The sequence below is a fragment of the Callithrix jacchus genome, chromosome 6 (assembly GCF_049354715.1).
Source record: "Callithrix jacchus isolate 240 chromosome 6, calJac240_pri, whole genome shotgun sequence".
Taxonomy (NCBI): Eukaryota; Metazoa; Chordata; class Mammalia; order Primates; family Cebidae; genus Callithrix; species Callithrix jacchus.
In genome coordinates this window covers 162,156,623-162,263,556 of record NC_133507.1, presented here as the reverse complement: position 1 = coordinate 162,263,556, position 106,934 = coordinate 162,156,623, and the positions used below count along the sequence as shown (strand labels likewise).

The 106,934-nt window shown below is 59.9% G+C and overlaps 2 protein-coding genes across 3 annotated transcripts; one reads left to right on the top strand and one right to left on the bottom strand.

The window, feature by feature from the left end:
* Positions 1-3,764: 3,764 nt before the first annotated feature.
* Positions 3,765-83,723, bottom strand: CROCC2 (ciliary rootlet coiled-coil, rootletin family member 2). Its single transcript, XM_078329010.1, has 32 exons — positions 83,469-83,723; positions 72,597-72,747; positions 71,407-71,555; positions 68,985-69,091; positions 66,480-66,636; positions 61,552-61,655; positions 60,471-60,668; positions 59,215-59,311; positions 58,722-58,928; positions 58,315-58,517; positions 57,810-57,992; positions 57,214-57,358; positions 56,262-56,408; positions 55,800-56,009; positions 46,118-46,308; positions 42,491-42,609; positions 41,891-42,060; positions 41,108-41,284; positions 35,954-36,067; positions 30,767-30,910; positions 26,589-26,785; positions 25,745-25,904; positions 24,902-25,039; positions 24,424-24,781; positions 24,009-24,193; positions 22,996-23,116; positions 22,042-22,175; positions 12,044-12,190; positions 11,560-11,667; positions 8,407-8,538; positions 7,286-7,420; positions 3,765-5,904 (listed from the first exon to the last, which is right to left on the bottom strand). Exons 1-32 carry the CDS (start codon positions 83,544-83,546, stop codon positions 5,818-5,820), a joined length of 4,953 nt encoding a protein of 1,650 aa, XP_078185136.1. The 5' UTR covers positions 83,547-83,723; the 3' UTR covers positions 3,765-5,817.
* Positions 83,724-89,401: 5,678 nt separating this feature from the next.
* MAB21L4 (mab-21 like 4) lies at positions 89,402-98,473 on the top strand. 2 transcript variants are annotated; one of them, XM_054258380.2, is made up of 5 exons: positions 89,402-90,033; positions 92,901-93,126; positions 94,472-94,625; positions 95,947-96,303; positions 97,418-98,473. In XM_054258380.2, exons 1-5 carry the CDS (start codon positions 89,520-89,522, stop codon positions 97,508-97,510), a joined length of 1,344 nt encoding a protein of 447 aa, XP_054114355.2. In that variant the 5' UTR covers positions 89,402-89,519; the 3' UTR covers positions 97,511-98,473. The 2 variants fall into 2 exon arrangements, with proteins under 2 accessions (XP_054114355.2, XP_054114356.1); XM_054258381.2 differs by lacking the exon at positions 89,402-90,033 and adding an exon at positions 92,607-92,736.
* Positions 98,474-106,934: the final 8,461 nt, after the last annotated feature.

The following is a 106,934-nucleotide window of genomic DNA, read 5'->3' as shown; positions in this document are numbered from 1 at the left end:
TCAGGACCGTCAAGGCCTCCTGTCTCCAGAGGGAGGAACCAGAGAGGGCGTGGAATTGTAGAATCCCACCTTGAGGCTGTGAGAGTGAGAACCTGGGGAGAAGAGACCTGTCTGCACGCACAGACGCACACTCATTCACATGCATGGAGGCAGAACGTACATACACGGGGCCTCAGGAACATGCTTTAACCCCTTGATCAGCCTGGCCCTGGCCTCCTGGGCTGGGAGAGCTGCTCCCACCTCCTGCTGGCCTGGCACAGGCTGTGGGGTCAGGACAGGGCCCCATGCAGCAGCCTCAGGAACAGAGCAGCCAGGTATCACCGAGGTGGGAAGCAGGAAGAACACTTTTTTATCTGCTTTTCTCTAGAAAAACCTGGCAGCCCTCTTTTCGGTGCCTTTGGCGCTGGCTGGAAAGCCCTTCCTGTGGGTTTGTGAAGGTGGGAGGTGGTGGGATCTCTCTACAGAAGAGGCATTGCCATGGTGTGTGAGGCTTTGCCCCTCACTGGTGCTGGCCCTCCTCCTGCCTTGTCCCTACTCCCCATCCACCTCCCACCCAATGCTCCTCCTCTGCCCTCACAGCCCAGCCTGGTGCTGCCTCCCAGCCCGCTGCCCAGGCCACAGGCGCCCTCCTCGGCATGGCTGACCTCCTCTTGAGCACAAAAGACAGGGGCCGGGGGAATAACCCACTTCTGTGCTTGGTTTGGGTCAACTTGGAGGCAGGGCTGCCCAGGGCCCAGGGCACCTTAGGGCACACCGTGGCACTCAGTGGCTGCATCAAGAGGGGGCCTGTTTCTCCAGGCGGGTGGGCTGGTGGGCCTGACGGGGGTCTGCTGAGCAGCGTTTGGAAATGCTCAGGCCGGTTCTCGTCCCAGAGGGTCAGAGCTTGTGGCCTGGAGAGCGGCTGGAGGTGGGCCAGACCCTGTTCATGGCCACACTCCCTCGGGCACATACCCTGCTGACCAGCCAGAGCTCGTGGCCTGGAGAGTGGCTGGCGGTGGGCCAGACCCTGTTCATGGCCACACTCCCTCGGGCACGTAGCCTGCTGACCAGCCTCCGCTGTGCCCGTGCAGATGTTCAGCCGGGCCTGGTGAGCTGGGGGTTAACACAGGCCCTGCTGCTGCTGGGCATTCCTTTCATTAAAAAAAAAAACAGCACAACTCCGCAGGCAAAAAAGAAAACAAATGTTTTTTTCAGGTGCTAAAAATATTATCAGGAAATACTTTTCAGCAATGTGCTGTTTTAGGTTCCCCTCTGGACTCAAGGGCGCCTTGGTCTCTGCCACAGAAAATCCACATTTATCAAAACCAAAATTGTTTTATCAAGCAGGCTCATGTTCTGTGGCCAGGAAACCTGAGCCTCCCCAACCGGCCTGTGACATTTTAATTTAGGGCCTGAGTGTGTGTGCAGTTTAGATGGGGTGCCCTGGGAGCTGCCCTTGGGGTGGCCCAGGACTCGGGGCTCCACGATCCACGCAGGCCAAGAGGGGGGTGGTGCCCTCTCCAGCCTGCACCTGGTTGGCTGGGCCTGTTTGTCGGGTCCCCACAGGGTAGGGGTGGGAGATCCCAGGACCTGGGCTGCCAGGGGCAGGGGCTGGCTGGCTGTAGCTTACCCCTAACTTCCCTTCTCTCCCAGAAGTGGCAGGTGGAGCGCAGGTCCCCTGACCCAGAAGCCCCGACCCCAAATAAACATCCACGAGCTCCAGCATGAGGCCAGGAGCTCACAGGGGCCGAGGGCTGCCCACCTGCTCACCTGGTCACTGCGCTGTGTGGCTGGCTGTTGGTACCGAGGAGGGGGGTCTGTGACGCGGGCCCACACCTCCTCTTTTCGTGCACATGGAGCGGCACACGCCTTGACTTCCATGACAGGACCCCTGTGGTTGCTCTTCAGGAAACAGGGGGACCAGGGCTGACACTTCCTTCCCAGGATGCTCACGGCTGCGTGGGCTCAGGCTTCGGCTCTCCCTGTCCTGGGGGCGACCAGCCCCTACCTCCCATCGGCAGCATTATCCAGAGGGCCCGAGACAAAGCCCCATTCCCTGTGGGCTCTGGGACAGCAGGGACAGCAAGCCCATGGAAGGAGGGGTGCTCAGGCCTGGGGTCCTCTGATGCCCGGAGCTTCCGAAGTGACAAAACCATGCCCTGAGCCGTTTTTAATGATTTGGGAAAACTCTCACGGTATCGTGTGAAGCAAAAGTTTTTAAAAAGAGTCCTCCAAGGAGCACGCAGCCGTCCTGAGCACAGGTGTGCAGGGAGAGGAGGCACTGGGTGCCGCCTGAGGGGTTCTGCAGCTCAAGAATGGTGGAGGTGGTTACGTTCTCCTTTCTATGTGTCCCTGCTAGCTTTTTTTTTTTTTTTTTTGCAATTAATTCGAAACGTATGAATGTTTTGGAAGCGCAGATAAACAATGTTCTTGCCCCAGCTTTGGCCAACCGGAGCGTGTGCTTCCCTCACCCTGGGGTGCTCCAGAGGGCTGGGTTCATCTCCTGGGGCCCTGCACCCACCCTGCCTGGCCTGTTTGTGGGTGCTGCCGTCTGTTTTCCACAGGGCCCCTCCTCCAGTGCCCACCCCCCGGGGCCTTCATCTCCCATTTGTCCCCTCCCAGTGTTGGTCTGCAGTGCCGTCCTTGGATGCCTGCCAAGGGTGCTGTCCCCGCCCCGGGCACCTGAGGGCCTGTCAGAGCCTCCTGGCCAGAGGCCGGAGGGGCCCTCCAACAGCCCCGATGCCTCACATTCCTCGGCGAGCCTCAGGGTGGCAGGAATCCGAAGGGATTTTGTGTTCTGTCTCAGACCGGAGCCGGGCCTCTGCCTGCATCCCCGCCTTGTGTGGGGGAGGGTCTCCTGGCTTTCAGAAACCCGGGGCACATGTATCCCCTCTGCCCACCGGAGAGGGCAGGCAGAGGAAGAGTCAGACTGTGGAGGCCTCTGAGGCCACAGGCCTATGTGTGGCTCTAGCTCCATGAGGTGGCTCTGGGGGTCCATACCCACCTCTGAGTTCTCACTGATGGGTTCCAGAGGCAGACCCTCCCCTTAGGAGCACCATGGATCTGTGCTGCCTCTACCAGGCTGGCCTCAGGGGCTGCTTCCTCGAGTACCCTGGGCCCGCTGGACCATGGCCTCAGCTGCTCTGCAGGCTGGGGATGGCAGCAGGGAGATGGAGGTGGCAGTCCCAGAGCCGAAGCTGCTACAGGTGAAAAACCTCCACCGTTAGCTGAGTGCTCTGGCCTCAGCCTGGGCGATACTTCACGTAGGACACACCATGGCCCTCTGGGGGTGAGGCCATCCCACTTTATGGATGGAAAACCAAAACCTTAGGAAGCTGTCCAGGGCTGCACAGCTGGTGGGGTCACAGCTGGGCTGGGCTGGAGGCTGGCTGCTGTGGGCCATGCACGGACATTTCCCCTCAACTCTGGGGAGGGCGTGGGAAGGGGTCCAGCCCCCCTTCTAACTCCAGCCCCCCTCCCTTGGCCTTGCCTCTACGAAGGGGCAGGAGGATCCCAGCATCTGGGACATGCCCTCTGGTTAATACAGCTCTGCCCGCCCCCTCACTGGGCAGATGGGTCTGGGGTGAGGCCAGTGGAGCGGGAGCCTCGGCCCGGGCTGTGGGGTCCCTGGGCCTGACCCCTCCTGTCAACCTCATGCAGCCTCGTCCCACAGCCCGGCTTCCTCCTCATCTGCAAACCGGGTGCTCAAAGGGCCACTGCGAGAACAGAGGGAGAGGCCTCCAAGCCCCAGCTTGGTTCTCAGTGATGGTGAGACCTGGACAGGCTGAAGACAGTGCCAGTGTATTTCCACTACGAACAGCCTCTTTTCCAAAGACATGCCTTCGTGCTGAGGCAGTGAAAACAGCGTCTCCTGTGCTGATTTAACTATTTGTTAAGATTCACAGTTCTCAGGCCCCCATGTGCATTTCAAATGTTCCCCATGAGCAGCCAGGGCAAGGAAGGTCCTGAAACTGGGAGAGTGAGCTGTCTACGACGCTGAGAAATCACCCGGGACCCTCCCACCTGCAGTGCGTTCCCTTCCTCGAGGCCAGCCAGCCACATTAGGCACCTCCCCTGTGCTCCGAGCTTCAGTCCCCTTGGGTGCTGCAGGGATGCAAAGTGGGAGGCGTGGCCACCGCAGCCCTGGGGACACACAGGGGCTCCCCCTGCCCGGGGCTGGAGGGGCCAATGCTGTCTCCATCCTGCAATGAGAACCTTGAGGTTCCAGTGCTCCCTCCCACCTGGCCATCCCTCAGGTCCTTCTGCTGGGCTGCAGAGTGGGAGGCCCCCTCCATGAGGAGACTGTGGATGGAGAGGGAGGAAGGGAAGGGACATACCCACTGAGCACCACACACCGCCTCTCAGTGACCCTCCACCTGCCATCTGGCAGAGCGCTCTCCAGCAGTGGGGGCAGGCTGCCTGCTGTCCTCCACCCTTGACTGGCCACAACAGGGGGTGGACCCGCTGCCACCACCGACTCTTCCTTTCCCGGAGTAACCTCTGCTCATGGGTCACCAAGCTCTTCCCCCACAGCCCAGGCTGAACCTCAGAACCCTCAACACAGCCACCAGCTGTGGACCTCAGGCAGAGGTGCCAGGCAGGAAGAGCCCCCCGCCCACCTCTCTTTAGCGCTGGGTTTTGCACAATTCACAGCATGTGGTAACTCCATTACTAAATCCACCAGAAAGCCAGGTGTGCCAGGACACACTCTTTTAAGTCCCTGAGTGATCTTGAAATAGACACTGTTGCCCATTTGGCCACGGCTCACGGTGACTGCCATGCGGTGGGTGCTGGGAGCCTCTGGCCTTGCACCCCTAGGCCAGCGTCCTTGCGGCTGGGATGGGCCCTGTGCACATGCAGGGATTCACTGGGCTGGCTGGTGCCCCGCGGATATCACAGATGACCAGCTGTAAAGCAGGAGGCGCTTTGGAGGGGAGAACAGGCCACTCTGAGCAATGGTGGTGGAGGTGAGGCATGCAGATGCCTGCAGGTGGCCCACGCCACGTGGCCAAGATGGCCACCTGGGTCTCAGAGGCAGCCTGGCCGGAGTCCCGCCGGACGGTTCCCAGCGTTTCTAGGCCAGGAAGACGGGAAGCTCTGTAACAGCTTTCAGTGTGACACTCCCCTGCTTTTGGCGGCCAGTGAGTCACGGGGACTTGAACTGAGTCACTTCAGCCACCTGCCACCGTGACAGCCGAAGTTCCTGGATTCGGAGGCTCCAGCCGCTGGGCGTGGGGCTGTGGTGGCTGGCCTTGCAGGACATTCTGTTTTTGGCTCTGGCCGGTGGAAATGTTTTCCACGTGTTTTCCCGTGTTTACGGAGCCGAGGGCACGGAATGAAGCCGGGGAAGCCGGCCTGACAGGGCCTGGCCCGGGGGTCTGGCCAGACCAGCTCCTCTGAAGAGGAAACGGAGTGCCAGGTGGGGGCAGGCTGTGGGGACGCCAGGCAGGGGCGGGCTGTGGGGATGCCAGGTGGGGACAGGCTGTGAGGGCACCCAAGCCCCTGCTGTCTGCTGGAGGGGAAGGGGATGTTGGAGGTGAGTAACCTGCAGTGTGGTGGAGGAGCTCTGTGGTCAGTAGGCTCAGAGTGTGCCGCTGGCTGCCTGGGGCCCCTGGGGAGTGAGTGGTGGCCGGGTGGTGGCTGCCCGCACACTGTGCTTTCTGGTGGCATCATGCCCACCCCGTTTGAGCTTTGTCCCTCTTATGCAGAGCACGAGGCACTGGTTTTCCCCACAGTGGTTCCCCCAGCAGCCTGGGGCCTCCAGCGCTTCCCCAGGGCCCCTGGCTGGTGAGGGCTGAGGCGGCCTGGATGAGGGCTGCTGGATGGTTTGCAGGGGGCTCACTGCCCTGCTGGGAGGTCCTGGCCGAGCTGTCCCTGCTGCTGCCACTGCACTTCCTGATCCAATTGCTCCTTCAGGCTGGCCACCTGGGGACAGGACAGTGGCTCCAGTCAGAGGGCAGGCGGCACGGCCAGGGCCCCAGGGCACAGCGGCATGGAGGGCTCTGTGACAGGAAGGGCTGGAGGCCACCGCCCACAGCTCCCGAGGAGAGGTGGCACGCATGGGACAGAAACATTAGGGGGACATCAGACTGACTGTCGCTGCCAGAGAGGGACGTGCAGTCCCGCGTCTTACCACGGTGGCCATCTACCCGCCCGTGGAGGGCTCAGGGTCATGGCCACTTTGCAACCCCGGCGGATGGGCTCTCTTCTGTTCCGGCAATGAAAGCACTCAGAACGGGGCAGGGCGCCGGCTCATGCCTGGAATCCCAGCACTTTGGGAGGCTGAGGCAAGCCTCCCAAACTCCCGAGGTCAGGAGCTCAAGACCAGCCTGGCCAACATGGTGAAACCCCATCTTTCACAAAATACACACACGAAAAAACCAGCCAGGTGTGGTGGTGGGCACCATTAATCCCAGATACTCTGCAGGCTGAGGCAGGAGAATCACTTGAACCCAGGAGGTGGAGGTTGCTGTGAGCTGAGATCACACCACTGCACTCCAGCCCGGGCAGCGGAGCAAGACTCAGTCTCAAAAAAAAAAAAAAAACCACACACACACACACACACAAAAAAAAACCAAACAAGCACTCAGGATGATAAGGAAATAAATGTCCTTTTTCTAACAAATTTAGCAAAAGTGCTTGGTAGTCAGGGACAGTAACTTGGGGACGACACTGGGCAGTCACGTCTCCTCCTGGGCCTCAGCCTCAGCTTCCTCATCTGTAAAATGCCCAGACAGCTCTAAGATCCTGACATTGCTGAGCTCCGAGGCTCCGAGGTTCAGCCTGAGGTCTGCCGCGGGTGCACGTGTGGGTCTGCAGTGCAGTACACACCCGAGCTGGCTATGCTTCCATTACCCATTCACTGCGCCCACCTCATCCCCACGTGCCACACGTGCCACACCGTCTTTCCTTCGTGACTCTGAAGGACAGGTGCAGGGGCCGCCTCTGCCATGACTGTGCATGCTGGGTGCTGTCAAAGCACCTCACATAGCAAAGCTCAGTCTCTCAGTGAGCCCCGACAGGAGCTGTTCTCCCCACCCCACTGTATAGACAGGGCAGTGGAGGCTGGGAGACGGTGGTGACCGGCCCCAGAATCTACACTCCACCTCCCAGTGAGGTGTGGGATAAACCTCATGCCCTCGAGAGCACAGAAGTGTGGGCAGTGCCCAGAGCAGGCCTGGAGCCCACTGACTGGCAGTGGAGAGTCCCTGTTGCTAGAAGATTCAAGCAGTCACCCCTACTGGGATTCCAGTCCTCCCCTTCCCTCCCTCTGCCCTCACCTGGGGGGCTGGGGTCCCGACTTTACCTGTCCCTCCAGGACCTCCATCCCATGCTGGTGGGTCCTTCCTTGGGCCTCCAGGGCCCCATGCAGATGCTCTGCCTCTGTGGCCAGCTCCCGCTGGCGCTGGGTGTGGGCCTGCTCCAGCTCTGCCATCTGGGCCTGGAGTGACAACTCAGGAATCTCACTGCTGTCTCTCCCCAAGGGCCACACAGAATCCCAGGGCCGGATGCCCCGGGGTGTTCCACCTGCCCTTGTCAGCCCCACTATCCTCTGCCGGGTGCTGGTCTTGGCCGAGACTGCCCAGCTGACATGGGGTCGGGGGCACACACCCAGCTGACGTGGGGTCGGGGGCACACACCCAGCAGACGTGGGGTCGGGGGCACACACCCAGCAGACGTGGGGTCGGGGGCACACACCCAGCTGACGTGGGGTCGGGGGCACACACCCAGCAGACGTGGGGTCGGGGGCACACAGCCAGCAGACGTGGGGTCGGGGGCACACACCCAGCAGACGTGGGGTCGGGGGCACACACCCAGCTGACGTGGGGTCGGGGGCACACACCCAGCAGACGGAGCCTCGAGTTTGGCTTTGGCTCGGCTGGAGACCAAGCCGCAGCCTCCAGGATGGGCTTAAAATCTGTTTTCATGGCATCCCAGGTTCCCTTTGGCTGGGCTGGGTGTCCTGAGGGCACTGGAGTTTCATTCTTGCCCATCCTGCCCCATTTCCTGCTGGTTTCTGAGGATGGGGGTATGTCCAGTGTGGAGAGGGAGAATGAAGCCCCTGAGGCCTCTTCTGTGGGTGTCAGGCCCCTAGGCCTCAGGGGATTTCTCCCCAACACAAGCAGGTGGTGGCCTCCAGCCCTGCCCCAGAGGCCTCTCTCACCTCCCTTGTCTGGCCCTTGTGCTGCTCTACAGAGCCCAGGCTGGGCTCCCACGGGGACTTCAGTGTCTCTGGAAGGGCAGGAGCCTTGGGTCCTGGTTCCGGCTCCATCACGTGCAGAAGATGGTCCAGCCACCCTCCCCCTATGTGTGCACGTATGAGACAGAGGTGCACCAGCCACCTGTCTGTATCTGACACCCTCCTGGATCCCACCCCAGGTCTGCCCCCAGGGCTGAGGTACGCAGAGCTCTGCTGGCCCAGCTGACCTGCAGCTGCTGATGCTGCCTCAGGGCTCCGTCCACCTCCTGGTGCAGGCTGTTCAGAGACTGGACCAGCTGCTCCTTCTCAGCCCCCAACCTCGCCACATCCTCCTCCCTCTTCAGCATCTCCTGCCCTGTCTGCAGAGAGCCCGGGAGGCAGAACCTGTGGCCTCCTGGCAGGGAATGAGGTCAGGCCAGCCCTCCTCTGGGAGCACAGGGTAACTTTGGGAAGGACTCTGAATTCCCCTAAGAGCTGGCAGGGTCAGGAAGGGCCAGGACCTTCCCTGGGCCAGGACCCCCGGCCTCACCCAGGTCTATCTGACATCTGCAGCCAGAGCGACACATTAAGGAGGAGCATGGGGCCAAGTCCCCATCCAGCTACGGACCAGCAGAGGTCCCCACCAACGTCCTCAATGGGGCACTGTCTACATCTCTTAAGGTGACATCTGAGGATCTACCCCGAAAACCTCTTCTCAGTGATCCTTCAGGCCTCATGAGCCATGATCCCTGCACCGTCTGGCACCTGCCTTCTGCGGCTGGCACTCGGGATCTGCTGAGCTCGTACAGGCACAGGCCCTGAGAACCAGGCACACTCGCTGCCTCAGTCCCAGCAAGCCTGTGGCACTGGCATCGCCCTCCCCCGGTCCGTCCTCCTTGCAGGCTGCAGGCTGCCCCAGTGAGCCCCCTCCTTAGTCACCCACTCCCCACCCCATGGGTACAGGTCAGGAGGGAGAAGCTGCAGGCTAAATATCAGGGAAGGTTACCCAGGAAACAGGCATTTTCTATGGGGAAGTTGGCAGGAAGTTTTGTTCCCTGGCGAGTGGGCTCTCTGGAGGAAAGGATTGAATTTAAGAGTTCTCGCTTACAGAGAGCAGCCCTGGAAGGGGGACAGTGTCCACCAGCCCCAGGCAGCCTGCTTCCAGCCCCCCAGACAGCCTACGGCATGTCTCATGGGTGGCTGGTGTGGATGGGATGCCATGATGTCACAGGCCCATTGGGCCAGCCAGGGGCTGAGGCAGGCTTGGAATCCAGGCCTGGCTCTCCATAGCAGGCTGCCTCCAGTCTCGGCCCCCAGGTCCTGCCTGCTGCCGCTGTGTCCTGGAGTGACAGGCCAGTCCTTTGTCGGCCCCACTGCCCTCTGTCGGGTGCTGGCTTGGCCCAGGATTGGGCAGCAGACCAGGGGCTCAGGGCACACGCTTAGCACACCACAAACCTGCCCTCTTGGCTTCGGGGCTGGGGCAGGCCTGGTTCCGGGCCCTGAGACAGAGGGGATAATTTGCCTGGGTAAAGTTAGTTACGGGGTCAGTGGTTGGAACTTTACAAAAAATAAGGGTTCCTTTCTTCTTCAGGGTTGAGAAAAACAGAGTCCCCCTGCACTGAAAAAGGAAGTCCTGTTTCTTTAAAAATCCAGTCACACTCCTGGAAGTGCATGTTATAAAGAAGAGAAAAGTGAAATCCAAAATCAATAAACGGCTGCATCCGGGTTTCCCCTCCGGAGACACCAATAAAGGGTTTATGGGTTTGTGGGTCCCTCACAGCTGACCTCCTGGAACTCATTAGCTGTTCCTTCTCTCCCCCTCCTCGGGCTCCAGGGACTCATGGCGGGCACTGTGCCCACAGCTGGCTCTGCGTCCTGGGCAGTGCTGTCACAACCAGGGCTGATGCATGCCCCCTGCTCCCCAACCCCCAGCAGCGTCCACAGGAGGCTCCAACACTCCTGGTTGGAGGTTTCGTGGCTCACGGCTGGGCCCTTTGGGAACAGCAGCAGGGGCTGGTGACTGGACCGCATTGGCTGGCCCTCTGTGGACAAGCTGGCCAGTGGCTTTTGTCACTGTCCTGTCCCCTGGGCAGGCTGGGCTGCAGGGCCTTGTGCAGGTGGCCGTGAGGCCATGGGAAGGGCTGCCTGCTCTGGGGTCCACCTGAGGCCTCAGAATCTGGCTTCTGCACTTCATAGATGGGACACTGACCTGCAGGGCCCAGCCCAGGAGATGCCATCCTCCCCTCCCCCATCCCGAGTGCCCATCTTCCTTCTGATGCCTCCTCTGGAGCCCTTCCCACTCTGGGCCCCTGCCTACTCCTGGATGGGGGCTGTGAGGGCATGAGGATCCTGGGCCCACAGCTGGTGCAGCCCGCTCTGTAGGTCCACGTGCCCACTCACTCTGCCCTCACCTGCCAGGTGGGGACCTGACTGCACCCGGCACCTGCTGTGGGGGCAGCGAGCCCCCCAGTGTGAGTGCCTGGGTGTGTGTGGAGTGCTCACAGAGGACAACAGGGCTGCCTCTCAGGTGATGGGGAAGGGTGCTGAACACAGCAGGTGCCAGCTTGGTGGGGTGGGGCTCCGAGGAGCTCTGCCTGGCTCCATTTCCTCTTCCTAGGGCTGTGTTTTCCCATCAGTCCAGCTGGCGCTGTGCACCCCTCATCTTCCCCCAGATGGCTCTGCTCCGTCTGAGTTCATGTGTGGGAGCCGGGTCCACGTGCACAGGGGCTGAGCTCAGTGGCCAGGATCACCGGATCACTCACCTGCCAGCAGAGCACCTCCGCCTGGCCTCACCTCTGCGGCCCACCCCTGGACACTGGGTCTACGTTTGTCTGACCTTCGGATCGGAAACCCTATCCTGCACCCTGACCTGCGTTGGGGGTGTGTGACAAGGCTGGGTGATGGCTGTCACTTCACCCCTTGACCGCTGATCTCCTGTCTCTCACTCTGTCTTTGGGGGCCCTACCCGGGAGCTCACTGGCCACTGTCTCGGCTTTGAGCTTTGGGGGGTTGGTGTTGGGCACCTCCACAGGCTGACCTGCCTGTTGCCCCAGCCACAGGGCACCCCGTCTCCGCCCCGAGCAGAGGCCTCTGGGGCCCAAGGGTGTGAGGTGTGTCAGGCCACTCGGCTTCCAGCGACACTGGAGACAAAGCCAGGGATTTGCCCCGACCCACGGTGCCTCCCCAGGGAGAGCCACGGCAGGCACACACGACACCACTGGCAGGGCTGTGGCTACCTGCAGGCGTCCTAACCCTGAGCTCAGGGCCACCCTGCTGGCAGTGAGGACACAGAAGCCTGCATGGGCCAGCGCCTCGCCCAGCTGCGCCGTGCAGACCCCACCAGGAGCTCCCTGCTCCTCTCCGAGGACCACCCGCCCCGCCCTCGGGCCGCTGCCGCCTACCTGTGTGAGCTGAGCCCGCGGTGCTGCCGTCTGCTCCTTCAGGGCGCACCTCTCCCGGTGCGCTTCAGCAGCCTCCTGCTGGCCACTGCGCTGAGGCTGCCAGAGCACCTGGGCGGAGGATGCTGGGGGTGGGCCAGGGGTTGGGAGGGCCCGAGTTTCTGAGAGTGGGTTGTTCCATCTAAGGCTGGCCCTGGCCTTAGCCTATTTTCTCCTAAACGGCATGTCCACAGCTGACTCCTACTGTGTGGCAAGAAATCCAGCCGCCTGACTCCGCATGGGCCCCTCCAGCCTCAGTTTCCCCAGCTGTCACCGGGGGACTGGATGGTGCCTGGGTCTCTGCAGGCCTGCACAGCTGCCTTCAGTATCTCTCTAGGCCTCCCTTCATGCTGAGGGGCTGATTCTGCAAAGGACCACCGGCCTCTTTCCTGTAGGCCTGTTCACTGCCTCCTGGTGACAGTGTACCCCGCCCTCCTGAGGCCCTCACCTGTCGCCGGGGCTCCAGTGATTCCTCGGCCTCCTGGCACCTGTGCTCCAAGCTGGTGAACTGCTCCTCCAGCAGCTTCCTCTTGGCCAGGCCTTGGCTGTGCCTCCTGCTCTCGTCAAGGGCCTGGCGCAGTGCATCCAGTTGCTCCTGGGGGAGGGAGACACGGGGCCCACCTGGAGACACCGGGTGTGTGGGGCCTGCAGGGAAACCTTACCTCAGGGCATCTGCCTAGACCGTCCCACAGGCCCATGTAGCTGGGATGAAAACAGCAAGAACTCGGTTAAGGACACGGTGAAAGGCATTGATCAGTGGTTGTGTCTGCAATGTGACGTCAAGGTGTGGACTCTCAGGAAGCCTGAGACAAAAGTCGGGGGGGCTCTGGCCCAGTGTGGGCAAAGGCTTGGGCTTGGCAGGTTCTCTGCTGTAACCGGTGGTCTCAGAGGGCACATCAGTGGCATCGTTGCCCTGCCTCCAGCCTTGGTGGCTCCCACTGCCCTTGGGATAAAGCCTGAGGTGACCCTCTCCCAGGCTCCTGGAGCCTGTTCAGCTCAGGCCCTGCTTGCCCCTTCTGCCATCACACTGTGTTCTCCTGCCTCAGCTCCCACCTGGGGACTTGGCTAGTCCCAAACTGAGCCCAGGAGCTCTGGAGTCCGGGAAGCTGGCATCGCCCATAATCCCCGCTGTGTTCCTCACCCCTGCACCCTCCTCTCAGCCCCTCTGCCTGCAGCCTGTCTAAACCACCTCCATCCACTCGGGACCAGTGACTGTCCTTCAGTTTCCTCTCTGTCCTCAGGCGCAGCCCAGGACAGCCTGAGGGCGCATTCACCTGAGTATCATCGGCCATGCCACTGCCTTGCTCTGGGGCTGTGGTGCTCCCAGCTGCCCCCGGGACGTGGACCTGGGACCTCACCACCATGCCAACCTCTTACACCTGCTGCCCTCTGCCCACAGCCTCCCCGCCTGGTGCCCCCACCCTATGGGGCCGCCTTCTCCTCCTGCTTGCAGGAATCTCAGCTCCCTGCCAGCCCAGGAGGGAGGATGTCACTGGTCGTGCCCCCTGAGCCCCAGAGCTGGCAGCTGTTGGGGCTTGAGCACCCCCAGATGTGTGAGGGAGCCTGCGAGGCATCGTCATTGGAAGCTTCTGGACTGCACGTTGGCCTGGTAAGGCCTTGGTGGGTCCCCAGCCCTTGCATCTTCCCAGGGTTTTGCAGAGAAATGGCCAGCTCCTTCTGAGGTGGCCACACTTTGAAAACACTGTTTTTTTTGGTCTGACGCTTTGTTACTTTAAAAAGGGAGAAGAAGGAAGACAATGCTTGCACCTAACATTGCGATGCTTCACCCTTCTGTGCAGTTTTGAAAATTATAGTTTTCTGTACAGTTTTCCAGTAGAAAAGCAGAAGTTTCCTTCAATATGGCTTAAGTATTTCATGGCAGTTTTGAGAGGTCCCAAACCTCTTGTAAGGACTCAGCTTTTATGGAATTTGAATGAACCGTAACAATTGAACGGTTCTCCTTTAATTCATAGCCGCAGGCAGTCCCAGCGAGTTGCTCTGATCTCTCCTGTCCTTTCAGCTCTAAATCCTGATGCTGTGTGAGAGGCAGGCTGGCAAAACCAACCTTGAAAACACGGGTTCAGCCTGACGGTTTAAGCAGCTGCAGGAAGGAACCGCAGCCCTTCTCACCCAGAGCTGAGTGGAGCTGAGTGCTCAGCGAGTCCGGGCTCCGGCGGCTCCCACCCCAGCGCCCAAGGAGGGGAGAGCCTGGGCTTGGAGCCAGAACGTGGGGCTCCAGTGTCAGTTTCCCCATCTGTGGCATGGGTATGGTGCAGTCTCACGGGGTCTCGCTGGGACAAAAAGAAGGCTGGGGCCGGGCGCAGTGGCTCATGCCTGTGATCCCAGCACTTTGGGAGGCCGAGGTGGGCGGATCACCTGAGGTCAGGAGTTTGAGACCAGCCTGGCCAACATGGTGAAACCCTGTTTCTACTTAAAATACAAAAAATTAGCCGGCCGTGATGGCGCACGCCTGTAATCCCAGCTACTTGGGAGGCGGAGGCAGGAGTCGCTTGAACCTGGGAGGCAGAGGTTGCGGTGAGCTGAGACTGCACCACTGCACTCCGGCCTGGGCAACCAGAGTGAAACTCCATCTCAAAAAAAAAGAAAAGAAGAAGACAAAGAAGGCTGGGAGCATGCTGTGGACTCTGGGAGGCCCCCGGGGAGACTGTAACGAATGAAGGGCTTGCATGGAAGGCTGGGCGTGAAGGCTGGGAAATATCTGCACGTGAGCAGAAGGGACAAAGCTCTCATGAAGTGTCCTGCCGGCTGCACAGAGCAGGGCGGAGCCTGCCACCAACACCCTCCAAAGCCGTCCTTCGTGCTCTTGGAACTGGGGTCCTCAGCCTGATACCTGTTTATCCACCGGGCGACGTTGGGCCCATTCGGTTATCCACTGGCAGGTCCCCTGGAGTCCCTGCACCGGCGAGCTGCCAATCCTGCCCTCAGGCCAGTCACTGGGCGAATGAGCTCTGGACAGTCCTCAGATACGAGGGGGTCGGAGCCCTTCTTGCCACACAGTGGGACGCTGGGGCCAGACCGAGGGCAGGGTCTGTGCCAGTTTGTGGCGGCAAGGCCCCCTCTCGGCTCAGGCCTGCCCGCTGCCTGCCTGTCCTGCCAGCCCCTCCTGCTTGGACCCTACCGGCTTTAGAGCCTGTTGTACTATTCATTTTCAAAATATTCTTGGAAAATCGTAAAAGTCTGCCCTTTCCCGTAAAGTTTGCAGTCAGCTTGTCCAGTATTCCTCTAAACACAACAGAAACAAATAGACAAAACCAAACCATCAACCAGCAGACAACTGACAAAGCAGGAGCACGAATGAAGACCCGCCCAGAAGCCGGTCACCCCCCAAAGCCACAACAACCAGCAGACAAGTGACAGAGCAGGAGCACGAATGAAGACCCGCCCAGAAGCCGGTCACCCCCCAAAGCCACAGCCCCGCCAGGGAGGCGACGTGAGCAACAGCAGCGGCAGAAACGCACACTCATGCATTCAAATAACCCTCACACTCAAGAAGAAATGAAGACGGAAACCTCTAGAAAACTGGTAAAAAGGGAACGAACTCACATCAAAAGATGCTGCAGCACATCCCAAACCACAATTAGGGAAAATGGGATCATTGAAACGCTCCTGCTGTGAGAAGGGAAAGCCCCCCCCCACACACACATTATGTATTCCTTTCAAGAAACTGGAAAAATTACAACGAAAAAGATTTAAAAAGAGAGTACTGGCTGGGCGTGGTGGCTCACACCTGTAATCCTGGCACTTTGGGAGGCCAAGGTAGGTGCATCCTGTGAGCTCAGGAGTTTGCGACCAGCCTGGGCAACATGGTTTAACACCATTTCTACAAGAAGTACAAAAGTTAGCCAGACGCAGTGGCATGTGCCTGTAGTACCAGCCACTGAAGAGGCTGAGGTGGGAGGACCGCTGGAGCCCAGGAGGTGGAGGCTGCAGTGAGCCGGAATCACGCCATTGCACTCCAGCCTGGCAGACAGGGCCAGACCCTCAAAGGAATAAATAAAATAAAAAATAAGCTAAGACTAAAAATAGAGTGTTAATAGAAATAAAAGCTGAAATCAGTAAACTAGACAAAAATGAAATGAGATCAATTGATTCTCTGAAAACAGGAATAAAACATGAACTGTTGGCAAGTCAGATGAAGGGAGAGAAACGAGCCTCCAACACGAAGGACAGAAACAGATGAAACTCCGCATGTAAATGAGGCACGACTACGCACGGAGAGCAGGTGTGCCTGCCGGGAAGACACGTGTTACGGGGGTGATGCCAGGGTCCTTGGCAATGCACCGGACGTGTGAGATGAGTGACGCTCCCACAGGGCAGAACTGACCCGAGAAGAAATGGAAAACAAAAACAGACCTTTGACAGAAAAGAGACGGAAAGGGAATGAAAGTGCACTCTTTACCATGACAGGAGCTGCTGAGCAGGTACCGGGAGGGTCAATGAACCTTTCAAGAAAAGTGATTTTGAGCATTCCAGGTGGTAGAAAATACGGAAAGCCCACCAATTCATTTTATAAAATAATCGAATTTTCTTAACACAAATAACTTTGAAAAGTATGTCACCAAAAAGGAATTATAGATGCAAAAATTCTTGACAAAGCACTGAGAATAATCAGTTCCGACCGTGGCTCAGTGTCCGCCTGCCGGCCCCTGGCTGCTCTGCTGGCTTTGTGTATGTGTGTACCCTGGAAACTTCTAGAACCTGTGAATGATGCTGAGTTTGGCCCCCACAGGCAGGTGAACTGCAGGGCTGGCACTGGGGACGTGGGAGCTGGTGGGGTGGATGTGGCACGTGGGCACAGTGGGGGAAGGAGGCCTGGGCAAGAGTCCAAGGATGCCATGAGCTCTCCTGAGCTGTGACCGGGTGCCAATCCGAGGGTGGCAGGGGGCCTTTCTGAGCAGGCATGGGGCTGTGGGTGACACTGGGCGAGTGCCAGGCCTCCCACCTGCTTGGCGGCCTGGCCAGCTGCTTGGGCACTGCTGCTGCATTCAATGCATGTCCTGGCGCGGTGGGCTGGCCCTGCACGGCTGTTCTATCGAATTCCCAGGGTAGCCTTGGAAACGGGGAGGGATGTGCTTTCAAACAGAATCTTACTGTTTGCATAGCACAGCCTACCATTTAATTAGAAAAATACGTTTTTAATTAACTTTCTCTTGACAAACACATTGGCTTATGTGAAACGGGGGAAAAAATCGACCCATGAAAGTGAGAGAAGTGTGTCAAATGCAGAGTCGGCTCTAGACTGTGCCTGGGGCTTCGGCAGAGCCAGGAGAGGCGCCAGGCCTGCCCCGAGGGACCCCCGGCTCGGCAAGGGCGCGGGGCAGCAGGGAGCGTGGCTGTCTTCCCAGCTCCCTGGCCGGCTAGAAACATTTCAACCCTGAGCTCTCCGCCTGGCTTTGCCAAGTGTCAAAAGCGGGGCCTCTGGTGAGGTGGCGACTTAGGTGTGTCTGAATCCAGACACCCACCACAATGACCAATAGATTACAAAACGTTGGCAAAAACTTCTTCTCAGAGCTGGAGACCAGGGACTTGGAGGGCTCCTGAGGGCAGATGAAACCAGCTTGGCCTAAAAAAAGGTGAGATGGTCACAGCCAGAATTATAAGAAAACACTGACACCGTAATGATAGAGTTTAGCACATATCACTGAAATACTTGAGCCAATTCTAGACTGAGCAGAAAAGTGCATATGGACTAGGATCTGATAAATATCAGAGGCATCCTCTGCACTCACGTGTGGAGACCTGAAGTGGAACTCCCCATACCCTGGCTCAGAATGGGGAGGGCTGCAGGGAGCTACAGGGGACCACGTCAGGGAAGAGGGTTGCTGTGGCTGGGGGGCCCAGGGAGCCCTCCGTCCCTGCCAGGCAAGCAGCTGAGGAGGTAAGGATGCCACCACGACCCTGCACCAGAGAGCACCCCCACTGCCCCCCGACACTTCAGCACCAGAGAGCACCCCCACTGCACCCCTGACACTTCAGCACCAGAGAGCACCCCCACTGCCCCCCGACACTTCAGCACCAGAGCACCCCCACTGCCCCAGAGAGCACCCCCACTGCCCCAGAGAGCACCCCCACTGCCCCCCGACACTTCAGCACCAGAGAGCACCCCCACTGCCCCCTGACACTTCAGCACCAGAGAGCAACCCCACTGCCCCCCGACACTTCAGCACCAGAGAGCACCCCCACTGCCCCAGAGAGCACCCCCACTTCCCCCCGACACTTCAGCACCAGAGCACCCCCACTGCCCCAGAGAGCACCCCCACTGCCCCCAGACACTTCAGCACCAGAGAGCACCCCCACTGCCTCAGAGAGCACCCCCATTGCCCCCCGACACTTCAGCACCAGAGAGCACCCCCACTGCCCCCTGCACACTTCAGCACCAGAGAGCACCCCCACTGCCCCAGAGAGCACCCCCACTGCCCCCTGAATACTTCAGCACCAGAGAGCACCCCCACTGCCCCCCCCACACACACTTCAGGAAAAGAGCAGCTCTGGGAGGGCTGGAATGCCACTGCTGGCTCCCCACACGCCCCCACAGCTCCCTGTGGCTGCGGGATCTTGGAACCCTTCTCTCTGCCTTTCCTTTGAGCCTGAGATATGTGGCTGGGGACACATAAGTCCCTAATGGGCCCCTCTCCACTCCCAGCTTCGGACAAGGCCAGGACTCCCTTCTTCAAAGACACGCAAAGGAAAAACCATCACAAAAGTAGCATCCACTGTGGTTCCAGAAAATAAAGTTGATCCGAGGAATCGGATTCGAGAGTCTCTAGGGAAACAGAGAAGCCACTGACACGCATCAGAAGACGGTAACTGGCGTTCCCCGGGCGAGGCTGGGGCAGGCGGCTCGAGGGGCACAGCCTGAGGTGAAAACTCCGGCCGTCCAGGCCGCCCTGAGGGCAGCAGCAGAGGCGATGAGGCAGGTGTGAGACGTGAAATTCTCCTAGGACTTGGGGAGATGGAGATGAGGAGACATTCAAGTCTGAAGCCAGGAGGACAGGCCCAGGGGTCAGGGACGGGGCGCTGAGGGTTCCAGGTGGAGGGAGAAGGAGAGTTTTTTTTTTTTTAACAGTGGGAGGAAACTCTATAAACAGAAGGTAGATTTCCTTCTGCAAGTGGGGAGGGGTTCCTGGGTAGGTAAAAACACTGAGAGGGGCCGACACGCCCATATTTTTGTGACATTTTTGAATTTCAAAGACACGGAGGCGTCGGGCTGCCACTCTGGAAAGAGCGCTGACAAGAAAAACCCAAAGAGCCTGGAGACTCTGCACAGTTCTGAAACCCTCTGAGGGGCCCAGACTGATGAAACCAGGCCCCTCCAGGAGAGACGCCGTGGGTGGCCCCACCCAGCAGCCAGTGGCACGGAGTTCACTGAAGCTGGTAGCACATTGCTGGGACCCACGTGGCAGGTGGGGCCCTCGGAGGCCCTGTGAGCTCCCATCCCGACGCTCACCTGTGACTATGTCGCGTTCATGGCCAGGGGACTCTGGATGCAAGTTGGCTGACTCTAAGGAAAGGGTGACCACCCACGCAGGCCGCAGGTGTCCGCAGAAGGGAGCAAGAGGTGTGAGGCACATGGAGACACGGGGCGAACGCCCTGCCGCTGCGCTGTGGTGCCGTTGAGAAAGCCCCTGGCTGGGAGTGGGGGGCCCTTGGCCGACAGCCTGGAAATGAGGCTCAGCCGGATCATGCAAGGAGCTGAACCCGCCACACGGGATGAGCCTAGATGCCTCGGGAAGCACCGTGCCAGGCTTCTCACCTACAGGGCCGGGCGCTCAAAAGTGGGGTTGTTTTAAGTCATCAGCAATTTGTTGCAAAAAATAGCAACATTTGATATCTGTGGACCCCCCCCTCAGATATCAAATGTTGCTATCAAAACAGGTGTGGGCTGCTGTGGGTAGAGAGCCCGGAGGTCCACAGATATCAAGAGAAGTCCCACTCACAGGCAGGAGAGCCAGAGCCCCGGGCAGGCTGCAATTGGAGAGTGTCCAAAGGAGGAAGTTCTAAGGGACAGAAGTCTCAGCTCCGAGGGCGCAGGTGGAAGCACTGCAGTCAGGTGGGGGGGTGGGGGCGGGAGACAACACCCTTGGCCGAGTGCGCAGGTGGAAGCACTGCAGTCGGGTGGGGGGGTGGGGGCAGGAGACAACACCCTTGGCTGAGGGCGCAGGTGGAAGCACTGCAGTCGGGTGGGGGGGTGGGGGCGGGAGACAACACCCTTGGCCTTGGAGGGTGCAGGGCGGTGTCCTAGCCCAGCCCTAAGAGGCCCTGGATGCAAAGGCTAAGGGAAAAGGCACGAATGAGTCACCCCTGCCGTGCAAGACAGGACCAGCAGGAAAGACATGCAGAAAGGAGGAAACGTCCTATCAGCAACCTAAGGAAAAACAGAGCCTGCGTTACCACAAATCTTCTACGTGGCACAAATTCCCCCAGAAAAGGCAAAGACTCTAAGGTGGGATTGAAGCCAAAGCCAGGCTGAAAACGCAAACAGCAAAAAGGCACAGGCCGAGAGGAGGACAAACAGCAGCCATGGGATGTGCAGGCCACGTGGGAAGAGTCCACGGAGAAACCTCACATTCGAAGAGAGTCAGATACCCTTGGAAATAAAAGGAGACACTGACAAAAAGAATTGCAGTCAGAAAATTCAACACATCATCCTCAGCTTTCATAAACTCAGGAACTAGATCAAATGTGGCCTATCTGAAGAATGCATTTGTAAAGGTTGATTTAAAAGGTCTATTTCAGGGTCAGGCAGGGTGGCTCATGCCTGTAATCCCAGCACTTTGGGAGGCTGAGGCGAGCAGATCATTTGAGGTCAGGAGTTTGAGACCAGCCTGGCCAACATGGTGAAACCCCGTCTGTACTAAAAATACAAAACGTTAACCGGGTGTGATGACGTGCACCTGTAGTCCCAGCTAGTCAGGAGGCTGAGGCAGGGAATTGCTTGAACCCAGGAGGCAGAGGCTGCAGTGAGCCAAGATCATGCCACTGCACTTCACCTGGGCGATAGAGTGAGACTGTGTCTCAAAAAATTAAATAAAATAAAGAGACAACTGTTTCAAAGTGTGTAACCTGTGAACACAGAGCACCTGTTCTGAACGCCTGTGGGCGGCACACGTGGCTACACCTATAAAGGAAGCGTGGTTCAGCTCAGCTTCCCCGCCTCCTGGGCATCTCGAAAGTCTGACCCCATCCCTGGCCAGGCCGCCTGGGCCTTCCACAGATCTCTCAAGTCCTACCGCCCCAGCAGCTGCCACTGGAGACAGGAATTTCCAGGCTCCTGGCTGATGAGGAACCTGCCGTCTCTGCAGCGTGGCCGCTGCTCTCTGCCCCCTCCCCTCTTCCCTGCAGGAGCCACGTCCTCAGAGGTTCAAGGCCTCCTAGGGACCCAGTGCCTGCCTGCTGGCCTGAGTGCTGACAGCCCTTTGGTGGCCTCTGAGGGCCACCAGGCTCCCAGGCTGAGCCCCACGGGGAGCAGCACAGGCCTGCTGGGGAAGGTGACCATGGGTGGCTTCTGCACTTGACCTCTGTGCCAACCTGCAGGGCTGTCCCTCCTGACAGCACATCCAGGCTTCCCTCGTGGGAGGGACGCTTGCAGAGGAGTGGCTCCTAGACCTCTGTGCTCAGTCCCCTCTGCGCTGTGCTGGCTCCCTCTTCCCAGAATAGGTTGGGGGATGCCTGGGGCGGTTACCCTGGGGAGCCTCAGTGGGGCACGCTCTTCTCTGGCCGCTGGGGCCTGCGAGGGAACACTTGGGAAAGGCTGGGTTGTCCTCTGGCCTAGTCCTGACAAGAGGATCTCAGGACATGCTGGGGCTACTTGGACCTGTGGGCTGGGCTGGACTGGGCCCATGCTCCCCACCAGCTCCATCCACCGGCCTGGCTGTTCCCTTTCCAGGCACACCTCAGACCCAGTGGCCACCTCCCCAACAAAAAGCCTGGTGCACAGGGGTGCTGACCTCAGCCCTTTCTGTGCCTGAGTGACATGGAGTGAAAAGTGGTCTTGGAGCAGCACGGTGACCCTGTAAAGAGCCCCAAGGCTGGGCCAGGGCCGCCCCTATGCCTGCCAGTGTGGCCTCATGAGAAAGAAGGGCCTAGACTTGGGGCTCTGCCCCCCACTTGCTGTGCCCCCAGGACCAAGTCCTCGGTTTCCCCAATCTGTAACACAAGGGCTAGAACTACCCTAAAGACAGCTCTGCTAGGGACAGGTCCAATCCTGATGGCCCCAGCCTGCACCTGTGCCCAGGGCCCCGCCTAGCTGGCCACTGGCCCCAGCTCTGAACACCCACAGAAGCCCTTGCAAACCCCTTTCACCCCCTCCCGGCCCTATGGCCTCCCTGCAGGGTGTGAGGGTGTCTGAGACGCCTTGTTCTCACGCCCCACCTGCCCCCCCACCCCCGCCTGCCCCCTCACATGCCCCCCCCACCACCTCCCCACCTGCAGCCGTCGCTTCTCCCGGCCTGCCGCACGCACGCTCGCCAGGTGCTCCGTCTCCAGCCTGCCCAGCGCCTCCTTCTGCAGGGCTCTCGCTGCCCGAGCACTGCCCAGCACACCCTCCACCCGGCGCCGGTCTGTGGGGCAAGCAGGGTGGCTCGAGGGGCTCCCACGCCCCTCCCAGGTCACAGGCAGGCAACTTGGAAGGCTTGAGTGACTGGCACCCAGGTGGGGCAGGGTGTCCTCGAAGCTCAAGGGTCCTGGACTGGCCCGGGGTCCCAGCTTCCTGCATCTGGACTCTGACCTCCTCCTTGCTCATCCTTCCCTCCTGCCTCTTGCCTCTTTCATTTTTTTTTTTTTTTTTTAAAGAGAGAGGGTTTCGCCATGTTGGTCAGGCTGGTCTTGAACTCCCGACCTCAGGTGATCCACCCACCTTGGCCTCCCAAAGTGCTGGGATTACAGGCGTGAGCCACCGCCCCTGGCTGCCTCTTTCCTATAACCGAGGGGGCAGTAAGTGGAGAAACTCGTGTGTGAGATGCAGTCAGGGGCAGTGGGGAGGGACCTCTCTGAGGGGGTGGCAAGGGGCAGGGCCTGCATGGGGAGAGCCATGTGGCTACCTGGGGTAGAGGGTGCCAGGAAGAGGGCACGGCCCAGGCAAAGGCCCCTGGTGTGAACTGCAGGAGGCCAGGGTGGGGCAGGGGCTGCCGAGGACACGGGCATGACCAGGAGGGCCTTGAGGGGCCTGTGGATGCCATTCCTCTGTGCTGGGGCTGAGAAAGCTCTGATGCCAAATGCAGGCCCCGCCTCCCCAGGCCTGGTGGCTTGGGTGTTGCCCTGGGCCCCCTTCCCTCCAAGCTGCCATAGGGACCAAAAGCTTACAACTGGCAGCAGTGGGGACATTGTGGTTCCACCCTCACAGCCACTCCCAGGGTGGGTGGGGTGGGGAAGGGAGGTCACCTTCATGGGCCTCGGCCAGGGCTTTCTGTAGCTGCCCTACATGACTCTGGGCCCGGGCACACCTGCACTCTGCCTCACTCAGCCGGCTGCTCAAGGTCGCCACCTGGATTCGTGAGTCGTCCTGGGAGGAAGGACTGAGGTCAGTGGGGGTGGCCCAGCGGGCGGGTGGAGGGCCGAGGTGTCTGCTAGAGGGTGGGTGCCAGCCTGGCCTAGCCTGAGCGTGTGCAGGGCAGGGCAGTAGGTGGGGTGGCAGTGGGCTCGGGCAAGGTGGCCACACTGGGAAGCTGAACTGACCTGCAGGCCTGGGGAGGGGAGGGGTCCAGTGGGGCTGGGCCTGCAGGGTCCAGGTTTCAGGTACATGTGTGGTGTGGAGAGCTGGCAGGTGGTGGCCCACGGCTTGTGGTCAGGGGGACTGGCAGGGGCTGCCCCTGCAGCTCTTGGGGCTGAGTGCAGATGGGACCCTGCTTCCTGGGGCTGGCAGAGGTGGGAGCGGGTGTGCCAGGGCTCAGGGCCTGCCTCTGTCTTTCCCACAGCCCTGCCTGTGGGAGTCCCCTGCCCATCGTCACCCAGCGAGCTGGGAGGGGGCTGCTCATGGGTGGTTCTGTGGGAGCCCTGAAGCCAGGAGCAGCCACTGGGGAACTTGGGCCCACAGGAGGGGACGTTGGGAGCACTAAGGGGAGCTTGCTGGCCCTGTCCTGCAGTTGCTCAGCCCCAGGCAGCTCTTCAGGGGATGGCACGAATCGCAGAATGCCCTGGCCTGGGCCCTGGTGGGTGTCGCAGCAGGGCCTGGCTCCAGGGGCTTTTCAGCCTGGTCTGAGGAAGCGGGTGGCCTGCAGCCACCCGAGGCACTTGGGTTTGGGGGCCACGGTGGTACCAGCGTTTATCACAACAAACAGGACAGCCTGGACCTTGAGACCCAGGAACGTGTGGATGGGTGGACACCAGGTCTGAGGTGCTCTTCCCAGAGAACCCCGTCATGCTGCTGTGGGTGGGAGGGCCCCAGCCCCCGTTACCCGCTCCCTCTGGGCTTCCCGGAGCTTCTGCACAAAGTCCCGTAGGATGTCCTTCACAGTGTCCACGTCCAGTATCTCTGAGCCGCGGCCTCTGGGAGTGGGCGAGGGCCGTGGGAGGGGTGAGTGGGGCCTGGCTTGGGCACTGGCACCCTCTTGCCCAGGGAGATCCTGGGAGCCATTGGAGCCTGCGGGAGGGGACAGCGAGGGGTCGTAGACGGCGACACAGTGGCAGATGCATGCTTGTCCCCCTTCCTCTCTGCTGCTCCAACCATGGGAGCTTGGGGAGCTGGCCGCAGGCCCCTTCCATTGCTTATCTGAGTCCCTTGCTTATCTAGCTGTGAGGCCTGATAGAGGGGTGTCAGGCCAGGGACTGAGCCAGGACAGGGGCCTGCCTGCCGCCACTGAGGACTCTGACCTTGGGTGGGGGAATGGGGCTGCTCCGGGGAGGCCCATGGGCTCTGTCCCCGGAGCCCCAGGCCACGGCGGAGTGTGGAGCAGAGCCGGGCCAGCTGGGCCTCGGCCTCCTGCCTCGCATGCTGGGCCTGGGTCTGCTCCCGCTCCAGGCTGTGGATTTGGTGACAGGTCTGGTCCAGGCGAGCCTGGAGAGCGTCGGCCACAGCGCTGGCTTCCTGCAGCTTCCTGGTGACGCTGTGCAGCTCTGCCCGGAGGGTCTGCTCTGCCCCCCGGCTGTCACGGAGGTGCTCCTGGAGCCGCTGTCCGCGGGCTTCCCCTTCGGCCTCCACCTCGGCCAACTTCCGCTGCAGCCCCAGGACCTGTAGGAGGGACATTGGGGGGAGCGCCCATGGGAGACGGTGAGGAAGTGGGTGGGCCTGGGCCTCCCTCTACTCCCCCAGCCCAGCATCTTCCCTTCGGAGCACTGGCGGCCCTCCCACCTCCTTCCGGGCACCCTCGCGCCTGGCCTCCGCCTCAGCCGCCTGCCTCCGCAGCTCCAGCACCTCCTGCCAGCATCGCCCCTGCAGCTCCCGGGCCTCTCCACGCCTCCTCTGGTTCTCAGCCGTCAGCGTCCTCACCTGGGAGCATGGGGCCGCACTGATGGGGTCACTGCTCTCGGTGCCCAGGCAGCCTCCTGCCTCCTACCTCCACTCACACATTCCTGAGGGCAGCTGGCCACACTCAGGGAGGCTTGGGTAAGGTTCATCCAATGGGCCTCATCCCAGGAGCTGCCACCTCAGCCATGCTGCAGACACCTACCTGGCCCCTCCTCCGAGAACCCGGGACAAGGAGGAGTCTCAGGAAGGGAGGGGTGGGCCCTGATTGGGGGGGTGGGCACTGGCTGGGGTGCACTGGAGCCAACTGCCCCGAGGCTGCCTCGACAGGAGGGAGCCAGGCCTAGCAGAGACCCGGCTCTCCAGCACCCAGCCCTGCAGCGGCCAGGTCGCCCCTCCAGCTTGCCTGAGCCCCCAAGTGCCATGGAAAGGCGTCACATTCAGAGACTCTGCTGCTGTGCATGGCTCCTCCTCCGCCCCAAGCCTCCTGTTTCTGTCCTCTCCAGTCTTGCCATCTGTAGCCCACAGGGACAGACCCAACCAGGGGACCTGTGAACCTGAGCAGGGGGTGGCCCAAAGTCTGGGGACAGAGTGATTCAAAGGCACCTGCAAGGCCAGGTCTCGGGGCTCCTGCGCTGCAGCCCTGGGGTGCCCCGGGAGGGCCTGGAGGAGCCGGGACGCACCAGGCAGGAGGTGCCTGCCTGGATGATGACCCTTCCTGCCACCTACCTGTCTGTGGAGCTCCCGGAGCTCCTGGCGGGTGTCCCCCCGCGCCTGCTCTAGCTCCCACAGGCGGGCCCGCAGTGCGCTGGCCTCCCGCTGCGCCGCTGCCCGCGCCTCCTCCAGGATCAGCAGCTTCTGCTCCTTCTCTTCCTTGGACCGCTTAAAACTGACAAGGGTGCCACAGACTGGGGCCCCTGCATCCTCTGGGGGGGGTCAGCACTGCTGCCCAGCAGGTCTCTGCTGCTCTAGTGAGGCGCCGACCCCGGTCTTGACTTTCCACAATGTCCCCAAACCCCGCCTCTGCAGGGCTCCCTGTCACCTTCTGGACACATGTCCACTCATGTCCCAGTGCCCAGCTGCATGGCCCCTGTCCACCATTTGCCTCTCCAGCCCCTCCTCGCCTCATCCTTCCCCACTTCTCCCTCTCCCTCACGTGCCCAGATGCTTAATATCCAGCCCAGCTTGGCACCTCTGCCGCCTGCTGTGAGGGCTGCTGTCCAGCCCAGCTGCCCCACAGGGGCCTTTCTGGAGCCCCAGCCAGGCTCTTGTCCTCCCTCTGCTCCCCAGCCTGGTGCCACCTCTGGGAGGTCACCCGTGACCTGTCTTCCTGCTGATGGAAACTTTCTGTGGACAGGGACAGGTGTGTCCCTGTCCCCAGCCACCCTTGCACTGGCCAGCACTGCAGACCCCGTGGACTGGGCAGCAGGAGGCCTGCTTGGCATGTCTACCCACCATCAGTGGGGCCAAATCAATGGGACGCCCCTGCCTAGCCCCCTCGCCCAATCCTCCCTGCAGCCTGGGTGGGCAGTGGGCTGCAGGGACACCAGCCGCTCCGGGACGGCTGTCATACCTGGCCTTCTCCTGCTCAGCCCTGAGGATGGCGGCCTGCAGCTCACTGTTGGACAGAAGCAGTACGTCCTTCTTGCGGGCCTCGTCACCCAGCGCCTGGCGGGCCTCTGCCCTGCTCTGCTTGACGGCCTGCAGCTCCTGGCGCAGTGTGGCCAACCCCTCCTGAGCCATGGTCAGTTGTGCCCGCAGACTCTCAGCCTGGGGAGGAGTGTGCAGCTCTGGCGGCCAGCTGGGGACCGAGCTCCAGGGGGAGGCACAGGGGCCCTGCCCAGCTTGGTCCTCATGCACTTTGCTCACCCCACGGAGCCACCAATCCTACTGCTGTGGAGTCTGTGGGGTGGGGGGGGGCTCCAGGGGCTGCAGCAGGGCCAGCCCAAGAGCTCAGCAGACCCTATGTTGACCCCCTGGGTCTGTCCCCACCCTGTGGCCTCCCTGGACCCTGGGACACTGACCACTGGCCATCAAGACCTGCCTGGGACGTGGCTCAGCACACGTGTCTGCACTGTCATTGCCCACATTCAGCTGCCCCTGCCCGGGGCCTCCCACCTCCGGCTCCCAGTGTCCCATCCTCTCTTTAGGTGATAGTGTGGTGCCCAGGCCACTGCCTGTCGTGTGGGTAGCAACCTTGGCAGGCAGGCTGGGCACTGACCCCAGCACAGGGACCCTGGCACAGTGGGGCTCACCCACTCCCTCAGCCCAGCCCTCCTCCCCCATTGGCATGGGAGGCAGTGGGAGGAGGGTCTTGGTTCCCTGCTCTAGCCACCAGGTATCTCACGGTGCCCAGGAGAGCCCAGGGCTGGGGTCTGGAAGACAGCTGCAGCCCGGCGGAAAGGCTCCCCCTGCACCTACACTCTGGGGTGGCGACTTGCTGGGGTTTGGCCCCAGGCTCCTGCCTCCCAGGTCTGAGCTCTGGGCCTGACCAAAAACCCTGGAGAGGACTCCATTCTGGCTCTGGCATGTCCCAGGGGAGGAGCGGGAGCTGCAGGGGTGGGGAGCCAGCAGGGCATGCCCAGGGAGGGAAGCCACAGAGACTCCGTGATGTCAAGTTGCCGGCTCGCCAAAAACAAAACCCTCTTTGCTGGCTGTTTTCACGGGATATTGTCCAGGCCCCCGGCCGGCCTGGCTCTTGAGGCTGCCGCTCTGATTGTTGTTCTGTTTTTGGGAAGGGCCAGAGCCTCCCCTCTGCTCCCCTCCACCCCCACATGTAGGAGCCCTGACTGTACTAAGCATTTTCCGCAGAGCTCAGCAGAAACGGGCCCAGAAGGTCAAGGACCAGCAAAAGGGCCCATGCATCATAAAAGAAACTGTTTTCATTTCCCAGGGCAGAGGAGATAAAAACAAGCAAAACAAATGTGGGGGAGGGGGAGGGGCCCGGAGCAGGAGGGAGAGGGCATGGGGGGAGGGAGAGGGGGGGGAGGGCCCCAGAGGGAGGGGGAGGACCCCGGAGGTGCAGGCGGAGGGTCCCCACACTCCCCCACCCGCTCCCTCCCCTCCTGAGAACAGCCGTCCCTTTCACGGGAATTTTACAGCCAAATCACTTAATGTGATGATAATAATCATTTCTTTACTAGAAATTGTATAAACAGCCTCTTTCAAAATCTGCAGTGAGGCAGCTCCAGAGCGCTGCAGGGAGGAGGGCTGTGGAGGGAAAACCGGGAGGGACTGGTGAGTGTGACCGTGTGTGACACAGAGCGCGTGCAGGTGTCAACTCTGTGCGTGTTGTGTGCCCGTGTGTGTGCATGCGCGTGTGCGTATGTGTGTGTGCCTGCGCAGGCCCTCCGTATGTGCATGTGAGTGTCTGCATGTATGTGTATGTGTGAGTATATGCATGTGTGTGCGTGTATGTGTGTGTGCATGTGTGTGCGTATGTGTGTGTGCCTGTGTAGGCCCTCCGTATGTGCATGTGTCTGCATGTATGTGTATGTGTGAGTATATGCATGTGTGTGCGTGTATGTGTGTGTGCATGTGCATGTGCGTATGTGTGTGTGCCTGCGCAGGCCCTCCGTATGTGCATGTGAGTGTCTGCATGTATGTGTATGTGTGAGTATATGCATGTGTGTGCGTGTATGTGTGTGTGCATGTGCGTGTGCGTATGTGTGTGTGCCTGCGCAGGCCCTCCGTATGTGCATGTGTCTGCATGCATGTGTATGTGTGAGTATATGCATGTGTGTGCGTGTGCGTGTGCATGAGAGTGTGCATGTGAGTGTGTGAATAAGTGCGTGTGTGGGTGCGAATGTGTGTGAATGCGTGTGTGCGTGTGCGAGTGTTTTCACGTGAGTGTGCGTGTGCGCTTGCTGCGCGTTTCTGTGCACGCCTGTGTGCACTGTGTGATGTCCGTGATTCCAGCGTGAGGGTTGCGTGCGTGTGAGTGCGTGGGGCATGCGTGTGTGTGTGTTCAGCGTGTGTCACGCGCGCGCCACTGTGTGTGGCGTGTGCACAGGTGTGTGTGGTCTCACTGTGTTCGTGCGTGATGTGGATGCACGCGTGTGCACACATGTGTGGGCCTTAGCCAGGGTCTGAGCCTGAAGTTCCTCCAAGCTCGAAGGCTGTGAAAAGTGTTGCGGTTTCCATGGTGACCCTGGGCCAGCCTGGCGCCGGACGGGCTGGGCTTGCTTTTCTCTAAGATTGTTCCTGTCATCCCAGTCACCCGTCCTTACCTTTCAGCCCCCACTCCCTATCTGGGCGCTCTGTTCTGGGAACCCCGACTCCCTTCCGGGGACTGCTGCCCTGAAAGCCTGACCTTCCTGTGAGGCCTTGAGGCCCGCAGAACCCAGGCGCCCCATCCCCTCCCTCGCCCCTGCTGCCCCAGTTTTGAAATCTCCTTTCGCTTCCCGGTGTGGTCGCTGACCAAGCCTGACTTTGAAATCTGTTGAAAGGAGACCTTTCTCCTTGGTGCCAGTGTAAACAGCCGGTCATGTTAAATCATGTTCTCTTCCCCTCTCGGCCCCGCCTCTTGTGTGTGCCTGGGGAGGGCTGAGCCCCTCTCCCCATTCTGCCCCTGCCGGCTGCCCGGCACCAGGTCAGCTGCGCAGCCCCCAGCCTTGGCAAGCTGCCCAGGGAGCGTGCGAGGCCGCCCCGTCCCCAGGGGCCTCGCTGGGGCTGCAGCTGACCCTCCCCTCCTCCAGCCCAGACCCCGTGCCCTCCTGCTCTCGCCATACACAGGCATCCCCCGTCCCACCAAGCCCCTCAGGAACTCCTCTCCCATCTGCCTGCCTGCTGAGTCCAGGATAGCCTAGCCTGGCCCCTTCTGCCCCCTGCCCATGACTGTTCCCCACCCCACATCACCGTCACGTGGCTCCTGGGTGCCTCCATGTCAACCTCGGGGCCTTGGCCAGGCCCAGGGCCACCCTGCTATCTCCACTAACCCCCTACTTATTTTCTTGCCCGCTGCCCCAAATCCAGCCTCCCCCCACCCTAGTGCCCAGTGCAGTGCAGTCCATGCCCTCTGCTGTGCAGGCAGAGCCCAGCTTGTCTGGGGCCTCCCCTTGCCTCAGTGGATGGCACAATGGGTCTCCTGGCCAAGGGTCGGGCTTCCCCTTCGCCCCAGGTCACGCCTGTCTCTTGGGAAGGCTTTGGGAGCCAGGCCCTCCTGACTCCACTTTCTTAACTATATGTGGAAAGAGGGGGCTGGCTGGACTCCGGAGCCTTCGGCTGCGTGGCTCTGGTCACCCCTTCACGTGCTGGCCCTCCCGGCGGCAGGATTGCCCTGCTTGTGCCCAGGAGCCGGCCAGTGTGCCAGGCACCTTCCCAGGACACGCAGGGCAGTGGGAGCTGTGTTTGGACCCATGGCAGCCTGCGAAGAGCTCCCCACCTGCTCAGCTGGCACCCTGACTCAGCCAAATCCACTTTCACCCCAAAGTCAAACTCACCCCTTCAGGGGGCTTAGAAATAACGCCTTCTTTTCCCTGAAACCAGCGTCAGCTTCTCTCAGCTGATGGCCCCGGCCAGGCACCGTTTCATCTGCTCTGGGAGCCTGAGCTTGGCTTAGTGTCTGGTGTGAGGCCCCTCGCCCATGATCCCTGTGGCTGCCTTTTCCTACCTGCGGGGGCCACGCTGCCCTCCTCCATGGCATGGCCTCTTTCTTCCTGACACCCCACTCTTCACGCTCTCCTGTCTCGGAACCTGTCCCACTGTCTTCTCGCCGCTGGTGCCCCCCGAGCCCCCAGCCCTGCCCCTCACCTCTCTCTCCGCTTGGCCTCGCTCAGCCGCCAGGTCCCGGAGGCGCTCACGCAGGGCCGTGGTCTCCGTCTGATGGGCTACGATGGCATCCTCAAACTGGGCCTGGAGGGCCTTCAGCTCCTCAGTCATGGCGCTGACGGTGGCCTGGGGGCAGCAGGGAACCCACAGTGGCACCAGCAAGCCAGGCCCTTGGCAGTGGGGGTGAGGTAAGGCCAGGACCCGGGAGAGGGAGGAGCTGCTGTGGCCGGGAGGGGAGCTGGGCCCTGCTAAGCATCTTGCAAGCCCCGGGCACTGGCCCTTAGTGTCCTAAACTGTCAACAGGCTGGTGGGATGAGGGGACGTTCACGGTCCCTGCCAGCTGTGACGTGAGTGCCCACAGACACACCCGGAGGCAGCCCCTCAGCTCAGCCTGTGCCCTGGGGCAAGGCCCATCCCTGCAGGGCCCACCACACACTCGGCAGCCTTACCCTCCATTTGGGACTGAGCTCAGGGGATGCTGGACCCCATCGCCCACACCCCCAGGGGGTCCTCTCAGGAAGCATACGGGCCTCGGGGCAGTGTGGCCAGCAGAGATCCTTGGACCAAAAGGCCCCAGGCTTGACCTTTGGCCCGTTGTTCATGGACAAATGCCACCCTCTTCACCCCAAGCCCCGGGCCCCTCGGGTCCCAACCCCACTTCCTCTCAAGGCCCTCCCCACTGCACCCTGCCCAGGTTGGGGTAGCAGGGCAGATGGGGCTCAGGGTGGCCTCAGCTTCCTGGGTCTCAATGTCCTCAATATGATGGATCAGGGCCCTACCTTGCTCAGGTTCCACACCCATGGGTTTGGGGTACCGGACCAAGCCTCCCTCCAGAGCTGGCTCTGTGTTCCCTCAGGCATAAGTGCCAGATCTCAGGAGCCCCACCTGCCCACCTGGATTCTGCCGGGGTGGGGGTTCCTGCAGCTCTTGGGAAAGGAGCTGTGTGGCTGCCTCCTGTCCTCATTCTCCACCACCCCCTGAAGACCCTCTGGACGGACTAGGGTCATCTTGGGTGACCAGGCTCTGTGCCTCTGTGTGCTCCAGCACTGCCAGTGACTGGTGCTCCTGATGCCTGGCTGCAGGATCCCCCTGTGAGGGCCTCGGGGACAGGGCACAGGCTGGAGCCTCTGGAGTGGTGACTCAGTCTGGGGGCTCACACTCTCCTGTCATCTGGCGCCGGGTGCTCCTTGGCCGGCATTCCTCTCCTCCCAGCTCCTCTCAACAGTTTTAATTTCCATTTTCTGAGCCTGAGCTGCAAAGGAGCCCTTAACGAGCTCCCCAGGGAGCCCAGCTGGCTGGCAGGCCTGGTCCTGAGTCCGGGGGAGACTCAGGGCCAGCGCAAGAGAAGGCTTCAGAAGCCAGCACTGGCTCCAGAGGAGGCCTCTCTGCGAGCTGGAGGCGTCAGCTCGCAGGACCCCAGGAGGCCTTTCCTGGTTCCTTGCCCATGGGGTGGAGCTGAGGGAGCTGCTGGGCCAGAGGTCAGGAGGAGGGAGGGTCACAGTCACAGGCCTGATGCCAAGCTTGGTCCTCCTGGGCCTCAGGGGCAGGATCAGAGCAGGGTGGGGCTCCATGGATTTAGGGGTGAGGCTCCTCTGGGCAGCCCTGCTTGGAGGGACCAGGAATCCGGGTGGTGGTGTCAGGCGGAAGGAGGTGAAGCCACATCCAGCAGCCGCTTCCTCATTGCGGTGCCCGCTCCCTCTGCACAGCGCCCCGGGGGCCACCTGGGGACCCGGCACAAGCCCTCCATCCTGGCTCCGAGTCGCTGAGCATCTCCCAAGGCTCTGCTTCTTGGGTGCCCCGGCCCCCACCAGGCGGCCTGCTCTTGCTTCCGTGCAGCCAGGGAGAAGGGTTCCCGTTCAGGACGGGCACAGAAGGGGCCTTCGTCCCGGGCCTGGCATCACGGCCTGTGTCTGTTCTCTGCCCCCCTGCGCCATGCATTCAACACCAGTTGGGTAGGTATCTAACCCTGCGTCCTTGCCAGGGACTTGGAGGAAAAGGATCGCCCGAATTTAAAATAAGCCAACAAGCACCAGAATGATGGCCTCATCACCAAACACCTGGGAGCGGGAAGGACGGAGGCAGGAGGCCGGTGTGGACCCAGCTAACAGGGTGTGTGCAGTCACCAAGGGCAGGGAGCTGCCAGAGCTGGGGTCGGCAGTCAGCCTCGCCCTCGATCCCACCAGCTCCTCGCAAGAGAGAAGCTGGATCTGGTGCCTCCAGCCCATTCCCTCCCTGCCCAGGGCACCTCTCACCTGTGTCCGTTCAGGGCCTGTCCCCTGCCACCCAGGACAGCAGTCCTGACCCCACACAGACAGCCCCTCCTCGAACTCCCTGGGCCTTGGAGGCCCTGCTGAGGATCCCCCATCCATGTCCAATCCTGGGATCTGGCCTCTCGCCGCTGTGATCCGGGCCCCCATCCATGCCTTTTCGGTGGGCTCTCTCCACCCACCCCCCCCCACCTATGAGCCAGGTCCCCACCCATGACTGTCACTGGGCTCTGGTCACTCCCTATGAGCCCTTCCCACTCTCTTCATCTCCCATGTGGGACCTGGTGCCATGTCACAGATGGGCTGAAGCCTTGGTGTTCTACAAGCAACAGTGGGTGCCCAGCCTTGCCCAGGCCTGAGTCCTCCTCCCAGAGTCCTCATCCCCAGAACTTCCCTACCCAGAGCCTCCCTCCTCTCTACAGCCCTCCTCTCCAGAGTCCATCTCCCCAGAGTTCTCCTCCCTACAGCCCTCCTCCCCAGAGCCCTCCTCCAGAGTCCTCATCCCTACAGCCCTCCTCCTGAGTCCTCTTCCCTACAGCCCTCCTCCTCAGAGTCCTCCTCCCCAGAGTCCACCTCCAGAGTCCTCATCCCCAGAACTTCCCTCCCCAGAGCCTCCCTCCTCAGACCTCCCCTCCCCAGAGTCCTCATCCCAGAGTTCTCCTCCCCAGAGCCCTCCTCTCTACGGCCCTCCTTTCCAGAGTCCTCCTCCCCAGAGTCTTCCTCCTTACAGTCTTCCTCCCAAGAGTCCTCCTTCCTACAGCCCTCCTCCCCAGAGCCCTCCTCCAGAGTCCTCCTCCCTACAGCCCTCCTCCTGAGTCCTCTTCCCTACAGCCCTCCTCCTCAGAGTCCTCCTCCCCAGAGTCCACCTCCAGAGTCCTCCTCCTGAGTACTCTTCCCTACAGCCCTCCTCCCCAGAGTCCTCCTCCCTACAGCCCTCCTCTCCAGAGTCCACCTCCCCAGAGTCCTCATCCCCAGAACTTCCCTCCCCAGAGCCTCCCTCCTCAGACCTCCCCTCTCCAGAGTCCACCTCCCCAGAGTTCTCCTCCCTACAGCCCTCCTCCCCAGAGCCCTCCTCCAGAGTCCTCCTCCCTACAGCCCTCCTCCTGAGTCCTCTTCCCTACATCCCTCCTCCCCAGAGTCCTCCTCCCTACAGCCCTCCTCCCCAGAGCCCACCTCCCCAGAGTCCTCCTCCCCAGAGCCTTCCTCCCCAGAGCCCTCCTCCCTAGAGTCTTCCTCCCCCGAGTCCTCCTCCCTACAGCCCTCCTCTCCAGAGTCCACCTCCCCAGAGTCCTCCTCCCCAGAGCCTTCCTCCCCAGAGCCCTCCTCCCTAGAGTCTTCCTCCCCCGAGTCCTCCTCCCTACAGCCCTCCTCTCCAGAGTCCACCTCCCCAGAGTCCTCCTCCCCAGAGCCTTCCTCCCCAGAGCCCTCCTCCCTAGAGTCTTCCTCCCCCGAGTCCTCCTCCCTACAGCCCTCCTCTCCAGAGTCCACCTCCCCAGAGTCCTCCTCCCCAGAGCCTTCCTCCCCAGAGCCCTCCTCCCTAGAGTCTTCCTCCCCCGAGTCCTCCTCCCTACAGCCCTCCTCTCCAGAGTCCACCTCCCCAGAGTCCTCCTCCCCAGAGCCTTCCTCCCCAGAGCCCTCCTCCCTAGAGTCTTCCTCCCCCGAGTCCTCCTCCCTACAGCCCTCCTCTCCAGAGTCCACCTCCCCAGAGTCCTCCTCCCCAGAGCCTTCCTCCCCAGAGCCCTCCTCCCTAGAGTCTTCCTCCCCAGAGTCCTCCTCCCTATAGCCCTCCTCTCCAGAGTCCTCCTCCAGAGTCCTCCTCCCGAGTCCTCCTCCCTACAGTCTTCCTCCCCAGAGTCCTCCTCCCTACAGCCCTCCTCCCCAGAGGCTCCCTCCCCATACCCCTCCTTCCCAGAGTCCTCATCCTAGAGTCCTCCTCCTTACAGCCCTCCTCCCCAGAGCCCTCTTCCCTACAACCCTCTCCCCAGAGCCCTCCTCCAGAGTCCTCCTCCCTACAACCCTCATCCCGAGTCCTCCTCCAGAGTCCTCCTCCCTATCACCCTCCTCCCGACTTCTCCAGAGTCCTCCTCCCTACAGTCCTCCTCCAGAGTTCTCCGCCCTGCAGCCCTCCTCCCCAGAGTCCTCCTCCCTATAGCCCTCCTCCTGAGTCCTCCTCCCCAGAGTCCTCCTCCCCAGAGCCCTCCTCCCTACAGCCCTCCTCCCCAGAGTCCTCTTCCCTACAGCCCTCCTCCCTAGTCCTCCTCCCCAGAGCCCTCCTCCCTACAGTCCTCCTGCCCAGAGCCCTATTTGCTGCTGCCTGCCCAGCCCCCTAGACTTGGGCTCCAGAGGGGTCCCAGGTGACCCCTGCTTGTTGCCTGCAGCAGCCTTTGTGCACATGAGGGCCTCTGTTCACTGGCTGAGGATGGGTGGCTATTTGCTGGGAGGTGTCCAGCCTCTCTCCTGGGCCTACTTAGGACTCAACGTGGGTGCCCTTTCCTGCCGAGAGTGTCCTCGGGTGCGGGGCCCGCTGCCTCGGTCCCAAAGTTTCTCCTTTGGTAGGATCTGTCTGTCCAGTGAGTTCCCCGAGGCTGGTCCTCGTATCCCCGGCTGCGCTTTTCTGTGTGCAGCCCCAGCTGGGCCAGGCCTCCCCGCTCTGGCCCCTGCCAGTTCGAGGCTAAGGGAGAACTGGGCCGGGTGAAGCCTGGTGCCCACAGCTTTGGTTCACTCAGGCCTTTCCTGCCTAGAGTGTCCCTCCCACCAGGAGTCCTAAAGGCACCCAGGGGAAACTGAGGCGCAGGAAGGGAGGGATAGAGAGGGTCATGCCACTGGGGCTAGGCAGGAGGGGTGGCCTCTGGGGTCTCGGCACCTGCTCGGCTGTGCACGTGGCCGGGCGGCATGGGCTCACCTGTGCGTGCTCCTGCTGGCTCTGTGCCTCCTGCTGTGCCTGCTCCAGCGCCCTCCTGGCCCTGGAGAGCTCCTTGCTCAGAAGGCTCCGCTCTGCGTCTTTCAGGGACAGGGCCTGAACAGGACAGGGTGTGCTTGTGAGAAGGCTGGGGAGGCCTGGGGAAGGATCAGGCCCCTGTAAGGAAGGAGAGGCTGAGCACAGGGCTGCCCGGGACACGGCATGTCTCCACATCCCTGCCTGGGGAGGACAGGTGGCGCCACAGAGGCAGCCTGGGTCCTGGGCCCCTTCACGCCCTAGCGCCCACCCTCTCTGTCTGACATCGTCCTGCCTCTGTGTCTGTGCTTGGCCACGTCCCTGGGGTGTCCTCCCCTCCTTGGCCTGTCCAGCATCCTGCCCTTTCCCATGCAGTTTGGGGGCCTTCGTGAGCCACCCCCACCCCTCTAGGCCACACTTGCCGCTGTGCAGAGAAGGAACTGAAAAGCCTGAAAATGCTCCATCTCCCTGATGGGGTGGGAGATGCATGTGAGCGAGACACCCTCAGCTCCAAGGGTGGCACCTTGCCCCGTGGACGAGGCTGTGGAAGCAATGCCTGTCAGATGCACACTCGGAGGAAGCTTCTATAGCCTGGGTTTCCCAAAGGTGGGGTGTGTCTGTCTGCTATTCCTGGCAGCCAGGGACCACAGCTGAGGTATGCTAATGAGGTGACTCGGGTGGGCTCCCACTGAGTTTTGGGATGGGGCTGTCTGCTGAAAGACCCTTATCAGAGGGTTAGGGCTTTGAGCCACGGGATATCAGCCTAACCTCCCAGCAGTCAGGGAAGGGGCTTCAGTGACATAACCACCACTCCCCAGTCATGCTACACGGTGAAATCTCAGTAAAAACTCAGGAGCCAAAGCGCGGTGGAAACTCCTGGTTGCTGAGCACGCTGGGGGGTGCTGGGCTGGCTCCACAGGGAGGTGCAGCCGCCCAAGTCTGCCACGTGCCCGCACCTTGCCTGCCACGTGCCTGTGCCTTTCCTGCGTGTCCCCTCTTCTGGCGGGTCCTGACTTCCATACCTGATAATGAAACTCGAGAGTAACAAGAGGCTTTCCTGAGTTCGCTGAGTCGTTCTGGTGACTGACTGAACCTGAGAGGATCGTGGGCACCCCCAACCTTGCAGTCAGTTGGTCAGAAGTGTGGGTGACCCGGAGGTCCCTGGACTCGTGGTTGGTGTCTGTGAGAGCACCTCCTCCTGGGGACCGCGCCCTGTGGGTCTGCACTCTTTCTGGGTCAGAATTGCGTGGAATGTTACAGAGGAATCAGACATAAAGGACGGCTGTTCCCTGAGTGGCCTGGTGATGGAGCAGGAGCTGGGACCCTTCATCTCGGCCTGGTGAGGGGGACAGGAGCTGAGACCCTTCATCATGGCCTGGTGATGGGGCAGGAGCTGGGACCCTTCATCTCGGCCTGGTGAGGGGGACAGGATCTGGGACCCTTCATCTCGGCCTGGTGAGGGGGACAGGATCTGGGACCCTTCATCTCGGCCTGGTGAGGGGGACAGGAGCTGAGACCCTTCATCATGGCCTGGTGAGGGGGAATGGAGCTGGGACCCTTCAACACGGCCTGGTGAGGGGACAGGAGCTGGGAATCTTCATCTCGGCCTGGTGATGGGGCAGGAGCTGGGACCCTTCATCTCGGCCTGGTGAGGGGGGCAGGAGCTGGGGACCCTTCATAGTCGCCTGGCGAGGGGCAGGAGCTGGGACCCTTCATCTCGGCCTGGTGAGGGAACAGGAGCTGGGACCCTTCATCTAGGCCTGGTGAGGGGACAGGAGCTGGGACCCTTCATCTCGGCCTGGTGAGGGGGGCAGGAGCTGGGGACCCTTCATAGTCGCCTGGCGAGGGGCAGGAGCTGGGACCCTTCATCTCGGCCTGGTGAGGGGACAGGAGCTGGGACTCTTCATCTAGGCCTGGTGAGGGGACAGGAGCTGGGACTCTTCATCTTGGCCTGGTGAACGGGGCAGGAGCTGGGGACTCTTCATCAAAGGGCTTTTATGTTCTAAACAACTTTAAAACCAGTGCCCCCCTTGCTCCCCTCCCTCCCTCCCTCCAGGCCCTGCTTGTTTTGCTCGGCTGGAGGTCTGTTGGCTGTTAGGAATCTGCCCTTGCTGGACTCAGGTCTGTGAGGGTGGGGCCCTCTCTCTCCCTCCTGTTGCCCTCATTACCAGGCACACAGCAAAGGAATATTTGTTAGAATTTTGGCTAAAACTTGATCAAATGTGGAAGCGTGTATTCTCTAGGGTGAGGACTTCCCTTTGCAAACAGGTGTGAGCCAGCGTCACTCTGGTGCAGTGGAGACGGCCCCTGGGCCAGCTGCTCCAGGTCTTCGGCTCTTGCTCCACAGATAATTCCTTCCTTCCTTAGAGAAATAAGATTCCCCAAGACTGTTTTGTGACTGGGTCGTCACAGGTTCCTCAGGGAAGCGTGGGGGAGTTTCCCGCTGGGCCCCCCAGCCCCACTTCTCTGCTCAATTTCTCTACTCAGGCCTCCTGGAATAAAGGGCAGCTGGCGGAGCAGAGGCCCCAGGAAATCCCACTTCTTGCCCTGGCAAGGGCCCCACAGGCCAGGTCGTCTGTGCTGTGCCCCTGGGGTGCCCTTATTGTGGGTCTGCTATGGGTCCCGGGCGGGGGCACTAGCACACAGCGTCTGTCTGCGCTTTTGGCCTGTGCTCCTGTTTTTTTTTTGAGATGGAGTCTCGCTCTGTCACCCAGGCTGGAGTGCAGTGGTGCAATCTCAGCTCACTGCAACCTCTGCCTCCTGGGTTCAAGCCATTCTCCTGCCTCAGCCTCCTGAGTAGCTGGGACTACTGGCACCTGCCACCATGCCTGGCTAATTTTTATATATTTTTAAAATAGAGACAGAGTTTTGCCATGTTGGCCAGGCTGGTCTTGAACTCCTGACCTCAGGTGATCCACCGGCCTTGGCCTCCCAAGGTGCTGGGATTGCAGGAGTGAGCCACTGTGCCCGGCCTGCACTCCTGTTTGACGGAGATCCCCTCACTGGGAAGCTGGGATCATAGTCACAGGAGAACAGGCCACGTTGCCCCGAGGTTGGTCTCGGATGGGAGTCAGGGGCTGCGTGGGGGCCTTGACGGGCCACCCACCTCCCCAGATGTGTTGCTTCCCCTGGAGGCTCTTTCCTCAGGTATCCAATGGGAATAATAGCACCAACTCCCAAGGGCCTTCGAACTCACCTTTCTCCTCCTTCGCCTGGCTCTCAGCCTCTCTCCCATGGACCCTGCCCAGCCTCTCCCCAGCCTCCTGGCCCCAGACTCTTTCCCGCCAACTCCTATCATATCCTCCTGCCCCAGAACATCCGCTGGCTTCCTATCGTCTGACGCTGGCGCCGAGCCCTATCCCAGCTCCACTGCACACCTCTCGCTGCTTCCGCTCACACGCAGCCATCCCAGACACCTGCCAATGCCCACGTCCTCTCCACCCAGCACCACTGTTCCTCCTTGAGGCCTTCCCTTCCTCCATCTAAGGATGCAGAGGCGGGGGCAGTTAGGAGCACAGACCTCGGTGCCCGGCAGGTGCACTGCACAGCCTGGCAGGGCCTTCGTCTGTGGACCTTAGCTTTCTTACCAGTCACATAGGGATAATTAGAGCATGCGCCTCAGAGTGTCACAAGAATCAAACTTAAATGCAGAGCCTGACAATAAATCTTGGCTATGTCAGCTACTCCTCCTGAAGTTTGTAATTTTTTGTTTTGTTTTTCTGAGATGGACTCTCTGTCACCCAGGCTGCAGTGCAGTGGAGGGATCTCAGCTCACTGTGACCTCATCTCTTAGGTTCAGGTTATTCCTGCCTCAGCCTTCTGAATAGCTGGGATTACATGTGCCCTCCACCATGCCCGGCTAATTTTTTGTATTTTTAGTAGATACCAGGTTTCAGCATGTTGACCAGGCTAGTTTTGAACTCTTAACCTCAAGTGATCCACCTACTTTAGCCTCCAAAAGTACTGAGATTACAGGTGTGAGCCACAGCACCCGGCCTGTAATTTGTACCAAATCTTTTAGTCTTTATCACCCCATGTGACACACATGTGGACATGTCCATATGCCCATTGCTTTCACCTACAGTGAATTTTGGCATGATACGTGGGAACAGCCTAGACTCAGGGGAACTTTTACAGGGCCAGCGGCTGAGTCTCAACGGCTGTTGGGATGGGAGGATGGCCAGACGTGTGGCTGGTAGTTGCGTGCTTGGCTTGGTGGTCGAGTTGGATACACGGATGGATGACTGGATGACCAGCTGGCTGGTGGATCATGTGATGGATGGATAGACACATGGATAGATGGTTGGATGCGTGGATTGACAGCTGAGTTTGTGGACAGATGAAGGGATGTTAAGTGAACGGATGCATGGATGGTCAAATGAACTGATGGATGGTCGCCTGGGTGGTGAGGTGTGGACGGACAACTAGGAAGGTGGATGCACGGCCATGTATCTGGGTGGACAGCTAAATGCATGGAAAGAATGGATCTTCGAGTGAGTGGGTGGATGGTGACAAGTGCATGGAGGGACAGCCAAGGGCGTAGATGAATGGGTGGGTGGGTGGATGGACAGATGCAGGGATGGATGGAGAGGTGGATGGGTGGATGAACAGGTGGGTGGGTGGATGGACGGGTGGGTGGGTGGATGAATGGGTGGGTGGTTGGATGGGTGGGTGGTTGGATGGGTGGGTGGTTGGATGGGTGGGTGGGTGGATGAATGGGTGGGTGGTTGGATGCATGAATGGATGGGCAGACGGATGGATGAACTGGTAAGTGGGTGGATGGGTGGATGGATGGTGGATGGGTGGGTGGATGAAGGGACAGATGGAGGGATGGATGGGTAGGTGGGTGGATGAGTGGATGAGTGGAAAGATGGACGGATGGATGGATGGATGGACAGATAGGTGGATGGATGGGTGGATGGATGAATGGGTGGGTGGGTGGATGGGTAGGTGGGTGGACATCTGTCACCTGTGACTGCTGTGGAAGAACAAAGCTACAATAGCAGTGACCTGGAAAGGCTGCACCTGCCTGAGGTGTAGTGCCATGCAGCCCTTGTACTGGGTCAGAGACAGCAGGTGCAGCGGGTGTGAGCAGCCCTGCCACCCCAGCCCCGCCATCACCTGTTGCATCTTGTGCTCCATTTGGAGAAGGCTCTCATCCCGCTCCTGCTTCAGGCTCTGAATTTCCTCCTTCAGAGCCTCCCTCTCAGCTGCACTTTTTGCCACCAGCTCCTTCTCCTGCTCCAGCTGGCATCTGGCTACCTCCTTCTCCTCTGCCAGGGACAGACTCAGGGTCTCCTGGGCAAGGTAAAGGGATGGGTCCAGCAGGTGTCTGTGCTCCTGATTGAGACCTGGCCGGGGGGACGCCAGGACTGACGGTCCCCAGAGGCTGTCCAGTCCAGCCAGATGCACCCTCCCCATCTTCCCCCAGGGTCACCGGAGCAGGGAGGGCCTCTCTGGGTCTCAGCACCTGCCATCCCACATTGATCTATCAGTATGTAAACCATTCCTGAGTCTCTGCAGTGCACTTGCCATGAAGGAGTGTAAAGACATATCAAACCAGGCCTCCAGAAGCCTGTGACCTGCGGGACTGCTCTAATGGGTGTGGGGCCCCTGTCAGCCCTCACGCTTCACACTGCACCAGACCAGCCAACAGTCCATCCAGCTTTTGCCATGAGGGAGGCCCGCCCCAAATACAAATCCAAGCCCAGTGTGAGGGCCCCACAGGGAAGGCCCTGGATGCCCATTTGAACTATAAAGAGTTAGCAGGCCCTTGCCCGACCTTCCCTGGCCGGGCACCTCCGCCTCTGAGCTTGGTCTCCAAGGGCCCCCTCCTCCCAAGGGCCTGCCATTCCCTGGGAACTGGTAGCCTTCTAGGAAGATACTGGTGGGCGGGAAGCAGACCTTCTCCCGTTGGAGCTGTGCCAGGGCGTCACGGTGGGCCGACGCCTGGCTCTCCAGGGCCAGCTGTGCCTCCCGCTCCTGCTGTGCCACCTGTCGCTGGAGCTGCCCCATGTCCTGCCGCAGCTTCATCTCCTGGACCTCCCAGTCACTTTGTAGCTGCTTCATTTCCACTGTGGGGTGATGGGTATGGTGTGCCAGGGCCTGGCATGGGGACCCCTGAACCCTTTGGAACCCCCTAGGGAGTGACAGCCTTGGGGGTGACAGTGGCTGGCCTCCAGAAGTGGGTGGCCAGCGCATGGCAGGGTGGGCTGCGCAGGGCCCAGGGTCCAGGGTTGCAGATGAAGGCTACACGCTGACCCTGCAGCCACAGCACAGTGCCCAGCCTCAGGCCGGTGCCAGCTGCAGCCTGGGCAGGGTGTTGCTGCCCCTCATGGGCTGGGGTGGCCCAATGTGCTCAGTCACATGAGCTCCAGGCCCTTGTTTGTGCCCCTGTGGGCTCCTGAGAGGGGGCGCAGCATGTGTAGGGACTGAGCTCCACTCCAGGGGCCCCTCCATGGCTGACTTTCGGGGAAGGGGCTGGGGGAGCCGCCCTTGGAGCACCTTGCAAGGCCTGCCGCGCGAGTCCTGCACTCCGGGCCTCCTCCTCCAGCTGCTCCTGCAGCTGTGCGGCCAGCTGCTGGGCCTCGAGGAGGCTTCTCTCCAGGGAGTCCCTCTCTGCCCTGCAAAGGAGCAGCAAGCAACGCCCATCATCCCCAAGATCCTGCCCACAAAATGCTCGCAATAGCTCTACATGGGTGTTACTGAGGCTCAGCTGAAATGCAAATAAGTGGAAGAATGTTCTAGACATGATGGTGCATCTTGTCTCTGGGGCACCGTAGGCTGTTAACAAGGATGAGGAAACTGTCTCCTATTCTCATGCCATGAAAAGTCACTCCAGAGAGCCACCCTCGCATTAGACCCCCAAGTGTGGTGTGATTCCTTCGTGTGGAAAGCCTGCTTGCTGCCTTTGTACCCAGAGTGCCAGCGCCACCACACAGCAGTGCCCAGTCCCGGGAGGCGAGGGTGACAAAGACCCCACATTTCTAACAGTCAGTTCATCAGGGATCCAGCTGTTGGCAGCAGGTTTCGTCGTCACCGTTCGCTGCCCTGTGCTGGGTGTTCATCAGTGAACAAAGCAGTGCACAGAGCAGCGTGTACAAACACCGCAGACGTGAGCACGGACACCCACGGGAACACGTAACAGGAGGTGCGTGCACAGAGCAGCGTGTACAAACACCGCAGACGTGAGCACGGACGCCCACGGGAACACGTAACGGGAGGTGCGTGCACGGAGCAGCGTGTACAAACACACCACAGACGTGAGCACGGACGCCCACAGAAACACGTAACGGGAGGTGCGTGCACGGAGCAGCGTGTACAAACACACCGCAGACGTGAGCACGGACGCCCACAGAAACACGTAACGGGAGGTGCGTGCACAGAGCAGCGTGTACAAACACACCGCAGACGTGAGCACGGATGCCCACAGAAACACGTAACGGGAGGTGCGTGCACGGAGCAGCAGGTACAAACACACCGCAGACGTGAGCACGGACGCCCACAGAAACACGTAACAGGAGGTGCGTGCACGGAGCAGCAGGTACAAACACACCGCAGACGTGAGCACGGACGCCCACAGAAACACGTAACAGGAGGTGCGTGCACGGAGCAGCAGGTACAAACACACTGCAGACGTGAGCACGGACGCCCACAGAAACACGTAACGGGAGGTGCGTGCACAGAGCAGTGTTTACAAACACGCCACAGACGTGAGCACGGACTCCCACAGAAACACGTAACGGGAGGTGCGTGCACGGAGCAGCGTGTACAAACACCGCAGACGTGAGCACGGACGCCCACAGAAACACGTAACGGGAGGTGTGTGCATGGAGCAGCAGGTACAAACACACCGCAGACGTGCGCACGGACGCCCACAGAAACACGTAACGGGAGGTGCGTGCACAGAGCAGTGTTTACAAACACGCCACAGACGTGAGCACGGACGCCCACAGAAACACGTAACGGGAGGTGCGTGCACGGAGCAGCGCGTACAAACGCCACAGACGTAAGCACGGACGCCCACAGAAACACGTAACGGGAGGTGCGTGCACGGAGCAGCGTGTACAAACACACCGCAGACGTGAGCACGGACGCCCACAGAAACAAGTAACGGGAGGTGCGTGCACGGAGCAGCAGGTACAAACACACCGCAGACGTGAGCATGGACACCCACAGGAACTCGTTCGGGAGGTGCTCAACCCCAGACAGAGGCTGTGGGGCTGGCCGTGGGCCACGGGGACCCTGGCAGCTCCACACTCCTGGGCTTGAGTGCTTGCTTCACCCGGCAGCTCTTCCCTCTTCTGCATGTGGGAAACCCTCCCTTCAATCAGCCTAGAAACCCCTCCTCCTAGAGGCCCGCCTGGCCTCCTGTAGGGGATGTGGCCTCTACCACTCAGGCATGGGACGTCTTTGCCTGAAGCCTGGGGACCTGTGCTTGTGCCCAGCTTCTGTCTCTATGGGGACCCAGGGGCAAGTCTAGGGGCTCCCCCTGTGAACCCCTGGATTGGAGGCCTGGCCCCCGCTAGGGTGCTCTTAGCAGGCTGGGGCTGCTTGGGATGTGGCCTGGGGGGACCTGGGTCCATCTTGCTGGCTGACAGTCGGGCCAGGACCCCATGAAGGGAGGGAGGCCTTGGAGAGGCAGTGAGGCACGGTACAGAAGGGAGCAGGTCCCTCTGCTGAAGGCTGTCAGGGCCTGGGGATGCTGAGAGTGGAGCCCCTTCATAAAGCCGACTGTGGGGAGGTCTCCTCAGAAACGGGGGGCCACGGCAGGACTTCCCCCACTGGATGGTCCCCAGTGTTACCCGAGAGCTCAGCAACATGGCAGCGTCTGCACTCTCCGGTCCCCTGGGCCAGTTGTAGACACACAGAGTGTGTCGGGGAAGAGGTGCCTTCAGGACAAGCCCCTCTGTCACCAGAGGCTCAGCTGGCCATCAGGACGCCCTGATGGTGGCCTGTGACGCTGAGGCCTGCAGGGCTGCCCTGTGTAGGGGCCCTGGGTCAGTGGCAGGGCTGAGGTAGGAGCAGCTGTCGGGGCGGGATTCAGGCGGTGGAGGGCTCTGGCCAGGGCCTGTGTTCTGGGTGGCAGACCCTGCTGGCAGGAACGGGGCCCCCACCCCTGGTCCTTGGGGCCCCCAGGGCTCAGGATGGAGCATGGGCAGGAACCCTCCCTCTGTTTTCCTTCCCGAAGGCGCAAGCCTTCATTTGGAGAAAAGGTTTGTCTGTGAAGAAGCTCAAGGATCCCTGACTGCAAGGTTTCCCATGCCTCCCAGGCTCTGGAATTCCAGGAGGAAATCTTTTCCACAAAAACTCCTAGCGCTGCCCATGAGGTGCAGAAGCCACCAGCTAGTGGGTTTCTGCAGAGGCTGCAGGACTCCGATCACCAGGCAGCAGCCTGCTCACATCCTGTTCTTGCCTGGGGGTGCCCGTCCCAACTCCCAGGAGCTGCCCTGAGGCCCTCTGGGCTCACCCCGCCCACCCCCCCCACACTCCACCTCATGGTCGCTGGGCTGACCCTGCTCCTTGCTGCCCAAGCCTGGGATCAGCCCTGTGATGCCGGCTCCCGGGATTGGTGCAGGGATGTCCGGCAGCCCAGGGTGGCCTATGGCAGCAGCAGCTCTCAGGCCTTGTTGGGGGGAAGGGTGCTCTGCGTCTGCTAGAAGGGGGACCCCTGGGTGGCTGCTGGCCATCTTGCCGCCTCTCAGAGTGAGCCTGCCTGGGAATGAGATCCTCTCAGAATCAAGCTGTGCTCAGAGAAGGAGAGGCAGGATTCCGAGGGCACTGTGGGAGTGCCTGAATCCAGCCATGCCTGAAGCTGGCTTCACCCCGAACTCCTCAGCTCTGTGGGCAAGACAGTCCACAGCTGCCTTCCACTGGTCTGAGCTGGGTTTCCTGCACTTGCCACCACCTCTTTCAGGAAGGCCCCACTTCCTTCACTGGGTTGACTCCTTCTAGATGCCCTCCCCAAACCCAAAGGCTCTGTGCCGGCCTCTCACTGCAGCCCTGCTCACCTGCACACACTCCTGGTCCCATGCGATGCTGTGAGTGCCTCCGTACCCTGCCACACTGCAGGCTCTCGGAGGGCAAGGGCACGCGGGACGTGGCCTGACTGGCAGGTCCTTGCACGCGTACCTGAGATCAGCTGCCTCTTCAGCTGCGAGCCGGCCCTGCCTCTCCAAGGCCTCCCGCTGGGCCAGCAGCTGGGCCCGCTCCTCGGACAGAGCACCCTCCCGTAGGGCTTGCTGCAGAGTGTCCATCTGGGCCTCCTGGTCCTGCAGGCTCTGAGCCAGCTGCTCCTCCAGGGCCTGTTTCTGGCAGGTGACCTAGGGGAGGCGGGAAGGGGACAGTCGGCTGGGTGGGCGTGGCCCTCCTGAGGGGAAGGAAGAACTGCAGAAGAAGCGCTTTTGTGCAGCGTGGCATGTGGGTGAAAGTGAAAAACGTGGGTGAACATGAGGCATGTTGGACCTCAGAAGCACACGAATGTTTTTACAGTAGAGGGGCATCCACTCAGGCACCCTGATGCCTACTGAACTGGGCACCCCCAGGTAGGAGCCAACTGTCAATCTACGTGGCACCATTTGTCTGTCCTTCAGTGTCCAGGGGCAGGAAGCGTTGCATAGAGATGGCGCTGGAAGGTAACAGAACCAGAGCACTGCAGACCAAGCCTTCCACCAAGAATGTCCTAAAAACCTCGGCAGAATGGATCACAAGAATATGTAAGAGACCCCGGATGAAGAGACAGCTGGGGCTGAAGGAGCTGAGATCCTGGAGAGAAGGAGGCCCAGGAGCTCGCCCAGCCTTCGGTGTCTCCTCTTTCCTCAAGGCATTTGCTGATTTAAGAGTTTGGGTTAAGCCGGGTGCTCATGCCTGGAATTGCAGCACTTTGGGAGGCCAAGGTGGGTGGATCACCTGAAGTCAAGAGTTCAAGACTGGCCCGACCAACATGGAGAAACCCCATCTCTACTATAAATACAAAGTTTGCCAGGGGTGGTGGCGCATGCCTGTGATCCCAGCTCCTAGGGAGGCTGAGGCAGGGCGGAGGTTGTGGAGCCAAGTTCACGCCATTGCACTCCAGCCTGGGCAACAAGAGTAAAACTCTGTCTCAAAAAAAAAAAAAAAAGAAGTTTGGGCTGAAACATTGAGATGCCAAGAAGAGCTTCTGGCAGTGCCATGGCCTGAGGGGGACAAAAATCAGGGTTCAGAGCAACCAAAGCAAACAGGCCCTGATAAGTATCACAAGACATCAAGTTGTTTTCACAGAAAGGGGCGACCCTAGCAGTGGAGAATCAGAAATGGACCAACCTTCCTCGACCCTGCAGCTCAGCTGTGAATAGTGCCAATCACTGATTGGATGGCAGTGACCTACCTTCACTGCCTGCCAGGGTCAAAAGAAAGTCCTGGCCGGGTGGGGGGCTCAGGCCTGTAATCCCAGCACTTTGGGAGGCCAAGGTGGGCAGATCACTTGAGGTCAGGAGTTCAAGACCAGCCTGGCTAACATGGTGAAACCCCATCTCTACTAAAAATATAAAAATATAGCCAGGCATGATGACACATGCCTGTAATCCCAGCTATTCAGGAGGCTGAGGCAGGAGAATCACTTAAACCCAGGAGGCAGAGGTTATGGTGAGCCAAGGTCATGCCACTGTACTCCAGCCTGGGTGACAGAGTGAGACTTCTTTCTCCCCTCTGCCCCCCAGAAAAGCAAACAAAAACAACATAAAAAGTAAATTATTTCTGGAAGAAGAATAGCATCATCAAGAGCCTCAAATTATTTCTCTAACTTATTCTATATAAGATTGACTATTTGATCAAGACCTGTCATATCCGGAGACAGGACCACATGACTGAAACCCACAGATAAGAGCAGAAGATAGATACGGAGCCTCCCACCCTGGTTTCCAGATACTGGAGTTATCAGACACTAACTTTAAAACAGCTGACTGATACGTTCAAGAAGATGGACAGCAAGATGCAGAGTTCAGCAACAGAACTGGACCCTAAATATAAAATGCACAACTTAAAATACAGTAACCGAAAGTAAAGGAACTCATAGATGAGGGCAGACTAGACAGAAAGGAGGGAGGGGCTGATAACCTGGAAGGCAGACAATGGAATGTATTCAGACTCAGTCATAAAGAGAAAGAAGGCTGGAAAATACACAAAGGGGTGTCATAGACGTAGGCCAATCTAGAAGTGCACGCCCTGTGTGGAATTAGTCTCAGAAGAGATCAGGGGGCATATTTGAACAGATACAGGCCAAAACTTTTCCAATCTAATAAAATACATCTAGCCACAGACTTAAAGTGGCTATAATCCCAAAAAAGGATAAATTAAAAGGAAAATGTCACATACATGCAACTTAGTAGAGCTTCTGAATAGTAAAGATAAAGAAAAATGTCTTTAAAAAAACAAAGGGAAAAACACACACAGCTGTGAGACTGACAAGACTGACATGTGATTTCCACACAGCAGTGATGGAGGCAGAAGACAGTGGAATCAACCCCTGACATTTCTGAAAGAAAAGAATGGCTCTTTTAGTTTCTACACCCAGTGAGAATATTCTTCAAAAGTAAAATCAGGACTTGCTGCTTCTGATAATGTTGAGGTAGGTTGTTGGAGACCAGCCCTCCCACCTAAAGCAACTAGAAAAGCCGTACAACAATCTGTTTAAAAGCATTAGACAGATGCAAAGACGGGCAGGTCCCAGGGGTCCAGGTTACAGAGAGAAATGCATTAACGTGAACCTGAAATTCTGTGAATACAACAGATTTCCCCTTTGAGGTATCTGCCAAGTCCCAAGTGACGCAGGGTGCAGAGCCTCAGGATCCAAGAGCGAAGCTTTAGGCCGGGCACAGTGGCTCACACCTGTAATCCCAGCACGTAGGGAGGCCGAGGTGCGCAGATCACCTGAGCTTGGGAGTTTGAGACCAGCCTGGAAAACATGGCAAAACCCCATCTCTACTGAAAATACAAAAATTACCCAGGTGTGGTGGCGTGTGCCTGTAGTCCCAGCTACCTAATTAGGAGGCTGAGGCAGGAGAACTGCTTGAACCCGGGAGGTGGAGGTTGCGGTGAGCCGAGATTGCACCGTTGCACTCCAGCCTGAGCGACAGAGCGAGACTCCACTGAAGGAAATGAGTAAAGCTTTAGCTAAAAGACTGGGAATGCGGCTTCAGATGCCAGCAGGCTTATGAGACTGAAGAGACGAGGCATAGAGTTCAGAGATACCAAAGTGCCAGGGATGAGAAGAAGGATATCAGAGAAAAGGAAGTGCCTCGAGGTAAACCTGAGATTCTAAACTGGGATTTTAAAAAACAGTACTGCTGGCTGGGTGCGGTGGCTCACGCCCATAATCCCAGCACTTTGGGAGGCTGAGGCAGGTGGATCACTTGAACCCAGCAGTTTGAGACCAGCCTGGGCAACACAGCAAATCCCCATTTCTACAAAAAATACAAAAATTAGCTGGGCATGGTCATGCATGCCTGTAGCCCCAGCTACTCAGGAGGCTGACGTGGGAGGATCACTTGAGCCCAGAAGGTCGAGGCTGCAGTGAGCCATGATCGTGCCACTGCATTCCAGCCTGGGCAACAGAGCAAGACTCTGTCTCAGAAAATAAAATAAATTGCACCACTTTTTAACAAAGTATATATTTTTTTAATGATTCATAAGTAGTAAAGGACCAGGAGACGAAGAATCTGAACAAAAAAAATAGCAGCTGAGAGTCTGGGAAATCAGATAGGACTTTTGAAAGTCTTGTAGAATTGAGAAAACGAAACCTGGAGTTTAGGGCTAACAAACAGGACCCCTGGTTAACACCTGAGCTTTACAATGAGGGACACAGGGGAGTTATATTACACCCTGGGACAGGCCAGAAATAGACGACTCCTCACAAAAGTCGGAAATACCGTTACGAAGCAGCTGAGTCCTGCGCCGGATAAAGGCGATTTATCCCGATTCTGATTTCCCAGAGTCAAAAGCAGATTCCCTCTGGAGGAAGCTTATATCATTCAAAGCCTTACGTGATCTCTATGAATTATATCTACAAAAGCACAAAGTCTGTCATTCAACCAAAAAGTATTAAGCATAATAAAAACAAAAAAATTCAAAACAAAACAAAACAATGAACGTACTGGCTGTAATCCCAGCACTTTGGGAGGCTGAGGCAGGTGGATCATGAGGTCAAGAGATCGAGACCATCCTGGTCAACATGGTGAAACCCCGTCTCTACTAAAAATACAAAAAATTAGCTGGGCATGGTGGTGCGTGTCTGTAATCCCAGCTACTCAGGAGGCTGAGGCAGGAGAATTGCCTGAACCCAGGAGGCGGAGGTTGCGGTGAGCCGAGATCGCGCCATTGCACTCCAGCCTGGGTAACAAGAGCGAAACTCCGTCTCAAAATAAATAAATAAATAAATAAGAACGTGCTCCAGACGATGCAGAATGTTACCGAATGACTGAAATGTTTGTGAGAAGATGAGTGTGTGTGTGTGTGAATGGTTAAAATGACCATTTAAAAAGCAAAAATATCAGTAAAGTAATATTAGGGTTTATAACAACACATACGGAAATGAAATATACAGCAACAAGAGCAAACAGGAGGGGGAAATGTCTTAGTAAATGTGCGCTGCTGTAACAAAACCCCCGAGACCGGGTGATTTGTAAAGTACGGAAACTTATTAATTAATCTTCCCACAGTTCTGGAGACTGGGAAGCCCAAAATCAAGGTGCTGGCAGGTGCAGTCGTCTGCAAGGGCCGCTCTGTGCTTCCAAGGCTGTGCCTTGATGCTGTGTTTTCTGGCTGAGAAGAACGCTGCAGCGTCACATGGTGAAAGGCAGAGGGAAACTGAGTCACGGATGATGCATGAAGCCTCTTTTGTAAAAGCTTTAATCTCATCGATGAGCGTGGAACCCTCATGGACTAATCGCCTCTTAGATGTCCCACCTCTTAATACTCTCACAATTGGTCACTAAGTTTCAACACCTACATTTTGGAGGGGACACATTAAAATCGCAGCAAGGGACAAATGGAGTGTGTTGCTGCCAAGGCCTCACATTGTTTGTGAAGTAATATACTATTTGAATATACACTGTGCCTATCATAGTTTTAGAGTAATCACTAAAACTAACAAAAAGGAATGTAGCTAAAAACAGCCCATAGAGAACATGACGTGGGAAAGTAAAGAAACACGCAGCTAACCTGGGAGGACGCCGGAGAGGAAGAATGCGAAAATATGTGTAAAATGTGAGACAAATAGATGGTACATACCAAGGTGTGCATAAAGGACATTAACAGCTACGGTGAGTGTATGTGGCCTGACGACCACTCTCATTAAAGATGAAAGTCATCAGAGTAAAGATGAGGACTACACCCGACAATATGCTTCTGACACACATTTTATTTGTTAAATGTTTTATTTGTTGATTTCAGTAGGTTTTTGGGGAGCAGGTGGTGGTTACGCGGATAAGGTCTTTAGTGGTGATGTCTGAGATTCTGGTGTATCCATCACCTGGGCAGTGTACACTGTATCAAAAAGAGTATTAGCAGAGGTAAGAGCGGATGTTTTGTAACGATAAAAAGCCCATTGCTGATGAAGACATGCAATACTAAGTATACATACACCTAATAACAGAAATTCAAAACACGCGCAGCAAAAAGTGGCTATGGGGACAAACTCGGGGGAGCTGCGGAAGAAGCAGAAGCTCCACAGCCAGAGGCAGAGACGTTAATGCCCTCCTCTCACTAACTGACGCAGCAAAGAGACAGAAACGACCAATCAGAGAAACAAATCCACACATGTAACCCAGTCAGGACGTAGAAGATTTCAACAACACTATTAAGCAGCTTGATTTAATGGATATTTATAGAACAACCCACTCAGCAATAGCATCATACACGTTCTTTCGACATGTTCAACAGAGACAATAGACTGGGACATAACGCATTTAAATCCATTCAGATAATATGGAGTGTATCCTCTGGCCATGATGAAATTACATGAGAAATTGATAACAATTTAGACATTTAGAAGATCCTATTTCGACGTCAGGGAATTTATGTCTAAATAATCCATGGGGCAAAGAAATCACATGGGAAAAGAGGAAATCATTTGAACTGACTGATAATAAAAACACAACATGAAAAATTATCAGGATGCAGATTAGGAAACAGACATAAAACCTGATGAGAAGTTGGAACAGATTATATGTCCGCTAAAGAAATCGAATCCATTATCAAATACTTTCTCACAAAGAAAACTCCAGATTCACATTATTTCATCAGCGAATTCTGTCAAATGTTTAGGAAATAAGTAATACCAATGTTACACAAACACTTTCAGGAAAAGAGGAAGAGAAACTACTTCCCAGTGTATTTTAGGAGCCCAGCACGACCCCGATTCCTAATCTGATGCTTCCAGGGAAAGAAAATGACAGAAATATTCCTCAGAAATATAGCTGCAAAAATCTTTAACAAAACATTACAAGTTGAATAAAAATATATAAAATGGATAGTAACTCATGACAAAGCAGGGCTCTCGTGGGTCTGCAAGTTAACATCTAAATCTAATTATGTACATAATTCACTCCATTAACAACGTAAGGAGAACAAGGATGTCATCCTCTTAGGAGTTCCAGAAAAAAACATTGAGCAGAATCCAGGACCCATTTATAATTTAAAACTCAGCACAGGAGTGAAAGGAAACTTCCTGACTCTGAAAAAGAGCATTTATGAGGAGCCCGCAGATACCATCATATTTCACGGTGAAACATCAGATTCTTTCCCTGTGATTGCGTTGGGCGGAAGTACGGCCCATTCTCACCACTTACATTCAACTTCTCTCTGCAGGTCTTAGCGCAAGAAGACAAGAGGAAGAAATAAAAGGCATTCAGATGAGAAAAAAAGTAAAGCTTGTTACAGATGAACCATCATATAAACATACAACCTTAGTACTTGTAAGTAAATGTGTCAAGATCGCATGACTCAAAATAAATGCATGAAATTGTATTTCTGTATAGTAACAATGAACAATAGGAAAATGACATTAAAACGATGATATAACTCATGCTATAAGACCTAGAATTAACCTAATCAAAGACGTGCAAGAAACCTCTACATTGAAAACTACAAACATGGCTGAGAGAAGGTAAAGCCATAGAGAGGTATACCATATTGATGGATATAATGGTCACGGTATTTAAGATGTCCAATTTCCTCAAGCTGATCTGTGAATTCTAAACAATTTTAATCGAAGTACTGGAAGGCTTTTTTGCAGGGGAGGGAAGGAGAAATGGACACGATGACTTTAAAATGCATGTGCCTACACATAGGACTTGGAACAGCCAGAACAATCCTGGGAAAGGCCAAGGCGGATGCGTGTACACTGCTCAATTTCGAGACTTACTGAAAGGCGATTGTCATCAAGACAGTATGGTTTTGATGAAAGCATGAACAGATTGATTCGCACAGATCAACAAATCCCACTTACATCATCAATTCATTTTCGAGTTGCCAGAGTTATTCAAGAATCAAAGGAGAGACTTTAAGAAATGGCGCAGAAAAAACTGGAAATCAGTATGAAAAATAATGGACCTTCGTTCTCACGTCGTACATACAGTCTGGTTCTCACACCAGTGTGCAGCAGAATCCCCTGGGGGGCTGATGAAAATCCAGACTTCTGGACCCTGCCGCAGAGTCTGTGATTCAGTGTGTCAGTCTTGTGTGAGGCATGAGTATCTGCATTTTAAGAAGTCCCCAGGTGTATCAGTCTTTTCTCACCCTGCTATAAGAACTACCTGAGACTGGCAATTTATTAAGAAGACGTTTAATAGCCTCACAGTTCGCAGGCTTAGCAGAAAGTGTGACTGGGAGACCTCAGGACACTTACAATTATGGCAGAAGGTGAAGGGAGAACAGGCCCCTCTTCACACGGAGGCAGGAGAGGGTGGAGGGAGAAGCAGGCCCCTCTTCACACGGAGGGAGGCAGGAGAGGGTGAAGGGAGAAGCAGGCCCCTCTTCACACGGAGGGAGGCAGGAGAGGGTGGAGGGAGAAGCAGGCCCCTCTTCACACAGAGGCAGGAGAGGGTGGAGGGAGAAGCAGGCCCCTCTTCACACGGAGGCAGGAGAGGGTGGAGGGAGAAGCAGGCCCCTCTTCACACGGAGGGAGGCAGGAGAGGGTGGAGGGAGAAGCAGGCCCCTCTTCACACGGAGGGAGGCAGGAGAGGGTGGAGGGAGAAGGCCACACACTTTTAAACCCTCAGATTTCGTGAGAACTCACTCACCATTAAGAAAACAGCAAGGGAGAAATCTGCCCCCATGAACGACTCACCTCCCACCAGGCCCCTCCTCCAATCTGACATGAGATTTGGGTGAGGACACAAATCCGAGCCGTATCAGCAGTGTGTCACATAATGCACCATGAGTCCTAGGCTGAAGCCACTATGCTCTCTGCAGGCAGGGCTCAGGCAGAGCGTTCACATCACCCGGCTGCTGGTCCCAGTGATAGGTACAAGTACCCCTTGTGGGCAGGACCAAGGAAGGACCTTGTGGGCAGGACAAGATGTACTGGAAACATCGTTGCTGGACAGTGCAAATGTCCAGTACCCGGTGGATGAGAAAGCAAATGTGCTTTACTCACCCCAAGGAACATATCTATGCAGGTAAGAAGAAAGAGCTAGGCCAGGCGCAGTGGCTCACGCCTGTAATCCCAGCACTTTGGGAGGCCGAGGCGGGTGGATCACGAGGTCAAGAGATTGAGACCATCCTGGTCAACATGGTGAAAGCCCGTCTCTATTAAAAATACAAAAAATCAGCTGGGCACAGTGGCACGTGCCTGTAATCCCAGCTACTCAGGAGGCTGAGGCAGGAGAATTGCCTGAACCCAGGAGGCGGAGGTTGCGGTGAGCCAAGATCGTGCCACTGCACTCCAGCCTGGGTAACAAGAGCAAAACTCCATCTCGTAAAAAAAAAAAAAAAAAAAAAAAAGAAAGAGCTAGCGATGCACGCCATTTATAAGGAGCTCTAAAGCAGGTGCATCCAGCCCATGGCGCAGCACGTCAGAGCAGAGGCCACCTGGGCGGGGACCGGGGGCTTTGGGCAGTGGCTGAAGGGACATGGGGAACCTGCTGGGCTGACAAAAGTGTTCTACATCTTGATCTTGGTGGCTACACGGGTTTGCACAATTGTCAAACTCACTAACACTGTGCACTGACTTATTAAATGCCAACGATACTTCAACAGCAAAGGAGGAAGAAGATGACCCCGAAAAGCTCAAGACAGAAAATGGAAAGAGAGCTGAGCTGTGCTGCCTGTAACGGGGCCACGGAATCTGAGCCTTGGTGGCTTGAAAGCCTCCCTCCCTCTGGCGGGGTTTCTGCATGGATGAATGAGGCAGGATCGGAGCAAACAAGTCTGTTTCTTTCTCCACTGAGCTGAGCTTCCTCAACAAAAGACGGAGCATTGGGAACGAATGCATGAAGGCAGGGATGAATGTGCAGTCACAGAGCTCAGCTGTGTGGATGTGGCCCGGGAAGAAACAGGCAGCAAAGACAAAGCTCTCTGAGGGGCTGGCGTGCAGAAGTCACTAGCCTGACGCCCGGCTCCCCTGCCAAGGGGTGGGACGGAGATGGCAATCTTCTCTGCATACCCTCTCCCTGCCCCCATCCTCACGGGGAGGCCAGCACTGGGCCTGGCCGTTACCAAGACAGAAAGAGCTGGTGTGGGCATCCTGAGCCTACCTGACTCCCAGAAGTAGCTTAGGCAGGACCCACGACCCAGCCGCGTCCCAGACGGCAGCAGCCCGCCCTGCAGACATCCTCACCTGGACCACCTGCTCCTGGAGCTGGGCCTTCTCTCGCCCCAGCAAGGCTGCCTGGCTCTCCAGCTGCTCCTGCCGCTGCTCCAGGCCCCTGCGCCCCGCCTGCTCCAGCGCCAGCTGCTGCTCCGCCTTTGCCAGCTGCTCCCTGGCCCGGGCCTGCTCCTGCTCCAGAGCCTTCTGCTGCTCCCGCAGCTGGTCCCGCTCCTGCTCCAGCTACCACCAGGGGTCAGGGCCTCTGCATCCAGCCCCCACGCCCTCGGGCCCTGCAGCCACCCCCAAGGCCTGCCCCAGGCACACTGTCCTCCCTCCCTCTGGCCTGGTCAGGGCCAGCCAGGCTCCTCGTCCCCAAAACCTTGGCCCAGGAGAGGGAGTGATCTGGGAGGATGGAAGGAAGGCCCAGGGCTGGAGACCCACAGCCACCCGGAAACCCGCCCTGGCGAGGCCCCACCCTGGCCCTTGTCTCACCTGGAGGGTCAGGTGGTTCAGCACACTTTTGTCCCGAGCCAGCCCATCCATCAGGGTGGCCATTGCAGCCAGGGAGTCCCTTTGCTGCACTCCCTCTGACTTCAGCCGCCTCACGAGAAGCTCCAGGTCAGCATTACTGCACTCGGCCTGGGGCAGGGAGGGGTACCAGGGAGAGACCTTCAGCTTCCAGGGCAGGTCTGCTGCTGCTGGGGAAGGAGTGAGCCCTGAGCCATGCGGTGTGCCAGCCAGCACTCCTGAGCAGGCATGGTGGGAAGGTCCCCACAGTGGGGAGGTCTCAGGGCCACTGGTGGCTCCAGGCACTGAGGCTCCAGCCAGAGGATGTGGCTGGTGGGCTGGGGAGAGGCCACAAAGAAGCAGGCATGGCCAGCAGGGTTGAGAGCAGCCAGGCCAGGCCACTGCCTGCTGGTGGGGACAGAGAGAACTTCAGTGACTTTGGGAGCTCTGGTGATGGGCTGAGGGTCCCGGCAGGCAGGAGACAGAGAGTGAGAGGCCAGGTCAGTGAGGCCAGGGTGGGTGGGAACAGATGGGAGGGCGGGGTGGGGGGGGGCGGATGAGAGGGCGGTGGGGGGCAGATGGGAGGGGGTGGGGGGGCAGATGGGAGGGTAGGGGGCAGATGGGAGGGGGTGGAGGGGCAGATGGGAGGGGGAGTGGGAGCAGATGGGAGGGGGATAGCGGGGCAGATGGGAGGGGGCAGGATGGGGGGCAGACGGGAGGGGGTGGGGGGAAGATGGGAGGGTGGGGGCAGATGGGAGGGGGGTGGCGGGGCAGATGGGAGGGGGTGGGGGGAAGATGGGAGGGTAGGGGGCAGATGGGAGGGGGGTGGCGGGGCAGATGGGAGGGGGTGGAGGGGCAGATGGGAGGGGGGATGGCGGGGCAGATGGGAGGGGGCAGGATGGGGGGCAGATGGGAGGGGGCGGGGGGCAGAGCGTACCCTGGCCAGGGCGCTGTGCAGGGCCTCCCTCTCACTCTCCACAACGTCCCGCTGGAGCTGTGCCACGCTCAGTGCCTCCCGGGCTGAAGCCAGCTCCTCTCTGAGCCTGGAGACCTTCTCTTCCAGCTGCTGCAGGCGGCCTTGACTGAGGCCCCAGACCAGAGGGCGGGGGGTCTCTCAGGGTGAGCAGTGACATTTCAGGGAGGAGACTGTCTGTGACTCCCTCCAAGCCCAGGGAGCCCAGGAGGAGCATGGGGTTCCCGGGAGGACCAGAGACGCAGGGAGCCCTTGGCTTCCAGCTTCGTTTCTGGGGTGGAGGAGGCACAGGTGCCTCGGTGGAGGGGAATGGGGCCCCACATCTGCTGGGCCCACAGGGTGGGTGCCCCTGGTGGGGCACTGGGCCAGTGGGAGTGGGGGTCTGGGTCTGGAGGATGGTGCAGACAGAAAGGAGCCTGGAGAGCCCCCGCCCCATTAGGGCTGCCCCGCACTCTGAGATGAGACTGCAGAAGCAGGCCCAAGGCTCAGGGTGGCAGCGAGGGGTCTCTCTTGAGGGAGTGACCCTGCCCCCCGCAGCCGCTGCCTGGTCTCCAGCACACCTGGTCTCCAGGGCCCTGCCGCTCCGCCCCCTCCACAGAGCCAGCTCCTCCCTCTTCTCCTCTGGCAGCATGAGGCTTCTCTGCAGCTCCGAGGCCTCCGCCCCCAGCCCCCGCTTCTCCGCATCTGCAGCGCCTGCCTTCCCTCTCGGCTCCTCCACCATCATCTCCAGAGCAGCCTTCTCCCTGGGGGTGAAGGGGGCAGAGTTGGGGCAGCCCTGGACACATTCGAGGTGCACAGCATGCCTTGGTGGGCAGCCGGGGCCGGGTGGATGCCAACCCCGAGACCGTGTGGGCAGACGCAGCCGCTGAAGCACACAGGGCCTCACTGGTGGACGGGTCCCACCCCGGCTCCTGCTCACCTGGTGCCCACGGAACTCTGCTGGAAGGAAAGACCCCTCCCCGCCGGGGGCCCCTTCTGCTCCAGAGTGCTGTCCTGACAGCAGTCCTGGGCCCTCAGGGTCCCACACTCCCTGTGCAAGGCCGGGCAGCCCCTTCACTCTGTTACCTCCCCTGGAGCTTGAAGGACGCCCGGCACTGCTGCTCCTCCAGCCCCTGGGCCTCCAGCTGGCCCCGAAGGGCCTCTTGCTCCCGAGCCTGCTCCCGAGCCCGCTCCTGCTTCGAGGCCCGCAGCTCCCGCCGGCACTGGGACAGCTGCTCCCGGAGCCTGGCCGCCAGGGCCTGCGAGGACTCCAGCTGCAGGCACAGCTCCTGCCCGGGGGGAGTGCAGTGTGGGCCCCTCAGGCAGGCTTTGCCCACCGAGGCTCACCGGGACTTGCTACTCCACAGAAAAGACACTGGAGCCCCTCCCTGGGGCCACAGGGCTCCGGCAGGCCCCATAACTACCCTTCAGCCTGAGGGCCTCATGGCTCTGCCCTCAGGGAGACAGGGGTCCCACGGGCTGCGGCTGCCCACCTGCTCCCGCCACCGCCGCCTCTCGATGGCTGCCCGCACGGCCTGCAGTGTGGGGTCCAGGGTAGCCGGGGAGTGGGTGCGTGGCAGGGATGCCCCTTGGTGGGGAGACGTGGCACATGGGCGGCTCCTTGGTGGGCGCTGCACCTTCTCCCCTTCAGTGCTGGGGCTCCATTCCCGCTCCAGGCACCACTCATCCTCCTCCGCCACCTTCAAGGTGCAGAGAGGCCCAGTGCGCAGGGCCGTGATTTGGTGGGGATTGCGCAGACAGTCCTGAGGGTCCCTGCAGGCCACCTCCACCTTCGCTACCGGGGGACAGGCGAGGGGCTGCCCCCTCCTGATGTGCCTCAGAGTGCGCTGCAGGGACCCCACCTCGCCCTGCAGGCCATCCTCTGCCATCCCCGGCTGCCACTGCACCAGGCTTCCTTCGAAGGGGGAGACCCCTGAGTGAGGCTGACAGACCCCCGCCCACAGCCACCCCGTCCCGCCCACCAACCAGGTTCTGCAGGTCGGTTCTGAGGGCAGCGATGGTCCTCGCCTTCCGCTCATTCTGCTCTGTGAGCTTCTCCACCAGCAGCGTTTGCTCCGAGAGCCTGGAAGGAGTCAGGGGGAGGGTGGGGTGTGAGGGGCAGGGCCCAGAAGACGGGCACCTGAGCATGCCCTGGCTCTGCCCGGGTTCCTCCATGCCGTGGCCCCCTGCCGCTGCTGGGCGACACCTCTGTGTGGTCTCTGTCCCTGGTCTGAGCACGTGCCTCTCCTGCTACAGAGCCTGCAGTGGCTCCCACGGTCTCAGGAGCCAAGGCCTACACCCTGACCCTCTCCAGGCTCACCCTCGTTGACTGCTTCAGGCTCTGCCCTGTCCTGTGGCACAGTAGAGGGAGTGCCCAGTGCCCACCACAGGCCTTTGCCCGGCCCACCCTTCTGCTCACAGCACCAGGCGCCATCAGTGTAGCCAGGAGTGATGTCCCTTCCTTCTTCCTAGAGATCCCGGGTTCCCCTTCCCGTGGCTCCCGCCCTGGCATGCAGCCCCTGCAGCTGTCCAGCACCCGCGGGCCCCACATCCTGTACTGCTCCTTTGGGGCTGGGCTGTGGTGTGTTTGACTCAGCTGGACCCCCAGAGGGGAGGGAGGGCTGTCAGCCCGGTGGGGTGTTTGTGGCCAGGGGGGCCTTGGACCCCAGGTTGTGAGGCATCGGCCCCACAGCCAGCAGGTTAGGCCTCCACTGGGGAGCCGCCCCCCACTTTCTGCTGAAGCTGCCCTCGAGAGACCTCTGGGCCCCCACTGTGGATGGGGGGTCTGAAACCTTTCACCATCACGCGGGCCTCACAGACCCCCAGATGGGGCGTGGGTGTCCTTCACACCAGGCAGGAGGTGGCCTGGTCCCTCTCCCTGCCTCGGTTTTCAAACGATTTGCTCCAGGTGAGCTCTTGTCCTGGAAAAACGTTCCTGCTTTGGGTCCTGAACACTCCAGTTCTGGGTGCTGACCCTGAGAACACCATCCCAGTGAGCTTCCTGCCATGCTCCCTGAAACCCTCACTGTGGGAGACCCCAGTGCCCACCTCCTGGGCATTAGGGGAGTGCCCTGCACCTCTGGGATGGTGATCCTGAAGTGTGTGCCCCACGTGTGACGCCAGGGCCCCACCTGCCCTGGACCCATGCGACCACATCCGGGAACCACAGCTGCTTGGCCGGCTGGATGGGTCCCACCCCCTTGGGCCCTCCCTGTGCCAGCCTGCTGGCCCTTCCTGCCCACCTGGCCTGGAGTGCCGACTTCTCTGCATCCCTGGGGCTCTGCAGCTGCAGGATCTCCCCCACCTTGTCCTGAAGCTGCTGCCCCAGGGTGCTGGCTGTGCTGCTGGCCGACAGCCGCAGGTTGGCGTCAAGGTTCAGGCAGGCGGTGTGCAGGCAGCGGGCGGTCCTGGCCGTGTCTGCCTGCAGGTCAGCGAGGCCCCTGGGAGACAAGGGTGGCACCCGTGGTTGACTCAGGACCCACCAGCGGAGGGAGGGCCTGGTCCCATCAGCCTTGCAGAGGACCCCCTCCTGGACATCTCAGGAGAAGCCCCCAGAGCATGGCACTGATTGTGCCCATGTGTCACCAAACAGCAGGAAGGCAGCTGGGGGGGATTGAGCAGGGGCAGGGCAGGGCTGCACACTTCCAGCCTCATAGGCCTTCACTGAGGCACCCACCCTCAGCCCCGACTCCTGGGAAAGGGGCTGCCACACACCTGAGGGCTGGCAGGGGAGGGGTGGCACCAGGACTGACTCCAGCGTGGCACTCAGCAAGGGCTGCATGGACCCCAGAAGCTCCATCCAGGTAGGTGTCCCCACCCCACAGCGTCCTCATCTCTCCATGTCCCTGTCCCCAGCCGCCCTCCTCTCCTCTCTCCTTGTCCCTGTTCCCCACCTACCTCCCTGGCCCAGTTGTCCCTGTCCCCAGCTGCCTTCCTTGGCTGCCTCATCACTGTGCGAGCCTGTGGGTCCTGGGCACCCACGGCCAGCAGGTTAGGCCTCTGCTGGGAGCCACCTCCCCACTTTCTGCTGAAGCTGCCCTTGAGAGACCTCTGAGTCTCCCATGTGGATGGGGGGGTCTGAAGCCTTCCATGAACACAGCGGGGCTCACAGACCCCCAGATGGGGTGTGGGTGTCCTTCACACAGGGCAGGTGGTGGCCTAGTCCCTCTACCTGCCTCAGTTTTCAAACAGTTTGCCCCAGGTGAGGCCTGGCCAGGGCCAGGTGAGGAGCCGGCCGGCCAGGGCTTCTGCAGCCCCGGAGGGCCCCCCAGGCACTCTTCCCCTCTCCCCGAGGGGCCCCCACGTGGGGCGGCTGACACTCACCTCTCCGTGGCTGCGCGCAGCTCAGCCAGGCCTGTCCCCAGCACCACAGCCTGTCTCCACAGGAGCAGGAGGTCCCGGGCCTTCCCCAGGGCCCCTGGCTGGGCCTGAAAGCAAGAGGCTTCCCGTCTACTTCAGGCTGGGGCCCTTTTCCCTCCCTGAAACCCACTGTTTTCCAGGGGCCATGTCTGTCTCCATGGCGGCTGGAAGTGGACCCGGCACCCTGAAGCCCCCACATCCCACGGGCAAGTGAGCCCTGGGCTCCCCTAACCCCACCCTGGGGCCATGCTGTGCCTCTCCCCAGAAAGGACCTGGGCACGGCCACACCCAGCCCTCCAGGCCGGCCCACATGATGGAGGGGGTGGGTGGGGCGTGTGGGCCCTGGGAGGGCAGGCACTGACTGGGTCTAAGCTCCCCAGCAGCTCTCAGGAACCGCTCAGGCTTAGAACACCCCAGAACCGGGACTGGGCCCTGCTGGGGCCCTCGGCTCCTGCCCCTGACTCCGAGGGAGTGGACTGGCTGTCTTTCTCCGGCACAGTCTTTGTCCTTACTCTGAGGGCTCCTGGAGATGTCCCGGTGTGGGTCTGGAACTTCGAAGGTGCCAGAGACACGGAAGCGTTAGAGGCCTCAGCACTGGGGCCCCGGCTCGGCAGGGAGGAGGGTGGGAGGCCACTGCCGAGGCGAGGCCAGTGATGAGGCTGTAAGGGAGCGGAGGGGGAGGACCCTGTCCAGGCAGCAGCGGGGGAATCGAGTGTGCTCAGCGGGTCCAGCCTGCAGGAGCTACCATGCAGGCCTCAGGGTCTCCGCACCACCCTCCAGGCCCTGCACGCGCCGTCTCCTGCTCGCCGACCTCTGGAACTCGGCGGGGTGACTGTGTTCCCACCACCTCTCCCCGCCTGTGGCAGCCCGAGCCCTGCTCCTCAGGCTGCCTTCAGGCAGATCGCTCACGTCCTGCCGTTCTCCAGAATCCCCCCAGAGGACCACGGTCAGAAACCAGCAGAAACAACGAGACGAGACCTTGAAGACCTTCAGGTAGTGGATCACCCTCTGACCCTCACCAGGCTTTCCTGACCCTCACCCGATCCCATGCCCGAGGTTCCCCTCAATGAACTCATTACCCCTGGTCACACACCCTCCAGACGGCATGCCATGCTCAGCCCATCAATCCTGGTCACACACCCTCCAGACGGCATGCCACGCCCAGCCCATCACACCTGGCAGTAGGCCCTCCGGAGGGCATGCCACGCCGAGCCCATAACACCTGGCCGTACACCCTCTGGAGGGCATGCCACACCCAGCCCATAACACCTGGTCACACACCCTCTGGAGGACATGCCATGCTGAGCCCGTAACACCTGGCTGTACACCCTCTGGAGGGCATGCCACACCCAGCCCATCACACCTGACAGTAGGCCCTCCAGAGGCACACCATGCCGAGCCCATAAGACCTGGCAGTATGCCCTCCGGAGGGCATGCCATGCTGAGCCCATAACACCTGGTCACACACCCTCCGGAGGGCATGCGATGCTGAGCCCGTAACACCTGGCTGTACACCCTCTGGAGAGCATGCCACACCCAGCCCATCACACCTGACAGTAGGCCCTCCAGAGGGCACACCATGCCGAGCCCATAAGACCTGGCAGTATGCCCTCCGGAGGGCATGCCATGCTGAGCCCATAACACCTGGTCACACACCCTCCGGAGGGCATGCCACGCCGAGCCCGTAACACCTGGCTGTACACCCTCTGGAAGGCAAAACCCTCTGAGCCCATTCCACGTGGTCACACACTCTTCCAGCGCATGCCACTCTGTCCCTGGTATACAGGGGTGGACACTTGCTTCAGCCGCACTGCCTCCTGCACTCTGACTGTGTCCATCAAAAGGCTGAGGCACTTCTGGCAACATGGAGGGGCGGCTGCCAGATTAACCCTCCCCGTGAACCACGGGAGACTCCAGATTCACAGCCTCTTCCTGTTCACAGCCCACGGCTGGGCTGGCCTCAACGGTTGGAACACTCAGGCCAGCAGTCGGTGAAGTCATGGACCATTGGGGAATGTAGGCAATTCTTGCTAAGCACAGGTGTGCACACACAGACACGCACACAGGTACGCACACACACATGCACACACATAAACATGCATACATACACATGTACACATACAGATGTGTGCACGCACACATACACACAAATATACACATATGTAAGTGTGCAGGCATGTAGGTGCACACACATACACACGCACACAGGCATGCACACAGATGCACACATACACATGCACACATACACACACGTGCACACACACGTGCACAAGTATACACATGCTTGAGGGTGCAGGCATGCACACACGTGCACACACCCATGCATATATGCACACGTGTGAGCATACATGTATACACATGAACACACATACACATGCACACATAGACACACACGTGCGTGCACATACACGCGCGCGAGTGTGCAGGCATGCGCGCACACACACACACCACCCTGCAGGACATAAGGAAAACTGCCCGTCTGGAATGCTGGAGTTAGAAAAAGTCTTCCTCATGGACTTGGAACCACATTTAGACTTCACACAGTTTGCAGCTGAATTCACACAACCAGGATAGTCCCAAGAAAACAGCCTGAAAATGTACTTCAATGTGGCCCCAAAGACTGTTAGAGCCCCTCAGCATCTATCAGAAGCAAACAAAATTCCTTCCTGGAGAATACTGTATTCCCCTCACGTTTCAGAGAAACTTCACAGAGTTCCTAGGAAAATAAGCAGCTCTTAGTTAGAACGTAAAATATCAGCAAAGGCACAAGGAAACAAAGGACCATGATCAGAAACGACAGAGCCAGACCTCAAAGAACTTCAGGTATTAGACACACACAGGCCATAAAAAGACCATGTTAAGCTCGCCGAGCAAATAAATAAGAGGCTTGAAAATGTGAATCAGGAAGCCGGGCATGGAGGCTCATGCCTGGATCCCAGCATTTTGGGAGGCTGAGGTGGGTGGATCACCCGAGGTCAGGAGTTTGAGACCAGCCTGGTCCACATGGTGAAACCTCATCTCTACTAAAAATACAGAAAATAGCCAGGCGTGGTGGTGCGTGCCTGTAATTCCAGCTACTCAGAAGGCTGAGGCGGGAGACTTGCTTGAACCTGGGAGGTGGAGGTTGCAGTGAGCTGAGATTGTGCCACCGCACTCCAGCCTGGGTGACAGACCAAGACTCTGTCTCAAAAAAAAAAAAAATGTGAGTTAAGAGTAAGATATTTACTATTTGGGAAAGAATCAAACAGAGCTCTTGATGAAAAATACAATATTTGCAATTTAAGCTAAGTAGTCAAATTTAACAGAGATTAGACATCGGAAGAGAAGACTGATGGACAGGAATGGAAAAGTGAAGGAACAACCTGGAATGTAGTCCAGGGTGATAGAAAGAACAGAACCGTGGACTTTGTGAGCGGCAGCGTGGGGGTGGCTAACACACGTCGAGCCTGGGCTCAGAGGAGGGAGACGGACAGGGAGCACTGGCAGCGTTTAAAGATACTGGCTTTCAGAAAATAACAGGTGACACAGAGGCTCCCAGAACCCTGAAGCGGAATAAACATAGAAATCTACACGCAGACACAACCCGGGGTGCGACACAACGCCCAAGCCGGAGCCGGGTCTTAAGAGCAGCCAGGTGAGGGACGTGTCACCTTGATGAGGAGCCCGTCAGAATCCAGGCAGCCTGGAAACTGACTCCTCAGCAGCAGCAGCGGAAGGAGAAAGAGAAAGCAGTTCTTAGAAAAGTGTCAACCAGTGGGAACGGTTCTCAGGGACAAAGGAAATAAGACCCAGGTGATCCAATGCCAGCCTGAGCTCAGGGACCCTCGCCTTCCCCACATTTGTTCTCACGCAGTGGAACTGGCTCCTGTGGTCATCAGGTGACCTGCCCAGCGGTCCGAGGACAGGGACCAGGCAGTGGGAACGTGAGATCTGCCATCAGATGCCTGGAGCCGGGAAGGCCTGGCATAGGCGGCTGGGTTCTCGCTGATAGCTGGGCTCCCGGTGACACCCTGCAGAGGCTGGCATTCCCTCTCCAGGTATAAACTTCGGCTGCTCTGTCTGACACCTGCCTTTCAGGAGCCATAGCTGCCCGGGGCTTGGGGCTTGGGGCTGGGACCCGGCCCAAGTGGGAGGTGAGTGTCGCCCGTCTGGGACAGGCTTGTCTGAGGGACGTCTGTGGAGGCAGCCTGAGGCCTGGAAACTCGGCCGCGCCTCCGGCTCCCGCCTCCATCTGGCGCAGCACACCTTCCAGGGGGACCCTCTTCCTGGGGGACTCCTTGCCCATGGTGTCTGTGGCGTGCAGGGGCTGGGCGTCCAGGTACCCTTTGCTGGAGGACTGTTGGGACCACCTTCAGCCCCAGGGACTGCCTGGCTAAAGTGCCACATTACCCAAGGGCACACCAGCTTCAGGGGTTCCCACAACCACAGAAATATCTGAGCAGGGCACGAACACCTGGACGTCTCCCTCCTCAGGGGCTGATGCCTGGAGCCCTGGGCCCTGACCCCTGCATGGCTCAGGGCTTCAGAAGCTAGAGTGGGTAAGGCTGCAGGGGGTCTAGAGCGCCACAGCCAGGCGCAACCCCAGGTTCCTGCCAGGGTGCCCACTCCTGAAGTCTGGCCAGGAGTTCGACCTATGGAGATAACTGGCCTCTCAAACAGGGTGGCCCGCACCAGAGCCAGGGTGCGCCCCGTGCCCCTTCGCAGAGCCCTGCCCTCCTTCTGTGGCTCGGGGCGGGGGGTAGGGGCAGACTGGGGAGTCCTCATCCCACAGACTGCTGTGGCCAGGCTGTGCTGGGGACATGGTGTGGCACCCTCTCCCAGTCCCTGCCTGCTACCCACCACAGGCACCCAGACAGGCGGCCGCCACGGGGTGGGTGAGGGTGGGGGCAGACCTGTCTCTGGGGCTGGCGTCTCCGCTCCAGCTCGCCCTGCAGGCGCCGCACACTGCCCATCGTTGCTGCCAGCTCCCGGGCCAGTGCGTCGTTGGCCTTCTTCATGTGCTGCAGCTGCTCCCGCAGGAGGGCGTTCACCTGGCACAGGCCGGTGCTCCTGGACAGAGAACCCAAAGGGCATGGCGGGGCTGGCGGCCTCTCTCAAGAGAGGTGTTCGGTGGAGCCCAAACCCTCTGGGCCCAGCCAACCCCGGTCCAGGTGCACGGCCTCCGCTCTGCCCCCACCTGCCATGGGCCCCACAAGGAACCCCTAAACCGAGTGCCAGCATCAAGGTGGTGCTCCCAGGTGCCAGCCCAGCACCCTCCTGCCTTCCCGCAACACCTGCCTTCTGCTCTCCCCCAGGCCCCAGCCTGAGCTCCCCTGGCTCTGCCTCTACAACCTTGACCCGCTCCTCAGTGCCTGAGACAAGGTGCCAGGGATGGGGAGGAGGCGCCCTTCGACGGGCAGGGTGACGTGCTGGTGGGGGGTCCCTGCTGCACCCTGGTGCCTCCCCCCACGAGGAGGTCTGCTCTTGCACCAAGTGGGTGACCTGCTCTCGGGAGCCCACGCCCCACCAGGTTCACTCTGGGCTCCTCTCCGCCCACCAGGCCTAAGCCTCCTCTTGGGTATTGTTCTGCCCTCTCATAACGGGTTTTCAAAAGCCTCTCAGCTTTTCCCTATTCCTGGAGGATGAACCAAATGTGGTAATATTCTACAAACAATTTAACCTCCTCATGGCTGGGAGACTAGTGGGCCCTGGTTACGGTGGGGACCGGGGTAGTGTGGGGACCGGGGTAGTGTGGGGGACCGGGTAGTGTGGGGACCAGGGTAGTGTTGGGGACCAGGGTAGTGTGGGGACCGGGGTAGTGTTGGGGACCGGGGTAGTGTGGGGGACCGGGGTAGTGTGGGGGACCGGGGTAGTGTGGGGGACCGGGGTAGTGTGGGGACCAGGGTAGTGTTGGGACCAGGGTAGTGTGGGGACCGGGGTAGTGTGGGGACCAGGGTAGTGTTGGGGACCGGGGTAGTGTGGGGACCGGGGTAGTGTGGGGACCGGGGTAGTGTTGGGACCAGGGTAGTGTTGGGGACCGGGGTAGTGTGGAGGGCTGGGGTAGTGTGGGGACCGGGGTTGTGTGGGGACCGGGGTAGTGTTGGGGACCGGGGTAGTGTGGGGACCGGGGTAGTGTTGGGGACCGGGGTAGTGTGGGGGGCGGGGTAGTGTGGGGACCGGGGTAGTGTGGGGGGCGGGGTAGTGTGGGGACCGGGGTTGTGTCGGGACCGGGGTGGTGTTGGGGACCGGGGTAGTGTGGGGACCAGGGTAGTGTTGGGGACCGGGGTAGTGTGGGGGACCGGGGTAGTGTGGGGGGCTGGGGTAGTGTGGGGACCGGGGTAGTGTGGGGGGTTGGGGTAGTGTGGGGGGCTGGGGTAGTGTGGGGGGCTGGGGTAGTGTGGGTGGCTTGCTGTCAGGGGGCTGGGTGTGACACCTTCTTACCAGCAGTGAACACAGGAGCCCCTGACTATGAAATCAGAGAGGCTGGAAGGCAGCAGGGACAGCTTGTGAAGGAAACATGAGCTGAGGAGCCCTGGTGTTGGCTGGGCTGGGGGGCGGCGGTGGAGAGCCCACCCGCCTGCAGCAATGGGGAAGTAGCAGCCTCAGCCTTTGTCGGGCCTGGGAAGGGCGTCTTGGAGAACAGGGCAGGGTGAGCCACCCGCAGGCTTCGAACCTGTGGGTGGAGGGTGGGGCCGGGCAGAGGCCCCCTCAGTAAACCCAGGCTTGTCATGGTCAGTGCCATTTCAGGGTGTGAGAGTGGGCAGCGAGGGGGTTGGGTGGTCGCTGGATCCAGGTGTGGCTGGGGCCAGGGTCTGTCACCAGGTCCTGATGTCAGCGCTGGCTGACGGGCTGGAAGCTCTGTCTGTCCGCTCCCTCCCAGCCATTCATGAGCCAGGCTGACCCGTGGCAGGGAGGATGGTGGAGCGTGGAAGGCTGACCCGTGGCAGGGAGGATGGTGGAGCATGGAGAGGTGGCTGTGTGGAAGGCTGACCCCAGCCTGGCTCCCCGTGGGGGCGGCCTCTGCTCCTGGCGTGTGGAGGGGCAGGTCTGACAGCGATGCCATGTACACATATATTAGTGATGGATGCTGCTGAGCCGCGCTCAGAGGCTGCGATGCGGTGTCTTGTCTCATGAGAGGCCCACGCTGAGCCCGGGGGGCCGAGCGTCTCACTGCGTTTCCATCCGGCCCAGGCCCTCCCCACCATGAGAGGGAGCGCACCGCAGGCCCCCCCCGCACAAGCCACTGGTCGGTCCCCATTCCCAGTCACTCCTTCTCCAGGCCCCTGCCCTGTCCGTGAGGCCTGGATGACTCCCACGCTCACAGATGCCGTGGGGGGAGCTGCCGGTATCCCCAAGGCAGAGGGGCCCACTGCCCCTCGGGGTAAGGCTGTGCTCCCGAAGCTCCCACCTTGCCTCACCTCTGCTCGGCGGCCTCCAGGCGGCCAAGGGTCTCCTCCAGATGCATGCTGTGCTCGAGTTCCGACCTCCGCAGCCGAGCCTCGGTGGTCTCCAGCCGGGCCTGCAGCTGAGGAGGAGGGAGAGCCTGCCTGGTTTGGCTGCTCCTGAGCCCGCCGGGCAGGGGCTGACCCCGGGGCTCCCCAGGGATGGGAGAGAAGGCTCCCTGGGGGCGGGAGAGGGGGTTCCCTGGGGTAGTGGGAGACGGGGCTCCCCGGAGCAGAAGACAGGGCTCCCCGGGGTCCCACAGCAGAGGCTGGGGTTGGGTCTGCTGAGGCCCAGGCCCCTCCACACAATGAACCTGACAGAGGAGGGGAGGGGCAGGGGCCCTACAGTGATGTGCCAGTCCCATCAGGCTTTGAGGACAGTGTGAGCATGGGTCAAGTGGGGGCACGGCTCTGGGGGCTGCTGGAGAATGCCCACATTTCACTTACAGATGGGTAAACTGAGGCCCCACTGCCCCAGCTACTCAGGTACTCAGGCAGCCCAGCCGTCAGGGCAGGGGGAGGGGCTCCAGGGCTGGGTTCCCCCACAAAGCGCAGGATTGAGAGTCACAGGGCAACCTCTGGGGCCACCCGCTGGAGAGTGAGTGAGCGTGGCTGTCCTCCCCTGGGCCTCCTGCCTGAGTCCAGCACTTCACCACCAGGACACAGGCCGACTGCCCAGGGCCACTCTGCCATCGCTGAGGCCAAGACTGAACGCGGGTCCAGGAAACCAAGGGCCAGGGAAGGCCCAGGTGGAGGGGCGGAGGGGAGGGCAGCAGGCCTGGGGCCTCAGCTGTGGCTGTGGCCTGGCCGAATGCACAGGAGAGCCGAGGGGCCCCTCCTCGGCCACGAGCCGGGAGAGAAGAGGGCATCGGAAGACTGTGGTGGAGCCGGTGGGGTCTGGGAGTGCCACCCTAGGATGGAGATGCCATGGCCAGGCACTCGGGCCACCAAGACCCCGTCCCGCCTGTCTTAGGGGTGGCTTGGAGGAGACCCAGCCTCCTGGCACCCACACTTTGCCTGTTGAGCCGCCAGGAGCTGGCGTTTACTGGGCTGCTGGCGAGTTCGCATCTGACTCACGCGGCTTACTAATCGCAGGATTTCTGCGGCTTCTATTCCCACTGGCCTCTTCCCAACATCTCCCCACCCCGTGCTAGGAAGATGCCTCCCTCCAGACCTCCCCACAGCTGTAGGGGCTCCCAGGAAGAGTGGGCTGGCTGGGGCCCCCATCAGGTGGTCCTGCCCTCAGGGGCCCCAGGGTTGCCGCCAACAGTGGAATGTGTTTCTGAGTGGGGGTCAGGACGTGACAGAACAGGGCTGGGAGCAGAGAGCGGGGCCCTGTGGGGCTGATGCTGCCGCCCATCCTGAGAAGGACCCTTCCAGAAGGCGAGGCCCACTGCAGACCCCTCAAGCATTCAGTACCAGCCACTGGTCATGTGACTGAGAAGGGGCCAGACCTGGCTCAGGGGTTCAGATCTCCACCATAGCAATGGCAGTGTGGCCTGGGTGGTCATTGGCTGGCTCTTTGCCTCAACTTCCTTATCTGGAAAGTGGGGTCATCTGACCTGCCATGCAGAACCGGGGGGCTCTGAACATGGCATGGGTGCAACTGGACAAGTTGCACAAGGCAGACTGGACACCCCATTCCACGCGCCGGCTGCTTGCCCAGTCCGGCCTCACAAGCCAGCATGCCTTGAGCGGCTCAGGAGAGATGAGAGAGGCTCTAGGCTAGCGGGTTTCTTCACCTTTCTGCCTCAGTTTCCCTGTCTACACAGTGGCGGCCCTCCCCAGCTCATTTCCTGACTAAATATGCCTCTCGCATACCTCACAGGTCACCCTGGAAGGCACCACAGCCACCTTCCTCTGAGGAAGAGAGGCTATAGAGACAGCCCTGCCTCTGGCCCCTTCCCTGTCCTCTGAGGTCCCAGTGGCCCCTGGATTCGGTGGTCAGGAAAGGGCCAGGGGGCTGGGGTGGAGCCACTTCTCCTCCAGCTGGGTCTGAGGTGGGGGCGCCGCCTGCCGGCCTGCTTTCCTCTGCTGTGCAGGCCCCAGCTTTGTGCCAGTGCTGGGCGAAGCACTGGGCCCTGAGGTCAGGACTGGACAGGCCACCCCGCAGTGCTCCCTGGCAGGTTCGGGGACAAGTCAGAGCCTAAGCTGGGTCGTGAGACCTGACCTAGGGGACACGCTGGGCATCAGGGAGAGGCCTGGACACGTCCTGCTTGGCCTCAGCTAGCCTATCTGTTGCCTCAGTTTCCCCGTCTGTTGCCCAGGATTTGAATGTGCCATGGCTGACCTTCTGTCTTTCCCAGTCTTAGAAATCCTGGTAGTCCCGACAAGTGACCCCTTACCAAGGGCTGGGCTGTCCCCACCCACCTACCCGGAGTCTGCTGCAGACACTCACCTGCTCGCTGACCACACGGCACCTGCTGGCCAGCTCATCCCGCTCGGCACCGGCCTGGGCCAGCAGGTCCCCCCGCCGGGCCAGCTCCTCCTGCAGGAGCTCGTTTTCCTCTTGCACCCGGGCCACACTGGCTGTCGGCTCCCGCGCCCCTGCTGACGGCACCTGGGTCAGCCCGGGTGGCCGGCCTGGGGCCCACCCGCACTCTGCCCTGTGCCCTGTCCCCATGGTGGGACCCTGTGCTGGCCTACCCCATCTCCAGCTCTGACCCGGGGACCCTGACATAGGGAGGCAGAATTCACACTCTGAGCCCTACTTCCTCTCATGCGAATCGAAATCCTGCCACCTCTGAGCACCTGGAACCCCAATGCAGACCCAGGCCCAGGCCGAGCCCCAAACCAGTGGCAGCAGAGTGCGTGGGTGGCCGGGACACCGGGCACTTGCCCTGTCCATGAAGCCGCCTGCCCTGCTGCGTCTGGGGGAAGGGACCTGGTCCCCGAGTAATCAGGGGTTTCTGTAAATACACAGTGGGGCGTCCTTCCTTACCACACACAGCCAGTTCCCTGGGCCTGCAGGAGGCTGGACAGACCATGAGGGAGAGGGGTCCCCGGGGCCCATGCACAAGGGAGTCCTGGGCACACATGACAGGCAGCCTGAAGCTGGCTCCTCAGCTGCCAGGTGGATAATTGGAGGCAGCACAGGGGCCTGGGGCGAGTGCAGGCCGGGCAGAGCTCAGGGTGGTGGGCATCTGTGCCCCCTGAGTGCCAATGACAGGCAGAGCTCTGGGGCTTGGGTGTCTATGACCCCTGAGTGCCAATGATGGGCAGAGCTGGGGGGTGGGTGTCTGTGCCCCCTGAGTACCAATGACAGGCAGAACTCTGGGGGTGGGCATCTATGCCCTCTGAGTGCCAATGACGGGCAGAGCTGGGGAGGGTGGTGGGCATCTGTGCTCCCTGAGTGCCAATGATGGGCAGAGCTGGGGAGGGTGGTGGGCATCTGTGCCCCCTGAGTGCCCATGTCTAGCATTTCCACACCGAGGAAGAAACCAACACCAGTGAATCCAAGCCTAGGTGGCCATATTGTGCCACACAGAGGCCACCCTGGCTCGGGCCCTGCTGAGCGCCCGGTGAGTACCGATGTGATCAGGGGGGTGGGGCCAGCCCTGGGCCCAGGACAGTCCCCCACGCTGTCACCTTGGGGTGGCTCCTCAGCCAGGCTGCCGGCCACGATCTCCCGGATGCGGGCGGGCACAGGGGTGGGTGAGGCCCGCTGGCCTTTCCCACGCACTGTCAGCACCCGGTCTTCCCTGCGGGCCATGGGGCTCAGGACAGTGTCCTCCAGTCTCTGAAAGACACCACAGAGACACCTGGAGCTGGCAGCCCCCAGCAGCTGCTAGGCACCCCCTTACAATGCCACTGAGTGAGTGGGGCCACCACAGGGCCACCCCACGGTAGCGAAGTGCCATGGAGAGGACAGGGTGAGGCTGGGCAGATCACTCAGGCGCATGCCTTGGTTCTCAGCCTGTGGAGAGGGGCTGTGCCTGCCTCCAGGTTCTGGAGAGGAGGACCACACCCAGCCGAGGCAGCAGGTTCTGCGCTTGGGGCTCTGCCCCATCTTGCTGGGGGCTGGGCAAGTGGTCGCTGGTCCCTGGGGGATGCCTTTGCCTCTGCTCCACAAGAAACCCAACATCTTCGCCCACCTGGAGCAGGTGATCTCACAGCTCGTTTGCACGGTGGGGCCAGAGGAGAGACCTAGACCCCACCCAGCAGTCACAGACCCCAGCGTGGAGCGGGGGCTGAGGACGGGTCGGAGGGCAGAGTCTGAACCCATCCTTCTCAGCTCAGCTGCCCGCTGCCCCTCCACAGGCCCGGTCCGTCTGGAGGGTGGGCAGGCCCGGGGCTGTGCCCTTGGGGCTCCGAGGATGAGCAGGGCCCTTAGAGTCCTCTCCTCCCACGCCCGTGAATTCTGGGCAGAGTCTAGGGCTCCTACCCTCAGGCTGCCCTCAGAGGGCTGCGTGGGCAGGGGGCAGTGAGGGCAGCCAAACAGCCTTCCTTCCCAGGTGGGTCCTGAAAGAAGCTCCAACAGGCCCACAAGTGGGCAGAAAGGCCTGGGACCTGGGCTCACCCTTGGGAGGTGTTTGCCGAGTGGCTGCCCTTCTGCCCCAGGAGTGCCTGGGTGTCCTGGGGACCCCAGCCTGGTTTTCTGGGTCTTGGGCTCTAATGGCATTTTGCCAGACAGGGGCACAGCCGGGGGAGGGCCTGGGCCCTAGGGCAGGGGTTCCCTGCCAGGTGGAACAGAAGACCGACTATGTGCAGGATGCCCAGGCCCTGTGCCAAGCCAGCAGAGGCCCGGGCAGCATCCCGAGGGGACATGGAAGGCCATGGCGATGCCCTGGCCTGCAACCTTAAGGATATGTGCAATTGAGGCAGCAAATTAACTAGCAGAGGGTGACCGGATGCTTGGCAGGGGTTGCTGGGAGGGGATGTCCACTCTCCAGGGCTCTGCAGCATGGCACCCAGAGTCTGCCTGAGTCCACCGTGCTGGCTGGGTGCTGGGCACGGAGGACCCCTCTCCTTGGGCTCCGTGGGGCAGCTCTGCCACCCAGTGCCTCCTGGGTCTTCCTCCTGCCCTCCTGCCCTGGCCACCTCCTGACTTCTGTCTCCTCTTGGCCCTCCCTGAGACCTTCCAGATCTCGGGCACCGGGTGCCCGCTGCCAGGCTGTTCCGGACCCTCCCTGGACACAGGCCTCCTTCTCCATCTGCACCCCAAAGATCTCGATCCCCCCCTCCGGGGTTGGAGAGTCACTGCAGACCCAGACTCAGCATGGTGCCGAGAGGCCCTGTTCATAGACCCTCAGCAAACGCCCAGCAAATGTGAACCTAGGCCCGGCCGTCCTCCTGGTCCTCTTGACAACCGTGTACCAGGGTCTGCCTCTCAGTCTCCTGGGAGGTCTTGGGGGCGCCTTCACCGCATGTTCCCCCATTGCCTCTTCTTGGGGAGGGAAATGGGCCCCCTTGGGAGCTGCTGCTCAGTGTGTGGGGAGGGACGTCCCTGCTCCTCCTCCTGGGCCTGCTGGTTCCCAGGTGCCAAGACCACCAACCAGGAGGAGAGGCTGGAAGGGGCTCAGCCATTCTGCCCTGAACCCCGTACTTTGCTCGCTGGAAAATGGAGGCCCAGCGGGGTGGCAAGAGGCACCGCAGGCTCCTCCTGGAGCTGAGACAGGCAGGCCCGCTCAACCCCCCAGGCCGGGAAGGACTCTGCCCGCCTCCTCCGCCTGCTCAGCAGCTCCCGCCCCGCGCTCCCCCGGGCATCGGCGGCGCCACCCGCTAACGGGAAGGCAGCAGCGCGCGTAAACTTGACTCATTCCTAACATTTACAGAGGGTCACTTATTAGCGGGGCGTCCCGAGAGGCGCTGGGCGTAATGGGTTCCATCTGCGGCCGGGTGCCTGCAAAGGGCCTGGGCCTAGATGGAGCCGGAGGGGGGCGCGAGGGGCGCGGGGGGAGGGCGGAGGGGGGCGGGGGAGCACAGACGGGGGCGCGGGGGACTCAGGGGTGCAAGCAGGAATGCGCGGGAAGTGCCGGGGGCGCAGAGTGGGGCGCACGGGGCGTGGAGGGGGCGCGACTTTGGAGGGTGAGGGCTGCGCCGCCCACACGGAAACACCTGGAGGAGAGAAGGACAGAGGGGAGGGGAGGGGAGGGGAAGGAGGAAGGTGGGGGTCGGCGTGTCCGGAGGCCTGGGCGCTTGGGGCCCGCCTACGCTGCCTTCTCTGAGACTCCAGGCTGGTCCTCCACGCCCACTCCCCAGACCCCTCCCGTGGGCTCGCGCGGCCACCCACGCCAGAGATCCCAGCAGGGCGTCGCCTCCGGGCTTGTGGGTCCTTTGGGGCCTGCCCGTTTCCCCACCCCGGGACGCTGCAGGGGGCGGGGGGGCGGGGCGCTTGGAGGCTTCCATTCTAGAAGGCCTCGCCCTGAGAGGGAACACTAGAGATGGAGGTCACTTTCCCCGAGGACTCCAGACTCAGCTGAGCCTGGCTGCGCCTCCTCCTCCTGCCGGCAGCACCCTCTTCAGCCCAGCCTGCACTAAAGACCCAGGGAGGTCACAGCCCCTGCGCTAGGGCTAGGGGTAGCCGGCCGGGGGGGACCAGATCCTGGCCCTGAAGAGGGTGGCCCAGCAGGGAGAGCCAGCCGGTCCTCACTGTTGGGCCAGCCCATTTGGCTGTGTGGAGGGGGACAGCCCAGACCTTGGGGGAAATGTGGGCTCCCCCATCTCTGCCTCCCCAGGGTCAGAGCAGGGCTCCCCTCTAAGAGAGTTGGACTGGGGTCCTTGCTCTGCCACTGGTACACTGTGACACTGGGTGTGTCATCCCCACCTCATGTCGCCATCTGTGAAATGGGAGCAGTGACAATTCAGGCCCTCCTGGTCCCAGGGCCGGGGCTGTGGCTTTGAGGGCACACCTGCCCGCACCAGCCACCAGCCCCTGGGAAATGGAAGCTGCTGGAATCTTGCCTGGAGGCAAATGACCTCCCACCTCCAATGGAATCAGGACCCTCCTGTGGATCCCGGGCCCGCCTGCGTGTTGGCACCTGCCTGGAAACGGGGAGGACAGGGTTTCGGGGCTGCTGCCGGGGCCTCTCCTCTTACACCCCTCCCCCATTCTGGATCTTGGCCAAGATCCCAGAATGGTGGGCTGGGAGGTTGCCTTATCCTACTCCATACTGCAGATAGGGAAACTGAGGCCAGGGGCACTACCCCAGCTCTTCACTGGGGTGGGATGGAGCCACTGTGCACCTGCTCACGGTCCTGCCTGCTGGGAGGGCACAGCGCCACCAGGCCTGCATGCAACAGCCGGAGTCTTGGCTTTATCTGCAGACCACACTCCTGCGCTGATTCCCATCCTTACACCTGGAGCATGACCTTGGAGGTGCTCCTGCCAGACTGTCAGGGGTCAGAAGCCCTGGAGGGGCATCTCCCACACCCTCGTCAAAGCTGCCTGAAGCAGGGACAGTCAGGGGCCTGCTGAAGCCCAGACCCAGGGGCACTGGCTCCACCAGCCCTCAGCAATCCACCACCCCTGTCGTGCCATCCTGCTTGGACAGCGGCCTGAGCTGGGGGCAGGACAGGGGCAGGGAGGGGGAGCGTGTCCACTGGGACCCCCGCCCAGCCACCAGCAGGCTCTTTCGTCAGCCTGGATCAGCCTCATTGTGACCCCGGTCCCCTAGAACCTGGCCGGGCTCGGCCGATGTCAGGAATGGATTGCAGGAGGCTCTCGGCCTGGGAGTTGGGGCTGCACTGGGACCTGGAGTCAGGGAGCAGCAGCTGGCCAGCGCTGAGGGTGGCAGGATGGGTGGGCACAGTGCCCTCCTTCCCTGGACCCAGATAAGCAGGTCTTCCCCCTAACGGGGCGCCCTGTGGGCAGAGGCACAGCTGTTCAATCTCAGCTAAACCCAGACCAGGGACGGCAGTGGCCGAGACGGGGATGTCCCCTCTGACCGCCTGGGTGGCTCCTCAGGGTAGGTCTCCCGTGGGACCGTCTCAAAACCCCAGCATTGCTGTCCTGTGACCCACAGGGGGCTTCGTGTGGCCATGGAGACTAGAGGGCCCTGGAGAGGCAGTAAGTGAAGGCCCCTCGGCCAGGGCCGTGTCTCAGGTTCACCCTGCCCAGAAGGCCCCTCGGCCAGGGCCGTGTCTCAGGTTCACCCTGCCCAGAAGGCCCCTCGGCCAGGGCCGTGTCTCAGGTTCACCCTGCCCAGAAGGCCCCTCGGCCAGGGCCATGTCTCAGGTTCACCTTGCCCACAGCCAGGCTCAGAAACTGGAGTGGCTCCTCTTGACTGAGTCTCCGGGTTGCGGGGGCAGGGGGAGGTGCCCAGTCTGTGTCTCCTCCCCCAGGGAGAGGAAGGTGGATTCAAAAAAGTAACCCAGCAACTTCTGGGACAGAGAAGGGCTACGATCCCCAACACCTGGATTCCAAGTTGGGGAGACATCTGGATTCACCGAGGGGGGCCAGGCCAGCCCGTGGCAGCAGGGAAGGGCACCAAGATGTCCCTTTTAAATCTCTGCATGAGAGTGGGCCTCTGTCCAGTGGGTGACCCCAGCCCAACCAGGACCCGGCCTCAGGCCCCATCCTCACGTGGGGGGAGCAGGACCCAGTGAGGGGTGGGAGGAGGTGGCTCCCAGCAGAGGGTGGAGGGCGGACACCCCTGAGTGGGACCCAGTGAGGGGTGGGATGGAGGAAGCCCCCAGCCCGAGGGTGGAGGGTGCCTTCCCCGAGCTCCCACAGTGCCCCCGTGTGGCCGAGAGGAGCGCTGCAGGGGCTGCTGGTCACGCTCTTGCAGAAGTGAGTCTGCGGCCGGTGGCTGGACGGCATCAGGGAACGGCGCTGGGTGGAAAATGAAAGACGCATGTCCACAGCGTGAAGGCTCGCCAGCATCTGCCCGCAGGGCTCTCCGAGCCCTCCATTTGCAAACGTTTTCACATTCACCGCCCTGACCTGCACTGGAGGCCTCGGCCTTAGGGGTGAGGAAAGCGAGGCTTGGCACCTTGGAGGCTTGCTCAAGGGCGCCCCCTCAGCAGCAGCGTCAGGCCTGGGACCCAGCCTTGGGTCCCCACAGGTGCACGAGGGTCATCCCTGAGGAGCCATCCCAGCGCCGGTGTCTGGACTTGGCCCCTTGGGTCTCTGCCCCTGTGTGCCTCCTCCCCAGCCTGAGACAAGGGCAGCAAAGCAGACAGCTTTCGGGCCGGGCCGGGCAGCAGCCCCTTTCCTCCTGCCTCGGAGCCCGGCGGGGCCGAGGCTGCTGCTTTCCCTCCTGACCCTCTCGTGGGCCTCCCAGACTCCCGGGCGGTGGGGTCTGGCCTTGCCAGGAGCAGGCACAGCCTGCAGAACACATCTGAGGGCAGGGCCTCCGGCCAAGTGCAGCCACCGGACGTCTGCCTGCCATCCTACCGCAGCCTGGCCCACCGCAGAGAGGGCCGCGGGCCGAGGCCTCTTGCCAGGCTCACTTCCTCAGGAAAAAGAGCTTTTCTGTGCCTGGGAAAACACCTGGTCTCCAAGATGCTGTATTTCAGCAACTGCTCAGTGGAAGCCTCCGTGTTTGTTGGGCACTCTGGGCAGGAGGGGAGCAGGCCTCTGTGGGCGTCAGTTTGCTCTGCAGGTGGTGATCAATCTAGGCCACCCCTGCAGGCGGGACGCAGCCAGGCGCTGAGGCAGAGACTGTGGATGGGGAGAAACAACTTCTCATTCCTTTCTGTGCCCCCAGCACACAGGCAGGCTTGGAAGACTGAGCACTCAGCCGGAACTGCCCGAGGGCCGAATCGCTGATGGTAAAATGACTCAGAACAAGGAAGGCCAGGGGGTCAGGGACCCCGTCTTTCCTGTTTCTCACAGTGTCCCTGGCGCCCATGCAGGCTTCCTGGGGGAGGTGGGATAAGAAAGAACCCACCAGCTGGAGAGCCTGGGCACTGTGTGGAGGGAGCTGTGGAAGCAAAGGTTGAGGGGTGCGTCTCTGGGTGTCTGTGCAGGGCCTGGGGGGAGGGGCAGTGGGATGGGGGTGAGGGGGGCAGGGGAGGAACCTGGATCTGGACTGTGAGACCCTCAAATGTTCTGTGGAGGGCTGTGGGGCCCTATCCTTGGATGTGGGGCTGCCGGGGGTTCCTAAGCGGGAGGATGGTCCCTGTCGTTAGCACAGTGACCCCAGCTGTGTCTGACAAGACCTGGCATGGCCTGGGGGATCTGGAGGTGAGCTGCACGTCTGCCTCTGGCTTCCTTGTGACAGTGTGGGGCTTGGTGACGGGCACACGGCCTAGCCACTGGGACACTACCCACCGCTCCTGTCCTGGGCTGGGGACTTGAGACCTGGGCCCTTGGGGTCTCCTGAGTGATAAGAGTGTCATTCATTGGCTCATGAGATGGCTGGGGCCACTAGATAGCCGCAAAGTGGGAGCTGGTTACCAGAAAGACCAGGGTGCGATGAGAGCCTCAGCGCTTTCAGCTTGGGGAGGGGAGAGGAACTGTCTCTGGAGCTGATCGCCAATGGCCAATGACAATGAATTTTGCCTAATGAAGGTTCCATAAAAACCCTAAACCATAGGGCTGGGCAGGCTGGGTTGCTGAGTGCAAGTCAGTGCTATGGGTGGGAGCTGTGCCCGGGGCCCTGGGGGCTCCCTACCTGAAGGCAGTGCTGTGGGTCGGTGGGAGCCCAGGCGCCTGGGGGCTCTGGTGTCTCAGGTGGGGCGGCTCTGCGGGACTGAGTCCCTGAGCTGTGGGTCCATGCCCACACGGGATAGGTAGGGTCCGAACTGGCTTGGACTGCAGGACAACTGGCTGGTGTCCAGAGAGCTGGAGGATTGGTTGGTGTCAAGAAAAACCCCACATTTGGTGTCACAAGTGGTGTGAGTAATAACAGTTTGGACAGATGAAGCCTTGCTGGGGGGACGCGCGAGCATCGGAGGAGAAGAAGCGGGAGCGTGAGATGCTGCGGTTATGGCAGAAGGCGGCATGACGGGTCCTCACTTTTAACACTGAACCTAGACTGTGCGCACGATCCAGCCATCCACGTCTGGGCTTCTGCCCGGAAGAATTTAAAGTGGAGGCTCGAAGAAATATTTGTGCCCCAAAGTTCACAGCAGCATTTTCACCACAGCCGGCAGGCAGAAGCCGCCCAGACGCCCATTCACAGATGAATGGAAAAGCAGAGTGTGTAGAATATTACTAACCCTTAAAAAGGGAGGAAACGCGGGCGCCTGCTACAGCAGCTCGAGGGTGTTTTGCTCAGTGAAATAAACCCACCACGAGGGGCAAATGCCGTCTGGTCCACCTGGACGAGGCTGCCAAAGCAGCCAAGTTCACAGACGCAGAGAGCAGGACGCTGCGTGACCGTTGATGGGGGCAGGGTCTCAGCTTGGGAAGACGGAAGGTCTGGGGCGCAGCTCAGCGGCTCACACCTGTAATTACAGCACTTTGTGAGGTCGAGGAGGGCGCATTGCTTGAGGTCAGGAGTTTGAGACCCTCCTGGCCACCATGGTGAAACCCCATCTCCACTGCAAATACAAAAAAATAGCAGGTCGTGGTGGCGTGCGCCTGTTGGCCCAGCTACGGGGGAGGTCAAGGCACGAGAATTGCTCGAAGATGGGAGGCGGAGGCAGCAGTGGGCCGAGATCACGCCACTGCACTGCAGCCTGGGCAATAGCGGGAGACGCTCTGTCTCAAAAAAAAAGAAAAAGAAATTCTGGGCATGGATGGTGGCGACGGTCACACAGCCGTGTGAATGTGCCTAGCGCTGCACAGATGTCCCTAAACATGGTTAAAATGCTCAGCTTGACATTATGTGTATTTTTCCACAATTCAAAAAGAATTTATTTTTATTATTATTTTTAAGTAATTAATTTATTTTTGAGACAGGGTCTCGCCCTATTTCCCAGGCTGGAGTGCAATGGCGCGATCTCGGCTCACTGCAACCTCCACTTCCTGGGTTCGAGCGATTCTTTTGCCTCAGCCTCCCAAGTAGCTGGGATTACAGGCGCCCACCACCATGCCCGGCTAATTTTTGTATTTCCAGTAGAGACAAGGTTTCACCATGTTGACCAACCTGGTGTCAAACTCCTGACCTCAGGCAATCCGCCCACCTCAGGCTCCCAAAGTGCTGGGATTACAGGTGTGACCCACTGCGCCCAGCCAGAAAAAAAGAAATTTTTAAAAAGGCCGAATAATCAATGAGCCAATCACAGATTTCCAGAAGTTAGATGAAGAATAAACCCAGAGAAATGGAAAGCAAAGGCAGAATGAATGCGTAGGGTAATGAAACACAAGATAGAGTCCTGTGAAGAGGACCAGTACGCGGCTAGTATCAGAAGTGAGAAGGGGGATGCTATGTCACGGCAGCCACGACACGGCAGCCACGGCACGGCAGCCACGTCCTCCTCACTGTGCCCAGGACTTGGGTTCTGTACTCAAGCCTGTCTGGAGTCCTGGGAAACCCCTGCCTCAAGCGCCCCAGCAGACAGGGACAGCTGGTTACCTTATGGTAGATCCTGCAGACATCTGACAGATAGGAAGAAGATATTGTGAGCAACTTTTGCCAATAAATTCGAAAATTTAGATATAATGGACAAATTCCTGGAAAAATAGCATTAAGCAGAACTAAGCCAAGAGAACCGGAGTCGGAGGAAGCCCCAGCTCTGAGGGGACGGCCTTCCTGCGCTGGGCTCCTCGTCCCAGACTTTGCGCCCTCCCTTCTCCATCGGCTGCGGGCTGGGTGCTGGAGATTCTGAGGACTCTCACACCCCCACCCTTGAGGCAGTCACACACATTCCCCTCACTTCATGTGTGATTTCAGGGGTCCTTGCACTCCCCAGGTCTGACTTGCTCACCCCAGGGCAGGGATTGATAGTCTCCAAGCCTGCTCCTTTGCATCCAATTCCATCTCTGGGGTGGGCACATTCTGGGGCGGGGGCATTCTGGGGTGCTATGCAGAGGTTGTTGGAGGGCTTCCAGAGGAGGGGAGAGGAGCTGTGGCTGGAGGGAGAGGGATGTCAGAGAGGGTCCTCGGGGCCTGGGCTCATGCTAACCCTCCATCCACAGCCACCACCCCTGGTCACAGGGGAGGCTCCTGAAGGCTCCAGCCATAGCCTTCCCCAGGCCCTGCCATCCCCCAGGCTGTAGCTGGAGGGCAGAGGGTCCCCATGGTTCTGCCGCCGTCTGGACAGCTGATCTGGGCATCCGGCGCCAGCCTGCTGCCTGCTCACTCTGGGGAGATGGCATCAAGATCTCAATCACCACAGCGAAAATAACAGGTGTCATGTCAGCCAGGTGGGCAGAGCTGACCTCACTGGGGCCCTTGCGGCTTCTGGATGAGATTCCCGGGAACAGTGGGAATTTGGGGGCAGGCAAAGCATCCCTCAGCCGAATTAGCAAAGCACTAATATCCTGCCCCTGCCTGATGTCAGCGCCAGCCGCGTTTCCTCCTCAAATCAGCCGTTAGCTGCAGCAGCTCGCGACAGCCCCTCAGCCTCGGCTCTCCTGACACCCACGGGGACGGGAATCCTCACAGGGCCGCAGGGTCCAGTAACCTGCCGTGTGTCGGCCTCCTCTCTCCAGCCTCCATTCGCCAGCCCTGATCTCAGAATTGGAGGAACCGACACCCAGGTGGGGCTGGCCGAGCTCCAGGTGGGGGAGGTGGGGTCACCCCACGGCACCTCTGTCTGTGGCATCGCCTGATTCAGACATCCTGCCCTCGTGTCCTCCGGCCGCCTGGGTGTGCACACCTGCCTCTACCCCGATACTCGGTCACCCGCAGCACTGTGACCGTCACCCTCTGTCTTTTCAGCTGACCTGCATTGTTTGGGTAGGGCCATGTCAGCCTGCCTGGCAGTTTTGAGATGCTGAGAGCTGGGTTAACAAGCCACACCGATCAAGCCAGTTCGTCAGGGGTTCCCTGGGATTAGCTGGAGTTGGGCTGCCTGGCTGCGGTGGCCAGGAGCAGGTGACGTCGGTGCAGGGAGGACAGATGTGTGAGGTCTGTGGGGTGGGGCCACAGGCTGGGCTCTAGGTGGGCTCTGGGAAGGAGGGAGGCGAGGGGACAGGGACACGGCAATTCCCAGCCACTGTTGTCACGCACCGGCTGCTATGAAGAGAGAACCAGAACATAGTCGCCGGGCCTAAGCCACAGCCTCCCGCAAATGCGCACGACAGGAGCCCCGCCCACGGAGGCCCCGCTGGCCCCCACACTTTGCCATGGGAGGGCAGTGAACCAGCTCCCAGAGTGTCAGTTCTGGGGGCTGTTTGCCCCTCCCTACCCCAGTGTGCAGCCTACAAACCTGTGGCTGCTGGGGACACTGACCTCCTGAACACCCACAGCCAGCAGTGGCCCGAGCTCTCTCTCCCTGGGCTCTGGAGGCTGCCCGCGTGTGTGTGCGGGTGTGCCTGCTTTGCACTGATGGCCTGCACGCTCAAGATGAACACGTGAGCCGGCAGAAAGTGCCCAGGGAGCCAGCAAGCTGCCACCTGGCCACCCCCTCTCTGTGCGGTGGCAGGCTCTCAGGAGGGTGCAGGGAAGTGGCCGCCCCACTGACCTGGATCACGGCGTCCAGCCCCAGTGGCGGCTGTTGGGAGGCGTCCCCACTGCCATGCTCACTGGAAGCCGAGCTCATTGCAGCCCAGAGCACCGGACCCCAGAGGAGGCCCGGCTCTGCTCTCCGGCCAGTCTCCTCCGACTGGCCAGGACCTCCTAGTTGCCCAGGCCCCACACCTGTGTGGCCCCTGGCTCTGCAGTCCCGTGTCCCGAGCCTGGGCACCCAACTGCCCTCGCCCTGTGGGTGAGACAGTGTGGCCCGCTGAGCCATAGGCGTTGCTGTGGCAGCCGGGACGCCGAGAGCTGGGTTTCCCTGGAAACAGGAGTGCAGGACCCTGTTGCTACGGGGACAAAGGAACGCTGTTGGCTGCAAGCGGTTTTCCCTGGAGACCTGGGGACGCCCGAGTGAAACTGTCTACCTGAGCAACGGCACCTGGGTGGGGCTGGCCTCTCCTCAGACACCCCTCCCTTGTGCACTCCAGGGGGAGCTGTGTGCTTCCTGGACTCACAGCAGGCAGGGGCAGCAGGTGGTCACTGTCTCCCTTGATCTGTACTCAGTAACTGTGACTTTTTAAAAACATTCATCAAAGAATGGACGGATCCTCACAGGTGGTGGACTGAGGCCTGGGGAGGGACGCTGCCTGCCTGAGGGGCAAAGGAACGTCATCTTCCTGGCCTTTCGCCTGGAGCCCTCCTGGAGTCCGACTTCCCTCCAGAGCCTTTCAGAGGCACCTGCACAGACACGCTGGCCACCCTGCACCCACACAGCCGTGCACCCACACAGCCGTGCACCCACACAGCCGTGCACCCACACAGCCGGGCACCCACAAAGCCGGGCACCCACACAGCCGTGCACCCACAAAGCCGGGCACCCACACAGCCGGGCACCCACAAAGCCGGGCACCCATACAGCCAGGCACCCACACAGCCGGGCACCCACACAGCCGGGCACCCACACACAGCCGGGCACCCACACAGCCGTGTACCCACAAAGCTGGGCACCCACACAGCCAGGCACCCACACAGCCGTGCACCCACAAAGCTGGGCACTCACACAGCCGTGCACCCACAAAGCCGGGCACCCACACAGTCAGGCACCCACACAGCCGGGCACAGGCATCTTTTCCTGTCTAGCACCTGCAGGGGATGTGCCTTGGACAGAACCCAAAGAGACTGTGACTCAGGGCGGCCCCAAGGAGCCACTCCTCCCAAGCAGTCACTGGCTGTCCTTATGGACAGTCTGCTCTGCCAGGTGTGGACTCGGCTCTGAGGAGGAGGCATGGGTCCCGGGGGGCACAGAGTCACCGAATGAGCCAAAACAGTGATGGAAGGTGGGAGAGATCCCAGGGTGATTATGGCAGACGGGCAGCCCTGGAGGCTGGGAGGCTGGGGCAGAGGGCGCCTCATCTGTCTACCCCACCCTCTCCCGCAGAGTTGCCCTGCACATGAACTGTCTTCAGAGGGCACAGAAGTGCCACCCTGTCTGGCACACAGCAGCCTCATAGCACCATCCCACTCACATCTGTCGGGCAGGGGCAGGAGGCCAGCTGAGGGCAGGGGTGGAGGCTGGCGAGGCAGGTGGCCGATGCGGGAGGAGGATGCATGTGGAGTGATTTTCAAGGTCTCTCCCACTCGCCTGAGAGGAGAGGCCAGCTCGACACATGTACTGGGTTTTAGGGGGGATCCAGATGATTGTTGGGGGCAGGTAGGTCCTGAGAGGTTCTGTGGGGTGGGAGAAGGGAACTTGCTCCCCTGCCACCCCGTGTTTATCCATAGGAGGGGTTGCCGGTGGATGCTGCCATGGGCAGGCCCTGGGGGACCTGGGTCCTGGGAGGGGCTGCAAGGCGGGCTTGGGATCCTGCCCTCTGGTGCTTTCTGCACAGCAAAGAAAGAAGCCGGGGAAAGGCCCCTGCCTGGGGACTGGAGGGGGCTCGGGGTACCGTCCTGCCCAGGGATCCAAAGGTAAGAGCCCCAGCCATAAAGCGCTTAGAAGAAAATGCAGGGAAAAGCCTCGTGGCACAGGATTTGGCGGTGATGTCTTGGATATGGCATCAAATCCACAGACAATGAAAGAAACAAATAGAGAAATTGAACTAATTCAGACCTTAAAACTTGTGTCTCAAAGGACGCTATGAAGAAAGTGAAAACCTGTGGAATGGGGGAAATGTCTTAGCTGATAGGGGATTAGCATTCGGAATGTGTAAAGAATCCTGGCCACGTGCAGTGGCTCACACCTGTAACCCCAGCATTGGGAGGCTGAGGCAGGCGGGTCACCTGAGGTCAGGAGTTTGAGACCAGCCCGGCCAACATGGCAAAACCCTGTGTCTACTAAAAAAATTCAAAAAAATTAGGCGTGGTGGCATGTGCCTGTAATTCCAGCTACGAAGGAGGCTGGGGCAGGAGAACTGCTTGAACCCAGGAAGCGGAGGTCACAGTGAGCCGAGATGGTGGCACTGCACTCCAGCCTGAATGAAACTGAGACTCTATCCAACAAGAAAAGAGAAAAAATTCCTATAACCCAACGACAAGAAAACAGACAGCACACTTACAAATGAACAAAAGGCGGGGCCCGGTGGCTCACGCCTGTAATCCCAGCACTTTGGGAGGCTGAGGCGGGCAGATTGCAAGGTCAAGAGATCAAGATGGCCGAGCTTGCTCAGAACACACATTGGTGCCAAGCACGCCTTCTCAAACCCTGCTCTTCTGCATCCACACCTGAGCCTGAGCGGGCCTGGCAGGTTCGCTGGGCACCTTGGCTGAGTCGGACCACCCTGTCCTGGAGAGAAAGGCCCGCTGCCCGCCACAGAAGGAGGGTGTCCTTCCCGGAGCACTGCAGGTGCTGGTGTGGGTGTGGACCTCGACTGTAGCTCCCATCTTGGTTCTTTGGTGTTCCTGAGGCTGCACAGACTGTGCCCATGTTCCTGAACAGGTGTCTGGGATGGGAGGTGGGGGGGTGTGAGCGCAGGGTCAGTCCAGCAGTGTCCTGGCAGGGCTCCTGGCGTGTGGTGGTGTGGGGGCTGCTTACCGTGGCTGGCTGAGGAATGGCCACTTCCTATTCCGCAGAACCTGTGAACAGGACCGTATAAAGCACAGGGAGAGTGTCGCCTGATGCAGACCAGACTGCGTTTTGGGTGAACTGAGGCCTGTGGGATGAGGAGATTGTCCGAGATGCTCTCCCCAGTGCCCCTTGTAAGAGAAGCAGCAAGAACTAGCACAGCTGCCCCAGGAGAGGACCACGTGAGGATGGAGGCCACGGACATGCAGAGATGTGGCCAAGGAATGCGGCTGCCCCCAGAGCTGGGAGGGGTGGGAGCAGCACATCCCGGGAGCCTCCGCAGTTCAGCCACGCAGCACCGTGCTCTCAGGCATCCGGCCTCCGGAGCGGTGAGCATTCACTTCTGTCATTTTATATCCACCGTGGTCCCTCGAAGCCCCAGAAACATGCCCGCACCGTGGGCTACAGCTGCGCCGAGCCCCCATGGCTCAGGGTGTGCCCCTGGTGCCTCCCCAAGGTTCAGCCCGGGGACTCTGTTCAGGCAGGAACGTCTCCTTCCCACCCCGCCTTTCCCAGCACGTGTGGGACTTCCTGAAATACAGGATCCGAGCGCTGGCCTGTGCTCCGCTCCACGGAGAGACTGAATCAACACCCATCTGAGAGTTTGCGGTTGCCCCGGTGCCAAGGAGCCCCTTGGTGAGCTGCCGAGGCCCCGTGGCAAGTCTGGCCTCTCTGACCCTCCCCACCCTGACCACACTGCCCTCCTGGGGTCAGAGCTGGGGTCTGGGTGCACTGTGGCTGGTGCTGCCTTTGGACCTCTGGAGTGCTTGGCCCCTTTGTGGTCAAGGCTGCCCCAGCTGTCCAGGGAAGGCGCCAGCATCCCCTCCATCAGCAGTCGCTCTCCTCTCTCTGCCAAGGGTGGGTCCAGCTTCCCAGGGATTTCCTGCTGCGATCACATGCTCCTATGAGCCAGGCATCGTCTGGCTCTGGGTACACCAAGGAGTGTGACACCGCTCCAGCCACAGTGAGTTCACCATGCCATTCACCACCCCCCAGAGGGGCCAAGGGGCAAGTATGGGGCCTGGCCCTGGAGGCTCTGACCTCAGCCGGGCACAGATGCAGAGAGCAGGGTCCCTTGGGGCAACCAGCTGGGTTCAGCTCAGGAACTGGCCGGAGCCAATGAAGGACAGGACAGGGCAGCGGCTGGAACTGAGAAGGGGGACAGCTAGGCGGAATCCCCTGGCCTCGGGCCCTTGGTATTGACAGCAGTGGGAGAGGAGTTTTAGAGCCAAGGAGGATGCACAGCCTGGGGCTGCCCCAAGGGAGAGGGGCCTGCTCTGTGGCAACTGGAGGGAGCAGCTCGGCGGCTGAGGAGCCCAGTGCTTCTCATGGCTCAGCCTGGGCACTTCGGGTAGATTGGGGGGGTCTCCTGGGCGAGTTCAGATCACTGGGAGGTTTCTGGGAGGTGGAGCTGGGGCACTGAAGGGGTCATCAAATCTCAGATGTTGAAGACAAGACTCAGACAGGCAGACGAGCTCCCTGGGCTGCTGTGGCCGAGGGTGAGGGACAGGACAGGGCTCTCCAGGATGCAGGGTGCAGTTGCCCTGCAGCAGTGCCCACCTCCCCGCAGGCCAGAGTCCCATGGAGATGGAGGACGGTGGCACACGGCTGTGCGTGGGACCTAGGCAGGCCGTGGGTGAAGGCCCAGGACAAATGGGTCCTTGAACCTGAACAGCTGCCCTGGTGAGGGGCACACATGCAGCTCCAGAGGACGGAAGTGGGCCAGGCTGGGGAAGGAAAATCTGTCTCACCTGACCGTGGGCTGCCCTGTGAGGTGGTGAGTTCCCTGTCCTGGGAGGCATGGACGCAGAGACCCACTCACTGGGCTGCAGCCCCTCACAGAAACTTCCAAGCACCAGGAAGTGAGTGGCTCCTGCCCCCTGCCCCACCCCTCCTGGGGTCCTGGTTCTGGCCACAGCTCTGACTCAGGTGCAGCAGCTCCCCAGGGGGTGAGAGGCTGGCATGTGGCGGCATCTCCCCGACGCCGGTGTGGGGCTGTCTGTACGTTCACTGTTTGCAGACACCCCTGCGGCCGAGCACCGATGCACACGGCCAGCTGGCAGGGCCAAGGGGCGGTGGGGCGGCTCCCTGCTGGTTGGGACTTGCAGGGCTCTGTGCAGGGAGGCAGGCGGGGCCAGCAGGGTGCCTGGCGCAGGTGCTGGAGGGGGATGGTGGGACGAGGTGGAGCCTCGGAGACTGCTTCCCTCTGCAAGTAGATGAGCTCCAGCTCCCAGGCAGGCGGGTGCCAGCTCCTCTCAGGTTGGAGGCAGGGTGGGGCGGGGCGGGGCGGGGACAGGCAGCCCAGGGGTCCCAGGCCCAGATGGCTGGACACGCAGCTGGCTCAGAGGCAGGAGTCACGGCCGAGCGGCGGCCTATGCAGGTGTCAGGTGTCTTCTTTTAAGCGGGGCACAGGTATCTCAGGGGAACACTGCAGAGACTTGGCCTCCAGGTTCCCCACCTTCCAGGCAGCCTTAGAGAGGCCGGGGCTCCCCACAGCCACTGCCCTGCCCCCCTTTCTCACTGAGCCACGGGGTGCCTTGTGTTCCCTCCCATCTGGCAGGGAGGCTGGGGCAGGGGGGCTTGACCCAGAGACCTGCCCCTGGGCTGGGGATAGTGTGTGCTGAGGCCTGTCAGGAACCCACACAGGCTCCCCTCCCAGGGACACGAAGGCCACCGCAGCATTCCTCCAGGGACCCCAAGCCTGGCTGGGACAGGACCCTGCCTTAGGCTGAAGATGAGAGAGCTCTTCTGACGGGAGGGAGGAGGGCCTTAACCAAGCCCGGCCGCCTGCCCCGGCCCCTGTGACATTCTCAATTGCTGGGGACTGACTCACCCCCACTTCAAAGGCCTTAAATAGTTCAGGTATTTCACCTGCTGGCAGTGCCATCACTCTGGAATTCTGCTCTTCGGGAGCCGCCTCCTCTCAGCCCACCTGCGCTGCCGGCCTGCAGAGTCCTTCTCAGGGACCATCAGCCCTGGCCTGCCGCTGCGGACGGGATGCCTGCCCCCGCTGCCCCCACCGCAGCCACAGCCGTGCAGGTGCCCCTGTGGCACCACTACCTGCAGGCCATCCGGTCCCGGGGGGCGCCGCGGGCCCAGGACTTCCAGCGCGCAGAGAACGTGCTGCTCACAGTGCTGGAGCGCGTGCACGCCCTGGACCCCCGCTTCGTCGTGGACTACTCCCGAGGCCTGGAGGCCTTCCAGTTCGCCCTGCGCTCCTCCGAGGACCCGCTGGACATGGAGGTGCCCCTGTGGGTCGACGCCGAGGCTCTGCTGATTGAGGAGCCAGAGGCCGCCCAGCCGGAGGGTGGCCCCGAGTTATGCCGCCTGGGTGTGCCCCGGGAAGGGGCTGGCCTGGAGCGGTGGACCACCGACGATATCTTCACTGCCTCCTCAGAGGGGGACGCCAAGTGCCGTGGACACATCGTGCCCAGCAAGGTCCTGTGTGTCCTCAGGGACCTGCTAGTGGCAGCCATCGTCCACTGCAAGCACCACAGCCTCATCGCGCCAGGTAGCAGGCGAGGCCCGGTCCGCACGTGTCTGTGTTGAGCAGCTGCTGTGTGGTGCTCACGGAGCGGCACCTGCCTGCTGTGGGTGTCTGTGTGCAAGCCTGTGAGTGCACATGTGTGTGACTGCTGCGTACCCGCGCACAGGGTGGCGACCGTCCTCTGTGGTGACCGCATGCGCAGGCGTGTGTGCACGTGTGTGATCACAGCGCGCTGGGGCACGGAAGCCGGGAGACCTCATGTAGGTCCTCCAGCTCCAAACGCCTCAGAGAGGACGGAGGCTGTGTCCCGTGCCGTGTGTGTCTGCCCTGGGGTTTCCACGGAGCCACTCCTTCAATGGCTGGAGTCTGGGGCAGCCGCTTCGCTGGCAGACTTGCAGGAGGGTCCCTCACAGGGCTCTGGGCAGGTGACTCTGTTGCCGGTCACGGCCTGTGACCTCGAGGCTGTCCCATCCCCACTTCCAGCACTGGTCATGTTGTACCAGGTGGGAGAGGTGTGTGTGTGTCTGCCCGCGTGCACGTGAGGGCAGGGGTGTGAATGCGTGTGCGTGTGCGTGTGTGTGTGTGTGCGTGTCTTATCAGCTTATGGCTGAGCTGCCTGTTCGTGTCTTGGGCCCAAAGTGGGCTCTGAAGCTTCCACATGGGCAGGGGCTGGCCTCAGTCCCTCCTCTGGGGGCCTTGCTGATACAATCCAGGGCGAGTCTGAGCCCAGGGCTCCTTCCGCAGAGCTGCCTGGACGGCGAGGGTGGCTGGGAGGACAGGGCTTGGCCTGTGCAGGGGCCAGGCTGAGTGGTGCAGCCATCCTCCAGGGGTGTCACATTGTCCTGGAGGGGAACTGGGAACTGGAACAGAATGTCCTGCTTCCCTTGGGAGGGGTCGGGCTTGTCACATGAGTCACCCCAATCCTCACAGGGCTTTGCTGCCTTGAGTCACCTGCCTGGTATTTGTCTGACCCTCGTGTCCACCGTGAGGTCAGTGGGTGCGGTGGTCAGCTTGCCTTCCCGAGAGGCCGTGATGTGCAGAGGGCTGCCCTGCGCTGGGGCCGGCCTGGAGGCAGGGCACCTTCTGTTCACTGTGGCCTGATGTCCACCTGTGAGATGGGCCTACCTGTTGGGGTGAGCAGGAGGCCATGCCAGGCTCGGGGTCACTAAGCTGCTCACACCCCAGAGTGTGCCCTGAGGAAGCAGACCGTGTCCTGCAGGCCGTGCCCACGGCCCGAAGCTGCTGGGCTGGGCGGCGGCAGCATTCCTGACACTTACCTTAAAAGGGAAGCGGTAGCCCAGGTGACCCTGGGAACCGGTGAGGCCAGCCCTGGGCTGGTGCAGGCGTGGCTGCCTTCCAGGCTGCCTGGTCACAGGCAGGAGTGAGTGTGGCCCCCAGAGGCAACTCTGACTGGCTGCATGGAGGGGCCCCTCCTTCTCTCTCACCAATGGGAACTGAGGCCCCCGGGGGATGGGCTGCCTGGGCGGCAAGGCCAGGGTTGCCCTGGGGTGGGTCCCAGAGGGGTTCCCAGAGCTGTCCGACAGGAGACTGTGGGTGCTGAGGGTCCACACAGCGGGGCCAGGCTCTCTCCGGAAGGGCGGCCCCATGCTCACTCACAAGGGGGACCTTTCCCAAGGCACAGGCCAGGATTCCCAGGGACATGCCAGCATGCTGCCTGGGTCCAGCTCCCTTTGACCCGGGACCCCTGGCTGGGCAGCCTGGGGAGGGGAGGGGCAGCTTCTCCCCCGGCCCCTGGGCCCGTGTTGGGCGGGGCCGTGCAGGTGTCTGTGCTCACCCTCCTCACTCTCCTCACTCTCCGGTATTTGTTTTGGGGGCGGGTAGGGCTTCTGTGGCAGAGGCTAGAGGGCCCGGGACTCGCCAGAATCCCCCAGCCCCAGCCCCATCACGCCCTGGAATGGCCTCTCCGGGGGGGAAGAGGGCACCGAGCTGGGCCCCGGGGTGGGGTCTGAGTCAGGAGTGGAGTGGGAGGCTCTTGACCAGAGTGTGCTGCCTGTGGGGTGACAGGGCCATGGGGCTCTCGGGCAAGAGCTCTTTGGGAAGTGCGGGACCCAGGCCTGGTCAGGAAGAGCTGACCAGGAAGAGCTGGGCTTGGGCTCTGTGAGCCTGCTGGCCTGGGCAGCCCAGAAACGGGATGGCCAGGTCGCTACTGCCGGCCGCCACGGCCTCTTCTCTCCACGGGAACTGAGCCTGGCCTGGGCCTATCCCTCCCTCCCCAGCTGCCCCCCCCATCATGTAGACTGGTCCCCTAGACCCAGGTGTGACCTGGCTCCTGTGCATGCAGTGTTTTGAGTGGTGGGGGGCTCTCAGGGAAGCTTCCGGGGCGGGGGCACGGGGGAGAAGCTCTGGGGAGGAGAGGCCCAGCTTGGCTTCACCCTCTCCAGCTCTGGCGTGGGAGCCCTGCTGGCCCCAGCCTGGGCTGTTCCTGCCTCCTTCCCTGAAGAGAAGGCAGCAGAGACGCCCAGCCATTGTCAGGAGGTGGGAGGCTAGCTGAGGCCTGGGGCTTTGGTACCAGTGCTGGGGCAGAGCGGGCAGGCTCAGGAAGGCCTGGGTGGGCACAGCAGGCAGGGCCCTGGGGTGTGGGGTGAGGGCAGTGCCTGGGGAAGGAGGACCTCACATGAGATGCTGCTGTCATCACTGGCAGCTGTGCCCAGGACTGTCACTGCCGGGCAGGCTCCTCACTCGGCTGAGGTCCAGGGATGGACACAGGTGTCTGGGGTTGGGGAGCTGCAGCCTGCAGGTGGGGGCCAGTAGAGAAGGCTGCAGGGCAGAGGTGATGAGGGGCAGAGGTCAGGTGGGCAGCAGAGGGGCCTGGGGAGTGTCCTGGGCAGGGGAGGCAGGTCGAGGGGCCGGTGTGATGTGGGTCTTTGCAGGTTCACTGAACGCGGCCAGCCTGAGGGAGGAGCAGCTGCACCTGTCCTTGCTGGTGTCTAGCGGCTGGAGGACAATCAGCTTCCACGTGGTGCCCGTGGTGAGAAGGAGGCTTGGGGTTCCTGTGCTGGAGGGGGCCCAGCAGATGCCTGGATTCCCCGAGGGCAGCCTGAGAAGGGTCCTCAGCCAAGGGGTGGACCTGGTGCCGGCCAGTGCCCAGCTCTGGAGGTAGGCTCGCCCTCCTGGTCACAAGGTTCTTGGGGAGCAGACAGGAAGGGGCCAGCACCCCGACGCTGCCTCGGCCCCAGTCAGGAGGATCTGCAGGGCCCTCTGCCTGCCTCTGTCCCCATGGGCATGTGTGTTCCCCTGAGATTGCTGGGATCTCTGGCTGCAGGGAGGATGGAAATGTGTCCTCTCCTGAGTGGGAAGGCGGCTGGTGGCATCTGATGCTGGGTGATGAGAGACCCGGAACTGTGGGCGCCTGCCCTAGATGGGACCTTTCATTACCCAGCTTTTGCTTGGGGCAGGAAAGTCGCTGAGAGGTCAGGCAGCCCTTCCAGGCAGAGTGGGTTCCCAGAGAAGCTGGGAGGGTCCCCACATAGTCAGGGTACATCCACACTGGTGTCTGTGAGAGGGAGGAAAGGGGCATTGGGCAGAGGCTGAGCTCCCCTCAAGACCCCTAGCCAACGGCTAAGGACCACGCCCCAGCCAGATCCCACATCACTGCAACAGCCCCTGGGGTGGCTCATCCCTGCCCCCCACTTGCTGGAAGGATGGTTGGATCCACAGTCTGTCAGGGGACGGCTTTGCAAAGCTGTCGTGCCCCTCCTGTGGTTTTTCCCTGCAAGGAAAGGCTCAGTGGAGCACCAGTGACCTCCCACCCCCGCCCTGCATTCCTGCTGACCCCTGAGCGTGGAGGGGGGTGGCATCGAGGCTTGTGGAATGGCTTCCCGCCTGCCCAGGAAGGGGAAGGGCTGGGCTGGGCAGAGTCATCTTTGCAAGTAAATGGGAGAATGACATTTTTGGTGCCTCACGTCCTGCAGACTTGGGAGGGGGACACGGCGTGTGACTGTCCCGGTGCAGCTCTGTGAAGGTTGCGGTGCCAGACCCCACCCCCAGCCCGTCTAGCATGTGCAGCAAGCCCCCTGGTGTGAGCTGCTCTGAGCTACGGGTCTGGGTGACGTGGGAGTGGGGATCAGAGATTCTGAGGCCCTTGTGTGTCTGCCCCTGGAGGCTGCTGCCCTGGGCTTCTGGAAGGGGCCATGGGTGGAGCTGTCATACCCCTGGGCTGGGTGGCTGCGACCTGGGCAGGCCTGAGAGGCACCTTCCTGTCTACACAAAGGGCCAGGATGGCCTGGAGGCTCCTACACCCCGAGTTCAGAGCCAGGGAGTCTCCATAAAAACCAGGCATGCACTGCACAGCTGGTGACCGCAGCTCCTGAGAAGCCTGGGGTCCGGGCCGGGTCCCACCCACAGGCTCAGCGCAGCATTGCCCCAGCCCCGGCTCAGAGCTCCCCACACCGGGGGGCCGGCAGCAGCGGGGACTGACCCAGTTCGTCTGTCTGGGCCCCAGGACCTCCACTGACTACCTGCTCACCAGGCTGCTTGGGGAGCTGGGCTCCATGCAGGGCCATCGCCTGGACAGTCTCTCCATCCTTGACCGGGTGAACCACGAGAGCTGGCGAGACGGTGGTCGGACCGACGGACTGACCTTTGGCCATCTGAAGGTACTGGGCAGGGCTCTGCAGGTTGTCAGTCACTGTGGCCCTGGGGTAGGAGCACCTGGGCATGTCCCTCCTGCCAGCCCTGATGGCAGGCAGCTGGAGTCTGAGGACTTTCCCAGGTCCTGGGGAGGTGAAGATGTGGCTCGTGAGGGTCGTGGGGATGTGGCCGCAGGGGCCTTGGTACCGCCGGCCGGCCTTTGCCATTCCTGGGCCTCGACTTCAGAGGCCCTCCTGGCTTGGGACACTGTTGGGAAGAACCTCAGGGAGGGGCCTCCCAGAGCCGGGTGTTCCTGCCCAGCAAGCCTCCTCCCAGCGTCTGGGAATGTCACCCGGCAGGGATGCCTCCCTCTGGGGGTTCCCAGGAGAGTCCAGGCACCATCCCCCCCTCCATTCCCACCGCTTCCTGGGCTGCAGAGATATTCTGGCACAACTGTGTCCTCCTGGGGCTTTATAACATCAATGCTGAGAAGGACAAGAAACAGGCAGGGGCCAGGACTCCAGCCCACCCCAACCCCGGGAAGCAGGTGGGGCTATGCTGTCTTGGGGTCTCTGTTCAGCTAACTCCCCTCTGGAGTGTGTGGCCGACTGGGCGCTGATCCATGGATGGGGCTGGCCCCTTCACCTGGCTCCGTGTTGAGGGAGAGGTGTCCCTCCTGGTGTCGGGGGTCCCCAGGTGACCACTGGCCCTGGGTGGCCTCTGGCCATGCCCCCTCAGGCTTCCACCTGACCTGGAGCTCTCAGCGTCCCTTGAGGTTGGATGTACGGTGGTTCCCAACCCCAAACTCAAGGGCAGGGTGAGGGGGCAGTGGAAGAGGAGGGTCTGAAAAGGCCCTGTGAGGCAGGGCCTGGGGCAGGAGGGAGGACGAGAGCCTCTGGGGCGGCTGCTGGCAGCAGGTCTTGTGGTTCAGGCCAGGGGTGGTGAGCACACAGACCATCGCCATGACAATGCCAGGGGCCTGTTGGGTTGGGCCGCAGGGGGTGAGTAGGAGCTCAAAGGGGCCAAGGAAGTGAGAGAAAGGCCCAGAGCATGCTGGGAGCTGCAGAGGCCCCCAAGGGAGGTCCTGGGGGATGAAGATAGGGGCTGGGGATGGGACCCCAGGGTCAGGGCCAGGCAGGAGAGGAGAGAGAGGGGTTTCATGCCTTCGGGAGCCAGCAGGCTGGGGCAGCGGGTGGGAGGGGCCTGGGACTCCAACTGCGACGTGGAGGGGAGGCCGCAGGGTAGGGAGAAGTGTGGGTGGGAGCAGGGAGCAGCAGCCGGGGTGAGGGTGGGTGGGGGGGCGCAGGGCGGGCCGGCTGGGTGGAGGCTGACCCTGCTGTCCCGCAGATGGTGCTGCTGTGGGCCTCCGAGCTCTTCCCGGCGCCCGAGGACTGGGCGGAGCTGCAGGGCGCCGTGTACCGCGTGCTGGTGGTGCTGCTGTGCTGCCTGGCCACGCGGACGCTGCCCCACTTCCTCCAGCGGCAGCACAACCTGCTGCAGGGCAGCAGCCTGGACCTCGGCGCCGTCTACCAGCGCGTGGAGGGCTTCGCCAGCCAGCCCGAGGCGGCCCTGCGCATCCACGCCACCCACCTGGGCCGAGGCCCCCCGCCACGCATCAGCTCCGGGCTCAAGGCGCTCCTGCAGCTGCCGGCCAGCGATCCTGCCTACTGGGCCACCGCGTACTTCGACGTCCTGCTGGACAAGGTGAATGCTGGCCGTGAGGGGCTTGGGCCTGCCCAGGGGTGCAGGAGGGTGGGGACACAGCCCCGGCCCAGCTCCCCACCCACTGTCTCCTGAATCAGGGGCCCCAGGAATGCTGAGGCCAGATCAGGGCTCCATGGATGGCATCTGCGGGGACGTGTGATGTGTGGGGATCACATGGGCCCTGGGGGTCCCCTCGCTGGTCGCCTCACAGGGCCCGGAGCTGCTCCCTGGAACCAGGGCAGCGAGTCTGACCCTGCCTCCGTTTCCCACCAGAGTTGCTCCCCAGCTCACACTCAGTAAATAGTGCCTCAGAGGCCCAGCTGCCCACCCCAGAACTGCATTCCTCACGAAGGGCTATGACCTTACCTGGGCCTCACAGGGACCGTTTCCTTCTCCCTGGACTCAGGAATCCACAGCCATACCCCTTGTGACCCTGTGTCCCCTGGGCCACTTCTCATGGGTGCCTGGAGGCCCCAGCAGCTGTCCCACCCTGTGCCCCAGGCTCTGCCACCTCTGCCAAGGAGCCTGCTCAGGGTCCACCCTGCTCCTCACCCAGGGCCCAGCTCTCACCCCCATCCCAGGAGCAAACAGGGCTTCCTTCCAGGGCACACCGGGAGTTTCTCCGCCACCCTTCCCATGTCCTGGCAGCGGTGAGGCCCCAGAACAGCTGCTCTTTGCTGGGGCTCTCTCGTCCTGTTCCAGCAAACTCCCACCTGTTGAGATGCTGATGGCTCCGGGGTCTCCTCCCCTGCCTGACACTTAAGAATTGTTACCCCAGAGCCTGTAGATGGGGGGGCAAGGGCTGTGCTCTGAGCTCTCGGCGGACCTGTGTGGGCAGGGGCGGGGGCGGGGGCGAGGTGGTCACCAGAGGCAGCCTTCAAGCAGCACCCCGTGGGGCCTCCACTGTGCAGGCCCAGGCCAGGGATGCCTGTGTGTGATGTGGGGCTTGGGGAAGAGTAGAGGCTGGGGGTGCCCGTCCAGGCAGATACCCGGGGCAGGAAGGCTGGGTGGGGCCCAGGGAGGGCCAGTTGTTCCATGCTGTGCTCTCAGCCCTGAGAGCTTATGACGGGCTGCAGGGGTCCCAGTAACCCTTCTCCCTGCAACCCGCCTACAGTTCCAGGTCTTCAACATCCAGGATGAGGGCCGGATTTCTGCCATGCAGAGCATCTTCCGGAAGACCAGGACTCTGGGCAGCGAGGAGAGCTGAGCTGGGCCACCTGGCCTTGGTGCCCATTCACGGCCGCCCCCAGACTCTGCACCGCACCACGGGAGGTCCCAGGGCATTTGGGAGAAGGAATGGGCTTCTCATGGAGGGGGTGGTGGAGGGATTTTGTCCCCAGGAGTGGCCTCTGAGAGTCTTTCAGTGCCTAGCGAGGCAGGGCAGGCCTCCTGGAGCACCTCATCCCGGGGTGAGGGCCTGGAGGCAGGTGCTACGCTTTCCACGTGGTGCCTGTTGATCCAGCCACGTGGTGTTGACAAGAAAGCCGCGTTGGCTGAGACCTGGGTCTGAGCGCCTGGCCCTGCCTGCACCGTATGCCGTTCCTTGGTGATGAAATGCTGTGTATTTGGTCTTGAATAAATGAACGTACGGGTTATACGCAGCAGAAATACTCTCCACTTCTTGTATATCTGTGTGGAAAACATTTCCCCTAGAAGTAGAAGAGGCCCACGTGCAGATGGATAATTTTGAGTGTTCTCCATTCTCTGTGAATGACCCCCCTTCCCCAGGTATCCCCACCTCCTACCTTGTTCTTAGAGCAAACCCAGGCCGGCAGAGGGTGCACACACATCCATGAGCCCACCGGCCCAGCACTCGTCCCATCTGCATCTTCCCGTCCCTGGGGAAGTGGCCCCTGATGTGGTTCGGATCTGTGTCCGCACCCCAATCTCTTGCCGAATTGTAACCTCCAGTGTTGGAGGAGGGGTGAGTGGGAGGTGACGGATCATGCGTGGACTCTCCCTTGCTGTTCCTGCCACAGTGACTTCTCATGAGCTCTGGTTGTCTGAGAGTGCGCGGCACCTGCTCTTCCGTCTCCCTCCTCCTCCCGGCACAAGAGACGCGCCTCCTTCCCCTTCCCCTTCCACCACTACTGTCGGTTTTCTGAGCCTCCCAGATATGCTTCCTGTACAGCCTGAGGACTATGAGTCAATTAAACCTTGTTATTCATTATCCAGTCTCCGGTGGTGGTTTACAGCCGTACGAGAACCTACTAATGTATCCCGTCTCTGAGGTAAGGAGTCCTCTCCTGGCGTCCGGTGCCACCCATGTCTGTCCTTCCCACTCTGTGCCCCCTGCCCTCACATTCTCCGTCAGCCACACAGCCTGCCTGCAGCCCCGTGACTGCATGGGTCCTGCCCATTGGACATTTCCTGTTCTTCAGCTCTGGCCTCTCAGGGGCATTTCCCCCTCAATGCCGGCCCTAGGTTCTCGAAGGCGACCTGCAATTCATGCAGCAGCAGCTCCCCAGAGCCTCCTTGAAAGGGATCTCTGGCCATCTGCAGAGGAAGCACATACTGATAACAGGAGATGCCCAGGCCCCTTGAAGGCCTCGAGATCCAGGGCCTGAGCCGACGCCCACGGGAGGGGACACGACATGCCACACTCCTCCTCACAAGAGTGGGGGCTGGTGGAAGACAGAATCTTGGTTCACATCTGATTCATCATGGATCTGAAGGGCCAGGCCCACACTGTGGCCATTCCCTTGGCATTTGATGGTGAAGCAGGGTGGCTGCATGTAGCAGGAGTAAGAGCTGTAACAGCAGGAAGGGCCAAGGGGAAGCTGTTTTGAAATCATCCATATCTCATGACCAAGACAACCAGGCAAAAAATACCACCTCCTGGTATACTGACAGAATGTAGTGCCACCTCCAGAGGCTTAATTCACCGAAGGCAGTGCCACCTCCAGAGGCTTAATTCACAGAAGGCAGTGCCACCTCCAGAGGTTTAATTCACAGAAGGCAGTGCCACCTCCAGAGGTTTAATTCACAGAAGGCAGTGCCACCTCCAGAGGTTTAATTCACAGAAGGCAGTGCCACCTCCAGAGGTTTAATTCACAGAAGGCAGTGCCACCTCCAGAGGTTTAATTCACAGAAGGCAGTGCCACCTCCAGAGGCTTAATTCACAGAAGGCAGTGCCACCTCCAGAGGTTTAATTCGCCAGAAGGCAGTGCCACCTCCAGAGGTTTAATTCACAGAAGGCAGTGCCACCTCCAGAGGTTTAATTCACAGAAGGCAGTGCCAGCTCCAGAGGTTTTAATTCGCCAGAAGGCAGTGCCACCTCCAGAGGTTTAATTCACAGAAGGCAGTGCCAGCTCCAGAGGTTTTAATTCACCAGAAGGCAGTGCCACCTCCAGAGGCTTTAACTCACCAGAAGGCAGTGCCACCTCCAGAGGTTTAATTCACAGAAGGCAGTGCCAGCTCCAGAGGTTTTAATTCGCCAGAAGGCAGTGCCACCTCCAGAGGTTTAATTCACAGAAGGCAGTGCCACCTCCAGAGGCTTAATTCACAGAAGGCAGTGCCACCTCCAGAGGCTTAATTCACAGAAGGCAGTGCCACCTCCAGAGGTTTAATTCACAGAAGGCAGTGCCACCTCCAGAGGTTTAATTCTGGTGAAGACAGTGCCACCTCCAGAGGTTTAATTCACAGAAGGCAGTGCCACCTTCAGAGGCTTAATTCACAGAAGGCAGTGCCACCTCCAGAGGTTTAATTCACAGAAGGCAGTGCCACCTCCAGAGGTTTAATTCACAGAAGGCAGTGCCACCTCCAGAGGCTTAATTCACAGAAGGCAGTGCCACCTCCAGAGGTTTAATTCACAGAAGGCAGTGCCACCTCCAGAGGTTTAATTCACAGAAGGCAGTGCCACCTCCAGAGGCTTAATTCACAGAAGGCAGTGCCACCTCCAGAGGTTTAATTCACAGAAGGCAGTGCCACCTCCGGAGGTTTAATTCACCAGAAGGCAGTGCCACCTCCAGAGGTTTAATTGGCCAGAAGGCAGTGCCACCTCCAGAGGCTTAATTCACAGAAGGCAGTGCCACCTCCAGAGGCTTAATTCACAGAAGGCAGTGCCACCTCCAGAGGTTTAATTGGCCAGAAGGCAGTGCCACCTCCAGAGGCTTAATTCACAGAAGGCAGTACCACCTCCAGAGGTTTAATTCACAGAAGGCAGTGCCACCTCCAGAGGCTTAATTCACAGAAGGCAGTGCCACCTCCAGAGGCTTAATTCACAGAAGGCAGTGCCACCTCCAGAGGCTTAATTCACAGAAGGCAGTGCCACCTCCAGAGGTTTAATTCACAGAAGGCAGTGCCACCTCCAGAGGTTTAATTCACAGAAGGCAGTGCCACCTCCAGAGGTTTAATTCACAGAAGGCAGTGCCACCTCCAGAGGTTTAATTCACAGAAGGCAGTGCCACCTCCAGAGGCTTAATTCACAGAAGGCAGTGCCACCTCCAGAGGCTTAATTCACAGAAGGCAGTGCCACCTCCAGAGGTTTAATTCACAGAAGGCAGTGCCACCTCCAGAGGTTTAATTCACAGAAGGCAGTGCCAGCTCCAGAGGTTTTAATTCGCCAGAAGGCAGTGCCACCTCCAGAGGTTTAATTCTGGTGAAGACAGTGCCACCTCCAGAGGTTTAATTCTGGTGAAGACAGTGCCACCTCCAGAGGTTTAATTCACAGAAGGCAGTGCCACCTCCAGAGGTTTAATTCTGGTGAAGACAGTGCCACCTCCAGAGGTTTAATTCACAGAAGGCAGTGCCACCTCCAGAGGCTTAATTCACAGAAGGCAGTGCCACCTCCAGAGGCTTAATTCACAGAAGGCAGTGCCACCTCCAGAGGTTTAATTCTGGTGAAGACAGTGCCACCTCCAGAGGTTTAATTCACAGAAGGCAGTGCCACCTCCAGAGGCTTAATTCACAGAAGGCAGTGCCACCTCCAGAGGCTTAATTCACAGAAGGCAGTGCCACCTCCAGAGGTTTAATTCACAGAAGGCAGTGCCACCTCCAGAGGTTTAATTCACAGAAAGCAGTGCCACCTCCAGAGGTTTAATTCTGGTGAAGACAGTGCCACCTCCAGAGGTTTAATTCACAGAAGGCAGTGCCACCTCCAGAGGTTTAATTCTGGTGAAGACAGTGCCACCTCCAGAGGCTTAATTCACAGAAGGCAGTGCCACCTCCAGAGGTTTAATTCGCCAGAAGGCAGTGCCACCTCCAGAGGCTTAATTCACAGAAGGCAGTGCCACCTCCAGAGGTTTAATTCACAGAAGGCAGTGCCACCTCCAGAGGCTTAATTCACAGAAGGCAGTGCCACCTCCAGAGGCTTAATTCACAGAAGGCAGTGCCACCTCCAGAGGTTTAATTCACAGAAGGCAGTGCCACCTCCAGAGGTTTAATTCACAGAAGGCAGTGCCAGCTCCAGAGGTTTTAATTCACAGAAGGCAGTGCCACCTCCAGAGGTTTAATTCTGGTGAAGACAGTGCCACCTCCAGAGGTTTAATTCTGGTGAAGACAGTGCCACCTCCAGAGGTTTAATTCACAGAAGGCAGTGCCACCTCCAGAGGTTTAATTCTGGTGAAGACAGTGCCACCTCCAGAGGTTTAATTCACAGAAGGCAGTGCCACCTCCAGAGGCTTAATTCACAGAAGGCAGTGCCACCTCCAGAGGTTTAATTCACAGAAGGCAGTGCCACCTCCAGAGGTTTAATTCTGGTGAAGACAGTGCCACCTCCAGAGGTTTAATTCACAGAAGGCAGTGCCACCTCCAGAGGTTTAATTCTGGTGAAGACAGTGCCACCTCCAGAGGTTTAATTCACAGAAGGCAGTGCCACCTCCAGAGGTTTAATTCTGGTGAAGACAGTGCCACCTCCAGAGGTTTAATTCACAGAAGGCAGTGCCACCTCCAGAGGCTTAATTCACAGAAGGCAGTGCCACCTCCAGAGGTTTAATTCACAGAAGGCAGTGCCACCTCCAGAGGCTTAATTCACAGAAGGCAGTGCCACCTCCAGAGGCTTAATTCACAGAAGGCAGTGCCACCTCCAGAGGTTTAATTCACAGAAGGCAGTGCCACCTCCAGAGGTTTAATTCACAGAAGACAGTGCCACCTCCAGAGGTTTAATTCACAGAAGGCAGTGCCACCTCCAGAGGCTTAATTCACAGAAGGCAGTGCCACCTCCAGAGGTTTAATTCACAGAAGGCAGTGCCACCTCCAGAGGTTTAATTCACAGAAGGCAGTGCCACCTCCAGAGGCTTAATTCACAGAAGGCAGTGCCACCTCCAGAGGTTTAATTCACAGAAGGCAGTGCCAGCTCCAGAGGTTTTAATTCACAGAAGGCAGTGCCACCTCCAGAGGTTTAATTCTGGTGAAGACAGTGCCACCTCCAGAGGTTTAATTCACAGAAGGCAGTGCCACCTCCAGAGGCTTAATTCACAGAAGGCAGTGCCACCTCCAGAGGCTTAATTCACAGAAGGCAGTGCCACCTCCAGAGGTTTAATTCACAGAAGGCAGTGCCACCTCCAGAGGTTTAATTCACAGAAGACAGTGCCACCTCCAGAGGTTTAATTCACAGAAGGCAGTGCCACCTCCAGAGGCTTAATTCACAGAAGGCAGTGCCACCTCCAGAGGTTTAATTCACAGAAGGCAGTGCCACCTCCAGAGGTTTAATTCACAGAAGGCAGTGCCACCTCCAGAGGCTTAATTCACAGAAGGCAGTGCCACCTCCAGAGGCTTAATTCACAGAAGGCAGTGCCACCTCCAGAGGTTTAATTCACAGAAGGCAGTGCCACCTCCAGAGGCTTAATTCACAGAAGGCAGTGCCACCTCCAGAGGCTTAATTCACAGAAGGCAGTGCCACCTCCAGAGGTTTAATTCGCCAGAAGGCAGTGCCACCTCCAGAGGCTTAATTCACAGAAGGCAGTGCCACCTCCAGAGGTTTAATTCACAGAAGGCAGTGCCACCTCCAGAGGTTTAATTCTGGTGAAGACAGTGCCACCTCCAGAGGTTTAATTCACAGAAGGCAGTGCCACCTCCAGAGGCTTAATTCACAGAAGGCAGTGCCACCTCCAGAGGTTTAATTCACAGAAGGCAGTGCCACCTCCAGAGGTTTAATTCTGGTGAAGACAGTGCCACCTCCAGAGGTTTAATTCACAGAAGGCAGTGCCACCTCCAGAGGTTTAATTCTGGTGAAGACAGTGCCACCTCCAGAGGTTTAATTCACAGAAGGCAGTGCCACCTCCAGAGGTTTAATTCTGGTGAAGACAGTGCCACCTCCAGAGGTTTAATTCACAGAAGGCAGTGCCACCTCCAGAGGCTTAATTCACAGAAGGCAGTGCCACCTCCAGAGGTTTAATTCACAGAAGGCAGTGCCACCTCCAGAGGCTTAATTCACAGAAGGCAGTGCCACCTCCAGAGGCTTAATTCACAGAAGGCAGTGCCACCTCCAGAGGTTTAATTCACAGAAGGCAGTGCCACCTCCAGAGGTTTAATTCACAGAAGACAGTGCCACCTCCAGAGGTTTAATTCACAGAAGGCAGTGCCACCTCCAGAGGCTTAATTCACAGAAGGCAGTGCCACCTCCAGAGGTTTAATTCACAGAAGGCAGTGCCACCTCCAGAGGTTTAATTCACAGAAGGCAGTGCCACCTCCAGAGGCTTAATTCACAGAAGGCAGTGCCACCTCCAGAGGTTTAATTCACAGAAGGCAGTGCCAGCTCCAGAGGTTTTAATTCACAGAAGGCAGTGCCACCTCCAGAGGTTTAATTCTGGTGAAGACAGTGCCACCTCCAGAGGTTTAATTCACAGAAGGCAGTGCCACCTCCAGAGGCTTAATTCACAGAAGGCAGTGCCACCTCCAGAGGCTTAATTCACAGAAGGCAGTGCCACCTCCAGAGGTTTAATTCACAGAAGGCAGTGCCACCTCCAGAGGTTTAATTCACAGAAGACAGTGCCACCTCCAGAGGTTTAATTCACAGAAGGCAGTGCCACCTCCAGAGGCTTAATTCACAGAAGGCAGTGCCACCTCCAGAGGTTTAATTCACAGAAGGCAGTGCCACCTCCAGAGGTTTAATTCACAGAAGGCAGTGCCACCTCCAGAGGCTTAATTCACAGAAGGCAGTGCCACCTCCAGAGGCTTAATTCACAGAAGGCAGTGCCACCTCCAGAGGTTTAATTCACAGAAGGCAGTGCCACCTCCAGAGGCTTAATTCACAGAAGGCAGTGCCACCTCCAGAGGCTTAATTCACAGAAGGCAGTGCCACCTCCAGAGGTTTAATTCGCCAGAAGGCAGTGCCACCTCCAGAGGCTTAATTCACAGAAGGCAGTGCCACCTCCAGAGGTTTAATTCACAGAAGGCAGTGCCACCTCCAGAGGCTTAATTCACAGAAGGCAGTGCCACCTCCAGAGGCTTAATTCACAGAAGGCAGTGCCACCTCCAGAGGTTTAATTCACAGAAGGCAGTGCCACCTCCAGAGGTTTAATTCACAGAAGGCAGTGCCAGCTCCAGAGGTTTTAATTCACAGAAGGCAGTGCCACCTCCAGAGGTTTAATTCTGGTGAAGACAGTGCCACCTCCAGAGGTTTAATTCTGGTGAAGACAGTGCCACCTCCAGAGGTTTAATTCACAGAAGGCAGTGCCACCTCCAGAGGCTTAATTCACAGAAGGCAGTGCCACCTCCAGAGGTTTAATTCACAGAAGGCAGTGCCACCTCCAGAGGTTTAATTCTGGTGAAGACAGTGCCACCTCCAGAGGTTTAATTCACAGAAGGCAGTGCCACCTCCAGAGGTTTAATTCTGGTGAAGACAGTGCCACCTCCAGAGGTTTAATTCACAGAAGGCAGTGCCACCTCCAGAGGTTTAATTCTGGTGAAGACAGTGCCACCTCCAGAGGTTTAATTCACAGAAGGCAGTGCCACCTCCAGAGGCTTAATTCACAGAAGGCAGTGCCACCTCCAGAGGTTTAATTCACAGAAGGCAGTGCCACCTCCAGAGGCTTAATTCACAGAAGGCAGTGCCACCTCCAGAGGCTTAATTCACAGAAGGCAGTGCCACCTCCAGAGGTTTAATTCACAGAAGGCAGTGCCACCTCCAGAGGTTTAATTCACAGAAGACAGTGCCACCTCTAGAGGTTTAATTCACAGAAGGCAGTGCCACCTCCAGAGGCTTAATTCACAGAAGGCAGTGCCACCTCCAGAGGTTTAATTCACAGAAGGCAGTGCCACCTCCAGAGGTTTAATTCACAGAAGGCAGTGCCACCTCCAGAGGCTTAATTCACAGAAGGCAGTGCCACCTCCAGAGGTTTAATTCACAGAAGGCAGTGCCAGCTCCAGAGGTTTTAATTCACAGAAGGCAGTGCCACCTCCAGAGGTTTAATTCTGGTGAAGACAGTGCCACCTCCAGAGGTTTAATTCACAGAAGGCAGTGCCACCTCCAGAGGCTTAATTCACAGAAGGCAGTGCCACCTTCAGAGGCTTTAACTCACCAGAAGGCAGTGCCACCTCCAGAGGCTTAATTCACAGAAGGCAGTGCCACCTCCAGAGGCTTTAACTCACCAGAAGGCAGTGCCACCTTCAGAGGTTTAATTCTGGTGAAGACAGTGCCACCTCCAGAGGTTTAATTCACAGAAGGCAGTGCCACCTTCAGAGGCTTTAACTCACCAGAAGGCAGTGCCACCTCCAGAGGTTTAATTCACAGAAGGCAGTGCCACTTCCAGAGGTTTAATTCACAGAAGGCAGTGCCACCTTCAGAGGTTTAATTCACCAGAAGGCAGTGCCACCTCCAGAGGTTTTAATTCGCCAGAAGGCAGTGCCAGCTCCAGAGGTTTAATTCACCAGAAGGCAGTGCCACCTCCAGAGGTTTAATTCACCAGAAGGCAGTGCCACCTTCAGAGGTTTAATTCACCAGAAGGCAGTGCCACCTTCACCAGTATGGCCCAGCAGAAGTCAGGTGGATTACGGTGAATGGCAGTGGATTCCATGAACCTGACCAAGTTGTAACCTGCAGTCCACGTGCTGTGCTAGACATGGTATCCTCAGTACAACAGGACAGCAGGGCCTCTGGAACTCGTGCATGGCCACGGGCCTGGGAAATGCACTGTTTCCCATCCCCATCAGAGGGAGGCTCAGACAGTTCGCGTTCATTTGGAAGACACAACAGTACGAGTCCCCGGTCTGGCCTAGGCCGATGTGAGCCCTGTTTTCTGTGTCACATGTAGGCCTACTGGGCCTTCATGCCCCAGATGCTCTGTGGGGTGTCCTGCTGGTCCACTGTATTGATGCCACTGCGCATATTAGAGCTGGAGAGGATTGACTGGAAAGTTCTTCGGATGCTTTGTAAGACACATTCATTCCAGAGGGTGGGAGGCAAAGCTTACCGTCTCAGGCTCTGGCCCACAGATGAAGACTGTAGAGGCTCAGTGGCCTGGGGCATGCTGAGACATTGCTTCCAAAATAAAGGAAAAGTTTTCGTACCTTGCCCACCTACTGTGAAGAACAAGCATGGTGCTGGAGAGGCCTCACTGGAGGTCAGAGGCTGCATGCACCTCCCTTGGGAATGTCCATTTGCCAGGGGACTTGGACGGCTGTGGGTTCTGAGTGGGGCCAGGGCACAGCGGGTTCCTGAGCAGATTCATGCTACGATACCACCACGGCGT

Coding starts and splice junctions, on each gene's coding strand:
- CROCC2 (XM_078329010.1), bottom strand. CDS start 83,546: ATGAGCTCGGCTTCCAGTGAGCATGGCAGTGGGGACGCCTCCCAACAG. Junction 61,656..66,479: donor GACGCCAGCCCCAGAGACAG/GTCTGCCCCCAC, acceptor TCTTGCTTTCAG/GCCCAGCCAGGGGCCCTGGG. Junction 57,359..57,809: donor GGCAGGGCCCTGGAGACCAG/GTGTGCTGGAGA, acceptor CTGGGGCCTCAG/TCAAGGCCGCCTGCAGCAGC.
- MAB21L4 (XM_054258380.2), top strand. CDS start 89,520: ATGCCTGCCCCCGCTGCCCCCACCGCAGCCACAGCCGTGCAGGTGCCC. Junction 90,034..92,900: donor CCACAGCCTCATCGCGCCAG/GTAGCAGGCGAG, acceptor GGGTCTTTGCAG/GTTCACTGAACGCGGCCAGC. Junction 94,626..95,946: donor TGACCTTTGGCCATCTGAAG/GTACTGGGCAGG, acceptor GCTGTCCCGCAG/ATGGTGCTGCTGTGGGCCTC.